General features: G+C 33.1%; 11 protein-coding genes, 1 long non-coding RNA gene and 1 other non-coding gene across 21 annotated transcripts; 7 read left to right on the forward strand and 6 right to left on the reverse strand.

Annotated features, from left to right (window-relative positions):
• Window positions 1–49,899: 49,899 nt before the first annotated feature.
• On the reverse strand, window positions 49,900–51,304 carry Mob3 (MOB kinase activator 3). The gene is made up of 3 exons (XM_070644695.1): window positions 50,961–51,304; window positions 50,416–50,891; window positions 49,900–50,352 (listed from the first exon to the last, which is right to left on the reverse strand). The coding sequence occupies exons 1-3, from the start codon at window positions 51,006–51,008 to the stop codon at window positions 50,214–50,216; spliced, it is 663 nt and encodes a 220-aa protein (XP_070500796.1). The 5' UTR covers window positions 51,009–51,304; the 3' UTR covers window positions 49,900–50,213.
• Window positions 51,305–51,515: 211 nt separating this feature from the next.
• On the forward strand, window positions 51,516–62,069 carry Gpo1 (glycerophosphate oxidase 1). Of its 6 annotated transcripts, none has more exons than XM_070644683.1 (9): window positions 51,516–51,654; window positions 57,834–58,050; window positions 58,109–58,263; window positions 58,325–58,437; window positions 58,500–58,522; window positions 58,584–60,019; window positions 60,602–60,703; window positions 60,886–61,012; window positions 61,577–62,069. In XM_070644683.1, exons 2-9 carry the CDS (start codon window positions 57,843–57,845, stop codon window positions 61,582–61,584), a joined length of 2,172 nt encoding a protein of 723 aa, XP_070500784.1. In that variant the 5' UTR covers window positions 51,516–51,654; window positions 57,834–57,842; the 3' UTR covers window positions 61,585–62,069. The 6 variants fall into 6 exon arrangements, with proteins under 6 accessions (XP_070500784.1, XP_070500785.1, XP_070500787.1 ...); XM_070644684.1 differs by lacking the exon at window positions 51,516–51,654 and adding an exon at window positions 51,825–51,969; XM_070644686.1 differs by lacking the exon at window positions 51,516–51,654 and adding an exon at window positions 53,010–53,130.
• TRNAS-GCU (transfer RNA serine (anticodon GCU)) lies at window positions 55,528–55,631 on the forward strand. Its single transcript has 2 exons — window positions 55,528–55,564; window positions 55,587–55,631. It is a non-coding gene; the product is annotated as a tRNA-Ser (tRNA).
• Window positions 62,070–63,782: 1,713 nt separating the features above from the next.
• Window positions 63,783–69,485, reverse strand: LOC139093836 (transcription factor Sp4-like). 4 transcript variants are annotated; one of them, XM_070644679.1, is made up of 10 exons: window positions 69,344–69,485; window positions 68,788–69,049; window positions 67,647–68,400; window positions 66,752–67,069; window positions 66,231–66,553; window positions 65,209–66,160; window positions 64,964–65,063; window positions 64,815–64,902; window positions 64,426–64,752; window positions 63,783–64,156 (listed from the first exon to the last, which is right to left on the reverse strand). In XM_070644679.1, the coding sequence occupies exons 2-10, from the start codon at window positions 68,863–68,865 to the stop codon at window positions 64,061–64,063; spliced, it is 3,036 nt and encodes a 1,011-aa protein (XP_070500780.1). In that variant the 5' UTR covers window positions 68,866–69,049; window positions 69,344–69,485; the 3' UTR covers window positions 63,783–64,060. The 4 variants fall into 4 exon arrangements, with proteins under 4 accessions (XP_070500780.1, XP_070500779.1, XP_070500782.1 ...); XM_070644678.1 differs by having other exon boundaries at window positions 65,209–66,163; XM_070644681.1 differs by lacking the exon at window positions 66,752–67,069 and having other exon boundaries at window positions 65,209–66,163.
• Window positions 69,486–69,742: 257 nt separating this feature from the next.
• On the reverse strand, window positions 69,743–71,281 carry LOC139093840 (uncharacterized). Its single transcript, XM_070644690.1, has 2 exons — window positions 71,133–71,281; window positions 69,743–71,026 (listed from the first exon to the last, which is right to left on the reverse strand). The coding sequence occupies exons 1-2, from the start codon at window positions 71,154–71,156 to the stop codon at window positions 69,791–69,793; spliced, it is 1,260 nt and encodes a 419-aa protein (XP_070500791.1). The 5' UTR covers window positions 71,157–71,281; the 3' UTR covers window positions 69,743–69,790.
• Window positions 71,282–71,785: 504 nt separating this feature from the next.
• LOC139093834 (uncharacterized) lies at window positions 71,786–72,749 on the forward strand. Its single transcript, XR_011544734.1, has 2 exons — window positions 71,786–72,064; window positions 72,119–72,749. It is a non-coding gene; the product is annotated as an uncharacterized lncRNA (long non-coding RNA).
• Window positions 72,710–76,869, reverse strand: IleRS (Isoleucyl-tRNA synthetase). The gene is made up of 4 exons (XM_070644676.1): window positions 76,673–76,869; window positions 76,301–76,608; window positions 75,126–76,062; window positions 72,710–75,012 (listed from the first exon to the last, which is right to left on the reverse strand). Exons 1-4 carry the CDS (start codon window positions 76,813–76,815, stop codon window positions 72,777–72,779), a joined length of 3,624 nt encoding a protein of 1,207 aa, XP_070500777.1. The 5' UTR covers window positions 76,816–76,869; the 3' UTR covers window positions 72,710–72,776.
• A 614-nt stretch (window positions 76,870–77,483) lies between these two features.
• Window positions 77,484–82,688, forward strand: drk (growth factor receptor-bound protein 2 drk). Its single transcript, XM_070644675.1, has 3 exons — window positions 77,484–77,640; window positions 78,647–79,051; window positions 79,149–82,688. The coding sequence occupies exons 2-3, from the start codon at window positions 78,850–78,852 to the stop codon at window positions 79,586–79,588; spliced, it is 642 nt and encodes a 213-aa protein (XP_070500776.1). The 5' UTR covers window positions 77,484–77,640; window positions 78,647–78,849; the 3' UTR covers window positions 79,589–82,688.
• A 28-nt stretch (window positions 82,689–82,716) lies between these two features.
• Zpr1 (zinc finger protein Zpr1) lies at window positions 82,717–86,496 on the forward strand. The gene is made up of 4 exons (XM_070644674.1): window positions 82,717–82,835; window positions 84,864–85,039; window positions 85,092–86,140; window positions 86,201–86,496. The coding sequence occupies exons 2-4, from the start codon at window positions 84,932–84,934 to the stop codon at window positions 86,421–86,423; spliced, it is 1,380 nt and encodes a 459-aa protein (XP_070500775.1). The 5' UTR covers window positions 82,717–82,835; window positions 84,864–84,931; the 3' UTR covers window positions 86,424–86,496.
• beag (IC cytokine homolog beag) lies at window positions 82,831–84,603 on the reverse strand. Its single transcript, XM_070644672.1, has 2 exons — window positions 84,444–84,603; window positions 82,831–84,376 (listed from the first exon to the last, which is right to left on the reverse strand). Exons 1-2 carry the CDS (start codon window positions 84,511–84,513, stop codon window positions 82,902–82,904), a joined length of 1,545 nt encoding a protein of 514 aa, XP_070500773.1. The 5' UTR covers window positions 84,514–84,603; the 3' UTR covers window positions 82,831–82,901.
• Window positions 86,497–86,649: 153 nt separating the features above from the next.
• Window positions 86,650–88,347, forward strand: LOC139093848 (uncharacterized). The gene is made up of 3 exons (XM_070644700.1): window positions 86,650–86,786; window positions 86,842–87,478; window positions 87,544–88,347. The coding sequence occupies exons 1-3, from the start codon at window positions 86,744–86,746 to the stop codon at window positions 88,052–88,054; spliced, it is 1,191 nt and encodes a 396-aa protein (XP_070500801.1). The 5' UTR covers window positions 86,650–86,743; the 3' UTR covers window positions 88,055–88,347.
• Window positions 88,069–91,569, reverse strand: gb (solute carrier family 7 member genderblind). The gene is made up of 4 exons (XM_070644699.1): window positions 91,385–91,569; window positions 91,044–91,262; window positions 90,866–90,965; window positions 88,069–90,550 (listed from the first exon to the last, which is right to left on the reverse strand). Exons 2-4 carry the CDS (start codon window positions 91,248–91,250, stop codon window positions 89,340–89,342), a joined length of 1,518 nt encoding a protein of 505 aa, XP_070500800.1. The 5' UTR covers window positions 91,251–91,262; window positions 91,385–91,569; the 3' UTR covers window positions 88,069–89,339.
• A 500-nt stretch (window positions 91,570–92,069) lies between these two features.
• LOC139093842 (transmembrane protein 201 homolog) lies at window positions 92,070–94,664 on the forward strand. The gene is made up of 3 exons (XM_070644694.1): window positions 92,070–92,390; window positions 92,562–92,885; window positions 92,944–94,664. Exons 1-3 carry the CDS (start codon window positions 92,299–92,301, stop codon window positions 94,424–94,426), a joined length of 1,899 nt encoding a protein of 632 aa, XP_070500795.1. The 5' UTR covers window positions 92,070–92,298; the 3' UTR covers window positions 94,427–94,664.
• The last annotated feature ends 49,515 nt before the right edge of the window (window positions 94,665–144,179 follow it).

The following is a 144,179-nucleotide window of genomic DNA, read 5'->3' on the forward strand; positions in this document are numbered from 1 at the left end:
TAAAAAGGACATTCAAGTATTGATTGTTAAATCTGAAGAAATGTGTATAGGTCAAGTTTAAGATGTAAAATTAGTTCAATAGAATGTGACATTAAGGAATTTAGAGGTTTGAATTTGAAGAAGTAGAGAAGGAGGCAGAACAACAACAAAAGAAGTTAGCAGAAGTAGCCGTTATAGCCCGGAACAGAGACTTGTTATAGTAGGATCAATAGGAACCAATCATTTTGAATTTGAAGCAATCAATTCGTAGGATACAAACTCACGTCCTACGATTTCTAGTGGCATGCTCCTACCACTGAGCTACCGGGGGGTTGCTGGGAAACGGAGCTGTAAGCACACTTAAACCTTCTTTCTCTGTTAAATGCTCATTACTGACTTACTTACTGGAATCATGCTCCGACTTGGAAACAAGGTTGCTACTAAATGCTTTCCATCTGATTCTATTGCTGGCCGAATCCAGCATCAATAAACAGCTCTCATAGTTGCATTGGACCACAACATAAATCCAACAGATTTCGAATCGATTGACCGACTTGTGATTTTTGGGTTAATTCATAGAGAACCAAATTTGCCAATTTGAAGAGCTAATGCCGCTGCACAGATTATATTCACAGTCAGAACAGTAGAAAATTGATGAAGATTGCAGACTTCTGTTTAAAGAGCCCAAAAACTATGTCAATTCATCCATAAGCGATGCTCAAAAAGCAATGCAAATAATACAATATATTCATCCTCCGCCGCACTTCCATGAAACACAAAAAAAGTGCCGGACAATTCAGAAACAGGGTCATAGCTATTTATACACAACAACATAATGCTGCCCGGAAGAACGAAAAACTTATGCCGGAAATACAATAAATTAATAATCATGAAAAAAAAAGTCCTTTTCATTTACACTGTGTGGGGACAGAAAACCTAATAATGATGATGCCATGGACAGTAAGGAACGAGAGAGCGCAAAAAAAACAAAGAGATTAATTTTCATTGCCCTTTGGTGTTGTTGTTTTACTGATTCGATGTCGTCGACCATTCAAAACAAGTGACAATGTAAGGAATGAGAGGAGAGACACAAAAAAAAAGGCATTTAAAATTCCACCACAATTACTTTTGTATGTGATTTTAACTCGACTGACTTTATGAGACGACCTCTCTTCCACTCGATTTGTGTGTTGAGCGGAGAAAGTTTTTTTTTTTTTTATTTTCTGTGGTTAGCTGGATTTTATGAGAAAGGAATTAGACTTGGTTGGCACTTTTTTGGGAGTGGGTGGCAAGTGGAAGCTGTTTGTGGATGATTAGCCGCAAAAAAAATCAGGAATGCTCAAAAAAAAAATTATTAGAGCGCAGATGGTATCTATACATTGAACTGATTGTGGGACTCGAACCCAAGCTGTAGCAATTTAGAAATGTGTTCATCACTTTATAAACTCAGCTATCACTTATTTAGAAACTTTAATACAATTTCAGCTTGGTTTAAATAGGGTTTGATCAAAACTGGAGGCTTGCAGACATTTAAATTGCAGAAGCTGCAGGTCAGCGATTATTGACCGGATTCTATGCTTATCCAACGTCTGTAAAGAAATATTGGGTTCTGTCTTTTGTTGTTTTTCTAGACCATAATGATTTTTACTGATCGAGTAGGATCATTAGAGTTCTTTACTTACACTTCTACTTCCAGAGGGCCCATTGCCGCATTTAGATTTCATCATAGCTGTATCAGTCTTCAGATAATTTCTTCTGTTTCTAAATCCAAGCATTTTTGCATCGTTGCCTACACAGCAGCCCCCTGAGCTCTTGAGAAAGCTTTTCTAAAATGCTAAATACTCGGAAGACACAAGTAAATCGCTTTCGGCACCAGACTGGCGTTAAATCAGCCTTAAGCTAGATTTGACGAGAAATTTGTTCCCAAAATTACTACAACACTGTAGCTAATGTGTTATTATCTGTTTGACATCTTATGCTCTAACTTAGACTCTAATTTGCAATTCATTTGATTTGATTGATTTAAATTCAGTTGGTTTCGAACCTAGGAATAATTGTTACAAGTGTTCATGTTACCAAACTCTTGATAACTCTTCTTAATTGTAAGTCCTTTCAATTTAGAGTATTATTTTGTTTAGTTGCGGTTCGTCCTAGTTATGCAGCCATATGGTCCATTATCTACAATACCCATGAATGGCCTACAATACCCTTCAAACCTCAACACCTCAATCTACCCTCAAAAAATGCGTACTAATCACCATTCCCAATACCCCTACACAGCATCCTCTCACATTACTTTCAACTCACTTGAATGGATGTAAAAAACGGAAGAAAAGGAAGAATTTTTTTTCTGTGGGCATCCATACATAGATATATATTTTCATTAAAATCCATTGAGAAAGTTTAGTGTGGCGCCAGTAGACACAGAGTAAAACAAAACTATGCCAGAAAACTATCAATTAACGTTGATTTTTTTTTTCTGCTGAAATCAACTAAAAATGAGACGAAAAATTTAAGGGACATTTAAGTACGGCATGGCGAATAAAAATATATTTTATGATATATATGGATGTGTGTGTGTGTGTGTTTGTTTCTGATCTAAATTTTCAAATAGACACGGTAGAATGAGACAAAATTATGGATATATATGAGGGATATAAAGGCATAAATTTTATTACGTCTTGTGTTCTATTTCGTTTCTATGCCATTTTATATGGCTATGACTATAAAAAGAAAATCTTTCGTTAGTATGGCAGTGCCTATATCAGTGGTGAGCAACCTGTGTGGTGCGGCACGTTAATGTGTGGCCTGAAATTTTTGGAAATGACATTAATGTCAAGATTCATGACGAAACTTTCAGTAATATGGCAATGTCCATATCTGTGATGGACAACCTGTGTTCCGCGGGACTTTAATATGTCGCCAAGCATTTTAGGAAATGCCATGAATGTCAAGAACCATGACGAATCTTCCACTTGTATGGCAATACCTAAATCAGTGGTGGACAACCTGTGTGTCGCGGCACATTAAATTCAGTCAAGTCTTACCATCAAGGTGTACCAAAAGGTTGTCCATCACTGACTTCACATATTCCAAGAAAACAAAAAAAATATCATCAACGTGCATTTATGTGAGACGACATAGAGACAGTATATGACATAAAGAAATGTAAATGTGGAGAGCATGACAGAATATTATGACCAAAAAGGTTTAACCCCTCATTCATATCTTGAAAAAAAAATTCATCCATAAGAAAGATGAGACTTATTGCCTTAAAGTATATCCTTCAGTGTAATCAGACGATATCTGAAACCGGAACGGATATAAGGATGAAATGTCAAGGAAGGGGTGCGGTATGTTGACAATTTGAACGCATTTTTTTGTAGCCTGTTGCTTTACATGGATGTACTGATTTGTATATTTAGATGAGGATCGAATTAGTAATTGGCTGGGATTGACGATGTTGGGAATATTTATTGATATGATGCAATTTATTGATGGATCGAATGTCTGGATTTTATTGGATGGGGAATAAAAATGTGTAATTTATATGGTTGTGATGGTGATGCAAATCAATGATAAGGATGAATATTGGGTTAGTTATAACAGGAGCAGATGGAGCAGATAATTGGCAGACGGAAGTCAGCGATTGAGGCAGATTAAGGAATTATCTGAGAGTGTTCAATTGATCTGGATGGCTAGCGAAGTAAGTAAATAAAACAGGAACAGATTGTAAATGACTGAATATATCAGAGTGTTTAATTTTGTGTTTTTATCCAAAATAACGATAAGAGCTGTGTAATGAGCATTTCATAGAGAATAAGGCAGTGATGGGCCACCTATGTGGCTCGACACATGACCGTGCTGCCAAAAATTACAAATGCCATGAATCGGATATCATTACAGTTTAAATCAAGGCTTACAATCACGGTGGACCGCGAAAAATAAAAAGGTTATACACCACTGCAATAAGGTTTAAGTGAACATTGTACAACACTCCTTACCTACCTTTAGGAGCTCAGGAGGTAGGATCACTTGACAAGTATTCTAGAGGACGTGGGTTCGGGCCTCACTCGTGCTATGTTATGTGGAACTGTACTTATTCTCGATATCCTTAGCTGTAGTTAGGCCAGCTATCATCTGGTTACACTTCTTTAGTTAACTTGAAACTTAGCAACGTCATTAAACTCAAAACTAAGCATCTCATGCTAACTAAGTTCATTTTCGAGCTACATAAGTACTCATTTATGTCAATCCCTAACAATTAAGAGCATACGTTCATGGTACAGATGTACTTGGCTGGCCCAGCGCTAAGATATTCCCACTTCAGTACCTAAAAGCAGTATCTTCTCCTGTTAGAGAATCTCTTTCATTTGTGAATCCACCCCTAAAAATCAACCCATTTCCAGCAAAAACTTTAAAAAGTTCCTCCTCATTTGCCAACAATATCCAAATTATTGGGTACATGAGGCATCAATGATCCATGATAAGAAAAAAAAAACATTGACTTTTTAGATCCCAACATAAATTCCATTCAATAATATCTTAGTAATCTATCCCAATCTCTTTAATATAAACAGACATCCTTACCCAAAAAATATTTTTGAAAAAAATCTCTTCCATCCCTTTAATAAAACAGATGTGAAATCAATACAGTTTGAAAAAAAGAAACAAGATAAGGAATAATAGGATGTACTCATTTTGTCATCTTAACCTGCTCCCCAAAAACATTCATTTCTAACTCGTACACAATAATGACTTTTTAATGGAATTGTCCTTATTCATTATTTCCTGAAATTCTTTTTATTGTACTGAACGGCAAGACCTTGACACTTTTATATTGAGTGTCAAAATTCATGAGATATCATCTTTCTGGTTCATTTCTTATGAAAAGGATGATTTTTAGAAGATTGGAGATAATACTGAGTAGTGATAGGGGGGTACTCAGTTTTAATAAATGATTTGATTGAGTTGACATTTTGAAGAGCTCTAATTTGGCATTAAAACTTCTATAACAGTTCAATTTCATGGATTATCGGCCATTAATTGTAAGAGCAAACGTATGGAATTCCACCAGCATTACCAAACATCTAAAGATGAGATTCTTTAATGAATGCGTCAAATTAGGGGTGCTGTTACAGCAGTGCTGTATGACTGTGAGACATTGCTTGTTACCAACAAAATCAAGCGTCGACTTCATGTTCACGGAATTTGCTATTTTAGAAGGATTCTTAAGATTTGGTGGAACGGGAATTTAGATGATTGGTCTTCAAATGAGAAGCATCTACAAAAAGCAGATCATCAAGACATAAATAAGGAGATACAGATGAGGAAGTACAGCTAGATAGGACACAGACTTCAATAGAAAAATACAAGCGAAAATGTCATTATTGGAACAGGAATACAAGCAAACTACACAGCTTTTGGATGGAATCGACGAACAGGGAAAAAAACGAAACAGTTATGAAAGAATGTCAGCTGGACAGAAAGTTTGCTCAAACTGTCACCTGATCCTGTGGTGACAGAGCAGATAAAAGTCAAGTGTATATTTTGTTGTAACCTAAGCTCCACGGAGGAACAAACCAATTGTAGTAATTAACAAAAGTATTTGCTTTGTGATGAGGCCAGTAACAGAGTCAGATGGAAAAGGCCTATTGTAATAACCTAGGCTCCAAGTAGGAGCATGGTTGCAGAAAGTAAGTAATTGTGAGAGAGTGAGTTCAATTCCTATTCCTAATCATTTATTGAAAATTTCTTACAAAAAAAATCAAATTATTTAAACCGAGGACCCCCAACAACTTCTCCTTTCCTTTCAATCCCCACAAAAATCTTCATCGGAAGTCCTCCCATTCCATTCTTCATCCTTCTGAACATCAAAAATCAAGGAAACAAGATAACACAGCTGAATTACACAAGAGATAACACACAGCTGGATAAAGAATCAACTAAACAGCTCATTTTGTACGAAAAGTTTAAAAAGCAAATTAAATTTTATACCCGAATCATTAAACTCTAATGATGTGGCAAGCTTTCATTAATAACTTTCTTATTATTTTTATACTTAAAATTGGCTCATCCCTTTTTTTGTGTGTGTGTGTGCCTCTCACTTCCATTTTTTAAATCTTCCGAATATATCTATCGAAATCAGAAGGCAGAAAAAAAGGAAGCAAGATATAAAACATCATCCAGTTAACATCTTCATTTTCAGGTTCTCATGAAGGATAAAAAAAAAGAGGAAAAAATTACAATCAGAACAGACTTAATGGTTTGGGGTCAAATGCGGTGTGGCAACAAACTTTTTTCATTCGATAGCTCTTTTATGGCTTAATTAAACTTGATTATTTTGTGCCTTTCCTCTTCCTTTTTTTAAGGCACACATATCGACATATGCAAATATTTTTTAGATAACAGAAGTAGCTATTGTCTGTTATCTAAAATTGTTTAACTATATATGATAGGAACAAAACTATACAAATTAGAAAGCGAGTTAAAATAAGTTCCTAAATTTGATGATATGCCGATTTGTTCATTTCCTACATATCTAGTTTTTAGAAAAAAAAGAAACTTTTTATATGCATACTTAATGACTCTAACCAAACTTACCATATAGACATGTTGAGATGAAGGGAAAATGCCTACTCAATCGACATTAAATTAATGCATGAAAAAATACCAAAAACCTTTTTTGTTTTTGATAACCTTTGTTGAGTTCTGAGGTGGATTCAGGGGGAGGGCATATCCTTCTTGTCCTCTTTCTTGTTCCTTCTCCCCTGCTGAATCTTTTTTCCCTCATTCTTATCCCTTCTCTACCCTCTTTCCACTTCTCCCTTTTCCTCATTCTTCCTCCCTTCTTCTCCCCTTCCCTTCTTCTTTCCTTCTCCTTTCCCTCCTTCTCCTTCCTTCTCCCTCCTTCTCCCCCTTCTCCTTCCTTCTTCCTCCTTCTCCCTCCTTCTCCCTCCTTCTCCCTCCTTCTCCATCCTACTCACCCTGTACCCCCTGCATCACCTACACCCCTTGTTCATCTTTTTCCGACTTGTCTTCTCCTTACTCTACCCTTCTCCCCTTTTCTTCACCATTCTTCACCCTTATCCCCATTTCTCTCCTACCATTTTGGACAGAATTCTCCAAATTTCTACTGTTTTTCGTAAAAAAATCCCAAAATCCTCCTAAATGTTGACACTTCGATCCATCTCCCTCCCCCCTCTCCTCAAAAACTAACTACATCCCTGATTCCCTTCCTCCTTTTTATGCATGTGAAGACAAAACAACATCAACATTCAAAAAACAAGTAAAAAAGATTGTAAAAGTTATTCTTCTTATTAGCTATATTAGTTCGATAATGTAGGGTTTTGATAACCGTTTTGTCGGTAATATAAATGGATAGTATATAGGTTTTGCGAGTGCTGTGCAAACAAAACATGAATGCTCAATTTTTGTGATGATGGTGATGATGGTAATGTCGAGGGGTGGAAGTTGATGGAGATTTTAGAGATATTTATGTTTTGTCAGAGTTGGGTGTACTAAGAGACATCAATCTCTATTAAAGGTTAATTAACTTTTTTTTGGGAGACGACTCCATAGTAGAGATGCCTTTCTGGACTTTTGGATTCCGGACTCTGAACTACTCCATGCGATTATCTAACCTCCTCGAGTTTTCACTCAAAGAACTGGCAATACAAGACCAGTCAATTCAATAACCGTCAATCCAGAACCAGTCAATTCAGGAACAATCAATCCAAGCCACATGGTGGAATGGAGTCGAATGAGACTCTGGTTAATATAGGGTGCGTCGTCCTAGCCATCTGCAACTCTTATATGATAGCTAAGAGATCCAATGAAAGAACTGGATTGGAATTAACGAATACTAAGTAATTTTCCAATTTTCTGCATGATTTTTCATGAAAATTTCGACGAAAAAATTAAAATTTTCCTTAAATTTTTCAAAAAAAATCTAAACTATCCAATAATTTTCTAAATTTTCCAACAATTTTTTAAATTTTTTAACAAATTTCCACAATTTTTCCAACAATTTTCCATAATTTCCACGAAAAAAATTGAAATTTTCTCCAAATTTTCTTATAATTTTCCGATAATTTTCTAAATTTTCCAAAGTTTTGTCTCAATTTTCCAAATTTTCCTAACAATTTCCCCCAATCTTATGCCCACCCCTCGACCCAAATTCACACAATAAACTTCGACTTTATGACGCAAAACTTTTGCTTTTCCGAATACTAAAATATATTGAGTGTAATCCACATATGTATGCGTCTTAGGCCAATTTTTCTTATTCCTCATTTCATTTCAAGTTCAGCTAATGATATTTTCTTCTCGGTTTATGTCTCAGACATTCGTAAAAAAAGAATCTAATTTTCCATGAAAAATAAGAAAAACTCTTAGTTGTGTTTAGGGTCTAATTAAATGCTATATTTTACTTGATACTTTTGTTTGGTCGCCTGACTGACCTCCATTTCTACTTTTTGATTGAGGCTATTCCCATCCCCACTTTTTTGCACTTTCTGTTTACGTGTTCATTTATTTAATAATGTATACATGTACGTATGTATATTATATTATGATTTTCATGGTTAAATGATTACATCTCTTACTCCTCGACTGTTCAACCTCATCATTTTTTTTATTTGGTGCTGTTGCCCACTTCAATATGATTTTTCAGCATATGTACATATGTATATCTAAACAACAGCAATATCCACATATGTGATGTGATGTGTTCATTATTAAATTAAATTTAGAGAATAAAACAATGAAGCGTACATACATCGAAAATCCTTCTACATGCTGTACATAAACGAGAAAGTAGATGAGATTGTCGAGTTTGGGAAAAACTAGAATTTTTGAGGAAGGAGAATTTTTTTTGGGAAAAATTGTTAGGATAACGGTGTTCATCAGAGCGCATTATTAAATCGTGAGATGGATTTTGAATTTATATAAGTGAGGAATTTGAACTTTTGATGCTGAATTGATGGAAATGTTTGGCATTGGGGTATGGAAAATATAAGTAATTGATTGTTATGGTCATGGTCATGAAAAAACACTTGGGAATACACTGGAAACGCACCGTCGCAACGATTTATTAGATGTTAAAATTCTTGGAAGCTTAAATTCTCTGAAGGCCCCATGTCAATTGTCTGATCAATTATGATATTTAGCTCTGATGTATGTTACCATTGTTCTGTTCGTACTCTGGCAAATAGCAGTTTTTTTTAAATTTTACAGCCATTCAAAATCCAAATTTAGTGACAATTTACTGACAATCTTTACAACATCTTCAAATTTTTATGTCTTATTTAGTTAACTGAATGTACAGATCAATTGCAATCCATGGATCCGCAGATGGCGCCTAAAATGCTGGATCCTTAAATGGCCCTTGAGGCTGGCTTTAACAGTGGGTTCTGTGCCCAATCGAATATCATGACGCAATTCTATCTCTTTTAAATGCTTGCAGTAGGATTTGACTGGACTGGACTGCACTGCATTGAAGCATTAAAATGGAATCTGTGGAATAAATGGTAGAGCGTAATTAATCAAAGATCATGTCTTTACGAAGCTTTTCGTGTGTTACGTGGAGTTCTGAAGATTTTGTCTCATAATGTGTTACTGCGTGATATACTAGTATCTGGATGATACTAGTACGACTGGGTATATTGCAGGTACATCAGGTCTTATGACGTTTTTAAGTCGTTGCAATTGCAGATATTGCAAGTGACCTTGGATCCAACTATAAAATAAAGGTCTAAAGGGTGTGATGCAATAGATTATTAATAACAGTACATCCAGCTCATAAAGCTGAACCCTACTTTTGGAAAAATTTCATATTAAAAATCCGAAGACAAACCTCTTAATAACCACAAATGTAGTCACATCCCAAAAAATTCAACCAAAATTAAACGCATATCAAGAAAGAATATGCTCGAAAAGAATGTTAAATGTTTGCTTACATACACAATATTTACAGCATATAAAGATTAAATATTTTCACCGTCTCATAATTTCTCATGTATTCCTTCAAGTGGAACATTCGCTGATAACAGCACAATGAAATCTATCTACATTATTATACATTCATAGAGGGGTATATGCATATTCTCTGTTTCTGTCTCATCTACTCATCGACTCAATTGTTGTTGCCTAATTTTCTATCTAATTAATTTCTCATTCCTTCATTTTTGCTACGCATATCTTATCGCCTTTTTTTCACGTCTGTCTTTCATTCTCATCACTCTATTCGCATTAAATTTACTTTCTTTTTTTTGTACAGAATCTTCATTCCTTGTTGCTGTTCGCATGACGAAAAGTGTAAAGAATATTTATGACATTTCATTATATTCAACGCCCGGTAAAGTAAGTGAATAAAAGGCGTACGATAAATTTTACTCAAAAAACTAAGCAAATTTTTGTTCATTTTTTACCTTTGTTGCTGCTTTTGCTTTGTGTAGCTGGGGTGGGTATTTATTTTACTTCATTAAACTTAAAGCCTGTTAAAAGGTTTATCTATGATAAATCAGAGTGTGGCTGTCTCAAATTCGAGTTTTTCGACATTAGATTGTCGAAAAATTCGAACATTTCGAACTCAACTTATTTTAAAATAAAAATTTACGTTACGAAGAAAATTAAAAGTAACGGTCAAAAAAATTTGAATTTTAACGACAAAAAATATATTTTTGAAAAAAATTAACGGTCGTTTTTTAGAAATCCACACTCTATAATAAATATTAAGGAAGTGTAAAATAAGTTATTCTTTTGATTCTATTTTCTTATATGAAAATTTATTTAAATTAAAATGAAAAGTGAGATTCGAGAAGGGATGGAATTTTTTGTAAATCATGTTTCTTAGCATGCTTAGGTAGATTTATGGATGTTTAATGTGTATTTTATGTTAAATGCTTTATATTAAGCTTCATATTCACATATGGAATACATTTTATAATTGAGAAATGAAGATGTGGAAGAATTTATTGGAATTTAGCTTTAATTATATTTTTATATAGCATGGGGGGCTGAATGCTTGTTAAATTTTAAGTTTACTACATAAATATATGCTTATTCTCATAAATTACTCACTATATTACAGAAGAATTACAGACTAATCTCGAACTAATCTCTAACTCTACAGAAGCAACTCAGCATACTTTTCAAGTGATTGATAAGGTTCATGCCTCAAATTTGGCTTTAATACTCAAAACCAGAGCTCGAAATTGACTCGAATTCGGTCTACTCAAGTGAACTTTCCCATACAAAATCCGAGTTGACTTCAAGTTCTGCTTAAAATTCAGAGTTCTCGAGACCAATACCAAAACCTCCCCAGTTTAGAGATTTAGCGAGACCAAATTTTGAAGAATTCTCTTGGAGTCTCGGTCATGGTTAGGATATTCAATCCCGAATTCATATTGTATGTAATTTTGAGAATCAGTACATTTTAATATCAGGAATGAACCATTCCAGTCTCTGTCTCGATCTCAATAATTTGTCGAATCAGAGACTTCGGGAAACTCTCCTTTAAAGGAGGTTGACCATCTGGTGAACTTTAACCAGGATTCTGTTGAACTTCATTTCCTTACAGTTGTGTATCAAAAAAGCCTTAAAATGTTCCGATTTTCTTTAAACCGTGTGATTTCCGGAGAAGGTCAATGCATTGATCACAATTGAAATTTAAGTGCAACCATAAGCTCGGATCAAACAATGTCATAAGAATTACGGTTTCTACGATTTTTAGGAGTATTGTCTGTTATCGTCCATAAGCTATTCGGGGTGGATTAGGATTTTAGTCTCAAAAGTTAGCAAATTGAATATTTTTTTCAAGAAAAGGTTGTATGTTGACCCTTTAAACTGTCTCCTGGATACATCGTTGATGCTTGACCCATCGACACTCAAATTCACTTCCCCATGACTCAACACACCTCAATAAAATCAAAATTCTCCCTTGACACACAATTTTCTTAATCATTACATTAATTCCTGCAATCCTTTTTTATTACAATCTCTTAAGAATGCTGTAAAGTCCCAAAAATCCGATCAAAATATTCCCATAAAATCCTTTTTCTTCCTTACAAACATTCAAGACATTAAATCCATGTAATAAGCGTTAATCCTTTCCATAAAAAAAATTCTTGACACAAAACTCCAATAAAGTGCGACAAAAAGTGCTGTTCCCGAAGCAATAAAGCAAAAAAACCCACCCCAGAGCTATATATCGTAAGACAAAGACAAAGAAAAGACATGATTTGCTCATCGAACACAAATCATCAGCTTAGATGTTTGCACAATGCTGGTCGTGACGTCAAAGTGTCAAAAGTTTGTAACAAAAACATTCTCAATATGATATGGTTTGTGTATCATGCCTGTGAGTAAGAATAACAGAGGATATATACGACAAAAGGGTGACAACGCATGTCCTCTCGGGTGAGAGAGAGGAACTGAGAGAGAATTTAAATGAGAGAAATTTTTTATCTCACAGATGCTGCGAGTATTAAGGACTGAAAATATCCCCTTGTAAAATGAGAGGAATTCCATTTCACCACGAGTAATTTTTGTTGGTATATTTATCTCAGCTGTAAAGGATTCTTCTCAATTTTGAGATTTTTCTCTCAAATATATATTTACATTCTTCTCTTCGCATGCTGTTTGGGATGAATTTGTGATTTTTATATGACACAGTTATTTAAATATAGGTCTCTTGATATTGTTGGATGAAGAATTGAAGAGAATTATGCGAAATTGTCAAAAATCGTTGGGTAGATATAATTCTACCCTTGTGGCATATAGGAATAGTATAACAGGCAACTGTAACGGCATTATATTGGTAACCCTATGTTTCTATATGAAATTATGCTGTTGGAATAGCGATGTTTGTAACTAGATGTACTGCATTAGTTATATTGATGCCTTTTAAGGGTTCTAGAGACTCGGAGAATCCGAGTCTAATTCCGAGTCTGATTCCGAATTTGAGACCGACGAGTCGAATCCGAAATCGAGTCTGAGTCCGAATTCAGTCCGAATTCCGAATCCGAATCCGAATCTCGAATATATATTTGTCCGAATTCTGAATCCGAATTCGAATCCGAAGTCCGAATCCGAATGAGTCCAAATCCGAATGAGTCGAATCCTTGTCCGAGTCCAAATCCGAATTCAAGTCCTAGTCCGAGTTCTAATCCGAATCCGAATCCGAATCCGTGTCTGAGTCCGAGTCCGAATCCGAATCCGAATCCGAATCCGAATCCGAATCCGAATCCGAATCCGAATCCGAATCCGAATCCGAATCCGAATCCGAATCCGAATCCGAATCCGAATCCGAATCCGAATCCGAATCCGAATCCGAATCCGAATTTGAATCTGAGTTCGAGTCCGAATCCGAATCCAAAGTCCGAGTCCGAATCCAAATCAGAATCCGAGTCTCCGAATTCAAGATCGAATTCAAGTTCGTTAAAAAGAAAGTTTAAGGAAGAAATCTGGAACTATGTTCTAAATTAGCCTTAGCAAAACTATAAAGCAGAGCTCAAAACAGACTTTTCCATACAAAATCCAATTCAACTTCAAACCCACCAATAAAAATGTATGTCAAAATTCAAATCAGTTTCTTTACAGACATTAATAATTGCATCAATATTCTGTCACCAATATTATAATTTTTCTCTTTATTAATGAACGTTCATTGTCATTAAATAAATTAATATTCATAAATCATAATTGACATCACGAGGTTGATACATTGTTATGCAATTAAGGTTCTTAATTATAATTAAATTACAGTCTTGAAATAATATTGTTTTTAAAAACATTACCGAGAGAAAGTGTGAGTAAGAGAAATTAAGTGTTGAGTAAGCTTAGCGCCTGAAGCGTTTTGCGTGTTTTTGTATCTTTAATAATATGAACGCTTCCTTCTAAGAAGATACTAATAAGCAACGTTGAATATGTTTTAATATCCCGAAAAAAAAGGTGTAAAATCAACACTTTTTATTCAATAATAAGCACGTCCAGTTAAAAAAAGGATTGTAAGAGGAATTAAAAGCAATTTTAAAATCCAAGCAGCTAAGAGGTGACTTATACCTTCTGTGAAGGTCGTTGTAATAGCAATCAAAATGATTTTCTTGGAAGTAAAGCTTAATTAATTTTAGAAATATCTTTGCTACTTCCTGGAAAGTTTTAATTGAATTAAATTTAAATAAAATTAAGCATGATATACCGATTGACATAATTTGAAGAAGGCTATGCATAGCTATGATCCGGATCATAACTGGCAAATAGTATGTATCATGATGCAAAAAGACCTTTACGGTACCTAAAAGTGGTCACTTTGTCTTTCTTTGTTAAAGATCCATTTAGAAGGCAGGAGGGTTTCACGGAGTCTCGGTTTGACGAATTTTCGAGACCAAGACCGAGAACGAGACGACAATATCCTTAACGGTACCTAGAAGTAGTCTCTTTCAAACGTTTTGCGGAGCTTGGAATCGATTTGAGTTTGCTCCAGTTTGTTAAAAAATCAATTTGCATGGAATTATTTTCTGCTTGCTCTTGTGAAGTATAACATTTCATACAAATTCCAATCACTTCTTAGCGAGCTGAGAGTCTGTGACGAACTCAATTTGGCTTTGACGTCTGAATCTTCATGCTCAGCTATTGCTCTTTTATTGCATGCCGCCTCTATTTGTCAGTCCAATGCCCTACATGGTATCCCAGATGCCACACAGAGACACATCACATATGTCACTCGGGACATGCAATCTATAACATATAAAAAGTAACCCAAATATTGATTTTTTTTCCCCCATTTAAAATAATATTTTTTTTAATTTTAACCAGAATAAATATTTTTTAATCAAAAGAGATCGAATTGCTGTTCAATCATTTAAAGAGAATATTTTAAAAAGCATTTCATAGCTTAAAAGCATGTTGAAAATTACTGAAAATTACTGAGTATTAATTCGGAATGCTGATAAGTAAAGCATTATATTTCACAGAGAATATTATTTTTAATGAATGCGGAATTAATATTCTTTTTTGTGCTTCCTTAATATTCAGTTTTTTTAATTAACCAGGTCGGTACAGACATTAATGAGGATACCTTGAAGTTTTGGATTTGATGAACTTTTGAGACCGAGGAAGCCGGGACCGTGACCTAGACCAAGAATGAAGCTGAGACCAGAACTAATACTAAAGCTGAGACCGAGATCAGAACTAAGACCGAAACAAAGATTGAAGCTGAGACTAAGACCAGAACTAAGACCAAGACTGAGACAGTAAATGAGACCGAGATCGTAACCGAAGATTAGACCTATTCCAAAACTAAGATCGAGACTGAAATCGTAACAGAGACCGTGATTACAATGAAATTCATCAAATTCTCAGAAAGTCTTGGTCTCAAAAATAATAAAATCGTGACTAATTCCACACTCTTATTGGTAACATGACATTGATACCGCAGTATACTTAAGCCCAGCGGCAAACAATTGAAGAATTCTGTCATTTTCGTCAATTGGCTGGATCTTAGATATAAGTGTATACTGACTTCTTGGTGCCCTTATGGCATTCTTTTAATCGATGTCGATCAGGTAATATTGGAAAATTTGCAGTTAATCAGATTATATCAAAATCACGCTACTTCCGCTTTTTCGAATCACTCAATGCTCATCAGAATTGACAACTTGACATACTATCTATTTATAAACTAGACAAACGGTCGGCTGCTGACAAATTCTCCTGTACGTAACATAAAATTGGTCATTAGTCGACCTTAGGTCTAGTCAATAACGATACAATTGCTTTGCAGTATGTCAATTTATTAACTCGAGACATCCCACAGCTGGAACTCTTTTTCATGATAATTATTAGGTCAATCAGATATTTTTCTGTGGTGACCACCAATGAAGTCGCCATCTGAATGATCTGTATGACCAGTATATATAAATCATAAATCATATAATTTAATCAGCATAAAGTCCTTTAAATTTCATCGTCCATCAGAAATCATCAACAACAGTTTAATTTACCTCAAAATATTCCCCAATTTCCATGTCAATTCCTCAATCATTTTTAACAACGAATTTCAACATTTTTTTTTCACGTCATGTAAACAGTTCCACAATTAATTTAGACATGTATGTGAAAATGTGAAATACATGAACATGGACCTGGTTATTAATCTATGTATCACATGCATGGACATGAACATATTCATTAAAAATGTACACCATTCGACTTGTTCATCATATTTTATAGAAAAATTAATAAAAACTCTTAAAAAATCTCACGCTGTGATATTAATGACTTTAAAATCAACTCAAATTACGGTAAATATATTTTTTTGTGTCCCTCTGAATTTATGCCTGCCTGTTCATCGTTCAATTTATGAAATTACGAATCGATATGTTCGAATACATGAATAATAATGGAAGGACATTCAGCAGAGAAGCAAGAAACAAATTTTCAAAAAGCACTCGACCTTATCGAGCGACTTCAGCGCATATTTGCTCCAGCAATCAGTCATCCTTACTCCGATTTGGAATTAGGTTGATACAAAAGGTCTTGATCTGACTCTATTACTGATTGAATCACAAATCTTGTACAAATTCTCAGTTTTGACATCTAACTGGCATTCCTTCAGTACCGTCTTACACCATGCTGCTCTTAGAGCACCAAGACTCCTTTTCTTTTGTGGATTCTAGACTAGAGTAGCTAAAACAAGCTTGTGTCTCTCCCCTAACTTCAACACTATAGCGATACGTAATTGCCGAGATCTCGTCCTTTACCCAGTCAGCCAACCAGCCACCCAACTAGACAGCAAGCCAGAAATAAAAGCTTGCCAACTATTCATCCAGCCAGCCAACCAGCCAACCCAGCCAACAGACAGCCAGCCAACCAACTAGACAGCAGCCAGCCAACCAGCCAGCTAGCATCTAGTTAGTCAGCCAGCCTGCCTGCCAGATCAATCGATATCAGAATAACTCGATGGCATGGAACTAATGTTTCAAACCAGATCTCTCTACGACGTCTTGTAGCTAGGATCTCGTCCCTTATCCAGCCATCCAACCAGCCAGCTACCCAGCCAAACAAAGTGCATTATTAAGCTGCCCTTTCCTTCAAAAATGACTTCAAAAATATTGTGAACGACGAGAGAATGACACAAAAATTATGAATGGGGTAAAGCAATTAAATATCCGCATGAAATGGCTTTTAATTTCATAAAAAATATATAAATTTTAATATTTTTTTTACCATATCAGCATTGTTCCTAGAACGATTGAGTGTTTCCATAAATACAATGCTATTAATATGTCGAAAAATATTTTTTTGCATTTTTTTCATTAATCGATAGTCTGAATATTTAAGTGGTTTTGTGCATAAAAAGGAATCATTTGTATGATAGCATTGCTATAATCCAATAAAAAAAAATAGTGGAATTTGTTTTCATTTATTTGATCGATGGCTTCATCACTGACATCAATGAACGATACTCAATTGCGGGGAAATTTTATTCAAGGCTTATCGATGATATTTTCTTGTGGTTTGTTTATTGAAACATACTTTTTTCTCCATTTCGTTGCATGTTGTGGAGGACTTGATTGTGTGAAAAAAAACGTATTCTGGCGATTCATCATTTTTATTTTTTTTATGAACCTGGAAAGGTGGAAAATGTTGAAAATTTTTATGGACATTGAATGGAAAATTTAAAGAAATGAATATGATTTTAAGGTTGTTATGGGGCTTCAAGTAGGTCAGAACAACCAGCTTTCCTTGGTGATATAGAGAATGCTTATCAACTTATACATGTCCCTACTTACATGAATATTGCGCTCAGATTGTATGTCTATAATGCTCTACAATGAGATCTTGTAGCTTAAAAGCAATGCAATTTTAATCGAAATGGTACTTAACCCTTAAAGACAATGAGTATACAGATAATAGTGATATTACGGTACCATGAAATCCAATCGGAGCAATTTATTCATGGAGTCAAAAAGCGACCACTTGACATACCAAATGAATTTTTGTTACGTTAACTGCCATTAAAGTTGCCATTTAGAACTCCAACCAATTGATGCTGTGATAATTCATTAACGAGTGAGGTACGCCTAGGGTTTAAAAACGATTCCCGAAATTTCACGAGAACGGGAATTTGGATTGCTCCAAGGTACGCCAGACCACGCGCTCGTACTTTGTGCTTATAATGAAATCCGAATCAATCCTTTTACGACATCACTGCCTATAGCCTACAATGAAGGTTGTCAGCAGATTTTCATTCTTACGGTTCGAAAAAGGACATTTTAAAAAATTTCCATTGCCGAGTCTCGAACCCATAATCGCTGGATTTGTGTGCAATGATTAAATCCCTAAGGATGAAACCACTACGCCACCGTACCACTTCGACTCATCTGTTAAAGATAGCTAAAATCTTAATATTAATCGATCATAAACCAGCACAGTGTCGAATTCACGTATTCGATAAAGGTTAAACATCATTTATAAACGATCCCATTACTATCCATCTCCAAAACCATGACATTAAACACCATTCCTCTTATCAAACCACCCAATGCAGTCCCACTGATACACTTCATTAAGAAATTCAATCAAAAATCTCAACATATGGAATATTTCACTTTAATATCATCAAGAATTTCATTTTCATCATACCTTCTGTTACACAAAATCACATTCTATGTTAGTTCCAATGATAGTAAGTCTTTAGTTCTAAACGTATCGATTTCTTCAACATTTCTCAATCTTAAGTACGCATCCATAAAAGGGAAACTAATAACATTTATGAAATGACGTAGAAAAGCGCTCTGTATGCAAATTGATGTCTCAAATTTCACTTGTTATACCCACAACAATGATATTTCCTTATACATAATAAAAATCATCATAAAACAGACGTTCATGTAGAAAAAAAAATACATTTCTTTATTCCTTATATATTTTTGCCTCAACATAGAATCTCCATCATGAATACAAAACCATAAAAATAATAATAATAAATTTATAGATAAAATGATTCGAAAAAGGGCAATAAGAGCAAGAAGATGCCCATTGAAAAATAACAAGTGAAGAAATGAGAATTTCCAAAATCACGGATCGTTGATTTTTCAGATTTTAAATGTTGTGAACGATTCATTGACCATCATCAAAAGTTATCGGAAGGAGGAACAAAAGGCAGGAAAACAGTGTATGATGTCTGCAATATATCATTTTCCCTTTTATTTCTTTTCATAGACAGTAAGGCTTGATTCATTCTTGAGGAATATTTTTGATGGTAAATATATGGGGTTAGTTCAATATTGTAGAGATGTAGACAAAAATGTAGGCTTGCAGTATTGGACGAATGTTAGGGAATAGCCGAAAAATGCAGGCGAACCCAACATATCCAAAGAAAACAACAGAATGCAAACAATATTGGACTAACAGCGACGACCCAACCAAAACTATAATCCCGTAATCTGCCTTAAAACCTAAATCCTTACGAATATCAGCAATCCCTTAAATCAGCCCCTAAACCAGACCTTAAACTCTTTGCAACCTTGGTCCAACTTTCCGACGAATGCATTTCCAAATAAATCTCAGACATCCTTTAACCCTTCGACGATAAAATAACTGCAATCCACTTTTAAGCAGCTCAATTAAAAATACTAAGCATGCAAACAATAAACTTAAATAAGCTGAAGTAAATATAGGCTTCATTTCCTTCAATCTTAAAATTTTTGGACGAGAATTGGCATTTATCTTTAACTTTTCATATTCTAGCATCATCGACCAATGTTGCTTAATTCCTGATTCATGAATTCTCAACGATATTTCATCTAGTTTCTCATAGAATGGACTTCGTCTTGTCAACATGATGTCCTCATAGTACATCACTAACTTTTGATGAAATTCATAGTAAACATCACGTCCTTTGGTTTCTGAATCAATATCCGTGTTTAAGAGTTCTGGAACAACACTGCATACAACAATCAAAACATTATTTGGATTTGGAGTCATAACATCTTGGAACTGCTTAACGTATGCTGAGTTCTGTTGCCATTCTTTAAGAGATTTTGTCTTTTCGATGATTTTTGAAAATGTCTCATGCTTATGGAAAGCTTCAACAAATAGAACATCGGAGTAGAACTCATATTCCATCGATAAGAGTTCCTGGATATCCTCAACTTTGTGATAACTCCTTGGCTCCAGTAAAATCGATGTGATAATGCCTTGGTAAACATTTCCAATAACAATCATCGAAAACATAAAGATTTGAACCATGATCCTTAGTACAAAACATCCCTTCCGAATTTTTATTGATTGCTGAATAAAGGACATTATAAAGTCAATAAAGGTGTACCTTCTTTGAAGCATGCGAACTTCCGACAATCTTTGATGTAAGTCACAAACAAATGCAATCAGAACGGAAGTAACAAAAAGCGCATACCAGACGCTATCTTGGAAAGGTTTCATGAAGAAATTAATCAGCACCTGATTATTTGGTCGTATTGGAACCAGTGCACAGTAACCATTAGTTTCATAAGTATTAATAGACTTTGGTAAACTCTTATTCCCAAAAAGACTAGAAAGTGATCCAACATTCACAATCATATCCACCTGTCCTGTCTTAATGACATGATCTAGTTCCATGAGTGTTGTTAAGTTTTGAACATGACGATGGATGTGCGCATTCTGTTGCTTAGCAATCGTTTCTAACAGTAAATCTTCACACACTACAAACTTGTTGTCCTTTTTCAGCAATTGCGTTTCCTTTGTACAAATCATAACTGTATATCCATAACTCTTCATGTCAGATAGCTTATCATTAAAGAGAATGTCTGTATCAGTTGTAAAGTCTATGACATCAGCTTTCTTAAACAGCATGTCACCTCTTATGATTTTAGTAATTTGGTCATCCTGGACATACGGTATTATGTAGTTTAGAGTTTTAACAAATGTCAATCCTTGATTAGGATATTGATATTCCATAAAAAGATTGACATCTGCTGGAAAAATCACTAGAACATTTGTTAATGGTGTCCAGAAGCCATAGTCAATACAATTAAGAAGCGACTTTTCATAAGGACCCTGTTTAAAAAAATTAGAATATGATTAAATCATATATGCATGCTGATAATTGCTTACTAAATGTCCAAAAGCCTTTGAAATAATGATGAATATTGAACTTTCTTTCAAATTTGAGTACTTTATACTATCTTTACATCCTATTTCCGGCAACAGAATTGGATTTTCCTTTGGAATCGCTCGTCTTACTATGTCAAACAATGATGTATCGTTGTCCAAATTCATGATGCTGATATCATTGGTGTCATTTGGATGTTTTCGATTCCAATCTAATGTAATCTGCTTGATAAATCTATAAACTTCTATATGATAAGGAGCATTGGATACTGTGAAATTATAGCAATTGGATAGACTTATAGTTTGAAATAGTCTTAAAATTATCGCGGAGCTTAACAAAATTATCATTTTAGTTAGACTATTAAGTTTTTAATTCGACGAATAGTTTGAGTTTATTGTTTTGTGTTGCAACTACCATGTTTCTATAGCTTTGAAAAGCAATAGAATTGCATAAATTTTGATTTTATCTACTTATTTATTTAAACAATTCCAATTTTCAAGAGTAAATCGATATAGTATAAAGCATTCATGAGTCGACAAGGCTTAATGGCTTAATGGATCAATACTTCGGTACTAAATTATTGCAAAACCGACCCTGTGATCATGTGTTCGAGTCTTAGCAGAAGAAGTTTTTCATTTTTTCGTCCCTCTGAAGGGTTCAGACAGTAATGTCATCAGAGCAGTGGTTATGATTGCACTTTAAAATGTAACTCTGCTAAGGACTGAGGTTTGACGTTTTCTCAGTCGCTAAGCATTCATTGATCACAAATATTCATAGCCGCAGCTCTGAATTTCAATGATATGTCTTAATAATCGTTCGTATTCTTGATCTTACTCTTCGACGCAGATATCTTCGAACGCATCTAAAACACTTCTTAATCCATTGGCAATAGAGCAATATCAACCAATATTTGAGCAGTTCCAGTAAAAACACCAAACTTGATATTGCGGTTCCATACAAATATGCCCTAAATACAGACTTCATCTCCTTCATCTCTAGCATCAATGAATCCTTATGAGTGGTTAATAAAGGAACCCTTTCCATCAACATAGACCAATGCTGCTTAATTCCTGACTCATGAATCCTTAGCATCATTTCATTGAGCCTCTCATGGAATGGACTTCTTTTAGACAGAAATATTCTTTCATAATATGATAAGACTTTATGCTGCAATTCATAATAAACATCACTTGCCTTTGTGTTGTCATTGATTTGCGTTTCTAGAAGCTCATTTACAGCATCACATAAGACAATCAGGACATTTTTGGAATCGAGTGTCATAACATCTTGGAATTGTTTGGTATAATTTGAGTTATGTTGCCATTCATCAATATGAGTGATCTTATCAGCTAAAGTTTTATCGCTGCTGTACTCTTTTATTGCCTTATAAAAGACAGAGTCACTATAGAAGTCATACTCTGTTGGCGATAACTCTTGCATGTTCTTTACATGAACATATGACTTGGGTTTCATCAAAATTGATGTGATCACACCTTGATAAACATTAACAACGATAATCATCATGAATATAATGACTTGAAGCATAAGCTTAAGCACTAATCGTTCCTTACGAATGTTTACTGACTGCTGGAAAAAAGCTAGTAAAATGTCACTAATTATGTACTTTACTGGAATCTTTCGATGATCAAACAAATAATTGAATGTTTGCCATGTCAGAGAAGCAGCAATTATAGCTAATATCAAGGCATACCACACACAAATATGAAAAGGTAGGATGATAAACCTCAAAAATGTCTCATCGGTATCAGGTTTAGAGACTAAAGCACAAAATCCATTGGTTTCATAAGTTACGACTGTCTTGTAGATACTTTGGTCATTCCACAGTCCAGAATATGATCCAAAATTCAACAACATGTCAATTTGATCATTTTTATGTAAACTGATCACATCTGTAGCTTTAAGATTTGATAAGTTTGTGTCAATTGAAGCATTTTGCTTCTGCGCGATTGTCTTAATCAGCATGATTTCCAGTGACACTAACTGATCATCATTAACAAATAATTTTTTAATATTTGTGTTAGTCGCGACTTTATACTCATAACCTTGCATGTCGATAAGTTTGTCATTAAAAAGTATGTTTGTATCTGTCGTGTATGTTAAGGTATCATACTGTTTGGTCAGAATGTTTCCTTTGTAAATTCCAATAGTAATTCCATCCTGAATATATGGAATTATAAAGTTTAAGGTTCTTGTGGCTGTTAAGACTTGTCCAGGATACAAAATGTCTGTATTGGGTTGTGCATTCTCAGGAATAATTACAATTATATTGGTCAATGTAGTCCAAAAGCCAAAATAAATGCATTTGAGGAGCTGCTTTCCGTAAACATGCTGTTGAATGGTTTTCATGCTTATGACTTGATTATTAATGATTTAATTATAGATTTACTTACAACGTTACCATAAACTTTCGATATGATGATTAAAATTGAACTTTGTCGCAGATTTGAGTACTTATTGTCATCTTTACATCCTATTTCCGGCAGCAGGATTGGGTTGGCATTTGGAATTGCTCGTCTTACAATGTCAAATAATGATGAGTCGTTGTCCATGTTCATAATGCTGATCTCATTGACGTCATTTGGATGTTTTTGATTCCAATCTTTGATGACTTGCTTGACAAATCTGTAAACTTCTTTTTGATAAGGATTTTTAGATCCTGTAAAGTCATAACAATTATAAACTGATAGGATGTGCAGAAGTTCTAATATTATCGAGTAGCTTGATGTAATTTTCATTTTGAGAGCTTAAGCTGCTTAACCACAAACCAGACTAATTCGAAATTATAATGTCCAACTGAAAATTGATCGTTTTGTGTGGCAATTGTTAGGTTCCTATAGCTAGCAAAAGTAGATCTATGAACAGATAGACTTAAGCAAACATACACTTATTACGCAAATGTTTTCAAACTCTCTGTATCCTTGGTGATACTCTTCGATGAAGATATCTTTGAACTGCTTTACAGCAACCCTTAATTAACCGACGATAGATCAAATTTAATCTATTTTTGAATAATTCCAAGCAAAAAACAATGTTTGCATAATAAAATCCTTCTAGAAGTGAATTAAATACAGGCATCATTTCATTCAGTCGTAGAATAGGTGAATCGCTTCCTCGAGATTCATAAGGTCGCTTAATTAATGCAGCCCAATGCTGTTTGATTCCTGATTCATGGATTCTCATAGACAATTCACTTAATCTTTCATGAAATGGACTTCTCATTGTCAGTAGAATACTTTGATAATATGATAAGATTTTATGTGGCAATTCATAGTATGCATCCCGACCCTTAATTCCCCCATAAATCTCTGATTCTAAAAGATCATTCACTGCATCACATAACACAATCATTCCACTTTTGGAGTTTACGGTCATGACTTCTTGAAACTGTTTAGTGTAATTTGAACTGTATATCCACTCTCCTAACGGTTTTAGCTTAGCTAAATAGCTAATATTGAAGTCCATTGTAGCCTGATAAAAGTAAGCATCAGTATAAAATATATATTCCTTGTTCAAAAGCTCCTTAAATGTCATGACATTTGGATGTTTTATTGGTTCCATCAACATTGATGTGACCATGCCTTGGTAAATAATAGCAATGAAGATCATCATGAAAATGAATATTTGAAGCATAATTATCAGCACAAATCGACCTTTTCTTATTTTTACTGATTGCTGAAGGAAAGTCTTTAATATGTCAATTATTAAGTATCGTCCGGAAACCATGTGTCTTTCAAACATCCGGTAAAATATCTGCCAAGTCAATGTTGCCGCCATTAGAGCGAAAAGTAATGCGTACCAAACTTTATCATCAAAAGGCATGATGATGAATTTGAGGAATGATTCATGAATTGATGGTTTAGGAACCAAGACACAAAATCCATTCGTTTCATACGTATTCACCGTTTTGAAGATGCTCTGATCTTCTAAAAGTCCAGAATATGAACCTAAATTCAAAGCCATATCCACGCCGTGTTGTTTAAATGCATTTACAACACTTTCAACACCTGACTCTAAAACACTAGCAAGAAATCTCGAATTTTGCTTCTTTGCGATTGCATTCAATAACATAATTTCAGGCACGAACAAAATGTCATTCTTCCTGATTATTCGCTTTTCATTAATCTGTGTAACAACTTTATACTGATATCCATGCATGTCCGAAAGTTTATCATTAAAAAGCACATTCGTGTCCGTCGTCGTATATATTCTATCTAAACTTTCACGCAGTATATCTCCTCTATAGATTCCAATGATCTTATCATCTTGAAAATATGGAATAATAAAGTTAAGGGTCCGTGTAACTGTTAAAACTCGACCTGCATATGCAATATCGTCATCAACTTGACTGCTCGACGGAATGAATATAACATTTGTAAATGGTGTCCAAAAACCAAAGTAGATGCATTGAAAAAGCAAGTTTGTGTATTCATACTGTAGAAAATTTAGTAAGTAATTTAAGGACAAAAAGTTTGAATATTAACTTACAATTCTGCCATAAATCTTCGAGATGATGATTAAAATTGAACTTTGTCGGAGATTTGAGTACTTATTTTGATCTTTGCATCCTACTTCCGGCAGCAGGATTGGATTTTCCTTAGGAATTGCCCGTCTGACTATGTCAAATAATGACGTGTCGTTGTCCATGTTCATAATGCTGATCTCATTGATGTTATTTGGATGTTTTCGATTCCAATCTGTGATGACTTGCTTGACAAATTTGTAAGCTTTAATTTGGTAAGGATCTCTAGATACGGTGAAGCCATAGCAGCTATAAAGCGAAAGTATCTGCAGAAGTTCAAATATTATCGAGTAGCTTAATGTTAACTTCATTTTAATAGTTTAGGCTGAAATGTTACAAACTAGACTAAATGTCCAACAGAAAATTTGTCGTTTTGTGCTGCAATTGATGTTTCTATAGCTATGAAATGCAATAAATCAGCACAAATCAATTCAAATATTTTTAATATGTATCTATGGACAGATAACAGCTATAAGCAAACATTAATTATCCAATTGTTTTCAAACTCTCTGTATCCTTGGTGATGCTCTTCGATGATGATATCTTCGAACTGCCTTATAACAACCCTTGATGCACCGACGATAGGCCAATGTTAGTTTGTTTTTGAAACATTCAACACCAAAAATTACAGCTGCAATGACCAATCCGTGTGAAAGAGTATTAAAAACAGGAACCATTTCATTCATTCGTAGAATAGATGGATCACTTCCGCCAGACTCGTCAGATTGTTCTGTCAATGCAGACCAATGCTGTTTGATTCCTGATTCATGGATTCTTAAGGACATTTCATTTAATCTTTCGAGAAATGGACTTCTTTTAGTCAGTAAAATACTTTGGTAATATGATAAGATTATATGTGGCAGTTCATAATATGCATCCCGGCCCTTTATGGTTCCATTCATATCTGAATCTAGTAGATCATTCACAGCATCACATAGCATGATCAATGCACTTTTGGAGTTTACGGACATAACATCTTGAAACTGTTTAATATATTTGGAGCCATATATCCAATATTCTAAGTATTTAAGCTTTGCTAAGCCATAGCTACTATTATAGCCCTTTGTGGCCTGATAGAAGTAAGCATCGCTATGAAATTCATATTCCTTGTCCAAAAGTTCCTGAAATGTCTTGAATTTTTGATATTTCATTGGCTCCATCAGCATTGATGTGACTATGCCTTGGTAAATCATGGCAATCAAGATCATCATGAAAATAAAGATCTGAAGCATAATAATCAGCACAAATCGACCTTTTCGAATTTTTACGGGTTGCTGAAGAAAAGTCAGTGCAATGTCAATAACCAAGAATCGTCCAGAAACCATACGTCTTTCAAACATCTTGTAGAATGTCTGCCAAGTCAGAGTTGCCGCCATTAGAGTCAAGAGTAATGCGTACCAAACTTTATTATCAAAAGGCATAGTAATGAATTTGAGGAATGATTCGTGATACGATGGTTTAGGAATCAAGACACAAAATCCATTGGTTTCGTAAGTATTTACCGTTTTGAAGATACTTCGATTGTTTAAAAGTCCAGAATATGATCCTAGATTCAAGATCATGTCAAAATCTCCTTCACCGATTGCCTTTTCAATTTTTATTTGATCTAATTGCGAAGAATTGGCACCAAATGTAGCATTCTGTATCTTTGCGACTGTTTCCATAAACATGATTTCAGGTGACATTGAAATGTTGTGGATTCGCTTATCATTTAAATGAGCTACGACTTTATAGCGATATCCATGCATGTTTGATAGTTTGTCATTAAAAAGAACATTTGTGTCTATTGTCAATTCTAGTGCATCAAATTCTTGTCGCAGTATATCTCCTCTATAGATTCCAATGACTTTATGCTCCTCAAAATATGGAATTATGAAGTTTAGGGTCCGTATAGCTGCTAAAACTCGACCTGGATATAAGTAATCGACTTCAACTTGACTGTCTTTCCGTGGAATGACTATAACATTTGTGAATGGTGTCCAAAATCCAGAAAAGATGCATTGAAAAATCATGTCTGCATAGTCATTCTGATAAATCGTTAATAAGTAATTTAAAGGCACAAATACCGAATCTTAACTTACCATTTCACCATAAATCCTCGAAATGAGGATCAGAAGTGAACTTTGCCGTAGATTTGAATATTTTACTACATTTTTGCATGATTTTTCAGGCAACAGGATTGAATTTTCCTTTGGAATTGCTCGTCTAACTATGTCAAGCAATGACGTGTCGTTGTCGGTGTTAATAATGCTGATTTCATTGATGTCATTTGGATGTTTTTGATTCCAATCAATGATGATGTGCTTGATAAATCTGTAAACTTCTGTGTGGTATGGATCTCTGGACAACTTGATATTATAGCAATTACAAAGGGATATTAAGCTTCCTAGAATTATTGCGTAGCTTAAACCATCGGTCATTATTCGTTCATAAAGTTTAACTTTTATGGATGAAAATTATATTCAAAATGAGTACTTTTTGCAATTTTGAGTTGGAAGTTAGTTGTTTCCATAGTTTTATTATATAGCCACAAATGTAATAAATTTCAATAATTTATCTAATTATGTAGTTGCAGTCAGAATAATTATTGGATTTGATGTGTACACAAAGAAAGTCAATAGATATCTTTATCATCATCAACTCATTAAAAATCAAGTCGCCAACCTCAAGCTGCACATCAGTAGGTCAAAACTGCTTCTGTGGCTTTCAGAATACCTTGCTTGCTGTTAAAAGTTAGATACAAGAAACCGAATTCAGACAATCAGAGGATTTAAAGAACAAAACACAAGAAAAAAGCTTAAATATTCAAAACTATCGTTGCTAAAAAATCGTGTGCTAGAAAAGAAAGAAGACAAAAATTAAGGATACATACGATGCTAACATGACATTTATGAAGTCTACTGTTCTTAGCATCATATATGTAAAGCACAAACGTTCTTCTCTCATCCTTGAATCATTTAAATGCTAAGCATCAAATTCTTTAGTCGTCACACGACTGTGTTGAAATTTTGATTTTATTTTTCAAAAAAACAAGCATCAATTTAGACAATACTAGTGCAAATTTATACAAGTAAGCATCATTATGAAAATTACTTTACATTCCTCTTTGTTGTTGCTATAATAGCTGTTGTGGAATATTTTATCAAAATACATTCAAATGAAAAATTTGTTTCACATATTACGATAATGAATTATCACTGTTGGTGCTTCACATAAAAATAGGCGACAAACTTTTGTTTCTTATTCCGTATACGCCCATGTCATGATATTATCGGGTGATGCTGTCGCCGACATGAGATACCAAGCTGTATGAAATGATGAAAAGAAGAAGAATAAAGGAAGGCAAAATAATAATAATGGAACTGCTTCAGATTCATTCATTTCACATTTTCTATTTTTAAATGCGGTTTTATTAATTTTTTTGTTGGTGGTGCTGAAGGGATTTGTTTAGATTGACGGATTTCAATCATATTGTGGCTATTGCGAACAGGACAATTCATTCGCTAAGGCGGTTCTACGTTATTGCAATTGATGAAGACACAGCAACTCTAAATTGTCCATTAGTTTATCCAAAATTCGGTATCATACCAGAGTCATGTCGACATTCAATTTGGTATCAAATTAGATTCATGACTCATGATGACCTGGGGCACAATTCTGTTAATTTTTCGAAAATCTGGTGAAAATCTGAATTTCGACACAAAGCCGGCGTGATTCTGATTTGGGTCCGGAATCAAATCGAATTCAGCATCTAGAAAGAGATACGCTGGCATGGGGCACAAATTGGTTAATCGACTTACAATTCGACATCAGACCGACGTGGCTCTGACATGGTTCAGTAATAAAATCAAATACGGCATCTTAATAGCCAAAATCACGATGACTTGCGACACAAGTCGGTTAATCGATCCAACATCTGGCACCAGACCGAAGTGATTTTGTCATGGTTCCGGAATCAAAACATATTCTGATTCTAGCTAGATACACGCTTTCCTAAGGCTCGAGTCGGTTAATGGATAAAAAATTCGATAACAGACTGACGTGACTCTGTCATGATACCGAAATTAAAATCGAATTGAGCATCTAGATACAGGCACGCTGGCCTGGGACAAAAATCGGTTAATTGATCCGAAATTCGACACCAAGCCGGTGTTGTTCTAGCATTGTTTCACATTTAAATCGAATTCGGCATAAAGCTAGAGTCACGTTGACCCGTGGCTGGATCTTTGATCAATTAACCGATTTGTGCTATTCAAAAACACAGTATGCAACTCAATTCCCCCTCTTAAATTCAAAACATCACTTGATAACAATCCCAACAATGAAACAAATTACAAACGACATGTAGTTTGTGATGAGATGATGATGTGAAATCATTGCAATGCGATGAGAATTTTGACACATTTCAAATTGGCGTGATAAGAAGAATGGAAAAAGAGCTGAAAAATATTATCTGACAACAACAAGAAAAGAGAGACGAGAATGATGAAAATTTGAAATGAAAAACGTACAGAATACGAAATTTACATAAGAAGACGTTCATATTCATAGAACATCCATTCCATGTAAGGTCAGAAGCTGAAAAAAATTAATTCAAGTAACGAAAAAAGGAAAAAAAGAAACTTTTTTTCCTTAAAACTTTCTTTTTTTTTCAATCCCAGGAAGAGAATCCACAAAAGGGATTTTCATCGTGCATGAAAAAAAAAGTCTCAACAGAATCCATGCCTGTCAATTCGTTTCCATTTTATTTAAATACATGGAAGGCTTTGATATGGCTTTAATAAAACCATTGAAAATTGTCCTTTTTCCAATTTTTTTGTTCCTTTCTTTTTCCTGTATACACGTGCTGTTACTCAGATACAGAAACAAGAATAAGCAGGTGAATGAGGTGATAAAAAAGAAACTTGAAAGAGATTGGAATTTGATATTGTCATCATATGCAATTCAAATTTAAATTTTTTTGGATAGGCTGAAAAATAATAGAAAGTACAGAAAAAATGGGAGAAACAATACAAATAACAATTGAGATGAAAATGATAAAAAAAAGGGGAGAAAAAAGAAGGAAAAATCGAAATAATGGAAAAATCTAAGGTTTGTATTATTTTGGATGAATCAGAGTTGGTATTTAATTCAAAATTTTGGTGCAGTTAAGTGACTCTGTGGAATAATCATATAGAAGCTTGGTTCAAATTTGGTTGTTAACTCGAAGGACGTTGGTTCGAATCTCCCAAACAGACTAGGAACATGCTGTTATGGTACTGAAATACCAATATGGTTCTGCGGAAATCTGGTTTCAGGATTTTCCCGCTTTCCCGTTGTGGTACGCCAGACATCCAAATTCAGTGGTGCTGCAGTTGAAAGTGTGGATCAGAATCCTCCTTTGATGACATTGCTGTCATGTAGCTTCCATGATCTATGAGTAAAAGCGGTTCTCTTTGCAATAATTAGTGCCTAACGAATTATTAAAAAACTATTTCAAATCGTTGAGTCGGCATGTTCGTCTTCTGTTTTTTCACTGTTTCAAAATTTCTGCTTCTAGAGAAAATTAGATACTTCAACTTAAGATTTCCCGAACTTTTGGTCTCGACAAATTCTCCATACTGCGACCGAGACTGGAACGAGAACTATCCTGGAAGTCTTGAGTCTCGATTTAGGCATCGGGAACCCTTACTTCAAATACTTAGTGAACGAAATCAAGACGAAATTAGAGCTCTGAAAATCAAGAGCAATAGTTGACAACCTGTGGGTCGCGTGAAAATTTTCAAGGGTTAGATGTGCCGTGTGACGTTGATCACTTTAGAGGTCATAAATTGGGATTTTGGATTTTTATCAAGACGAACTGAAAGTTCCAAAAGGGGGATGATTGAGGAGGGAAGGTGGTAGTTTGACCCTTAAAAACATCACTTGAATACGTCTCTGCCTATCACACAATCTAAAGTCTACCAATCTCCCAACCCTGAATCTCCCACAACCAACATCCAACTCACTGAGTACGAAAAATGTCAAGGGAGTTCACGACATCACAAGAAAAAAAAAGAAATGCTTAAATCGAAACATATCAAGTTATGTTGTTTTACTGTTATGTCTATTCTTGATGATATACATAAATTCTAATAAGATTTCCATTCTATTAAGAATAAATTTTTTGTTGTGTATTAAACATCCGTATTCATTTTTTCAAGCATCTTAAATAAGGGAAAATAAACTGTTAAATTCCCAACCATAAACCGTATGTTCATAGATTGCGGGTTCCTTATATTCCCCACTTTATTTTTTTATTTTTATTTTATTTAAAAATAATAAGGCAAAGTTTGTTGAGGGAATTTTTTTTTCTTCGTACTTCCTTTGATGTTTATGAAATGGAAAGAAAATTGGGGGTGGAAGAAATTGATGAACAGCAGTTGATAAGGAGTATTCGTGCTATTTTTCGCGCTAAACTTATTATGAATATTTACTTATTGAGGGAATTTTTTTTTATACTGATGAAGAATTTTCGATGGATGGAGGGAGTTTGTAAGGATGCAGGAGTTGATTTAAATCAATTAATAAATTGCATAACCAACTTTTAAAGTTTATTAAGTGAATTGTTCAATAAAGTTTGTATGAATGGATTGAAAAGTGCAATGTACACAATAAAATCCATTAAGGGTAGTTAAGATGTTACGGACATTGACCAAAAAATTGTAGATTTGTCACTAGATTCTTGTTAATTAACATTTAATGTCAAGAGAATTGTGCGAATTCATGTTTAATCGGAAACATTATGTAGTCGAACTAGTCTTAATATTAGATAGTCGAAGATAATCGAGATAGTCGGCTTCTGGTGGGAATTGAACCGACGATCTCACAAAAGCATCAATTTTAAAGGATCCGTTCTGTTTCTTAACCTCGACCAAAATCGCTTTACTTCCAAATTGACATATTCGCCTACATATGGTTCAATACTTCAGATTCATCTCTTCCTTAAACACAACGTTACCCCGAATAGCACAAATCGGGTTAGTCAATCAAAAATACGGTCCCTGGCTGGTGTGACTCTGGTTTTCGGATTCAATTTAAATCAAACGTGACTATGGCACCATTCCAAGCACATATAGTTGAATTCGGTTCAAATCCGGCACTAGACTGACGTGACTCTGGAATTATGCCGGATTTGTGATCGATTAACCTTCTATTGCTATTCTTAGATACCTTTCTTAGATCTATATCTTTGTAGTTTATGGATATCGCTTGAAGTTGGGTAATATGTCCTTATAAACGTGTCTAAGGTTTGAACTAGTCATCAACTGGACATTAACTAATTTTAACAGATTAGTCTAGTTAGGTCATCTTCAAAATTTTAAAATTCAGTATCCTTTAAAGCCTTTCATCTTCTAAAAGTGTTACACAACATCTTAACAAACCCAATTCGAAAAGTTATCGATGTAAAAATGAATTCAAATAAATCATATAAAAAAAAATAATGCTGACCTTATAAATCAAGTTTATAAATCAATTTCTGCAATTCAGCAATCGAATAAATGAAAAAAAAAAAAAATCAAAAAAAGATCAAAAGTAAAATTTTATGAGTTCAAATATGTAAGCAATAAGTACAGAAAAATATTGGAGTGGAAAATTGATTTCTTGGAATTTTTATTGTCGATTTTGAATCCAAGTAAAGCTTCATAAATATATTATGGAATTTTCACATTCTCTCGTTCATCTTCTTGGAATTTTATGCTTCATAACAAATGATATAACGTCTAGTTCTGAGGACATGTTTAGTTGATGTTTAGTTATGTGGACAGATATCGAGTAATGGAGGCATTAAATTTCCTTACTTACTTACTTCTTACTTCCTTGGTTGGAACGCAAGAGAGAATGTCAAAAGACAACTCTATCCTTCAAAACCTTCTGCAAGTTCGGGATATTAAGGACTCTAGCGTCCTTTTCCCATCCAGGAATTCTTCGGTGTTCCTCGTGATCTTTTGCCATCCACAAATTCTGAAGTAGTTACCTTAAGGACTGGGACATTAAATTTCCTTAGATCTATGGAAATCAGTGGTGGGCGTCCTTATTTGTGTCAAAGCACATCTTGGTGGTAAGCCACGACCTAAGCTGGATACACCAAGTGGTTCATGTCTTTTCCGAAAATTCGGCGACGCACTAGTGTCCTCATGTTTCCCACTAATGAACTTGTAATGAACTGATTGCAAAAACACAGTCAACTTTGGATGATATTAAGTTGCCAACACATTGGTTATGCATATAAGAAGTCTGGGACTGATTTCTGGATTACAACATGTCCACGCATAGTTTATTTAGGTTTAGGGCTTTCTCCTATAGCTAACGCATTCATCAAATGATACGAAGACTACTCAATGAAATTATGGAGTCTTGTCCAACTTTAGACACCATATAAGAAGAACCATGAATCACAATTGTCCTGTACGTCCAGTTAAGTCAGAAAACAGGTTAATCTGCAGCTAAATTCACACCTAATTGCAGTTAAACAATCAACTGGATCATATCCAGCTTCAAGTTTCATCCCTTAAAAATGAAAAATTAATCCCAGGAAATTAATTTTTATTCTCAAGAATTTTTCACACCAAAAAGTCAAAAGCATGACAGAAAACACAAAAAAATTTATCATCCTTGAAGTTTCCTGCCTTCTTCTCTTTTTTTTGGCACGTGCAAAAAATTCTTAATTAATGAAACAACATAATCGTTTTTCAAAACGACACTTTAGCATGTTTGCATGTTATTCTCACCCGAAAAAAGAAGAGAGAAAGGCTGTAGAGGATGAGAAGATGAAAGAATGTACAAAAGTAAATATCGTAATGATGCACGGTTCATAAAATTGGAAAAAATCCCTTTTCTGAGAATTAAAATTATGAACTTTGAATTCCAAAGCAGTTCATGCACAATGAGTGTGGCATGAAGGTTTTTTTGTTGCTATTTTAGACAAACATCCAAGAGAATAACAAAAACTCTGAGGTAGGCGGAAGGGTAGTGAGGATGATGATGAAAGTGTAGAATGTGAAGGATAAAGTTTTTAATAAAAAATTGAGATGAAGGTTAAAGGAAAGAATTTTTATTTTTGTTATTTTCACACCCAAAATTTTGCAAGGATTTTCAAAGAAAATGTTTTGAAACTTATTTTTGTTGCTGTAGATAAAGAGCTGCTTGATAAAAAAATAGAAGAAACTTTTTTTAATACAGAATTTTGGTTGAAATATGAAAATTTGAAATTAGCAATTGTGATTGTTGGACTTGGGCGTGGAAACGAGCTGAGACTTACTTCGCTGACCGTACAGATCAACTGTGAAAGCCTAAAGTTGGTTATATCACCGGCTTCCGCCTGCAAATTGCCAATACCAAACGCCATGCTGTCTCTATCGACAGTTTAATTCCAGGAGTTCTTCGGTCTACCACAGACTCTCTTTCCATCCGTATAGTCTGATTTAAAGACCTTAAGCTCCACTAAGCTTCTAGAAGCCTTCTAATAACATGTCCAGTCCATCGGAGCCTGTTTACTTTGAAATTAATTTTGAGACATAATTCGATGCTCCAAATACAAACTTGATATTTGTTCAACTTGCCTTTAAATGTCAAGCTTATAATTAAGCTTGAATTGAGAATACAGACATCTAATTACAGTCCGTTCCTTTCAAATTTGGAAATTAGCATTGAATATGGCCAAACATATTTAATAACCAAGGCTCCAAGTCGGAACATTGTTCTAATAATTAAATAAGCACAGTATGATCTAATCTTACATATCCAGTTCCTTACTCATCATCTAAAAATCTTACTTAGTAACTAAATCTTTCCACAAAGACATTAAATCTGAGTGATGAATTAGTTAGTTTTATGGATAAATCATAAACTTTCATTTCTCATGAATCTACCTCAAAGTTGAAGTTCTTAAAATCAGTTCAACTAGTTCCTTTGAATAATATATTACACTTCGTCGTCGTGATAAAATGTGAAGGAAGAAATCATAAAAAATTGTTGATATTTCGTGCGATGAGTATGAATCATCAAGTTGATGAGTTTTCAGCTGAATTTATGGGGGGTTGTTTGTGGATGATGTCAGTTGAAGATTGGATTCTACTTGATATGGAGTCGATTTGACTGTTTCATGGAAAATCCAAGTCTACTTCGGACTCTAAATTGTCAAATTTGAGCTGAATTGGCAGTTTTGAGCTATTTATGTCAATTCATCCAGATCTAAACTACTCAGGTTACTCTGATTTAGCAATAAAAAATTCTATATTAATCCAAAACATCCGGAATGATGGCCGTAATCACGCCGGTATCCTAACGACCATGTTGTGCCACTCGAGAAGTTTCTCTAAATCCAGGACTGAAATTCCTTTCAACAGACTTCAGTAAACCACAGGATATCTCCAAAAAGCAAGCCTTCAATGCCGGCTTCTTGAGTATACCCTAAGGTAAGCCCCTGCTAACTGTTTAACATCCAAAATACACACTCAATCTCCAAAATACACTCATAATCACGCTTTCACTATTCCCGATAGAATTCCACCACATCATACGATTAAAAGATGATGGAACTAAAAGTGAAAACTGAAGCATGTGTAACACTTGAAACTTTAACAAGCAGTGCATCGTTATATGAATGAAAGTAAAAAGTTAATTAACAATGTTTTATATACATTTAATGTCTTCTCTCATCCACGATTCATTCATCTTTCTAGACGTTCGTGTATGATATAGAAACATATAAAACATATTACGTGACTCCAAAAAATGCTCGTCGGTATGAGATACTTGATACTATTTCTCATACACTATGCATGTGTCTGTCTGCTGGCATCATATTTAAAGTACGAAAATTGCCCCCACATATTTTTTTCTATTTCCTGCATCATCTATACACATATTATTATGGTACTATGTAGTCACTTCATTCTCTCACTAAAGCTGATGCTTGTGCTGGCTGCTGCTGTTTCAACTGTTTCCATTGCAAAAAAAAAATTGAAATTCTCGAAACATCACAAAAGAAAAAGGAAGTTTTCTTCTTTTTTTGTACTTCCATTCTTCTTGCTGTTCCCATTTTCTAATCCATCTAGAGTAACTTTTCTTTACTATACGTGGTATACATCCGTAAAAATATACATACAGGCCTTATTTCTCTAAAATCCGATGAAGAAAGAAAAGTTTTTAATTCCTTCTTTGCATCACATTTAATATTGTTTTGCTATTTCATGTTGTACGGATGGTATGCATGCATACATGAATTGTAGGAATTAAGCTTCGATTCAAGGTTTTTTATTTCTTATTATTTATTTCATATGAATAACATTCTATCTTCTTGCAATGCATCTTGAATTGCTTTACGGATGAAATAAAATTTACTTAAGAATTTTTAAAATTGAAGATGTTTTTTATTGTGCTGCTTGGTTTTTTTGTTGCGGCACAATGCGGTGAACAGGATTGTTTGCCTTTAAAATGAGTTGAAGACAGCCGTCATGGTGCCGTCAGGGCAACTTTTAGGCAACTTTTAGGCAACTTTGTGTTTCACATTCGACGACGTAGCAGTGTCTTAAACACATTATGATGTTCGGGATAAGGCTGAGATTAAGCCATGGGTCAAGGACAAGACTGGAATTTGGACAAGGTATTGAGGGTTGAAACACATTGTGCTGTTTGAGATTTGGCAGTAATTATGACAAGTGTCAAGGAAGAAACTAGGAACAGATAACAAGGCCTAATCGCCCTAAACACGTAGAACTGATCGAAATTACCTGGAATTAGGACAAAGGTTAAGGATAAGGTTAGGATTAGGACATGTTACTTATCAGGGAAAATCGATTTCCAATAATATACCGATGAAGAGCTATTCCAGGAATCTACCTTCTTCCCTGTTCCACTTAGGGTAACCTAGAATATTTGTTTGTAAGCGACGATTCCAATACATTCATTCTAAATCAATTTTTATTAACAATCAATGAGCATGTTCACATGGTACCTTATTGACGTCATTGACTATTAGTTCTTATCCTGAAGATTCTTAAGTCAATGATCGCTGTACCAAATCCCTAACGTATTCTTTTATACTACAGGACCAATAAAGGCAGTCTCTTTACCTATTAGGATAGTGCAGGGTTAAGCAGCCAAAATAGTAAAAAATAAATCAAATTCCTCTCAAATTCCTAAAGCGCTCTAACTCAACACAACTCAAACCTCAACCAACTTTCTCAACTTCTTAAGTACAACAAAGGCAAGTAGCAACTACAAAGAAGGTTAAAAAATTTCATTTGTACTAATTTTTATAGTTGTTATGTTGATGAAGAAAAACTACAATTGCAATTTAAACGGAATTAGAAATGAAAGGAAGAAGAAGAACTTTATAAAGAGCAGACGATGTGCTGCTAAGAGTTTTGAGAAATGAAATATTTTTTCTTCACATATTTTGTGTACGTTTATATTTTCAGCGATGGAATAATTTTAAAATTCATAAAAAGTTTTCTTACAATTACTCTCGAAATGTTTAATGTTTTTTTATTTAACGTTACTTCCTTTAGATGAATTTTTAGGGAATATGAAGAGTTGATTTTGATATTAGTAATGAAGATGGATGGAATTAAGTGGAGCTTTGGATACAAATATCTTAGTTGATTTCGAGCTTTATACATGGATAGTCCATGGGGTAGCAATGGTATTAGCTAAAGGACAGTATTGCTCTGACCTCAGGATGAAATGGAATCCATCCTTAAACTAGAGTTAAGTACGACTCTAACCCAGAAATACTGTGACACCAGGACAGATGAGATGATTCTGATCTAATTGTAGAACCAAGTCCGATTCTAAGCCTGCATTTCTCTAACCACAGACCCAATGTGACAGAATTCGACCTCAATCTAGAATCAGGTCCGACTCTCAGCCAACATTGCTCTGATCCAAGGCCAGATAAGATGAAATCTATCCTTAGCTCTGAGTCAAATTGGAAATGGATTTTTGGTCATTTCTACGCCGTGAGTCATCTAGGGAATAATCATCCAGGAAGCTTTTATGTAGACGAACATCAGGATTAGTAAGCTTAGACCCAATCGAGTTAAAATCCACCGGCCTGTTTCACTAAAGTGGATTATCCTCGATTTCGGATTATCCACTTCAGTTTTTTGGAAATATCTCCAACATTTTAAGAGTTTTCAAAGATATACTATGTGATACTTGTAGAGCATACTTAAGCCTATATTTTCGTATATTTGGAATTTGGGGTCCACAATTTTTGATAAATTTATCGCAATGATTCGAAATAAGTAGAATTGTCACGGCTGGGTCACATTATTATAAACTAAAAAAAAATTAAAGTAACTCTTAAATTGCTTGAGATATTTCCAAAAAACTGAAGTGGATAATCCGAAATCGAAGATAATCCACTTTAGTGAAACAGGCCGCACATTTTTTTGTCTTGTTAAATCGACTTCTATGAGGATTGAAACCTTAGAAATTAAGAAATCCTACTCGAAGAGCACAGATCGGTTAAGCCATCCAAATTCGAACTCAAACCTGCATGACTCTGACTCGGAAACTAATTAGGTTCAAATCTTACACAATCTAACAGTCTCACTAGTCTAGTGCTGGATAATTTTTCGCTTAACCGAGATGTGCTATTCAGGTTAGAATTAACGACTTAATTTCCCAACTTTTTAATAGCTTGTGCCATAAATTCTCAAAATAATTCTTTAAAAATCATATAATATTGTACCCGATAATTGTCCCACAAAAAAGCATAAAATTTCACACAACAACGATAGTTCAACCCCAAAAATAAAAACTTTTAAAATTCCACCCATAAGTTTTTCAAGGAATTTAGTTATTTTTCTATGAATAATATTTAAAGTATACACACCGTAATGTCGGATATAGTAAAGGAACCAAAAAGAGTAGGAAAAATTGGAAAAGGAAATTTGAAACTTTTGTTTTTTTTTTTGTTCCAAAACATGCCACGAATCCTTTCATTTAAAATTTAAATATCGTGCCATAATAAAGCCACATGCTTGTGTTTTAAGTAAATAAGAATAAATGTAAAATGTACAAAGCAACCAGCAACACTATATGGTGAATAAGTAATTCTTTGTATTAAAATAAATGGAAATTGGGTCTTTATTTTTACTTAAAAATAGGCAAAAATGTGAAACAGAAGTGAAAAGTTTACACATTTTAGATGAATGATAATAAGAGCCAGAAAACACACAAAAACCACATACACATGTGTGTGTGTGTATATTTTGTACACACACACACGCACATCCACACACACACATCCCTTTTAATTTCCTCTAAAAGCTTTTCAGCTGGCATTCGCAGAAAAATAGAATGTTGAAGGAAAAATAGCTAAAATAAATGCTTGGTACATGATGGAATAATCGTAACATTCTCCTTTAATCCATTCTTTTTAGCTGATCATTATTGTATGCCAAAAGGGTCTGTTGAAGACAACATTGAATACATATATGCTGTAAAATGCTGAGAAATCAAGTGTATTTGCATGTTGATTTCATTATTTATTCATGGTGAAAAAAATAAAGAGCTTTTGTCCTTTACATGAATGGGGGTTCAAGCTTTAAAGTGCTTTTTTACTTTTAAAATGTTTACTCAAATGTGATGTAGTCTTGGATGTAATGTGGATATTGAACTTTTAACATGCTATTATAGATAGCTAAGGTTATGAAATTTTGTGATTGTTTCGATGCTCTTTTCAAGGAACAATATTAATAACCATTGTTTTTATGGGTACTTCTAGATGTCTTTAGGTCTAAAATGTCCTAAAATGCGTCATATGCTTGTTGATGGTTAGGCTTGCAAGAAAAATGGACGAAAAACAATAATGTGTGCTTTTAGAGTATTTCTACGTCATTTTGAAAACGATGACGTGGCGATGTATTAGATCCTCTTCTGTATTATTACATCCACATCGCTGTGCCGTCACAGATCAGACTGTGATCCATTTGAACGAATCCTCTTCCAAGTCAGAGCATCGGTTCCAGTTAAAGAATCCACATAGGCCAAATGTGATTCGTGCATGATTCGGTCAGCAATAGAGTCAGATTGAAAGCAGTTTGTAGCTACCTAGGCTCAAAATCAGAGCATGGTTCCAGTAAGTAGTAAGTATAATGATCACCTGGAAGTTGCACCGTCGAGAAAAAGTTAATAATCTGGCTCTACACCGGCTTGTGTCTAGTCTGGGGTTGATTAATATCAAAACTAGACTCAAGCCAAACTCACATCAGCCTGGAACCGGTCTGACACCGATATATTCACCTTTTCTTCGCCATATGCTTTTCGGAGTATTTATATAGCCTCACTGCGCTGTCTAACCTGATACCAAAAGATTACGGGCGGCTGAAGAACACTTTGAAGTTTGCTTTAAATAGAGACAGTATTGCACTTGGAATCTGGAGTTGGCAAGCGGTAGCCCTTAACAGAGCCAGTTTTAGACGCCATGTGAGAGATGCTTTGAATCATAGATGATCTGTACTGTCAGCGAAGTAAGTAAATAAGCACTGGCTAAATGATTAAGCCTAAAATATTGACCAGAGCTTGAAGTCGACTCGGATTTTGTATGGAAAAGTCAACTTAAGTCGACTCGACTCCATATCTAATTTGTGTCAACTTCTATCTCTGATATTTGCTTAATGTCAAGGGTAAATTTAAGTATTGCTTAATTTCCTTAATCTACATCTTCAAATGATACAATAAACTACCTCATATAAAGCATCTCCTTCACAAAAAGACCTTCTCCATCCATATCACATATCTATCATCAATAACAAAAAAGTTTCCATTTCCATTTCTAATTTTATATTCTCACCTCTAACCGTTCTCATATTATAAGGATCTATAAATACCGTAAACATACACACATCACACCTTTTAACCATTCAAAAAAAGGCTTCATTTCAGAAGCCAAAAAATGAGCGAGATATATATTTTGTGCAGGGAGAAAAAAGGCTTTTAATGAAATTAGAAATAATAATGATTACGTGGAGAGAAAGATAAAAATAATAATAAAATGACATGCTTGTGTTCATGAGCCGCTCAACAACCAGCAACAACAAAAAAGGAAACGAAAACTGCTATTTAGGATCGTGTTTAACAAAAATTTATTGTTTTTCATTAAAATGCTTCTCGTCGACGACAACCATCGGTTCCTTTATTGTCATTTTCAGTATTTTTTTTTCAGTTCCAACACACAACATATAACAATCAGAATTTCAGAATGCGTGCTAAGGGGCAAATAATAATTTACTCCATGTATCATTCGAAATCGTAACTTGAAATTTTTTTTTTCGGTGAATGAAAGTTTTCGCATCACATAAAATATTTAGAGATAGCGATGAATCTGTAGCTCATCGGATGGATTGAGAGGATGATAAATGAAATTTTTTTTTGGTGAGATAGATGAGCAGTTGGAAGTAGAGCATGAAGAGTCTCCTTTTGATTGTTATTGGTAGATTTCACAGAGTGATGAGTTGAAATCATTCAGTTGCTACATAACTGGTCGTTAGCTTAGTTTCATACATTGCTTTAGATTTTAAAAGGTTCGGATTGACATCCCGAGTGGATAAAAATACGTTATAAATAGTTGATGCCAAGTTAATGTCTAGTCTAACGTATTTTTGTCTACTCGGGTATTGTTTGAGTTGCAAGTTTGAGATTGTCACTTTTGAACGACTTAAAACACCTGCAATTCCACAAACAAATCAAGTCTCTCTTAAAACCGATTTAAAAAATAATAATCACGAGAGTAAATATAGTCACGTAATTTTTGAAGTGCATGATTCTTCTTTATTCATCCTCTTCGTCACAAAAGCAGTCACAATATGTGTTTATATTGTATATTATTTTTCCATTCTTTCTCGGTTTCGGGTCGATGGCATTTGTGATTTTCATACAAAAAATGTCCTTTATGATGTATGAACAAGAAGAATACTTTTTGGGATGCGGGGGCAAGCTGGGATATGTGATCAAAATTATTTTTAATAGAGCGTAAATTTGAAAAGTTTCATCAAAAATATATTTTTTGAATGACTTTAACAGGACCTTTTTTAAGGTCTTTTTTTATGTCTAATATTGAACAATATGCTTAATCGTGGGTAAGGAAAAGGTCAATGAGAAATGAAAATTTTATTGCTCATATTTTATGCTTAGTGTTAATGAATTGTTAAGAGCATGTTCTGAACCTTAATAGATGGAATCAATTGTTCTTAATTTAATAAAGTGCCATAAAGCTGGTTAATCCTAAGAGTTAATTTTAATAGATTTTTATTTTTAGATAGGAAAAAAAAGAGCTGACAATGAGTGGGAATCGGAGTTTATTTTAATTAAATTTCTCTTTTTTTTGGTCAATGGACTGTGGAAAAAGGATGTGATGCTGTCCTTAATTTGAGCCAATTAATAAAAGGTATGGAGTTGAATCAGATAGCATTTTAGATTGTAGACAGGACTGCACTTGGTAAATATTTCTAATTTGCAAGTTGTATTCAGCTATGGAGCTAGATCAAGGAACAATGCATAGGATGCTATAAACTACAGTTGAGTTGAACGACCTGTGGAGTAAGTATGGAACCCGAGCAGGACAATGTAGCCTATAGAACATCAGTTAGTCGACGAGTGGACAGCAAAAAGTGGAAGTGCTTTAAGGACACCGTGACTCCTGTTTTTTCCTATTTTTATGGTGAAAGATGAATTCCGCCGTATTGTGCTAGTTGGGGAATGAAATTCTCAGTATTTCCTGAACAGCACATCGTGATCGCTAGAACATCAGGATGTTGTAGCAAAGTTGGCCTGACAGCACCATGGCGGCACATTTTAACCCATATTTGGGGCTGATCGGGTTTAAGTCTTAAAGAATAATCCTCTAAGTTGTAAAGAACCATCCAAAAATTGCTGATAAACTTTTTTGGATGCACAAGAGAGTGATTCCATTAGAACCTTTGTCACTCTTTGTCATAATCCGTTGTAAACCCCTTAACCACATTTTTTCCAGGCTATCGACCATCATAAATGACCAACTCTAATAGAAACTAGATAATTCAGTTAAAAGTTCATAAAAATTGACCACAGAACCTCATCAATTCCACATCCTCATCCCTACATCATCAAAAAATCTCCTCTACTGCATCTCCCCTAAAAAAATAACACAAGCAAAAAAAAGAAGCATCCAATAAAATTTAATAAGCTATCCTATGTGTTTCAATTAGTTTGATGTGCACGAAATGTGTCGAGCATGAAGCATAGCTGTGCAAGAAAATTGTAAACAATTGCCAACGAGAGAACGTGCTGAGCGACGGTCATGAAATTGTACAATATAAAACTTTATATATTTTTTTTGTTTTTGTTGTCCACAAGATGCAATGAATGCTCTTTTATCTGTTCAGAAAAAAAAGGGAATAAGCAGGAACAAATAAACAAACAATAAACAGTGCCGGGTTGACTTACCGCTGTATTTAATTTTGAGTTTAAAAGTTTATTCCAGCTTAAATGCAATTACGATTGAAGTTGGAGATTGAGGTGGGATGGTGATGGAGATGCAGAAGTTGGAATTGAGGATTTAAATGGGAATAAGTGGATTAAATTAGGAATTGTTTGGATTAGGTGTGTATATATCAAGTTTTAAGTGGATTCTGTTGGAAATAGTTGATTTTGTGGATTCAACTCAGTACTAGGAAGTGTAAAAGGTGTAGCATGACAAATTTAGTAGTAGATCATCTGCGAGAAATCAAGGAATCTGTAGTTTCTGTCAGATGATCCAGATTTGAGCAATATAGAAAATCCAGATTTGAAGCTCAATGTCCAATAAGCTTCAAACTAGGGGTGTCGATTACAAATCCCAAGTATTTGGGATTTGGGGTATTTTGTAAGGATTTGGGGTACCCCAAATACTTGGGTTTTGGACCCAAGTACTTGTACAAATCTTTATATAATAGAATTTTTCCTATATTATTATATTTTTTCATATTATCATTTTTTTTGTTCTTCAAAATTTTATTATTCATTAATATTTTCATAAATATTTGGTAAAAAAAATCAAGGGTTGGACAAAAAAAAACAGATCGGCATTTTTTGCCGGCCCGTAGTTGAAAATGCATCCAAGTAAATGTTTTATTATATATGAAAATTTGTTTTGGTTAATTTTAAGTAAATCATAGTGAAAATTCCATTTACGAGACTTTTTTAACTTAGTGCGGAAAAAATCCAGTCAAAAACTTACAATTTTCCATAAATTTTCACTTCGATAAAAGATATTTGAGGTGAAAAGCCATAACTTTCCAGGATTTTTCGAATTTTTAAGAAAATTTTGGCCAAAACTGCCATTTTTTGCAATTAAAAAAATTAAGATAAAGGTTCACGTTCTCGAGTGTTTTATAACCTATTTTAGAAAATTCAAGTTAAAAATCGCAGTTTTAAGGATTTTAAACAATATTTACAGTTGTAAATAACAATATATGGTTAAAATTTGACTTGCATCTAGATGCGTTGGCCTAAAATCCCAGAAAATACGCCTATTTATAATGATATTTTGTTCTTATTGGGGATTTGGGATTTGTACAAGTACTTGGGGTCCTGGGATTTGGGTATTTGGGATTTGTACAAATCCTGAAAACCCAAATAATCGACACCCCTACTTCAAACTAATCAATTCAATCATCTACTCTGGACGTTAGTGAATGTCCGAAAAGCACCAAACTAGGCAGTTCAATCATCCAATCAATTCTGGACGTTACTCAATGTCCCAAATCCTACAGACTAAGCAATTCAGTCATCCAATCCATTTCCCCAACTTCATTGACAATTCCTCAATAGAATTCAATTCTTAATGCACAAATTCCCAAGAATCCTAATTAGACTCTAACAATGCCCATCCAAGCTACCCAAATCTTCGCTATCAACAGCACTCAATGTTCCAAAAAGCAACAAAAATCTATGACATAAAATAAAACGAAAGCTAATTGAAGTGGATTAAAAGCTTATGGTTCACCTTCTTTTGTTTGTCATTTTCTGAGTGTGTAGGTTGTTAGATAGGAAGAAGTTTAAGTGTAGGTTGGTACAAAAAATTGGAGAATTGAATTCTATGTGTATGTGACATTGTTCTACCGATAAATAAATATCCTTTTTTGGTATTTGTTCAATATTTTGAGCATAAAGGAACAAAAGTTTAGTACCAGAACAGAACAGTCGTAAATTTCATCAGTTTATTTCATTCCGACCGTGTACTTTTTACCTTTTTTTTACCTCGATTTTTCTACGACATCCAATCCACACATGCAATCACAGCATGAAGTCAATTATTTATTTGTTATATGTACGATTGTACAAATTAAATTTTCTCTCCTTTTTCTTTGCCTGCCTGTTTACTTTTTCAAGTGACATTACAGATACCATACGTAAGACAACACACTAAGAGGACATGTACATGAAACGAGTATGTAATGACATTAGATATCTTCATCTTGATTTCAAAGGCAAACATTTTCATGAAAATAAGATTATGTTGAGCCTTACGAGACATAAAAATGAAGAAATAAATCTCAACAAAATGACATAAATATTTTTATATGCCAAATATTTGTACTTATGGATGTTGAAGGAACCTTTTTTTTTGGAGCATTTAATTATGGTTAAGTTTAGGGGATGTATTAATGAATTTGGGAAAGTTTGTAGGGGATTATGATGTTTAATATGAAGTTGAGATGAAGCTACAACTCCTAATATAAGTATGGAAGGGAAGGAGGGCAAGTGATTGATTGGAAAACAGTAACTTGCTGTTTATTTGTAGTTATTCTGTCACAAAACATATTTGATGGGGATGCCTAAATAGGACATTATGGTAAAGTTGATATCGAGTCACGAAGATATTAGTCGTCCTTAAATTTAGACATACAGCTAGTCAAAATGATATATTGTTGTCAATTAGCTACAGTATCACACGAAGGTATGAGAACAACCAGTAACGGCCTTTTTATAATAAATTTTTCGGTATTTTCTAAGCGTCGGAGTCTGACTTAGACTTCCCTAATTCCCTAGCCCTCGAGTCTTTTATTCATTCCTTTTAGTTCATATCCGGCAAGCTCGGTCGCCAGCTAATGATAACAGGGATCCCATGAGAAGCTATGTTGTTGGCATTTTCACGAGTCAGACTTCAACTTCCCAATCCCTAGCCATCGAAAGCATAGCAATTCGAATGATCGGACTCCATTAATCCACGGGTTCCATCCAACAGAATTGCATCCAAATCATCAAAATCCTCCAACTTCATCACCTGCCCACCTCTATTTTAATCACTCAAACTCACGAAAATACCCAATTTCATCATCTCAAAATCCATTGACCCAAATTCCCTTTAATCACCACAAGAACCTCATTTCAAGCTATAATAATCTTGCCACACGCTTCACAAGAAGAACAAAATTTATTTTTTTCCTTCAAATAATCTCTACTCAGACATAAATTGACCATTTGCGAGCCAATGACCTGCTTCATAAAGCTCTTAGAAAATCCTATCGATCATTCCAAAACCAATCAAAAAAGGAATGAAAAACTTCAAAAAAAAATGTGGTATAAATCCATCCTTTGAGACGTGACGTGCATCAAATAGCATTTTATATCTCAAGTGCTTTAACATGGTAAGAGCTTTTTATTACGGTATCCACTAAATTTACTATTCTCATTTAATTGTTCCTCATTGTTTTTCTATCTTTCTCACATCGGTCACGTTATATGGACATAGAGGAAGTTAATAAGAAAATGAAAAACTTTTTGTTCTCTTTTGTGTGTGCTTCCTCGAGACTGAACTTTGCTACTTAAACATTTGAGGAGAATTGCATGGGTTTTTGCCTTTTTAGTGGATATTTGAGAAAAGGAAGTGCTTAATAATACACTTTGTTCGGCTGACTGGGTAACTGACGAGATCTTGGCACCCAGACCTAGTATGAAGCTCTGGTTTGAAGCATTAGATTTGTGCCATCGAGTTATTCAATTATAGATTGGTCTGGAAGCACAAAATCATCTCTATGCACGTTAATTAATGATTTTTCACTTCATAAACAAAAGAAAATAATTTTTAAAGCGTTGCTTTCCATACATTTGAATTTTCAACCACCGTTAAAAAATTTGAATTTTAAAAAACCGTTAAATGATAAAATTCTTTAGTGCTTATGAATTTATTAAAAATGATTTGAATTTTGCTGGATCTTTTTTTCTATGCTGAGGCAGTGAGTTATATCCTACTGGATCTTGTTTTTTAGGTTCCATTTAGTGTATTGTACATTAATTCCCGTTTGTTTACTTACCAATCACTGATGGCTGGACCCAAAATGCGCTATAATCGCTCGATTAGGTCGAGTACTATTGTAACTTTTTTACATAGAGGAAAGAAATGCTTAATGAATAGTTTTTGTCTGTGCGGAGGAAAGAAAAACAAATTTGTTTGTTGGTAAGACTTCATTTTCCTTTATATCCTCATTTTGTTTTATTTCTCTATTTATGCAATATTTAATTTTATTGTTTGTTTACAAAAACAAAAAATTTTTATTCATGTATTTGAACTAGTTTACTACTTACAGGATCTCAGAGCAGTGTAGGATGATGAGAAATTGTTGTTGATTGTAAAAGATGTTGGGGGTATTGAGGTTGACTATTGTGTTGTATAAGTAGCTTGGAAAGGTGTTTACGATAGTATATACGACAGAAAAACATAATCTCTATCTTAATAGGAACTTACAGGTTAAGTCTTACAGCATACTGACTATTAATGTTAAGTAAATCTATTTGAGCAATTTTAAAGGAAGTAAATTTTAATTTAAATCCATTTGACAGAAATGAAAAGATGTATTGTAGCGTACTGCTTGGTGTATGAATCGCAGTTTGACTTCAAACTCTACCTTCTGCCACTGAGTACGCTCTTGCCACTTGGATTAGCTAATTTAACGTTTATATAAACCAGTGGTGGGCAACCTTTTAATTTTTGTGGGAAATCTTGGCGGTAGCCTAGACGCGAAGCCTCATTTTGTATACGACTCATGGCATTAGTGTACCGCGGCTCAAAGGTTGTCCACCACTGATCTAAACAATCAATTCTCCTTTCTGCAACATCCGCGATCTATCCGGTCATCAAATTAAGTAAGTACATTACACAATATACCCGAAAGTACTCATAATTCACAATAATTCAACAATTTCTCACCAAATCCCACTTCTGATTAATTTTTTTTGCTATATAAAATGCATAGATTATTATTACATTGTTAAGGTAGAAATTACTGGCACCGTGAGAGACATTACGTTAATTTTATCATTATTTCCCATTATTTTCAATTTTAATTTCATAGAGAAAACAAGTTACAGAGTTGATAATCAGTAGAATGAAGCAGATTAGTGGAGTTTTGTTCTTATCGTATTTAGATTCAAATGTCATATTATGTCATTAAAGCCAGTGCTAGAAGTTGATTCGGATTTTGTATGGAAAAGTTGACTCAAGTCGACTTGACTCCATACATAATTCGAGTTAACTTCGAACTCTGTTCCATTTGGAATTCAAGCTCTGATTTGGAGTCAAGTAGACTTAAGTCGCCATTTCCATACAAAATCTAACTTGACCTCGAGTTCAGCTTCAAGCAATCATTCAATTCTTATTCAATTCCAACAAGTCATCTCTTATAAAAATCTAAACATATTCACAACTGAAGGTCGCTGATCTTAAAGCCATCAACTCATTAGTCTCCAATTCATATGACTTTTAAAAAGCCATAAAAATATGGAAACCGACATTAAATCATGAATATCGAGATAAAGCAATTAAAGATTAAAAAAATTTATGTACATAGTCATCAAATTATATCACATTTATGCTTCATCTCCGACTCATATTTCACTCTTTGAGTCAATCAAAATATTATTATTTTTTTATCGCTCAGTTGTTGGTTATTATTCACAAAATTGTTTATGGAATTCATGCTGGTTATGATGCTTTTGTCTGAATCATTTGTGTATTATTGCTGGGTATTTAGTGATTGTTTTTTGGGATTATTCAGAGGAACAGGGCTATGAGTAAGAATTCATGGCATTTTAGTTGAAACCAGGAACGTTATGGAAAGTCAGACAGTGACTATAGACCTAATCAGTGCTTGAAATCAATATTTCCTTACAAAATCAGATTTATCTTCAAGCTCTGGTCCTTATTGTCTTCAAAAAGCTTCGGAACTAGTCACAATGTCATTTCAAATTTTGATACAAAAGTTCCTCAAAAATAGTCAAAATTTCCTCAAAAATTACCAAAAACTCTTCAATTTCCCAACAAAATTCACAAATTTCCGTTCAAAACATTCCACTGATCACCAACTCTGGACCAAAACAAACAAAAAGAAGTAATAATGAAGACTCATGATTCAAAAACCTCTAATAATAATAATCTTAATTTAGATTGTCTCAAATAAAATAATAATTAAATTAAATTAAAAGCGTGAATTTCAAACTCGAGTGACGATAACTAAGTTAAAAAAAACATAGGCAACCTAGTATTCTGTCTGCTAGGGAAGTGATGACTCGATAATAATTTTGGTATTAATCCTTGCAAAGTTGTTTGACTAATTCATCTAATGGCTCCATCTCCTTGACCGGGATGAGATCAAATTCTTTTACAAAATAATAGAAATGCTTAAAGCATGAGTTGACATGCGGTTCAGCACCAATGGATACAATTCTGTAAATAATCAAGATGTAATTGTTATTGCAATGTCACACGTTTACGGAACTTCCCGCTTACCTATCAAAATGATGAATATATACATGCACAAAAACGCGAAACAGACGAGTAAGAATCTTTTTGCTAAGTGTCTGAAAGGAACGTGGAAATGGCACATCCGTTGTTACAGGAAATATTTCTTCATTATTAATTTGACCTTCAACCCAATCCATAAGATTCTCAATGTATTTTGGTGCCGGAAGTGCTGCTGGTTTCTTATAATTAACACCATCTTGCCAAAAATATTCATATCGTGAACCGCCACTCATCTTTGGACATGTTGTCTCCGTACAATACTCAGATACCGTACCATAAATTAGATTAATTCGATTAAAGAAATCAACGACATGAACAGCAAGCCAGTCATTCATTTCTTCACCTTGAGGTATTTTAACAGCTTCTCTTAAATTTATTCCTGATGAGAGACTTGCTTGGGCTTGCTTGTGAAGTGAATATCGGATTGTGCCATGTGTGAATCTCTTTTTGGGTCGGAAAGTCTGCAAAAAATTTCAATAAAAATATTAAAAATAGAAAAAATTGGAAAATTTATGCATGACTCAAAATACCTTTCCTTTTTTGTCCATTAAATGGAAGAATTCTAGAAAATTATTCATGATTTTTGTACTGTCAAGTCACACTCCTCAGCCTATATACAACCAACTAAATTAATTTGCATCAAAATGCAAAACTTAAATTGATTTAAAATGCAAAATAATTATTTTTATCGTTTAGAATCTTCTTCAACTTTTTCTGCACTTCTCATTAATGATTGTTTTGTTGATGACTTCTCGAAATTCTTTGGAGTTCGAAAATTATGAGATTTTCAAGAATCGGTTAAGCCAAAATGCAGTATGATTGTTTTTATTTGAGAATCTGCTTATCTACTGAAATGACAATTCACAACTGAATCAAGTTTGGATTATTCAGCATAGAATGTGCATTGTTTAATTCATCTTCTGCCTCAAATCTTCCATTTTGTAGTTTTTTCAGAGATTTTAAATTCAACAAGAAATTTGAACTTAGCGCATTTTTACAAAACACTTTAAATTTCTCATTTTCACAACGGATTTTCGAACATCCAATTTTAATGATTATTTTCCCAAATATAAATTTTCCAAGTAGTGAAAATTCGTCTTTTGTTGTGAAAATTTTTCAAGTTTTTTAAAATTAAAATTTTTTAGGTCAATTTTGGAACTTTTAGCAATTCTTACCAAGTTTACTCTAGTTGTTGTGTACGATAGATCTTATTATACAATAAAGGTAATGCACATTTCACAATTGAAAATGAATTTCCTTCAAATTGCAAAAAACCTTTTCAGTTGATTAATTTTTATACTTTTTCGTTTCTATTGATATGAATTTTATGGAACTAATAACTTTTTCAAGTGGCTCACATTTCATTTTAGTGACTAATTTATCATTATGTTGTTCAGTTTTGTAGCTTTCGTTTCGCAATAAAGTCATCGTCTATGAAATGTTCTGTTTTATTTGTCATTGATAAATTATCATTTGTGAGAGAAAAAGTTTTTAGTTTCTGTGATTTAATTTGAAGTTTTTGTGTCTGGCTCTAATTTAGTGAGTAATAAAAATTAGATTTCGACTTGACTCCATACAAAATTCAAGTCGAATTCGTACTCTGATTGCACTTAAGTATCATCAAAAGTGCATTTGATGGCTAAGTTGAATTATGTATCTATTTCAAAATGATTTGTAAAATTTTTAAAAAAGTGCACTGTTAATTTATGGTTAAGTAACATAAGGAAGCGACACATGTTCAATGCTGAAAAGTATAAAGTTAATGTTGAATAGTTAGTTTTATCGAAATAAATGAAAATTTCCAATTATCCTCTTGATTAATGAATATCAACAAGATTTTTGTATTAAATATTTTCTTCTTTAGAAATGACCGCACGTGTTTAGTCTCAATTTCGTTTTATCATGAAGATCAAGTAGCAACAAAATTAAATATATTTTTATTAAGACATTCTTCTTGTTTTCACATTTTTTTTTTGTTGTTTTGTAATAAACAGCTTGTGATTTTACTCAAACCAGACCTGCTCAAACTATGAAAACCTTGACTATAGGATTGTAAATAAGTGAGAAATGATCATCTCAGTTGTACATTCCATCCTTCTTATGGACTAATAAAGCTAAAAAACTCGGATTTCGTATGAAAAAGTTAACTCAAGTCGATTTGATTTCTTTTAAAATTCCAGTCGACTCGAGCTCTGGAATTAATAAATGAAAATTACCAATACAAAATGAAGTACTGTCTTTACATAACTCTAACTAAAAGTCCTTTGGTCAACAACGTAATCTTTTGAGTCATACTTTTATTCACCTGTTTCTGTCTAGTCTTAGAAAATTGAGAAAAAAAACACTGATTTAGATTGCCGTCAAGATCCAAACACATTAAACAACATTGACGGATATACATCAAATGTTTGATAATGTAATGAGCAAACTGCGAATTGTTAGTTTTTGACATGAAGAATGTTTAGAAGAGTTTGAAGAACTTTTCTTGTTGTTGCGTTTTAAACTTGCGTACATAAACCTGTTTTAAAAGATAATCAATAACAGCGCAGACAGTTTTAAAGTACTTTAGTTGCTATTAAACGTTCTAATCGTGTAATTCATCAATTAGTAATCACTAAAGCTTTATAGTAGAACCAGTGATTGTTTTATAACTACAAAGTATTTTGACTGCAGCACTAAACATCAAAACAAATATTCAAAGTAATATCTCCAAAAATCAAGCTTTAACTACTCAATTATTGTTCCCTACAATTACCATAAAACACAATATTGTCAATAAAACTGATCACATTCAGTTCCCATTGCTTTAATCGTGAAACATTTTATCTTTATTGTATGCTATTTGCCGCAAAGCACACAAATAAATTCATCAGTTCTTCACATATTCCCCATTCATTTGACCTTCATCCAATATCAACACGAATCGTGTTCATGCGTTTGGTATGAAGTCATCAATCTATTGTGTGACTTTACGATACATGAGAATGATATTGGCGCGAGAGAATCAAAATATTTTGACTATATAGTTCAATAAACTTCGAATCGATATCGTTCAGCATAGACAGAATGTCTAACATTTTCTTATATCCACACATTTTTCTTGAACAGCTGATTATCGATCATGTTTGGAACTAAAAATAAAATTTTTGCGAATAGAATCATAGAGCAGGTGGAAATGTTCAAACCGAATGCCGATAAACAAAAGAAGTCAAGTACTCAATTTATTCCAACATCGAGAGTGAGAGCGTCAAGTCAGACGAGTGAAAAAAAAAATAGAAAAAATAGTGTAAAAGTCGCGAGCGGAACTTCAATTGTGCAAATCACTCGCTAATTTTTCATTTCTTTAGTTTTTCGATCTTCAACGAGTGACGATCACGAGCTTAAAATAATTCTTGCGGACTTTATAAGGTGTGAAATAAATTATTAATAAAATTAAAGTATATCCAGAGAAGCTAGTCTTTAAAGTGTCTTAAAAGTCAACGGAACTGAAATTCAATCGATAATTGTAAAACAGGAACTAAAGGGAAATGGAAAATTTTCATACAAAATTAGAACAGAAATTACGTAATTTGTGAAAATTGCAATTTTTTCGGTTGCATAGAAAAAAGTTTTAAGGAACAAAAAAATTGTGCATTAAAAAATTTTTACTGCGCAACACAAAATTTGCAGTCAAGAAACTCTTTTTTTTCTATTTTTCATCACCGCTGGAGACAAAAATTTGCGATGATTCAGAAAATATAATAAAAAGTATAGTCGAGATTACATATCCACAGACAGATATGCAACAGACCAACCTGTGAAAAAAGAAAGATAAAATTACTCAATCAAGCAATTCAATTCGTTATTCAATTCCTCAAAAAAAAAAAAGATGTCGATACGAAAAATAATTGAGTAATTTTTATCGGCACACGTAATGCATTGTCAGTCAGTTGTTTAATATTTTTGAGTACTTCTCTCAAATTACGATAAATTCTCAAAACCGAACCTACATCAATTTGAGCTTTGCTCAGTTGATGCTCGGGTTTTCTCATTCTCGCAGCCTTGACTTTGGAAACTCAGGTTGTTTTCTGTTTACTTTCTATTTATACAGGCATTGTAAGTAGAGTTAACATGTGCTTAATAATGAGAGTATTTTGTATTGGTGACTATCACGTGGTTTAGAGTAATTAATTGTCAATAGCATGTGCTGAATAAGTGACTTAAAAAATTGAATGAGTTTGAAAAATGAAGGAATTATTGGATGTGAATAATTTAGTGGATATTTTGTTGAAATTATAGTCAGTAATTATTTAAAGAAAAATATGGAGTGGATTTGACTTTTCGACTTTTCTATATAATCCTGAATATAAGTAAATCAGTTAATCTATCAAAAGTCCTAAATAAGCCAGACATGACTCTAGATTATTATTGGATCCAAGTCGAATTCACTGACATGATGCTGAATTTGGGTTGAATCCTAAACTAAGCAGAGTGACTCAAAGTGTCGAATACAGCACCAGACCAGCTGACTCCAGGCTTTTTCCAAATATAATTCGACTTCTGACGATCTGATTTTAACATTATGCCGGATTCGATTTAAATCAGAGAAATCGGTTTAAATCCGACAATAAGCTAGATTCATGCCTAGTTGGAGCAGAATTTTGGACCATGTAACCGACTCATGTTAATCTATAGAATCTAGATCGACTTAAAACTATAAAAGAAATGTAATTATCATTGAAATCATAAAGATCAGTTAATTGAATGTAGCCATGTAACATACATCCAGATTAATCGCGATACTTAACTCAGAAAAGATTTTACAATACTTGAATACAAATAACAATAATTATAACAGAGCAGTGCCATTTATTACAAGAATATAAACATTTACTTTACTTTTATAATGCATATTTAAATGATCTCCAAGTTTAATCTTACAAATAACAAAAGTGAGATATTCTATTTACATTCTCAGAAGTGCTTAATAAACATTTCTGTTTGCAGTCTTGTGTAAATTAAATATTTTTTTGATAAGTTTCATTTTAATAATAATGAGTTCAAACATATTAAGATATAAGTAAAACATTTGTCAAGTGCTTAACCACAAGTCGTGACGACGAGGTGCTAGAGTGGTTAATAGGTTGGACTGCTAACTTGCTCAGTTATCGACAGCAATCCAATGGGCTCTGCCCGCGTGAGTTCGAATCTCATCCTCGTCGGACTTGAAGTTGTTTTTTTTTATTTTTTTTTTATTTATCGTCCTTTTATTTGAACAATTGCTTCGGAAATGATCAGTTGTTGAGCCTTTCAAAAAAAAAATCATTTGAATAAATGAACTGGGTTTCAAGTTATATCCATGATATTTGATACAATTGTTTTGAAAATTGAAATAAAAGCTATGCAATTTGATTCCATCAGCAAAGGATAAAATAAACGATTTTGAAATTACAGTACATAAGCAAACTAATTAATAGCGCTGATAATTACATGATTAGTGTTACTTTAGCATTTCAAGTTTAATGAAATTAAAGCAATTATATTCGGTAGTTTATGTGATTTACTAGTTTTTAAATTCTTAAAATTGTTAATAAATTCATAAGCTAATTAAGTAAAAGCAAAGCATCAAACTCAAAACAAACTTGAAATCAGAACTCGAAGGAGATATGGAATGGAAAAGTCAACTCGACTTAGTACAAAATGCATGTCGACTTCAAAATTTGACTCAAAATTCAGAAGCAAAGATCGAATTTTACTTGAAGTTGAGTCGTACAAAATCCGATTCGACTTCGAGCTCCACAAACAAAGCCTTCCTATTATTCATGATCAGTGTCATGCAAAATTGAAACCTTGACAATGAGTCAAAGCTCCGTTCAGCTACTTATGACTATATAATAATATTTGTATATTAATCATTACAGTCATAAGTCAATTATTTTTTTATTGATTGATAAGGTAACATGTGCTTTATTATTGCACGATGATTACTTACCTTTGTGGAATTTTACGTCACTTCAGCGACATGCTTTTTTAAGAAATTATAACGTGGCAAATTGTGCAGACAAGAGATAAAGATAAAAGCAGTTTATGATTGACAGGAAATAATAATAAGTTTATAAAGATACTGAATTGTCGAATTGTTGATGGATGTGATAACTGATAAGGAAATTTGTCATTTTATGAGCTTTCAATTGTTCACATATCGATAGAAATTCAACTCAGTAATTTTAAGCTAAAGGCATTTTTCTCCTTAGTTGAAAATTATTAGGATCTCTTTTGAAAGTTATAAATTGTAGAAATTCATAAAATAACATTTTGGTATATAATTTTCTATGATAGTGCTTTAATTAATGTAAAAATTCAAAAAATATCTCAATTACTGAGTGTGAATTTTTGTTCCATTTTTAAAAAATTTTTCAGAAAAATTAATAAAAATCGCTATTTTATGTTTTATTATGATTTAAATTGTGGGATTAAAGATTTTATGTTCCTTTTTAAGATTAGATTGAACTCTACGGAAGCAAATGTGCTTTAAATTAGTTTAATTAACATAATTAGTATTCTGTTTTTAGAAAATTATTTTTTTCCGTTGATCAATTTTGAAAAAAAAATGGAACGTTTTTTGCGGCTAAGCCCAATCGAAGAGATAATAATTCAGTTCGCACTTTAAAATCTGTTAATAAGGTTCTCTTTAAGTAACAATTATGAAGAAATACCTGAATAAGTTTGAATGAGATGCGTTATGATCAAAATGGAACTAGACACTATTCATATTAATCTAAACGGAACTAAAGCCTCGTTTGATCTTTATTTACTGTATCTTCTCATCTAAAAACATTAAAATGATGTCCGTAAGACAGCCAAGTAGACTGTTCAATCTTAATTTAGAAGCTACCAAGCTTGATCTTTTACTTTTTAACTATATGGTTGAAAGACGCGTGGATAACATTAAATATAATCCAATTGGGTTTAAGTGTGCTCCATCACTTCAGTACATCTCTTTAAAGATCCAAAAGCACAATGTTTACCAAAAAAATCAGTAAATCCTTCAAATATATATCCCCAAATGTCATTACTTTCACAGAAGCTTTAGGAACAAACACTTTTCCTATCAATAAATCTGTTTTATATCAACATGAGCCATTTTATTACTGCCATTATCTTCTGTACACAACTAGGAGTGCATACAAATTTAATTAATACTTTATTTTCACATTTGTTGAGCTTCTCAATCGATAAAGTTGATAAAAACATTATTTTCCGTCTAAATGAGTAGATTTAAGAGATAGAAAATAAATGATTTTGTCAGTTCCTCTTATTGTGTCTCTATAATAGGTTTGGCACATTTTATTATGTCTCAAAAACTTTCCTACCATAAATCTTTTAAATATTTCACAATTAAAAAATAATTTGTACATTTTCAGATCTAAAATATGGCATTTCGAAAATTTGGCGTGACGGCTCTCGGCACATTAGTTGGCGGTACATTTGCAACATATGCACTACGTCAAAATGATGACATGGTCGCGAGAGTACAACTTGAAGAAAAAGTAATTAAACGAGCACGAAAATTACCGCCACGATCAGAGCAAATTGCAGCTTTGCAGTCGGGAGAGGAATATGATGTTTTGATCATTGGAGGTGAGGAACTTGACCTTGATGCTGGCTTATGATTGATTGATTGTCAATTTGAATTTAGGTGGTGCTACTGGAGCTGGTGTCGCATTAGATTCATGCACTCGTGGATTGAAAACTGCATTAGTTGAAGCTAATGACTTTGCTAGTGGAACATCCTCAAGATCAACAAAATTGATCCATGGCGGTGTCCGATATTTACAGAAAGCTATTTTAGGGGTGAGTTATGTCTGCATTTAAAAGAACTTCTGGTTCTTATTGATTTATATCTCTTCCAAAGCTTGATATTGAGCAATATAATATGGTAAAAGAAGCTCTTGCTGAGCGCGCAAATATGCTTCAATCAGCCCCTCATCTTACTCATCCCCTGCCTATTATGCTTCCAGTTTACACGTGAGTATTGTTAGAATCAGCCTTAACATTGATCTTATTTTATTTTGTTATTTCCCATCCAGATGGTGGCAAGTCCCATACTTCTGTAAGTATATCAACATCCATATCCTTCTAACTGATTCTAACTCCAATTTAATTCCTCTCAGGGGTCGGTATCAAAGCATACGACTTTGTCGCCGGTGACAGAAACGTCAAATCCAGCTACTATTTATCCAAGCAAGATGCCCTCGAGAAATTCCCTATGCTTAAGAGTGATAAGCTCTGTGGTGCTATTGTCTACTATGATGGTCAACAAGATGATGCAAGAATGTGTATCTCTGTTGCTTTAACTGCTGCTCGTTATGGTGCATCAGTTGCAAATCACGTTGAAGTTCAGGAATTGTTGAAGAAGAAGGATGCAAATGGAAATGAAGTCTTGTGCGGTGCAAAAGTTAGAGATAATTTGAGCAAGAAGGAATGGACAATTAAGGCTAAATGTGTCATTAATGCCTGTGGTCCATTCACTGACAGTATCAGAAAGATGGATGATCCAAAGGTCAAGTCAATTTGCTGTCCAAGTTCCGGTGTACATATTGTCTTGCCAGGATATTACAGTCCACAACAAATGGGTCTTCTTGATCCAGCAACCAGTGATGGTCGTGTCATTTTCTTCCTTCCATGGTTGAAAGGAACAATTGCTGGTACAACTGATTCACCATGTGAAGTTACTCGCAATCCAGCACCAACTGAGGAAGATATTTCATTCATCTTGAGTGAAATTAAGCATTACTTGAACAAGGATGTTGATGTACGTCGTGGTGATGTATTGAGTGCATGGTGTGGTATCCGTCCACTTGTATCAGATCCAAATAAGGATGATACTCAATCACTCGCACGTAATCACATTGTTCATGTCAGCAAGTCAAAGTTGGTTACAATTGCTGGTGGAAAATGGACAACATATCGTGCTATGGCTGAACATACAATGGATGCTGCAATTAAGGCTTGTGATTTGAAGCCACATCGTCCATGTGTTACTGATAAGATTCAAATTGAAGGTAGCCACGGTTGGACTCCAACTATGTATATCAGATTGGTACAAGATTTTGGATTAGAAACTGAAGTTGCACAACATTTGGCACAAGCATACGGTGACCGTGCATATCCAGTCGCCAAATTGGCTGCTTTGACTGGCAAGAGATGGCCAATTATCGGTAAAAGAATCCATCCAGAATTCCCATACATTGATGCTGAAATCAGATACGGTGTACGTGAATATGCATGCTCAGCTATTGACATGGTCGCACGTCGTCTTCGTTTAGCCTTCCTTAACGTCCAAGCTGCTCAAGAAGCTCTCCCAATGATTGTTGATATTATGGGTGAGGAATTGAAATGGTCAAAGGAAGAAAAGGAACGTCAAATGAAACAGGCAACAGACTTTTTGAACCTCGAAATGGGAGCTCTCGTCAACAAGAGAACACAAGAGACTGTTCCAGTCAATTTGTCACCAGATGAAGTTACTAAATACAGAAAACGTTTCGATACTATTGATGTTGAGAAGAAGGGATATGTTTCAATTAATGATATTCGTAGAGCTTTGAAGGTGAGTTTAGGGGATTTTTTATGGGAAAATTGGAATATTTGTCAGGCATACCTAAATTATACCTAATTATGATCGGCGTATTATGCAAATCTCAATAATTACCTTCAAAATGGACAAGAAACAGCTGTCACAGTGTCGTAAGAGCTACTCCAAGTCATTTTGACTTTGCGACGATGTTGTGGCGCTCAGAATAGAGGGTCTAAAGTCAGACTAGCATTTAATTGTCCATGCCTTGATGTATATTCTTTGGATTATTAGGGACATTGCTTCAGCTAGGAACTTTCAAACTCGAAAGATATAAAAACTTGTTAGCACATATTCGCTGATTTATTCCATTTTTGGGGAAAAATGCGTTCGTCGTATTGTGCTGCTCAAGAAAGCTTAAACCAGTGGTGGGCAACCTTTTAATTTTCGTGGCGATAAGAATTGATCAAAACCGCACAAAGCATACGGTTCATGACATTTCCAAAAGTTTTTGAACAAACAAATGTGCCGCAGTAGACGTGTTGCCCTCCACTGACTTAACCTAACAACAGAATTAACGAAATCCTAATAATTTCAAAAATATTTACCTAATTACAGAGCTTCGGAGATGCAGATATCACTGGCGAGGAACTTCATGACATTCTTAAGGAAATTGATACCAACATGAACGGTCAAGTTGAACTTGATGAATATCTTCAGGTAAGTTGACTCGGCTGAGATTTGAGATGTTTCCAAACACTTCCGAGTGGACGTTATAAATAGTTGATGTCCAGTTGATGTCTAGTTCCAACGTATTTATGTCCACTCGGGACTGATATCTAAGAATATCAAAGTCAAATCCATATCACTAACCATTCCTTCTTCTATCCTCTAATCCACAGATGATGTCAGCCATCAAATCTGGAGCTGTTGCCTACTCAAGATTCGCCCGTGTCGCTGAATTAGAAGAAGCCAAACAAAATGAACTGAAAATTAAGCATAAAATCTCAGTAGATAGGTCTGGCGGCGGTTTGTAATCCTTTTCATTTCATAAATTAAACTTTTTATCTCTACTTACTATTCATTGTCCTGCTATCTCTCTCTATATATATCTCACATGAATTGAGACACACTACCTGATATTGACAATTGATATTGACTGATTTTTAAATTCGCGAGAATTTTCACGAAAAAGTGGAAATTTTAATTTTGCAAAAGACATGAAAATTTTACATACAGGGTAAATTTAAGTATGATGAGCGATTGGAACTAAGTGTATTAAAATTTTATATATTTATATACCTAAATTGGCAACTTTACAAATAAATTATACAAAAAAAATTGGACTTAAAAAAAAGTTGAAAAAGGAATTGAAATTATTTGCACGGAACTAACCTCACCTGTAAGCCATTCATGTCGCATGATTTTGCATCTCCTGTCGCTTTTTCCAAAACATTTTTCATTTTAATCATTTTTATTAATTGTTGACTGCACGCAAATTTGTTTATATCCATTAATATCACTAACGCATCTCATTCACTTCTGTTTTTATTTCTGTACTTTTTATTCTTTATTCTCTATCTCTCTATGCAGGAACATAAGGTGAATAAGCTAGCGATGGATTTGTGGATAATTTATTAACTTTTAGGCTTAATTCAGACACAAACACACAAAAAAGGCACCAAATTTAAGCGAACAATTTTTAATTTATTTTTTCTGTTGTGATGAATTCTTGTTCCTAATTCCGAACATTGTTCTTACTTTTTAATTTTTATTTATTTTTTGTTCATAATGAAATTGTTATTTAATACGAAATTTGGAGATTGACGTTGAGTTGGAAGGTTATTGATGGAGAAAATATTCAGAATAAACAATATCAACGACGCAATGGCTGTTGCTTTATATTGGAAAACTTGTGTCAAGGACAACGTTACACCAGCAGCTCAATTCAACGAGTTTCACTTTTCATCTTTTAAATGGTTTGAAATATGCCGTCACAATACCCTCGGGGCTACTTTGTATCTTATCGATGACGTAATGGCGACCAAGTGAACACGGTGTGCTATTCGGGAACTGAAGTTGTCAGATAACATCAACTCATTACATGATCAAGGAGAATTCGATTGTAGGAATCTACAGGCTTGATCTTTGCAATACCAAAAAGTTGATCTAAGAATGCATTGTGCGTCCGTTTTGAACACATCCGTTCCAAAAAAATTTTGATAAGATTTGAACAAGAACGACTTCGTGATACAATTTGAGATTCTTCTAGTTCTAAGGACAACATAATCATCGTTATCGATTGATCCTTAGATTGACGTTCTTGGGACCAGAGCTGGAAGTCAACTAGAACTATATGAAGTCAAGTCGACTCTTCCATACAAAATTCGTCTTATCACTCGAGAAGCACAAAACGACCTCTGGCATGATCAGTGTGACAACGAATAGTAAATATGCACATCTAACGGCATTCTGGAACTAACATTGCTGTCTATTACTACATAAATGATCTCGTATTCTAAATGCTACATATTCTCCTCATCAGCAATCTCCAACTCAACTCAGATTCCTTAATAAAACCGAAAAAAGACTATTGCTACTTAACATATGTTGTTGTAACTTCTTCCCAAAAAAATATCGCCGACGAGTAATTGACGTGATTTTTTTGACTTTTGTCAATAACAAATTAATAAAATAAAACAATTATCTTTAAATGTTAAAGTTTCATCATCTTAAAAAGACTTCTTTTTTATCTTTTTATTCTTTTTTTTTAATTATCGTCCATTTTTTTTTTGTGAAATAAAAAATTACACATTGATACATGTAAAAAACTTCCTTAACTGTCTACAGAAACCTATTTACAAGACAAAACTTTTGTTATTTATGTCAATGTTATGAGATTATTTCTTTATGCACACTTACATCATTAACTATAGAAATTGGACCTTAACAAACTACAGAAACATTGATCGATCAACTTTAAAGTTTTTTTTGTTACCGAAACGAATTTTTTATGTCTTAATTTTAACAATTTTCAATTTGTTTTTATGGCTAAAAATTTCAGCTAAAACGACAAAGAACGAAACGAAATTTCCTAATTTTTTCTTTAAAGCGCATCCATTTTTTTGGACGCACACCTTTAAGTTCAGTTGACAATTCAACGGTCAAATCGTGTATCAAATTTAATGACGAGAACATTTACGAACTTAATGACTAAACAAATAAAGAATCTCCAAAGATTTTTTAACGCGAATTACAGTTATTACTACTTATTATTTTTTGACGGATGTGTGGACATAAAAGTGTAATAGATACTGACTTTTGGGTAAGTTTTTTTTTTTTTTTTTTCAGGAAATCTACGCAATTATTGAATAGGATTTTTAGACTTGAATGTTTAAAATTTCAATTATTTTACAATTTTGTGATTCGTTGGATCTTATGGAAGTTGATTATGCTATAATTTATGTTACTTCGCTCAAATATCACTAGTTTTCCATTCTGTAACATCCAGTTGCTACGTAATACTGTCTTAAACGAGTCAAAAGGAGGGAAATACCTCATTCTAAGTCAGTCACTCATCCCAGGCCTCATCCTAAAGAATATGTTCCCTATTAGTATCAATTGACACGTAATCACCCCTGCTATCCTAATTCAGCCAATTTTCAGACAGCGCCTTATCAACTCTTGTGTTCTCATAATTTGTTCTATTATCTTCAGCAAATATCATCGAATTCCAATCCAGTTTGCTATCCTCCTTCATTTTCAAATCACATTCCATAACATCCAAGTATCTCATCCCTTTACAACTTTTATCCACACATTATTTTATTATCTCACAATTTTTTTCGTCTATATACAATATGTATATCCTTTATGACATTTCCATCCTTCCCAATAATCATTCATTGAATGATTTTTCTTCTGTTTTTAAATACTTTATTTTTTGATATGTGATGAACCTTGTGTCTCTGAATCACGGTTGGTTCCAATGCAATTATTGTGTTCCTTCGTATTTGCTTTTGTAAATATTTCAGCTTACCATCAGAATGGACCAAAACTGAAATATTTTTCTTGATGCTAGTTGCCCACATCATTCTCTTCTATTGTCATCTTTTCTTCGCTTGAGTCATTACTAGCATCCGATGATGCACTTTGTGTTGAATTTGTTATGTCCTAAACAAATAAAAAAAAAGATTTAGAATTTATAATCAAGACCAGTTTTTCGAGTGTCATGCGTAAATATGTAGAAAGAATTTTCAAGGACGTCTGTGTTTACGTTTTATTAAGGTCAACAGATTCGAATAGGAGATAATAAAATGTAAACACAAACGGCCTTGAGGAAATTCTCTGTGGGAATGACTTGATTGGAATTTGTATTGAATTAAAATTTAAATCCTTGGATTAAAAATAAATCGTCGGATTAAAAATAAAAGTGTCTGTACCTGTGAATAGTTCAGTTCCTTTATAGTATACAATGTATTTGCAGCTTGAACTTGAGTAGTTCCATCATTAGCTTGATCATTTGCAATCCATACAAATTGTTCCTGATTTACGCAACTGGAATCTAATTGGATTACGCTTGGCTGCTCCACAGCATTTTCATCCTTTAAGACGTAAACGATTTCATCTTGTGCATCGGCAGCATCATCTGAATCAAGTTTGGATTTACCAGCCAATGTCTGTGATTGAATGATGACAAACTGTTGTTGCTCGTTGGACTCTTGTTGCTGCGATGAGTCGAGAATTATTTTCATGTCCTCAATTTTAAGCTAGAATGAAAATTGAGCATGAAAAATAAGGTCATGGACACAAATTTGATAAAGGAACTCACATCTTTACGATTCTTTGTGTGCGTCCTTAAGTGCTTCGATAGGTGATCAGATCTCATAAATTTCTTTGAGCATTCTGTGCACTGGAATCTGAAATTTCATAAACTTCGTAGTGGAATTAAAATGTTAATTAAATTAAATTAAAATCTACCTTTTTTCTCCAGTATGTGTCCTCCTGTGTCTTTGTAACTCGTCTGATCTTGTAAATCTCTTGCCACAGAATACCCAATTACAGACAAAAGGGCGCTCACCTAATAAATATAAATTAATTTAACGGTTATTTGAAATTCAAATTTTAACAGCTTTTTGAGATTTAAGATTTTGGTAAGTTCAAAATTTGAACTCTTTAAATATTCAAAAAATTAACGTCTTTTTTGCTATAAAATCGATCCTTACCTGTATGCCATCTTAAATGTGCCCTCAAATGCGACGTCTTTCCATAAACTTTGTTACATCCTGGTACATGACAAATGTGCTGCTTCTTTCTATCTGTATTTCGATCAGGTTGTGTACAATTTGGACATGTGCAAGCTACACGACGAACTCTTGGCTTTACTTCAGGCGATGCTGATCCATCAGCACTGCTCACATTAATATTTACATTCACAGATGTTTGACTTACAGTTTGTTGAGTAGGCGCTGGCGTTACACTAATTGTCGTTGACATTTTTGTAGATGTAGTTTTCGTCTCACTTGCCGATGATGAAATTGTAACAGGTGCTGGCTGAATAGTTATTTGATTTGATGATGATGATGCAGCTACAATTGATTTTGTGACTGGCTGAATTGTACTCGATGATGGAATTGATGAAATATGCGTGATTGTTGGCATAATTGATGTCGTTTGACTTTGTGTCGTCACTGTTGGTGTCTGACTTGTCGAAACAGAGGCAGAAGATGCTTGAATTAATACAGGAGTTGATTCAGCTGATTTTACAATCCATTTTGTAGGTGTTGTCTCATTATCTTGCTTCATTGTTTGTGGTGTTATTGTGATTGTTTGTGTCGTCGATGGCTGAGACGTTGGAGTGGATACAGTCGAATTTGTAGGCTGAATTGTTTGTTGAGGCTGATTTTGAATCTGAACTGGTGATTGGGGGATTTGCTGAAGTGCTTGTAATGGCTGTGACATAAAATTTGCACCACTTAAAGCATTTGCAGAAATTACTTGAACATTTCCGATTCCTGGAATATGCTGAATTTGTTGTGATGTGGGAAAATTAGGTATTTGAATGATATTTGCATTTTGATTGGTTCTTAGTGCAGATGCTGGAATAACTGAAATTGGTTGGCCTTGTGCATTTGTTATTGTTATTGGCTGCTGTTCCTGTCCTTCAACTTTTACTTGCTGCTGTTTGAAAGAGAAAATTGATATTTAGGTACGGGAAATTAATTAGGTTATGTTTCTAGATTCTAACCTGCTGTCCCTGTAACGCGCTAAAATTTGGCTGTCCTCCGACGTTTGGCTGTTGAAATAAAGGAAGATTGGCCAACTGCACTTGTTGGATTTGACCATTGGGTGTTATGATATTAGCAACTTGTTGTGTAAATTGTGGAATAATCTGCATTTGTGGCTGAATAATTTGTGGCATTTGATTTCCAAAATTCTGAATTGGCACGTGTACTGTCTGATAAATTGTTTGTCCATTTGCATTAATTGGAACTTGAACGGGAATTGTTTGTGCTTGCATGGGAAATTGAACGACTTGTGGCATCGTTGGACGTACTTGAACACTTTGTCCTTAAAAAATGGAAGGAAAATAGAAAATTAATTATTTCTGGATCTAAATTAAGCAATTTTTCTAAAAAGTCATTCATTCAGGCATCAGGAAATAATAAGGATGGAAATGAGATAGCATTTATGTACAAAAAAATTGTCCATGCACCAAATAAATTAAAATTAATTAATTATTATGCATAAAAAAAATCCTTAACTTACCCGCAAAGTTAGCAGGTATTTGAATTGTGTTAGTTGAACCAGAGGGAATAGTAAATATAGTACCTTGTTGCTGCTGATTACTATTATTTTGATTTTGCTGCGTATTCGATTGATTTTGCGTTGAATTTGACGTATTTTGTTGTGAACTTACGTTCGATTGCGTCGAATTTTGTGCATTTGAATTAGAATTTTGAACATTTTGCTGTGTCGTCGTCTGATTTTGATTCTGTGTCTGATTTTGTGCAGCCGATGGACCCAATGGAATCTGTATATTTGTTCCCGATATTGTTAATGTCGCTTGCTGTCCACCATTATTAACTGATTATATAGTTTTTTATGGATTATGATGTGTGTGCGAGTTATTGTGCATAGTTTTATTATGATTATGATGTGATTAATATTATATATATTTTTGAAATGATTCATTTGGTTAGTATAAGAAGAGAAAAAATGAGGAAAGAACAATGAAAAAACATTAATTAGCAAGGAAAAAACACCACCAATTCAGGATGTTGTAGATTTGTGCTTTAATTTTGTTTTTTTAACGGTTTTTAAATTTTCAAAAATTAACGGATTGTCAAAATTCAAATTTAGTTTCGAAACAATACAACTGTTTGTAATATCAAAATTTGTATTGTTTCAATGTTTGAAGATGAATGTTTTTCAACATCAGAACCGTGTAAATGTTCAAGATTCAAATTCTAAATGACCGTTATTTTCGAATCCTTTCAATATATGATTCAAATGAATTTTAAATAGCAAAATCTACACATCCTGCAACATTATTTGATTATTATTCATGTCCTTCGTTTTTGTGAATGGAATTAGTGTTTGTGATAAGAAAAATGGGAGGCAAAAAGTCATTCAAAATAAAATAATTTGATACTTTACTCACCATTTGGTAATTGGACAGTTTGTGCCATATTATGAAGGAAATTCCCAGGTGCAGCCATTACTGGACCGCGTACAATTTGTCCTGACGGCGTTATAAAGGCTTGTTGGAATTGTTGAGCATTTCCCATTTGATTTGGAATAAATAAAGCTTCCTGTCCATCGACAGTCACTGGCTGAACTACTTGAAACATTCCATTTTGTCCGGAAATCAATGGGCCACCTTGAAGGACTTGCTGAATAGCTTGCTGCTGTTGATGTTGTTGATTATCATTAGGCTTTAATTGAATAATTTGTTGAGTCACAGATCCATCAGGTTGCTTTAACTGGATTATTTGTTGAGGCATTTGTTCGTTTTTGACTTGAATGAATTGTTGTGGGAGGTTTATGACTTGCTGTTGGCCATTTGGTGACGTAAAAATTGTCTTAATTTGCTGCGCTTGTTGATTATTTTGTTGCGACGAATTAGCAACTGCTTGAGCTTGGGCCTGTGCCTGGGCTTGCGCTTGAGCTTGCTGAAAAGCTTGAACTTGTTGCTGTAATTGTGCAGCATCGCTTGCATTTAATTGATGAATTTGCTGAGTCGTAGTTGCTTGTTGTGGGAGGAAATTTTGCAATTGTTGTAGTGTTATGACTTGTGGCTGTTGAACTGCATTTTGTTGATTCTGTTGAGCTTGTGCTTGTGCCTGATTTTGTTGTTGCTGGACGACTGATTGAGGCTGAGAATTTGCCATAATTGCTGCATTTAATTCACTTCCCTAAAAATGGATTGGATAGATTAGAAACGTTTTCAGGCACTAGAATCATTGAATCATAAGTCACAATCATGAACATAATCAAAAACCATAAGAAAACCACTTTTTTGTTTGTTAGTTTCGTGAATTATAATAAAAAAAAATCATAAAAATTTTGTGGGTGATTTAGATGAATTAAAACAAAAAATTTATCCCATAATCCGTAATTTTGGATGGTGCAATAAATATATATAACAAATATACATGGATGACAAGTAATAATTATGTACAAAAAAATATAAGAAATAAAATAAATGAGGAAAATGTGGTGTTAATACAACAAAAATTAATTAAAAAAAATTGGAAAAGAAGCTTTAGAGAACTTTATGAATGAGATATTTTTTTAGGAACCTGATATCCAGCATTTTGTAATTGAGCCAGTACTTGAGCACTGACTATTCTGACTTCACTTTGTTGTTGATGATCCATAATTAAGTTTTCTAGGGATTCTGATTAATTTTTATAGGTATTTTGTGGACTTTTTGACGTAAGTTACTTATGGTTGTTAAAGGCTATTAACCGTATATATTTCGTTGCTGATCAAATTTTATTTAATTAAACTTTTATTCTTTTCTTATGGTTTTAGATTCATCTAATTTCGCTTTGTCACTCACTAAAAGAATTGTAAAAAAGGTATTTTAATGTTATTTATGCTGTACATAACAATAATATTTATATATTTTTTATGCTCATATCTGGATGTTGAAAATAAAACAAATTTTTAATTAAATTCACTCAACATCTTTGATGTTATTCAATTCAGTCTCATTCAATACACACAAATATTCATTAATATGATGATTCTATTAGCTAATTAATAAGAATAACAACATATTCTATGTTTATGCTCCGACATTTGTTGACAATTTACTTATAGTTGATTTTTAGACTCATTTCAATGAATTACCTCCTTCTTTGTATTTACAGCTGTCTCTTTTTTCTTTCTACCCATTTCACAAATCTAATATTTACTTAATAACAGCATAAATTGCATTAAAAACAATTTTTTAAGTAAATGAAAAAATTGCAAACTTTATGCTTTCTAAAATCGTATAACTTTTGTTTGTATTGGTGAGATGCACGTCTTATTTTGAAGTTTTGAATTTTTAAAAACCGTTATTTTTATGCAAATTCCAATGTTTACTGAGATCAACTGAGAATTTTGTTTTTGTATTTAGAAATAGAATTGTATGGTTTTAAGAAAATATTTGTATAGTTTTCAGGAGTACCTGCATGATTTTTAAATAAGGAATGCCAAGATCAATATTATTTATTTAAATTTTTATTAATAAAAACTCATTACAACTATGATTTACAATGTTAATAAAATATATATAATGTGATGGTCATTTATCTATTCAGTATGTTCTTCAAAATGTTCCGAATTATCTTCTTCTGATTTAAATACTAATATTTGCTTGTAATGAACAATCCTTAAATGTCTTTCAAAGTTAGATCGCTTAAAGTTGACATATTTTCCTTCATGAGTCAGCTGTAATCGGAGCTTTTTAGTACACATTGGACATTTTACTTCCCAAATGTTGGTTTGAATTTTGACAATATCAATATGTTCCAAATCAAATCGATTAAGTAAGTCTGTTGGAACTATGACTTCACAGCTTTGACGAACTAAATCTTTCCATTTTTCCATTAATCCTTCTTCAGTTTCTGGATAATTTTTCTGTATCTTTGGTCTTCGACGGCCTGGAGTTCCAACACGGCCATGTCCTATTTGCATTTGTAGAAACTCTTCTGTGTACATATGTTTAGGTTTCTTTGAGTTTTTCATTTCCATTGAACGATTCATGCTTCCTTGTGAGTGATGTTCATAGTCAGAAATCTCAAAACATTGCTCATACGTTCCAGCTTCCGTTTTAACGAGCTGTTCTGCTGAATAAATACTATTACTGGGATCAATATCCTCGGCTGATATCTCTTGATATTCAACAATTTCTCCTTCATCATCGACATATTCTTGGTCAATAAATTGACTTCCATCATCTTCTTCAGTCTCATAAATGTACTGTATCTGTTCATTTGTCTCTGGTGATGCTATTTCCTGCATGTCACATCTACTTCCAATACTATCATATTTTATACGTTTTGGTTGTGGCGATTCAAGCAAATGTTCCTCATCATTATCTTCCCGTGAATATCCGTGTTCTTCGCCTGGTTGCTTCTGTCTAACAATCAGTTCTGTCTGTTCTCGTTTAAGGTCTGGAATCTTTACAGTCGCATATGTTGCATTATTAAAGTCATCAATTTGAGTCTTTTGAAGTTCATTGCATAAATTGATGATTAAATTCTTATGTCCAAGCTTCAATCTGAACTTTTCCATTGACTGATTATTTGCTCTTAGTTCTTCCTGAAATTTTATTTTTAAATGATCACTATCATCTAATTCCGCAATACCAATGATTGATTCCTCAAGTGCTTGAAAGAAATATTGCTTATCATCCCATTGTATGCCTTTTAATGCCAGATATGTATCAAATCCATTAAATTCAAGGATCATTCGAATCAGCTTTGGAATCTCGCCGTAAATCCTCTCGATTTTGTACCAGAAAACTGATGACGGATCCATTTGTACCTGTAAACATTTTTAACTTATTAGACACTGTTTTTCTTTGGATGAATAGGATAGATGGATTAAGAGATGCTCAAAATGAGACGCAAATTTTAAATATGATGCAAACCTTGGAGCGTATAACTAAACTCATTTTTTTAATGTAACTTCGATAGAACAGTAAATTTTACTCAGTTCTATCACTTATTTAGATTAATTAAATGCTTCGTGTTTATGTAAATATCTTTAAAAATTCTTTAAAATTGAATTTGGTGAAAAATAAACAAAACATAGCAGACTGAATTTAAATTTTTCGTAACCGTTACGCTATTTAAATTGTGAACGGTCGGTATGCATCTCTGAATGATGGAAATTAGGTACCTAATAATTTCATAAACTTATTTAATTTAGATGCGAGGCAAATAGGTAGATGAAAAAAGGAATTGTATTGTTCTATTAGGAATTTGTACTGTTTTGACGAGGATTTGTAGGATTTTTGAGCATAATTTGTATTGTTTTCGAGCATAGTTTGAATTTTCATAGCCTTTTTAGGTTATGTTCAACTTTTTGTATACCCTTACATAAAATTCCCGATACTTGGTCATCATCCGCAACTTTCTTTGTCCAGACCTTATGTTTTATTGTATTACACTATTTTTTATGCTCCTAGGATTAAAAACTACTTATTTTTGTCAAATTCAGAATTGTGAATTCCCGTCCGATTTTGAGGTTAGACAATAACTAACATATTGTTATTTATGTTTAAAGCGTAGGCTTCATACCTAAATATATTTCAGGAACTAGACCAAAACATTTATTACCTGTACAGGCAGACAAATATGTTCATATAAAAGGCAGTTCTTCCAAAAATAAGTGCTAAAAACAAAATTCTGAAATCATGGGAAAGAAAAAAGTTAAATTAAATGAAAATGACTTAAAGAACACTCTCAGCTCACAGAAAAGGCCAAAGCCACCAAAAACAGTGCTGATTAACAACGTCACCGACTATTGGCCGGCATTAAATGAGCAACAAGTGACTAAATTACAGGAAAATTTAGAAAGGTACGAAAAACATCCAGCAATGTCAACAAATCCCTAACTTGCTTATTATTTCAGCTACACAAGCGACAAATCAAATGAGAAAAACATCTCAATAGGATTAGAATCAACTCTGAGGAATGTCAAGAATAGATTAGTCAAGATTCTCTTTATTTCGGACGAAATATCTCCTCAATGGTTTGGAAAGCATCTAATAGCCATGAGTCTAACAAAAAATCCAAGAACAAAAATTTTGATTGTACCAAAATTAAAGGAAGTGACTAAAAAGCTGTTAAATGTTTCATCAATTGTTTGGTGTATCAAAAAGGAAGTCAGTTCCTTTAATGAATTTTATAGCAGTCTTAACATACACAAGGAACTTTTAAGGTACTATTACACAGTTAGACCTAATAAGGATGGGTCAATCCCTAGAAAAAAGAAAGTCAAGGAAGAGAAGGATGTTCCAATCGTTTACCTCAAAAAGTCATCAAATCCAGTTCCAGCATTTAACCCGACAACAGATAAAATGGAATTTGAGGATTCGCTGGACTTTATTTCCTTAGCGAAGTACGATGATCATGCATTAGTGAATAAAAAGTCACCATTCCCATCATACCGGCCACTGAAAGTCAAGAAAATTATTGGAAATAAAGAAAGAAAGCCAAAAACTTCATGATAATAAAAGAATTTTATTCTGAATAAGTTCAAACATGATAATTAATAAATTTTAAGGAAATTAATGTGCTGGATTTTCAGTATAGACAGTCACACTCTTGCCATTGACCTCTTTGTTCGTAAATTTGCTAAATGGATAGGTTTTATTGAGAAGTTCAGGCTGAATTTTGCTATTTTCACTTTTAGTGATGAACAATGTCTTGCCGGATAAATCTTTAGTCACCCTGTCCACTTGCTTATTATTCGTTGTCACGCTGTAGTTAGTTCCATAAATTCCAAAAACTCCTTCAACTTCCTTCTTGAGCTGTTCTAATGTCATCAAATTACCATTGAAATCAACAAGATTGAAGGTCGCTGAACGTCTCGTACTGTCCTCAACATATCGTACCTCAATGTCATCAGATAATGCAATATTAATCCAAGGCAATGTAGGCATTGATCGTTCAGTAGTTGAAGTGATTTTCAGCCTCAATTGAACATCCTTAATTTCTTGTGTTTCTTCAATCAAAACTTCACGTTTATCAGCAGCTGCATCATGCTGAACAATTTTCGATTTGATGACATTTTCAATGAAACTTTGATGACTTTTGGCAATTCTGTGAATGTCACTATTGGCTGCCACTTCATATGTAATGATGACTTGATCTGTTGGAATCAATTTTGCCTTCTTTTTCAGCTTCTGAACTCGATTGATGATTTCTCTGGCAATTCCTTCATCAAGAAGCTCCTGATTTGGCTTCATATTGAGCAAGACAAGTACATCATTGTCACTATGTGCTTCATAGTCATTTCCACTTTCAGCCATTTCACCACCAAATTGATAAATAATGCGAACTTCATTTAGTTCCAATTTATGTCCAGCAACTTCGAAATATCCACGTTTAAGTTGTTCCTGAATTTCATTATCTTGGAGTTCCTTCAACTTTTGAGCAACAACCTTTGCATCTCCTTTAAGACGAATTCCAAGCAATTTATGATCAGGTTCAGCACGAATAGTTACACCGTACTTTTTCTTATCTTGACTCAATACAATTGAACGGACATTCAATTCACTTGTTATGAATTCCTGTAATGAATTGATGTCGTCAAGATATTCTTGTGTCTGATGAATGATAACAACTTCCGTTAATGGATATTTAATTGGAACGGTACGACGATCACGCATAACACGTCCTAATTCAACTACAGCTTGCATTCTTGTTACTGCTCGTTCAATATTGACATTAATTGCTGACATGTTTGGCTGTGGCATCATGTCGTAGTGTACACTTCCATTTCCTGCATTATCATTTAAGATGCGCAATCTTTGGAACATGTATTCAGTCAGGAATGGCGTAAATGGTGCCATCATTTTGACCATAGCAACAAGGACATCATAAAGTGTATCCAATGCAAAATGACAATCCTTAAGTCCACTTTCACCCTTCAAACGGCGACGATTCATTCTTACGTACCAATTTGTCAACTGATCAATGAATTTTGTTAAACGTGGAACGACTGTGTACAGTCTGTAAGCCTTCATTTCACGTGAAACGAAATCAAGCAATGATTCCTTGAAACTTGTAATCCAAACATCCATAACATTGTCATTCTTATCGCCTTGATGACGTTTTAGGTCAAATTTATAAACAATTCCTTCTTCCTTCTCTAAACGATCAATATTTTGGAATAAGAAGCGATAAGCATTAAACCATGGAAGGAAAACATCCTTAATAATGTCACGAACACCTTCTTCCTTAAATTTCAAATTCTCAGCACGTACGACCGGTGAATTAATTAAATATAGACGAATGGCATCAGCTCCATACTTATCAATTAACAACATTGGATCTGGATAATTTTGCTTTCTTTTTGACATCTTTTGTCCATCAGCAGCAAGTACAAGACCGTTAGCAATTAAATTCTTAAATGGTGGCTTGTCAAAAAGAGCAGTGGAAATGACAAGAAGTGTGTAGAACCAACCACGAGTCTGGTCAATACCTTCAGCAATAAAATCAGCTGGGAAATTGTTGATGAAATCTTGTGAATTCTCGAATGGATAATGTTGTTGAGCGTAGGGCATAGAACCCGATTCAAACCAACAATCAAAGACTTCAGGTACACGTCTTAATGGAGGATTTCCAGGTATTTTTGATGGAATTTCAATTGGATCGACAGTTTCACGATGTAAATCTGTGACTTTAACACCAGATAATCTCTCGAGTTCTTCAATAGATCCAATGCAAACAACTTCGTCACCTGATGGTGACATCCAGAGAGGAATTGGTGTTCCCCAGTAGCGATTACGACTTATAGCCCTAAAAAGAGTAAAAAGAAATTTAACGGTTTTGTAAATATTGAATATTCAACGGTTTTGTAAGATTTGAAATTCAAATTTAAAATGTCAGTTAAATAATAATCAAAAACTCACCAATCTCTAGCTTCCTTCAACCAGTTTCCAAATCTCTTCTCCTTAACATAATCAGGAACCCAGTACGTTTGTGCACAGCTTGCAAGTAAATTTTTAGTCATGTGTTCAACACGAACGAACCATGAAGGAACAGCTTTATAAATTAAAGGAGTATCTGATCTCCAACAGAATGGATAACTGTGAACATGAGTTCCAGATCTGACTAAACGTCCTTTTTCTTTCAAGACTTTCATGATGTTCTTATCAGCATCCTTCACATATTGTCCCTCAAAGTCAGGAACTTCTTTTGTGAAACGACCATTTGCATCTAAAGGACATATAATTTCCTGATCACGTTTGATGACATTGTGATTTAAACAGACACGGTAATCGTCTTCTCCAAAGTACGGTGCTTGATGTACAATACCACTACCAGATCCTTCAGTAACGTAATTGTCACAAAGAACTCTAAATGCTACATTTTCATATTTCTTGAAATAATCAAATGGTGGATCATAACGAAGTCCTTTCAATTTAGATCCTGGAAATTTGTCAAGCACTTCAACAGCATCAGCACTTTTAAATACAAAGTCAAGTCGACATTCCATAATAATGTATATATGTCCAGTTGCCTTTTCCTTCAATTTTATATAAATAAAATCAGGATTAACACAGCAAGCCATATTCGATGGCAATGTCCATGGTGTTGTTGTCCATACAATCAATGCAGCTTTATCTTTGTCATCAATAAGAGGCATAGACACAAAAACCATTGGATCTTGTACATCCTTATAATTCTGACCAGATTCAAAGTTTGAAAGTGGTGTTGTACATGCTGTCGAGTAAGGCATGACTTTGACTCCTTGATATACCATTCCTTTAACATAAAGTTGCTTAAAAACCCACCAAACAGATTCCATAAACCAGGGATAAAGTGTTTTGTAGTCATTGCGGAAATCTGAAAAATTACAAATGATGTCATTAGATTAATATGTCAATATTTAGGTAAATAAAGTGATCGCGTCAGCAAAATACTAAATTACTTGGTCAGAAAGTTGATTTTAAGTCCTAAAACAAAAATAAATCCTGTGGATTAATATTAAATCAGATAGATTCATTGATGATCCAAGGATTTACCATCCTATTTCAAGATCCAGTAACAGCACTAATTGTATTATTTAACGAATGATTCATACCTATCCATCGACCTAATCTGCCAACAATTTTCTCCCAATCATTTGCATATCTCATCACAATTTTTCTACATTCATTGTTGTAAGCAGCAATTCCCATTTTTTGGACATCTTCTGGTCCTTTAATTCCTAATGTCTTGTCGATTTCAAATTCAACTGGCAGTCCATGACAATCCCAGCCGAATCGTCGCTCTACATGATAGCCTTGTTGATGAGCATATCTTGTAACAATATCTTTAATGGTTCCAGCCAATATGTGGCCATAATGAGGAAGTCCAGTTGCGAAAGGAGGTCCATCGTAGAAAGTATATCTAGTTATGAAAAATAAGCACAATATTGCATCATAAAAGGTTATGAATTTACGGCAATTCTTACCTTGGCTTTCCTTTTGACTGTTTTAAGCAGTTCTCAAAGACTTTCTCTTCATTCCAATATTTCAGGATGTTCTCTTCCTCTTTTGAGAAATTTATATGCTCAGGAATACGTTCTAAGTCAGCTTTTGTTAAATTTAGTGACATGTCTAAATCTTACAGAACTTTTCAGTTCAGTTCCTTGATGCAAAATAAGGCAAGCCGACACGAGAATCTGAAAGAAAATGGAACAAATAGTCATGTATATATGTTGTGTATTATGAAGGGGTTTGGTATCTCATGGATTTTGTGAATTATTTAGTTAATTTCAAATGTAAACAAAATTTAACGGACTTTTGAGATTTAAATTTTGGAGTATTGTCTAGTAAATTCAGAAAAATTCAATTTTGTCAATTTAAGACATTTAAACAGCTTTTGGCTAATGAATTCTTATGTTGTCACATGAACAAGATACTAATTTGAACTTTAACTTACTTTAACTGTTGTTTTAAGCAATATTTCACTCGATTTTTATTAATTTTTATATTTTTGTACACGTTTTTGTGTTTACATTTGGTTTGAAACTCTACAATTTTCTTTCAAAACCACACAACAGTTTCTATAATTCAAAGTCAAAAGGTTCGTTGAAATTTTCAAAACAATTCAAGTAACCTGAGAAAATTTGTAGTGTTCTATAGCACAAAATTGTACTGGATCTTTTGAAATTCGTTCCTTGCAGCAAACTAAGGCACAGAACTAAAAGGAAAGTGAACCAGAAATACATGAAAGATGGACCGACAGTTTCATATTCATCGAATGTAAAAGAGATGGAGCGATGTTTCATATTCAGAGAGAAAAAAATTCATAAAAAAAACTTAAGCGATAAAAATTAAAAAAATTAGTTTTAACAAGGAATAAGTGACAATTTAACTACATTTTATGTTTTATTTAATTGACAACGTATTGTGGAATAGTGTATGATAGAAATAATAGGTAAGCATTATCAATTTAGGTGTTAAAAGTGTGTTTAAATATTTAGTTTTTCGGCCTGCCTTCCATATTTGGCGTTATTCATATATTAGGTGTTGTCTAAGAACATTCGTGAAATTTTTCATTATTTATGCTTTAATTATCACCATTAAATGTTCATTTCAATAGAAAATATTGTGATATCATACGATAAATTGACGTATATAACGATTCAATTGAGTAACTTCCGAGAAATTCCAATATGAGTCATTCGGGCATTATCAGAGCATAAAACAAAGTTCACAAGTAGTTTTTCCAATACCTAAATGATAAATCATTCCTTATAATATGCACATATATGATTCATTTCAGTATTTTGTGGAATTTTTAAACATTTATTTTTTATATTCTATACGTGAACACTTTAAAAAGTTTTATCTACAAAATATACAAATATATTTCTTGCTTAAAATATATTTATGTGCCAGTAATAATAGTCTAAAATAGATGAATTTAGTGCTGTACGCTCAATCTTCTTCATATTCATACATTTCGATTTTTTGTTTTACACGGATTTTCATTATGGGATGAGTTAATGACTTCAATTTGTCTGAGAAAGTGTCTAGACTCAGCCTATAAGGTGTGGATTAAATTGCACATGCTATTGTTTGTCTTGTGTTGTTTGTTTATCTCCTATTTATTGGTGAATTAAACTATTTCTTAATTATTGCCACCCAGAACCCTACAATTCCGTTCTTAGTCATTGAAACATTTCAAATGTTTTTGGAATTTTCAAAATCTGAAAACCCGTTAACCTGTCAAAAATGCTAATTAATCATAAAATGCGTCCCTAATTCAACACATTATCAAAAGACAAGCACAACAACTTGTTCCTCACATCTTCTTTTGTCTCTCTCTCGATATTCTTCTTTTTATTTAGTGGCTGAATACATGTATTAATGTAAAAAAAAAAGTGAAGAAAAAATCTAAATTTTTCATTCTTCTTGTTATTATATTTTATTTTTTTCAGGATCCCTATAGTGCAAGCCGCCACATACATTTTTCATTCTCGCAGTGCCACATTTTTTGACGACAAAACAACAAGAAATTTTATTACAACAACAACAAATAAACGTTTAATAATATTATAGCTCTTCTCTCTTTGACAACCTATACTCTAATTAATTAATATTTGTGTATAAGCATATAAATCAAATTTTTTTCTTAAGAAAAATGGAAGCAATTGCAAAGCATGATTTTAATGCAACCGCTGAGGATGAATTAAGTTTCCGTAAACAGCAAGTATTGAAGATCCTTAATATGGAGGACGATATGAATTGGTATCGAGCCGAACTAGATGGAAAAGAAGGTTTAATTCCAAGTAATTATATAGAAATGAAAAATCATGATTGGTATTATGGTCGAATCACGAGAGGTATGTATCACTTCCGTCAACAACTTATTTCACATTCTATAAAAAATTTTCTTATTCCTTTTTTTTTATTTTCATCTCTCAAATTTATTATTTGTAGCTGATGCCGAGAAACTTCTGTCCAATAAACATGATGGTGCATTTTTGATTCGTATCAGTGAATCAAGTCCTGGAGATTTCTCTCTATCAGTTAAATGCTCGGATGGCGTACAACATTTCAAAGTGTTGCGCGATAATCAAGGAAAATTCTTTTTATGGGTCGTTAAGTTTAATTCTCTTAATGAATTAGTTGAATATCATCGTACAGCATCAGTGTCACGTTCACAGGATGTTAAATTGCGCGATATGGTCCCCGAGGAGATATTAGTGCAAGCATTATACGACTTTACAGCACAAGAAAGTGGTGAACTTGATTTTAGACGAGGCGATGTAATAACAGTAACAAATCGATCTGAAGAGCACTGGTGGACAGGTGAAATTGGTTCACGTAAAGGACTCTTTCCAGCGATTTATGTCACACCATACCGTTCTAACACATAAGATCCATGATGCATTTATTTCCATTCGACCCTTTATTTTGCCCTTGATATTAATACTGTATTTCTATGACATAATTGATAACACCAATAATCAACCAGCATCATCTAAAAAAGAAACTAAATTAACGACAACAACAACAAAAAATGTTATTGAAAAAAATATAAAAAAAAAAACAGTTTTTTGCATTAAAACAAAAAAAAAGTGAAGTGAAATAGAAGCGCGCGTGAGAGAGAGAGAAACAATAATTTTTTTATATTATACTGAAAAAAAACAACAATGAATAATACCAAACAATGCAATTTCCTCTGTATAAAAAAAGAGATATCGGGTATTTCATCATTTTAAATCATGGAATTAAATTATCGACATGAGACTCAATTCCAATAATTTTTATTATATTATTTTAGTGGTAATGAGTCGAATAACAGCCGTGACCTTGAAATGGAATAAGATAAAACAAACATTGGGTCGTGTATTGCTCCCCACATTTCAAATCTCTGTATTTTAAATACATTTATAAAACATATGCGCGTGATGGAAAATGATGGATTATCTGTGTGTATTTTATTATTTCTTTTTCGGAAAAAAAATGACGTGAAAACGCAGAAAATAACAGAAACGTTTATGAGATAAAGAAAAAAGAGTGTTGGCAAGTTGACGGAGGTTGAAAATGAGCGCATTTTCGTTGAGGATTCATTCGTACAAACCAAAAGTGTTGAAAGAGTTTTTACCGGTTTTGTAAAATTCAAAAATTCTAATGGATTATGTAGAATTCAAAATTCAACGGTTTTGTAAAATTCAAAATTCAACGATTTTATAAAATTCAAAATTTAACGGCATTTTGTAGAATTTAAAATTCTAACTGATTTTATGAAATTCAAAAATTTAAAAATTAAAAAATTTAACAGATTTTGAAAAGTCAACTCAAAAGTGGCCATAATGCTCAACTTACTCATGCGAAAGTGCGCTTAGATAACCTAGCAAATCCTTAATAATCTGGTATTAATTCAGTGCAATTCTTCCATACATATACGAGACTATATGAAGCATCATAAAAAGAAATAAATGAGAAACAGGAAATTTTTTTTTTGGGGCATTAATCTTTTATAACTTATTGGGGTCAATGATCATCATTAATGAATATATTTCTTCCCTCCTTAACGACTCGATTGATATAAGATAATTTTTGATTTTTTTCTAAAGAAAAATTAAATGGAGCCATATATATTATTATATGATATAAAAAAAAACACTTTTTTGTGTAATTTTTTTAAAAATTTTATTTATTTTTAAAGAAGGTGTGTGAACACAGAGACACATTGTGGACTTATTTCTCATTTCTTGAAGGAATTTTATTATGTTATTTTTATGTCAGCCAGATGCTCGACTAATTTTCCTTCAAATCTACAAGATAATCGCAACAACTTCTTTTTTAAAAACTTTTTTTTTTTTTTGAATTGATGGAAAATTTTCAGCCTTTTGAGATCCAATTTCTGTGTGTGGGAAATTTATATTGACTGATTATATTCAATGCCAAGGGCTAATTCAATAATTATTTATCATTAGAATTCATGAATTTAGAGATGTTTTTTTTGAAAATGTCAAGGATATTTAAGAGAACATTTTGCCCTAACACACTTGAGTCTTATGAAAACTCAAATTCAAATTTGAATTGATTTACATGATTTATATTGAAGCAAACAATTTATGTGCTTGTGGGAATACTGACAGAACTCATGTGCTTGTCTGTTATTGCATTGATATTCAATGATTTTGGAAATGAATTTTAAATTTTTAACGGATTTTAAAAATTTGAATTATCGACTGTTGTTTGGCTTTGAATAACATTTGTTAGGTTCTAAGTAGCATTTGTAAGGATTTGATAATATAAATTGAACTAAAATCATACAAATGTTTAGAAAATTTGTAGGGTTTTGAAGTTCAAATTTTTAAAATCCGTTAAAAATTTAATGTTTAATAAAGAAATTCCAAAAGCATGAACAACTTAATAAAATTTATCACACTCAACACAGATTCACATGAGAAAAATTCCATTCGAAAAGAATAATTGATCAAAAGGAATTTTTAAGTTACTGAAAATTTTCCAACAATTTTCTTTCTATTTTTACACACAATATTAATTATACATGATATTTTTTTTGTGAAGCTTTCCTATGCAGTAAAAAATGGCACATAACAATTCCTAGTATGTTTTTTTATATAAACTTTTTCTATAATAATTTTCCATTAAGAAAAAAAAAAAAAAAATCAGCATCTCTGTGGCCAATTCTCCACTCTAATAAATTTATCATCGCATTCATACTTATCTACACAAACACAAACAAATATTATTATTGCTAAAATGATCAAATCTTAATCGTAAATGAAAAAAAAAGTATATTGGTAACTAAAAAAAAATTAAAAATAACCTTTAGATCATTCTCAAGTGGGTGGAATATGATGTGGTTTGATATTGGAATGGTCAATGTTATTATTTTGGAAAAACATCTGGAATGAGTTAAGATTTGTGAGAATTTTGTATTAAACTGACACGAGTAAGCAATTAAAAAAAAAATCAAAAAAATATTTCAAAATTCCACAGTTCCTACATACAGACAAGTCAATAGACAAATCAAAACATATCCATCCACTAAATCTGTTCTTTTCCACTTTCTTTCTCAAAAAAATGAAACATTTAAAAAAAAAAAATTAGAAGTTTGAGAGAAAATTTATAATTTGTAGAACTTTGATCAATAGATTGATAACCCATCAAATATATGAATAAATACCTAATTAATAATTTTAAATGAAGAGAGGAAAGTAAAAAAAAATAATAATAATAATGTTTGATACATTAAGAATATATAAAATGATGACGATGAAATGGAACATTATTGCAGTTCATTTTGTTTTTTGAATGAGCTTTTTCAATGGAACTTCTTAGAGGAATAAAAATGTGAAGTCCATTTAAAGTAGTTTGTTCCGTTCATATTTTTATTGAAAAAAAAACATTTTTAGGCATTATAAGAATAAAACGTGAAAAATGATAAACATGAAGTAAACTCATGAAAAATAAAGAAACATTTTATGGAAATATTAAGACTCTTATGGGTTTTCAATCCATTTTTCGGGGATGTATCTAAAGTAGCTTATCATAGGGACTATGAAAAAATTGGCGAGTGACGTTAGGCAAATAAGACAATTTTACTTCATAGATTTATAAAAAGTTATCCTCGGTAGTATAGTGGTGAGTATCTAGTTTACTAAAACACAATGATCTTTATTTAAAAGCCTTAAACATACAAGCATAATTTTAATGTTTTGATTTCTTAAAATCAATTTCTCCAGAATCTCCTTCGCCCTTTCTTTTTGTGATGATTTTCTGAATTTTCTGCCATTCTTGGTCAAGCTTCTGATTTTCATTCTTATTCTTTCTCGTCTTTCGACCTTCTGACATTTTCAAACCATACTGGAAAGCTGCTTTTGGCAGTGCTTCTTTAGTACTCATATATTCTGAATATTCTTCTTGTGTCTCGAAATCCCATCGTCCAATTGGACCCTTCTTATTTCCTTTGTCCATTTTAGTATAGTCTACATCATCATCTGAGTCAATTACAGCATCATCCATCTCTTCTAATCCAGGATAACATTCAGCATATCCATCAATTTCAGGAGCATTAAGTTTAGAAATAAATTGTGATGGCAATTTAGGCGGAGCTGGTGGAATCATTGTCGGTTCTTCTTCATTTGGTTTATCGAAATATGACCTTTTACTCTTACTCTTTGAACTTGAGCTTGATGATTTATGATAATCGTCCTTATCTTCATGCCTTCTTCTTTCTTTATAACTTGGTGCTTTATAGTCACCAATATTGTCATAAATTGAATCTTCTTCTTTATTTGATGTATGCTTTGATTTTGACGAAGACGATGATGATGATGGAACGGCTTTTGAAGTGCTTGGCTTGACCACCGGTTCCTCCTCAGGAAGCTTGAAAATTTCCTTATCACGCTTCTTGTTCTTCTTTTTGCCTCCTCTAAGGTATGTAAATATTTCAACTAATTTATTCACGACGATGTCATTTGTTGGACTAGCTGCATTCATTTCTGTTGCTGCTGAATATTCACTTTTAGATCGTATGATTGTCGTTGGAATATCTGTGTCCTGAATTTCATCTTCCAAGTCAATCATATAAGCCATTCTTCCAGCCATGAACATTTCATTGCGTTCAATTGTCTTTGATTTCTGCATTGCAATTAATCTTTGAATATTTTTACCCATGACCGTATTTACTTGGTTCATTTCGTCTGACTCATTCTTCTCAGCTTCCGCAATTTGCTTTTCAACTTCTTGTTCCTCGACAATTTTCTCCATTTCCGCTTCTTGGATCTTCTCTTGATGAGTTATTTCCATTCGTACTTTGTTCAACAAGGCATAATCGAGACCTTTTACTAAATGAGTATGTAACAAGTCACCACCCAAAAATTTAGATTCCTGGATCATCTTCCTTCTTCTCTCATTTGCGTCCATTAAATTATCTGGTGCCACTGCACGGTATCCACTTGTGGAACTTCTTGGATCAAAGCTCTGATCATTATTTCCTCCTTCACGACGTTCCTTTGCACGATCTCTGTACTTTTCACTTAATTGATTGAGGATATTAGCACTTTCGTCACTTTTCTTCAATTGTGCATAAAAACTCTTTTTCTTCTTTCGGGCTTCATGTTTCTCAGCGCTTTTTGGTGTTTTAGATGGTGCACTTGGAGTTGCTGATGCTGTTGATGAGGCTAAATAGAGGGAAATTAGTTAAATTAATATTTTGTTGATAATTTATTGATTTTTAATAATATTTACATTTAACACCGGATGAAATCAGTTTTCGGAAATCCTCATTAGTCAATCGTTGTGTGCCTGGTTCCTCCATTGTCAATGAATTAATTCAATTAACTTGTAAAGACGAGAAAATATGAAATTTGATGATTTTTTAGGAAATTTTCTTGTGTTTACGTTTTAGCTACTAATTTTTATTTTGCGTATTTTGGTTAGTTTCTGTCCGTTTGTCATTTTTCGAAATTAGGACGCGTTTAGTTTGAAACTCGTATAATATCAAAAATTTCCTCTTGAACCAGCTTATTTAACTAATAACTAATTTAATTATAGTGTATAGTACTCATATATACTTATAAACTCAAAAGAACCCAAAATAAACCAATTAACCAAAAACAACAAAACTCTATTTAACGGTCAAAAAATATTTAAAATTTTACTCCACAGTAAACATAACCTCAAATCAACAATATCAACACAATATATTGTAATTAAAGAAATTAAGTGAATTAGCCATGGAAGGTATAAAAGCTGCTGATCCAATATATCTAAACTTGTCGGCCGATGATCCAGAGTTGGGGACAACACAAATAGAGTCAATATGCATGAATTGCTATAAAACTGTAAGTAAAATATGATTTTTCAAAGAAAAGTTAATTTATTTAACTTATATAGGGTGTGACGAGATTGCTGTTGACTAAAATCCCATTCTACAAGGAAGTAGTGATAATGTCATTCACTTGCGATGATTGTGGATATCAAAACAATGAAATACAATCTGGATCTGAAATTAAGGAAAAGGCAATAAGAATTAAGCTCACGGTTGATGATGTTAAGGATTTAAATCGTCGTGTATGCAAAACTGATTATAGTGGAGTGAGAATAGAGGAACTGGATTTCGAGATTCCACCAAAATCACAAAAAGGTGAAATTACAACAATTGAAGGAATTATTGACCGTGTCGTAACTGGACTTTCGCAAGATCAAGAAAAAAGGAACCTAGAACATCCAGAGGCTGCTGAGCAGATCAATCAATTCATTCAAAAATTGGAGGAATTAAAGGAAGTCAAAAAGCCATTCACGATAGTTCTTGATGACATTTCTGGCGATGCTTACATTGAAAATCTTTGTGCACCACATTCCGATCCAAAACTGCACGTCTCTAACTACACTCGAAATAAGGAACAAAATCATTTGCTTGGAATTTTCGACCGTGATGAAATTGAGGATCAAAAAGAAAAAGCTGATCAGGATGAGAATAATGAGATGTTAAAACCAATTGCTGAAGGTGCATGGCCATTAGAGGAACTACATGGTGAAGTTCTTCAATTTCCAACAAATTGTCCTGAATGTGCAGCACCATGTGACACAAATATGAAACTTACAAACATCCCACATTTTAAGGAAGTTGTCATTATGGCTACAGTTTGTGAACGTTGTGGACATAAAACTAATGAAGTCAAATCTGGTGGCGGTATTGAGGAAAAAGGATTAAGAATTGAAGTCAAAATTACGTCACGTGAAGATTTCTCAAGAGATGTCCTTAAATCTGAGAATTGTCATTTAGCCATTCGAGAACTAGAAGTTGATGTTGGACCGTCTGCTTTGGGAGGCAGATTCACAACTGTTGAAGGAATTTTGACTGCTATGCGTGATCAATTGTCTGAAAATAGCGCAATGTTTAGAGATTCTGCTAGTAAAGACAGCGAAGATAGATTGGACAAGTAAGTAGCACATAGAAGACATTGTTGGCACTTAATTTAATTAATTTTTATTTCGTTTAGGTTCCTTGAAGAATTTGAAAAGGTATTGAATGGAGGAAGGGAAGTTACAATGATTTTAGACGATCCAACCGGAAATAGCTATGTGCAGGCATTATCAGATGATGGAAAGCCTGATCCCAATTTAAGAATCATCCGTTATCATCGTTCATTTGAGCAAAATGAGGAATTAGGACTTAATGACATGAAAGTTGAAGGATATGAGGAAGATAGTAACGCGGAGTAAAATTAATTTATGTAATAATTAATTTGATACAATAAAAAATAAGAACTTTATAATGTTTTCTAAAAGACATAAAGCTTTGGTGTATTTTAATTAATTTAAGTTTCTTGAAATTTATAACGATTTATTAAAATTCAAATTTTAACGTACATTTTATTTTCAAAAATTTTGATCTACATTTCACTGAAAATTTGAACAAGTAGACTTCGAGCCCAAATTTTTAGTAGATCAAATAGTTGATGGCTAAAAACTTCAAAATCGTGTTTTAAATTAGTTAATTAAGCTTTTTAAGTATAGATACATCTCTGTTTTAATAGTCAATCATGCCTGATAGCTTGGAACTTCAAGAATTTGCAGCTGAAGAAGGTAAAACTGAAATTTTACTCAAACTTTGATAAATTTTTAAATTTTCATACCCTAGAAGTGGCTTTTAAGAGCTGTGAGAACTTGCTGTTACAAGATTCTGTGCTGAATGACGATATAGTTGGTGATTTAGCAGATGAAAATGACTCTGGAGAGAATTGTCAAGAAATATCAACATGTCATGACTTGAACTGCACAGATCATAGCTTACATGAGCTTGTTGATTCTCTGTATAATTCAACTTCTCCAAATCAGAAGGCTGATTTCCTGGAAATGTCACTGGATGACATTCAATTAACTGAAGGAGATTCAAATAATATTCTTCAAATTATACCTGAAAATGTTCCTGATGACAAACTCATGCTGCTTAAAATACCTGACTATCTACAAGATTCAAACCTTTTGAATGACATTATGGGCATTGAACTTGATCAATCAATTTTGGACGAAATCGAGAAGGCTGTAAGAGAAAGTGAAGGAGCTTTTGTCTATCAATCGGATGAAATTTTAAGTACAAATAATGAAGAAGTAATTGAAATCATACGTAGACCTCCTTTACAGCTGATTCAACAAGTTATTAATTTTCCGGCAGTGAAAAATGCTCGAAATGATAAAGCAGCTGAAGATTTAAAGGCTGCTAACAAGCGCAAGCAATACTTCCAATTTCCACGCGAAGATCTTGTCGAGTTCTATAGGTAATAATTTTATTTGATGACTTATTAGTATCTATGTTCTCATTTTAATCTCTAAAACATTCCAGTGACGAAGAAAATAACATTAATTCACAAAACCAACCCATAACTGTAAACGACGACGACGGGCCATCTTCACCAAAGAAAGTGAGATTGGAAGAACCAATTATCGAGTTACCAATAATTGATGATAAGCCAACAGAAACACCAGATGAATCAACAAAAAGAGAAAACAAAAAGCCACGATTTGTCATCGAAAATTGTCCCAGATGTGATAAGAGCTTCAAGAAGCTTTCAATGCATAAATGTAGAGATCCAATAGTTAACAATGGACCGATTAAGAAGTTAAAGCCATCAGATGTTTCACTTCCATTAAAATGCGAACCATGCAAGGCATTTTTCCCTAATAAGGAAGCACTGGATAAGCATCAAGAAGACAAACATTCTCGTCTTACTTGCAAGGTCTGCAAGAAAGTAATGAAGAATATTCAAGGTCTTAAACTTCATTCAGCAAAATGTGGCATCGATATTCAGCCAGTTAAGAAGTTTGTACCAAGATACGCCAGGAACAATAAGTAGAACAACTCTTTTATGTCTTCAAAAAAATTCATTTTTTTATTAAAAATACATAAAGCATAAATTTTTTAATTAAACGAAAAAATGTGGGTCAATTGAAACCGTCTGGTCGAGCACATTTGTGCTCATTGATACAAAATATATTAATTAATTTCAATCGAAAATCAAATACAGAAAATCAAGCTATTGAATTCGTACAAAAATGATAGCAAACTTAAATTAATTAAATATTATTTTCTAAAAAAAACCTTGTTAATTATCGTATATCGTACATAAGAAAACTGCGGAGGGATAAATTTATGAGATTTATGTTAAATTTGTAACAGAAAATTTATGTAAAACTAAAAACTACGAATATATAAAAAACTCATTCATACTGTACAATAAATTGTTTCTTGCATTATCGGTCTAGTCAATTTAAAAAAGAAGATTCTTAAAAAATGAGAAGTTAAGTAATAATATTCGACGTGCTGATAAAAATGTGTAAACTGACGTAAATATGTCATTTAAGATTTTTTTCTTGAGATTCTAAACATGTTCAGGGCTGAGAATAATTATATTGATCGTCTACTACTGATTTCATTACCTTATATATAAATTATTGTGTGTTAACCCTGATCTTATACGATTAAGTATTGGGGATTAAAGTTGATTGAACTCATGGAATTTGGAAGATTATTTAGAGATTAATCTGCTTTAAAAAATATGATAATTGGTCATTTTGAGTTGAATTTGTGTTTGAAAGCCATACAAATGTTTTGTTCATTGAGAAATAATTTCCTAGAACCATACAATTGCAAATGTGATGTCATTTAAAATGATCTTAATAATTAAATCCCTACAAAAGTTCATATTGTGTGAAAACCATACAAATGCATATGAGTTGTATAAAACCTTACAACACATTTGTCAATCGAAAACCATACAACAGCAATCTGAACTGAAAATCAAAACAGATTCAAATTCATAATAACCGTTAAATTCATCACATCCAACCAATTTTAATCCCATGAATAATTATAGGCAATATTAGAGGTCTTAAAAGGCCAAATTTCATTGACTTGTCAGACAAAATTTCATAAATTTTGCGAACCTCAATAAAGCAGTGTTGTCCAAACCCGTTCATTGACTTACGTATTGAGCAATTTTATGCACACTTAATTTACTTTGTTAAATTTCCCTAAAATTTGTTTCATCCAATTCTATCACGGTTAATGAACTAATTTTTTATGTCTTGACAACACTGCATTATGGTCAAAAAAAAAAAATTCACACACATTATTCACATTTACTCCATGTCCACTTCCTCTTTGGCACTCATAAATAGCTTTTGCATTTTTATCGTGAAATTATCGATTTTATCTTGAAAACTCTTTGGCTTATTTTTCCATGCAACACCAGCTATATAAAATGGAATACCCATAAGGGTTATTAAACATCCCATACCAGCTTCACCTGGTACTTGATATATTGGTACGAGAATTAAAAATATACAAATAATCACAAATGTGATTGGAACAATAATATTGACTTTAATAGGACGTGGCATATCGGGTTGCTTATAACGGAACCATAAAACACCAGTTACACTAAGCATAATGAAGAATGTCTCAACAACACTCGAATATGTGATAAGGACATAAACATCACCAATAAATAAGTACAAAAGACTCAATAAGCACAGAAAAACTAATGATGGTGTCGGTGTAAATCGCTTAACATTAATAAAACTAAGTAATTCAGGCATATGCTTATTTCTAGCAGCAACAAAACACATTCTGGAACTTGTCATGATATGTACGGAAAGTCCACCAAAAGCCGATATTGCAACCATAATTGGAATTATCCATGATCCATATTGAAGGACTTTATCACCAAATGTTACAGCAATTGCATTACTTGCAATCATTTCTTGTGGTGTAAGTACAGCGAGATATGCGACATTAGCCAGCACGTAAATGACTGTGACTAATGGTAAACTAATGTAAATTGCGCGAGGTAGATTCTTGTAAGGATCACGTAGTTCCTCTGTCATAAAATTGAGGTAGTTCCATCCAGCATATGAAAATATACCAGAATAAAAAGCAACGGCCAATTTTCCTGGATCCGTCTCTGAATTCTCAAATGCATTATCAAAATTCTCTGTGTGACCTAATGCCATGTAAGTAATACCGACAATGATGATTGTCACGAGTGCAGCAATTTTCGTGAACATAATTATATTTTGCATTTTTGTTGTTGCCTTAACATTGTAGGAATTGAGGAATGTCAATCCGATTATTGTGGCTGCTGCCAATAATTGAGACGCTAGTTCGGGCACCTTACATTCACCGTAGTAGAATGGCTGCAGTACATAATTTGCAAATGTAAGGGACATAATTGCATTCGTTGCCGGTACAAAAATCACTGTCGCATCCCATATGTAAAGAAAACTTGGCAAGTCGCCAAAAGCCTCATTTATGTACATGTAATCGCCACCACTTTTAGGAATACAGCAACCTTGATTTGTGGAATCAATTAAAATAAATTAATATTAACTTTTATTAATTGAAATGTATTGAGAACATTCACATATGATGCAGGACTGGTTTTTAGTTCAGAAGCCGGTAAAAATTTGAATTTTTGAAATTTGAGTACAATTTAAAATTTTGAAAGCCGTTAAATTTTGAAACATTAATTTTGAATTTTAGAAAACCGTTAAACTTTGAGTTTTAGGAAACCGGTAAATTTTAAAATTTTGAAAAACGTTAAATTTTGAACTTTAAAAAACCACTAAATTGCCATCATTTGTGAATGCATCCTTGCTCTACTCACCTAATTCAGCATAACATAATGCTCCAATCATCGATAACAATCCACATAATGTCCAAATCACTAACGATGTACCCGGCGCATTGACCTCCTGAATCACTCCCTGTAAAAGAAATGAAAATGCATTTTTTATTTTTAAAAATATTGTCATACGAGGAACAAAGAGTCACAATATAATTACTTTTGGTGATATAAAAATACCGGATCCGAAAATAATTCCCAAAATGATTGCACATCCTTCCAGTAGACCAAGTTCCTTCTTCATCTTAACACGCTCCTTCGGCTCATCATCATTTGGTATTGCTGGAATTCCTTTAACACTATCGTTTGGCGACATGAGCTCCATAACTGTCTCGGTTGGACTGTTTAATTCTAAAATGCCAGGCATCACTTATAACTACTGTGGGAAGTTGAACAATTAATTAATTTGTTGTAAATTAAATAAGTAAATTTGTCAATTAAAAGTTTTTTTTTTAAAAAAGCGTGAAATTCTACTTATGACAAAATATTGATATTGCCTACTTTCAAATTATTGTTCTTGACACGAATTTATTTTATTTGACAATTCTATTATGATATCAACGGTTATGTCTGATTTGTTAAATTATTTCCATTTAAGATCTAAAAGATATTTCCTAAACAGTTTCACACTTATGAATGATGAAATTTTCACATGGACTTAAATCAACACACTTTTTTCTTGAGAATGAGAAAAGAAGGGGGATAGTTACGCAAAGTACAATGTTTTGATATAAATGTATAAAGTTTATGCTGCATTTGAGATATATCTATACATTTCTAAAGCGTTTTCTAACGGTTTTTGAATGTTGCAGTCACGTGGACGATGTTTTATGTTTAACGGATTTTTTCGATTTGAATTTTCTACTCAAAAATTAGTAAATTTGAATACTTTTTAGACGTTAAAAATTAAAATCCAAAAAAATTAAAAATTCGTTTCTAAAATTCTACTTTAAAATTTTTAGACCATCCTTGACCACTTTAATCACAATATAAACTCAGTTCTACTATCTAAATCAATGAGAAACCACCGAAATTCCTGAAAATCCAAATTGCATCTTTTTCACTCAGTCAGACAAAAAACAACAATACCATTTTTATAGAAAAAAATGCTAACTGAAATAACGGAAAATTGAAATTCAAAAATCTCACGAGGGCCAGTGAACTCACAAATTTGAAAAATATTGAAACAGAAACTTTAACTCTAAAAAACATTAATTTTAGTAAAATTTAGTGCATTTCTAGTGATTTTATCGATATAATTTACAAAATAATACATTAAGTGATAATAACACATAGTTTTTGAATAAAATCTATTAGTAAAAACACAAAAATTAAGAGAAATAAGAAAAGCGGTAAAAAAGAAAAATTGGAAAAGGCACAAAATCGCTAATTAAACAACAATCTTGGATAATAGAATGCTTAATTATAATCTAAACTTGGTAATAGCATCAACAGTCTTCGCTAGTCTAACGTTATTTGGATTGTTCAATGTATTACTAGTTTTGAGGTTAGTTAAGTTAATTATGAATTACGCAAAGTTACTGGATCTGAAAATTCTTGATATTAAAGTTAATTGCAGTTGATTAATCAAGATTTTTGCAATTTTGATATTAGTTTTGGCTTATAATTCGATATTAAGTTGACTGGATCTTTTAAATACATTTTTTTATTCTTCCAGAAAAAAATTTCCAATTAAGGTAAACTGCTGGTTCTGTAACACAAATTTGCGAGTGCCTTACGATAACTGGAACAGCTTTACATGCCCAAAATGTCAACAATATAATGGATTTACGGAAGATGGAAATTATAATAAGGAAATAACCGAGCAGCACTACTCAAAACTTAATACAAATGCTTACTGCCAAAGATCTAATGCAGAAAAACCAGCCAGCAATGGATTCTGCGAATTTTGTTCCAGAAATCAGGAACTTAAAATTCATCAACTAGCCAACTTTAGACCTCGATGTGAAGATAATTATGACGAGGAAATTGAAGAATTTCGGTAAGAACTAATCTTATGTCCACCAGCATTAGTTATATCCTATAAATCTCTATTACAGACAAAAACTGGAGGATTCTTATCAATTATGCAACCACTGTCAAGGACACTTGAACAAGACATTAAATAAGATCAAGACAAAGTTCATCGGTTCCAAATTGTCTCAATTAGGCTCTAAATTTAACAAAAATTTAAATCAAACTGCCAAAATTATAGTCGACGATGGAAAAGTCATTTCCTATTTCATCACAACAATAATTTTACTTTTAAGCATTGCCAATTTCATAAGAGATATGAAAGTCAAATTGCCAGCATTTACTAATGACGAAAAGATTTTAGACATTTCTAATCATTTTCAAGTTTTCGTTTATACAATTATGGATATGATAACAAATTGGATGAAGGATATGAAAATTAATGAATTTTTTGAAGATATTGATAGAATCGCTATATGTGCTCTGATTTTAAACTCAATTTTAATTTTTAATAATCTTAAGTCTATTAAGATTCCTGTGATTATATCAATGACTTTATGGGCAACAAAAATGATGATTAATGAGGTTCCATTTGATGTTAAATATGAATCATCTTTAAGAGGAACAATGTCGATAATTTTGATAGTTTCATCGATCTTATTGTTTAAGGAGAAAAAGAAGGAGGAACTGGATGTGACAAATAATACAAGTTTTCACAAAATTCCAACAGAAATGCTAGAAGAATCAGACACAGAAGTTGATATGTCTGACACAAGTTCATTTTTCGATCATAGAAGTAACAAGACTGTATTTTCAAAGTCATCAAGACTTTCATCGAGTTTTCGTACAAGCTATGCCGATCCAGTCAAAACACTCAACAGTACAATTAAACATGACATTTCAAAGCCAATTGACATATTGAGTAATAAGAGTTTTAGCATCACAAAGGAAGTTTTGACTGCTGATCGTCATCAAGTACAAAATGACATAACTCGATTAAAATTATCAGATAAGAATGATGATGTCTTCTCATCAACATCAACAATTAAAGACTTTAATAATAGTCAATACTCAAATCCTTTTTCCCTCGAACGTAGTCGCTGTGATAGTCCAGCACCATCTGTAGCTAGTCTCTTTAGTACATCAACTAGAGCTCAATTAATTTCACCACCACGTCTTCATTCACCTTTAGTCTATACAAGTAATGCAACACCTTCATGGGTCGCTGGTGGATATTGGCAATCACCACAAAAGAAATATTTAAATGGACCAAAACCGATGATGTCAAGAAGCTCATCACAGTCATCAGGTTTGGGTACGATTGATGGATCTGATAAAAATTCACGAGAAGACTCAATGACGCATGAAGATGCAACATCGCTGTTTTCGGATCAAACAGCAAGTCATCGACGAAATATCTTTGAAATGCCACCAAGTCGATCGCTTTTTAGCAATACGGAATTTTTCAATCAGCCAAAACATCCCAATTTCTTTAATAGCACTTATAGTAACAACCCTAATACCAGTTTTAGAAAATATCGTGAAGCTAACAACACATTTTTTAAATAAATTAAATATTTTTGGGAACTAATGAATTGAAATTAAAACTACGAAACAATTATATAAGGTTGGTTTTTGGATTTGAATAAGATATTTCCGGTTATAAACGATTATTCAAAGCAACTTACCTCCTGAATTATGAATATAATTATTGTATGATATAATATTTTGTGATTATAATAATGTTTTGTTGAAAATAGGATTGTAAATAAAAAAGTTTTATTATTTTTTCTCTTGTAATACTAAATTTGGGTGTTTTGTAATTGAAAACTTTTTATTTCAGAAATTTTAAGGCTTCCTTGTTATGAAAATTCGGTCTTGTTATGTATTTTTGGAAACTTTGTTTTATTTTGAAACTTAACGGATTTTTTAAATTCAAATTTTAACGGTTGCTAGAATTTTAAATTTTTGCATCACATATTTTGCTTCATTTTGATCTTTTTGAATCTTAATTTTCCGTTAAAAAGCAAATTTTTGAAGAAATCACGTTTCTGCTTATTTTTAACTTTTTGAATCTTGAATTTTCCGTTAAAAATAATCTTTTTTTTAAGAAATCACATTTCTGCTTCATTTTGAACTTTTTTGAATTTTGATTTTCCGTTAAAAAGTAAATTTCTAAATTCAGACAAGATTTAATGAGATTTTCAAGTGCCTACCTATACAAAACCATTGACAGTTGAATCTTGGACATATTGAATGACAAACAATCAAAGTAAATCTTCAATTTTGGTATCCTCATCAAAATAAAGTCACAAAACATTTCCTTTTTCACATCCAGTACACAACTTCAATACTCAGCAAGCACTTAAAATTAATCGAAACAGAACAAAATTTTAAAATATTAATGACGATAAAAAATGAGAAAAAATATAAATAATTTCTCCATTCAATGCCATCCCCATCCTGCATCCATCATAAAATAAAATTCAAAACCATAAATGACTAAAGATGAGATATTGAAAATGTCTATCTATGAATAGATTTTTCGTCATCATTAAAAAGGCACATGAGAGCAACAACAACAGCAGCAAGGGAACTTACTTCTTTTCATAAGGAAAGAGGAAAAAATTGTCCTCGATGGCTTTTTATGTTATGGAAAATAGAAATATAAAAGTCAATGTGAAGGAATGAATATGAATGAATGAATGGTTGTATCATTTCGAAATAATATTTAAGTACTTCTTGGTTGATTGCATGATTGAGTATTTTTGACGTTGACTTCAATTGGTATCAAGGGAAAAATTTTTGTTGTGGATTATTCATCTGTTGGGTGAGTTAGAGAAGCATTTTGAGGAGATGTAAGAGATTGATGAAGAGTAGGAAAAGAATCTTGTAGCTGAAAACATCCTTGAGTAGCGAACGATCTCCGAATAACATAATGTGTTTGCTATGTCATCGCCACGTCGCTGTTTCTACGGTAAGATGCTGTAGTCTACGGTAAGATGAATGTGACTCATCTTAAGCCAGTATTGAGGGCAAAAGTTGATTTAACTCTTGGCGAGTAATTTTAACTCTATTATCCTATGAAGATTGAAAGAATTGAATGATAAGATACATTTCAAGCCAGTATTACCCAAAGTTCAAATTCGACTCAGATTTTGTATGGAAAAGTCGATTCAAGTTGTCTCGACTCCTTATGAAGCTTGAATCGACTTCGAGCTCTGTTCCAAATTATGTAAAGCAATATACTGTGCCAAGTTTAAGAAAACCAATGCCGTAAGCTCTTCAAAAAATAGAAAACATATGCGTGAATCGTCGACGTTGTATGAATTTGACGCGAATACGAGTACCAACAAGTCTGTTCCATACCTTCCTGTTACTATTATTCTCGTCATACAAGTCTACCCTAATAGGTATGAAACATGCCTTCATGAAACAGAAATATCACCCCGATAGGCTCAAAGTATTCATGGCAGTCAACTGGCTGTCATCTGGCGTACAAATGGTTGCCATTCATGTTAGCTGCCATAACAATTGTCACTTGGATGTCATATGGCCACCATATGACTGTTATGAAAAACTTCTGCCGATAGAGCAGTCACAAAACAGAACAAAACCAATCCTACTTAACCCCAAAATACAGCCCAGAAAGAATCCAAGATTATCCACTAGAATCCAAAATAAAAAAGAGCCATGCGGTTAAAGAAGTGAATATTTTTTTGCCTCAACAGAGTTATTTTTCATTTACATATTACAAATATTATATTGTGGTTATCATAAATCCCAAACAATATCAGTACACATTGTGTCTATATCCATCATAAGTCATTGTTCATTTCAAACATTTATTTATTTTTTTTATGCTCACAAAAATTTTCTTGAGATTCTTTCTTTATCCATATCAGATGATATAGACATTCATAGACAATAAATGAACGCATCAGTGAAATTGTAAGCACAAAATAAAAAATCTTCTCGTTCTTCTATTCAGTTCCTTTTTTTTTGCTATCCAATAATCTCCCTCTTGTGATTTTAAAAACCACTTTTTTGTCATTGACAAAAAAAAAGGAATCAACGATGAAGTAGAAAATAACAATACAATACATTTTGATCAATTTACAGCGGCAATAACATACAATACTATAAAGAGCCATTGAATTATCATTGTTGTTTGGCGTAGGATAGAACACAGAGAAGCGAACTGCTGTGATATTGCGGCATCCTTCTTATTTTCCTAAGGGGATCAATTTTTTTTGCGTATATTTTTTAGCATGTTTTGCAGGAGTTTGATTTGGTTGGGTGCTGTTCTGCTCTGTTTGTCTGTACTTCCTTCTTTATTTGTTTATTAGAAGGGGGATTGACTTGTTTCAAACAAGACAACCATGAGTAGGTTGAACTGTTCGAAACCTTACTACAATTAAGGTTCTAGAGATAAAGGTATAATTCTCCCCACAACATAGGGGATTTAAGCCAACCATCTTCTCAATTTCATGACAAGTGCTTTAACCTCCTAAGTAACCTAAGGTTGCACCGATTTGTACTCGAACCCACACCTTCTTAATTATTCGTCAATTGGTTTTATCTGCTAGCAACCAGAAGAGATTGGCGTTTGCGACTCGAATCCACTTCCTCTTAGCCCTTGGCCAACCAAGTGTTCCTATCTACTGAGCAACAGTAGATGCAATGCAGATTATAAGAGTGGAAATCGAACCCACGTCTTCTGATTTACATCATATCAAGTGCTCTTATCTACTGATCAGCAATCAAAGGATGGACTCGAACCCACACCTGTCAAGTGCTCTAATTTACTGAGCAACTGGAGATTGCAACTCAGAAAGTTCGAATGGCCACAAACTCTAACCCACTCTATCTGAATTACAGGTCAAGTGCTATTACCTATTGAGCAACCGGAGATGGCCTGAGTGGGATTCGAACCTTAGTCCTCTTAGTTACAACAAGTCAAGTTTCCTTACCAACTGAGCTACCAAGGACTACCAGAGAGAGTGGCAATGCTCGCTTAAATGTTCATTCTCAAGGATTCGCACATATTTCAAGACATTTCAGGAATTTAAGGAAAATGCGTCACCTGACACATATAATCAATACATTCCCACTTATTTAAGTTTTTTTTTGCTATGTTCTTCGTTTATTGTCATAACATAAAAAAAATATGCAAATGATGTTGTTTCGACTGATGATGGAACGGAAAGGAATCAAAATGTTTGCGAAATAAAAAAATATTCACGAATTTTCATGGAGAAACGCGCGTAACGGCAGTATCAATAATTTAATGCAATTGAATTGAATATTGTGTGAACTTTTACTTGATTAGTTTGTTGTGTGCTACATTTCATGTTAGCATGAAGTATATTGGCATTTAAAAAAAAGGGGATGGGAGGGTTGAATAGACCGAATATATCACATGCTGATTGCCAAAATAAATCATAGAAAATTAACTTTTTGTAAGTGCAATTTTAAATTTGAATAGGAAAAGTTTTTTTAAGTATTGCGATTTTTTAATATTTGAAGTTCTTTTATGTCTTTTTTGGCTCATTTGCATATCCAATTTCCATTAAATTATAAAATATTCATAATCGAATGAGATGTGCAGAATGTTCTTAGGGAGGTTTTAAGAATTGTTTGAAGTATGTTTTGGGACTGGATTGGGAATTTTGCATGTAATTGTAAAGATTAGTCAAATGTACTTTTTAGGATGAGTCAAGTAGATGAACTGGTAGTAGCTTAACATGACTAGATGATGTTTTTCTAACTTGAGTCATGCATCTAAACTTGATCATGCACTCAAACCTTAACCTACTACTATCAGGCAAAAGCATCACATAATGCCATCACGGTTCCATGAAAGCATCCTTTTCCTTGGGATACAGTTCTAAAGTTGGATATAAAGCAATTCTTTGACGGCACTAATGTCCATAATCTATAAAGATAGAATGTGAGTTGATCAAGGAACTATTATTCAAGATTTGAAAAAGAACATGCGATGAATTTCCGAGGCTGAAACTCGAATCCATGATAGTTGTGTCGGTGTGAAGTAATTAAATCCAGAAGAACATAATCATGAAGCAATTGAGAATTCTTAACTCACTTTACCTGAGTAAAAATTGCTGAAACTTATTTGAACCTAACGATGCAAGAACATATAGGTAACTCAAGGAACAACCGAAGGTCTGATCTCTTCTCAGTTTTGCTGTAGCTGGATTTGGTGCTCAAAGTCTAAAATTGTAGATTCAAACATAAAAACCAACTTAAAAGTGTCTAGAATGATCATGGACGGAAGCTATTGAATTTTTTCCATTGGGTCTTGAATTTGACAAACGAAAGCCAACAATTAGACCAGTTTCATGCGACATCTGTGAGAATCCATGGTTCAAAATTGATCTGTACAACCAGCAAAGTAACTTATTAAGTTGAATGATCAATTTACAATTGCAAGCGTTACATACTTTCCAAAAATACCCTCTAAATGACCATACAAAGCATATAGTAATAATGAAATCACAAACTTCAAAATTCAAATAAATTCGTCAACAAAGAACTAAGTACATACAAAAAATGCCAAAAACACTTCTGATCAACAAAGAAAAACCCCTTAAACAGCAAAAAATTGTTCATGACCAGTACATACACACAGGAAAAAAAAAACTTTCAAAGAAGCGATGAGTTTAATGGACTTTCTACTTGATTTACTGTTTCCAAAGGAAAATTCTTCTAATCTAACATTGTTGTCCCTTTTTTTTATTGAGCTTACATGATTCATGTGTGGGAAAAATTGAGTATTTTTTTTGCCATTATTCTCACATATACTCGAGTGTATTGAGGGTGTGGAAAGTAGTAAAGATGGAAAAGTGTTGGCATTTTCAAGTTTTTTTTCTTTCTCAATCCTTTACTGAGTATCAAGATGTAGAAGTTAACTCATTTACTGACTTTGGGGGGTTGTTTATGGGTGATGGTTGGTATAAAAAGAACTCATGGGATTACACTTGGGATTGGTAATTGGCAAGCGGGAGCCAGCAGCGACAGAGCCAGCTTCATGCGCTGACTGAGGGTGGCTATGGACCACACATGGTATAAAGTGGGATTTGGTTTGGATTCTGATAACCCTGTCTATGTTAATTGTGGACAACACAAACTTAAGTGGGACAGACAGCGATTAATTGACCTTTATGCCTAGTTGTACAGAATTCCTGGATTGGATGTGTAGAAAAGGACGCTAAAGTAGAACTGGATCAGGGTTTTCAATACCGATATTAAACCCTAAGCCTGATAGAGCAGGAACAGGCCGACTATAGACGTTCTTTCCGTGCGACAATAGGCTTACGTGAGCTTCCAGCCAAGGAAGTAAGTAAGTATGTCTAGCATCATCTTGTTATAACTTTAACATACGTTCGACTAGTTCTGTCATTTTAAATATAACCTCGACACTCGGTCGACTAATTACAGCCTGTTCCACTAGGCAAAGTCATAGATCAATCTATTTAAGAAGCTGGACGTCAGTTGTGAACGCATCCTATTTCTGAGTTAAGATGCACAACTTGTCTATACTTGAGTTGACAGAGTTGGCATAAAGGTAGGAATAGTCGACAAAAGCTGCTAAATAATCCTTTCTGCTGCTGTACCTTACCACAGGTTGCCATCATTCACCATCATTGGAAGTATGAGCATACATCACCCCACTCCTGTTGTCATCTCTGCCCCCCAAAAAAATCAAAAAAATTCAAAGAATTTCCATATCAAAAAATCAGGAAAGGAAATTTTCCATCAAATTTAATTACATCAGTAACGACAGTCAGTTGAAAATAAAAAGGCATAGAAAATAAATTTAATTGAAAATTTTCCAGTTAATACACATGAATTGCGGCAACAAGTTGTGGAGTCAAAAAAATAAAAAAAAATTTATTTTTACTCAATGCGTGATGGCAACAGTAGCTGAAGTAAGGGAATAATATAAAGTACACATACACAAAAAAAAAAGTTGCATACCTCGCGGCATCAGAACAATGCGCTCTTTCGCGTATGCGAGCGTGCGGATGATGGGAAAATATAGCAAAAATAGAGCAATGTGGAAGGGAAGCAACAGCGAAAAATTTTAGTTCACTCGCGAGATATTTATCTCTAATTTTTTGAAAATTATTTTTTTGTGAGCAATAAAATGATGATCTGAGTTTGGGGAAAAGGTTTAGTAACAGGCAGCGAATTCAATAGTAAGTCTGCATATCCATAGAGAATATAAGTTTACTTCGTGCTTTTGGGGAAGTTTAAAGACAAAAGAAAATCCGAAGTAGCACAAATTGGTTAATCAATCAAAAATGTAGTCAGGCGTGATTCCGTTTTGATGCTGGATTCGGTTTAAATCTGGTACATTGTCAGAGCCACGTCAGCCTGGTGCGGGATTTTGAATCGATTAACCGGCTTATGCTGTTTGAGAGCAGATGAAGTCTCCATTGAATCAGGTAAAGTTGATATTTTACAGGAACAAGACAATCTCGGCAAACCCGGTTCGAGATACTCAAAAATTTAAATAATCTCTGGAAGTTTATGGTATCCTGGAAGATACACAATGTACAAATAGCTGAACATACAGTCACTGGTTACCAAGACCCTAACTTTAGTGTAGATTCAATAAAATCCACCTCTTTGCCAGATTCACGTCAGGTCTGAGCCGTCAGTCTTCAGTCTTTTCTACGCCGTATGTTTTTCGGATATATCTTCTAATTTAGCATCTGCATACGTCCAACTTGCCATCATTTACATCTATTAGAGTAAGAATTCAAGTCAATTTTACAAGAAAATTGTCTATTTGTCTCAGACTTGAATTTGTGTTTGTGGATTTACATTTAAATCTGCAAATCAAGTTCAAATAATTCTGAATTTCAACCCATAACTCAGTTCACAAAGAAATTTATTTTACGCTTGCAGCAAAACAATTGCGAACAACATTTGCGTATACGCGGGGATAAAAACGGGGAACTAAGAGGAAGTTTGTATTATTCAATGATAATTAATTATACTTATAATTAGATTTTAATGACATTTTTCACACATATTTTTGATGTGTAGCCATTATTGACTTTCAATAGAGCATCATTGTACAGTTAATTATGTACATCACGGTCGATGCTAATGATATAATGATGTCTTTGTTTGTTATGCTACCCGCCAAACAATTTCATCGTCGACGTGCCACAAGTTGCATGATAAATATTTTTATATAATAAAAAAATGAAATTCGATACAAAAAAAGAATTCGCGTCGTGCTGAATATTGTGGAAAGTTCGAAAGGGTCACAATGCTGTATGTTTTCGACAACCTCATCAATTGGGTTAAATCAATTAGGGGTTATAGCAAAATATTTTGTTACTCATTCCTGTATCCTCCCCCCAACAACAACATACATAACATTGGTGAATGTTCAAACTCCCACAATTTTGTGTTTAAACACATGTTTTTGGCAATTGAAATTGACTTATGGGCTTATGTATTGAAAGTGAGAGTTGAGCATGCTACAATATTTTTTTACCGTGCGGTTTTGTGAAACAGGTGATAATTTCATTTAAGTTTGTCTATAAGAAATTTTAATTTGGAGAGGAGGTTAAGGAACATTTATTCATCAACCGACATTCTTTTTTTGTTCGTGTTAACCTCAAAAACCGATCAGGATGTGATTGGGGAAATGGGAAGTTTTTTTTGGGAACTTTTTAGGGATATAGTTTGGATTAGTTTGCAATAATTTAAGAAGTTTGTGCTGGTAAAATTCTATGATTAATGACAAATGGCATTATAAGTAAAACTGTTCAGCAAAATATGTTTTGAATCCTTCCTAACTGCACCAATGAGTCTTAAGAGGAATTGTCTTGCTATTTAATAATTTATTGGAGTAATCATGAAGAGAAATGTCTCTCAAAACTGGATCAAGTTCAATATTTTCCGGGATTGTCTCGATCTATAGAATCTGTCAAAGCTTACACAACAGGAGTCCTTTGGAATGAGCTACATAAGAACGATCTAAAAGACAAAGAGCATGCTTTTATGATAAAGAAAAAGTTGAGATTTGGACATTATTAGCGCTAGAATTGAAGAATAACTCGTTTAAACAAAGGTTTAATAATGTCCAGCATGAAATTAAAAATTTATAGTTGCGCAAAGACCATTTACAGCTGACATTAGTTCAACACGAAAAAATTGGCTAAGCGATGTTACTGAAACCAAGATGTACAGTTCAAAGTGAGTTACGAACTACTTCTTTGATGACAATGTGGTTTATAACCTAAAATTAATGCTGCGAGATGCGTTTCCAGTTAACTGTAAATTTTATTCGATGATTTTGATCAGGCTTAATTGAAATGTTCGCTCAAAGAGAGTAAGCTCTTAACAGTATGCTCTTTGCTTGTTTGCTGCTTGGGAGACATTATTTCAATTTGATTTAATCGGAAATGACAAGCAGAGCTCCAAGTCGACTTAAGACTATTTTTCTGTACTAAATCCTAGTCGACTTCTAGCTCAGATGGCAAGGTTTAGCTCTTGAAATTGGTTAGTGCTCAAATTATGAAGTAATACCATTTATGAATGACCCGCAATGATAACAAAGAGTGCCATCTATCAATAACCTCTAATGATTCTTACATCCAACATAAATTCATCCCACCTTCACATTTATCATTATGATGTTGATGACTTTTGAAAGCGCATTGAAAAATTCTTTTATTTTTTTTTCTTCCCTCATATTTTAATGTCGAAGTAATTTTTGACACATGGTGACTGTATGCTTTAAATAGGTGTTTAATTTCGACTTTTTTAAGAAGACAGAAAAAGTTTTCACCCCAAAAAATAAAGAATTTCCACGTCGATGCTGCAAAAAACTTTTTCCTTTCATCCTTAATTTGTTGTTAAATTAGTCGCAGCACCTTTGTCGAAGCATACATGTCTCACACCATCTGTGATGTATAGAAGCGAACATTAATTCCAGATAAACACGAACACATGTTAAGGAAGAATGGATGAAACATTGAAAATAATTAATTTTATTGATAATGACGCGTTATTTGATTTTTTGTCATGTTTAATTTAATTAATTAGCGACTGAAATTGATGGAAATATTTTTATATCCCACATTATACATCACATTTTGTGGAGCGCATGGAAAGAAAATTCCTTTTTTTTGCTCTGTGCTCCCTCCTTCTTTTCTATCAGTACTTTTTTGTGTCGTGTCGATTAGATTCTCGAGTGGGTTTGTGCGGGGGTGGATTGACAATGTCTCGGATTCGATTATCGCTTCTTCTACTTGTTGTCGTTTTTTATGGGTGTGATTTTTAGCGGAATTATTGAAATTGTTAACGATTGATGATGAGGTTATGTTGTGGTTTTTTGTGGGTATTTTGATGTTTTGTGCCAGTTTTGTGTTCCTCACACAAATCGGAAGAATTTTTAGTATCTCGAATCAATAAACATCTCATTAAGATGGGCTGAAATCAACATTTACAGTAACATCGGGACAACATTGCGTCTTTTCATTAATACGGCAACGTTACGGCAAACGCGATGTGCCGTTCGGGTAATGCCTGCCTAGTGCTATTTGAACTTTAAAATTCAACAAGTTGTACAGACCACAATTACAATGAAGATCTCAATATCTCAACCGCATACGCCATATGGTTAATAACATTTCCAAACAATTTTGACGGCACACTAGTAAACCGCGGCGCACAGGTTGTCCTCCACTGATGTTGATAATCTTTATATTCGATGTTTCAGATGATATCCCAAAAATGCGCTTCTTTAATTACACTTGAAAGTCTTCCTAACTTCCATCCATCCACATCTTCTAACTGTCACTATAAATTAAGCATTAAACAATTTGATTAGCTAATTGACAATAATAGATTCATCCATTACGAATAATTTTTCATGTCCTCGTCGAAGCTTATGGAGTCAGACACATCAGTTCACTTGAAAACCGGTCCCTCAATCTAATAAGTAGTAGCAGTAAAAAAAGTTAAAAAATTCGTCACATAGAAAAACTTTTCCATTAAAACGTTTTAGCAACAATGCTTGCGGTGAATGAGGAAACTTAAATTGTACGAAATAATTTTTAATTGTTTTCAATTTTTCGTCACAGCAGAAAGAAGCAGAAGTAGAAAAAAATATATATAAAACGTTTCACTTTCTCATTTCTGGCATTTTTCAATTGTCAAACTTTTAACCGGGCTAATTTTTCCCTATTTAGTTATTTGTGGATATTACTTAAACTTTCATCGTTTCTCTTTTTGCTGCTTTTTTTAATGATGAGAAATGGGTGAGTTTGACGTTTTTATTACTGATTAGTTTTCAGGGAGGTTGGGGAGGATGTTTGTGGTAATGTGGATGCCTGCATAGTAAAGAACTTGGTTAGACATTGATGGAATTCTCCTGAATTCTCAATTTAATGATTAATGAGAAGATTTCCGTTTTTGACGTATGAAATTACGTACGTTTTTTGACGTACGTAAATACTTACGTATTGTGACATTTTATAGCAAACGTACGTAAATACTTACGTAATTTCACATACGTAAGGGGCCGTTCACTTATTACGTTACGCAAAAAAACGGATTTCTAGACCCCCCCTCCCCCCCTCGTTACAAAATGTCGTTACAAAAAAAATTTTTTGGTTGAGGCTGTTACAAAATCCTAGACCCCCCTCCCCCCTAAAAAGCGAACGTAATAAGTGAACGGCCCCTAAGCAAATGCACTCAAAATTCGATCTAATTTCACAACAAAAATCATCAAAAACTTCAAAAAAGTAATTATTATTTTCATCTCAATTCCTTTAATGACGCAAAATATAATCAAAAATAGGAAATCACTCACATAAACAATATTGCGTAAGCATGCAGACAGCAACTATAAGAATCCTTGAACACAAAAATCTCATCAATCTTTATTTTCACTTTAAAAATAAGTATTAGATTCCCGAGCGACACATATGAAGAAAACCGAGGTAGAGTATTCAGTTAGGAAAGCGAGCAATAAGTAACTTGATCCTCGGTTCTCCTGCCTCTAAAGTCTATGGAAATTTAAGAAATGTCACAGCAAAAGTATAGTATTCATTATAAGCACTAGAATTTAAGGCTCTGCCAAACCTCTTTTACTAATACCAAATGGAAGCCGCTTCCCTTTGGCAGCCATATAGACACCATTTGGACTCCAAATGGAAGCCGCTTGTGATTCCATCCCAATTACTACACTTTCTATTAAGGTTTTCCTGACCAACTCTTTGTACCAGTACTTGGTTTAAGGCCAATCAACTGGATAACTGGATAACCAGTCAACCTTATTAACCATCGTAAGACTGCCCAAAAATTGTCATCTATGCTGCTCGGGATTTACTATTTAAATCAGTTCCACATTCCAAACTCATTCGCATAAATCGAGGAAATTTAAAACTTGACATGACGCACATCCGTACATAATCTAAATATAAGCCATAATAATCTACGTCAAAACATCTCTTAAAGTTCACAGGAAATCAAAGAGAAAGTGAAAATTTTCATGCGAGATCCTTAAAGCACAAAAACTTTTCGGTATGTAACATAATCGTTACAATAATCAACATCGTCTCTAAAGCTTTTTAAAGCTATTTAAAGATACCCAAAAAATTCCGTAATTAAAGTCATCCACCATCATTTCCATTCATGTTGTCTTGGAGATGATAAAAGGCAGTAAAAAGCCCAAAAAGCATCTCAAAATTATCGATTTTCATTGGCCTTTCTATCAAAAGCGACTAAGAAGATGTGGAATTTATAGAAAAGAAATGCTGAATGAATGAATGAACGAGAAGACATCTCGAAGAGGATTTTAAGGCATGATGGGGAAGAGTAAATTTAATTACAACTAATTAAACTCTTTTTTCGCTGTGTGGATCTCGTATTTTTTGGTTTTTATAGTGCTGAATTGTGCTTATTTTGACTAACTGGGTTGATTTATTGACTACGTGTTTAAGATGCTGAGTAAATTGTTGGACTAAGTTGAATTTTGAAGCAGAATTTAGTGATTAGTCTGAGCATCCTGACCGTAGAATGATGAATATAGTCACCAAGGTGCCACTCGATCGTCAAATTAACGGAAAGACGTGAAGGTGCCTTGGTGGTTGCATAAAAGCGGAAATTATCCAATCAAGGACACAATAACCCGAATTGCTGCCAAACAAGCTGCGACTAGACTGAAATTGACATTTTATGGCAAATTAATTAGAAATCAAGCTTAAAACTAGGCGTACAGTCAACTAAATGCAGGGTGTTGTACTAAAATAAGGAAAGCTTGAAGATTCTGAACCCTGTTTTTCGTCTAATTCTAGACAGAGTTAGCAAGAGGATTAGTGGTCAAATAACTGTTGAGGATATACGCTAACAGCGCTATTTGGGCATCATTGGATTCTTCAAGGACTTAGGCATTCTTAAGAGACTTTGGGATGTTACAACAGATCATCAGTTATATAGTGCCGATTTTGCTTTAAGCAGCTTTAACCCAATATATCATTCTATTCTAACGGAAGACAATAATTTAGGCAAGTAGCCATCAACGAAAACCGTGAATCGATGGCCATTTCCTGTTTGTGTCTAAGTTCCTAAATTCCAACTCTAATTTTAGGTCCTTCAAATTACTCCAAAACTAGGTAACTTGGTGAGACATTGACACAATGTGCCACTGGATCCTGAATATTATCATTTAATCTTCTAAGTCCTGCTAAATTAAGCATCAAACCACCCGAATTCGCCTTAACCATCCTTTCACTAACTTTCTCTCCACATTTTTTTAGTTATCTTTTCTTCGTTTTTCTTGTTTATCGTCTTTTGTGCTGTGCTTAAAATAAAATAAAATAGTAGGACAGTATGGAAGTAAAAGAAAAGGAGAGAAGACACAACAAAAAAATAGCACAAGCAATGTCGTCTGGCGCTTAAAGCCCTTTTTTTGTGTGTGTATATATATTTGAAAATGCTATGCGAATTAAGAAGCTTCGGTACGTACCGAAAAGTGTTCCGAGAAAGCGTGTACATAGCTATCATAGTTAGTTAGTTCAAGGACATTTGTGATGTTGTTATTAAATGTTATGATTATACTACAATGTTGTTTGGTCCCTTACGCTATATACATAATATTTTTGGAAGCAGATGTCTTGTATGTCTAGCAAAATGTGTGAATGTTGGTGGTTTGGAAGAAAACAACAAGCCCTGTCAAGTCGGAAACAAAAATGAGAACAGCAGCAGCAGCAAAAAAATCGATATTTTTAAAGGCTTCCACTTTAATTCCTTTCAACTTCCATTTTTATGCATCAAAATTGTACACAAAAGACGGAAATAATTTCGGTTTTTTGCGTCAAGTCACTTTAAAAAGTTGTCTCATGTCACACATTTAGTTTGTTCCTTTATGTGCTGTTCCATCCCCTTAATTTTCATCATTATCATCATCATCTACTGAGATCCTTTCTTGTTCTGCGATCCGAAACAAATGAAAAATGCAATTTTCAGTTTATGGAATATATTCTGTGACTGTCTCAGGTTCGGTTCCGGAGAGTGAAAATTGATGAATTTTCCGAGAGAGTGAAAATATCCAAAATCGTCTAAAAGTGCATCAGGGTTGATTGTGAGGGTGTTAAGGATGTTTGTAGTTGTAACATTAACATGTGTGAGTGCACTAATACAACTACAAAAGGAAATCCCTTTGACTGTATGTGTGAGTCAATTTTCTCAATTTTTTCTGGTTCTTTTATTCCAATTTTTCTTTTAACGGCAATAAGCAAGGAAAAGAAAAAAAAAATATAATTCTACTTCAGTTGACAATGACACGAAGCACATCGGAGATGATGCATAAGCATAGCGACTCTCAATATCTGTGTGCGCCCCCGAATATATATAGCAGCAGCAAAAAAAATTTTATATTGGAGATTTCGATTTTTTATATCCCCCTCATGCCGTTTTGCACATGATATATACTTGAAGCTTACTATTAGCTCCAAAAAAAAAAGGAAGAATAATAAGAATATAAAGGGAATGAATCGTAGAATTTGTATATGTATAATATCGAGTACGGTGATATTTTTTTTATTTCTCTTCCTTCTTCTTCAAATCCACACAAATCCTGAGAAGAAAAATTGGCAGAGAAGCAGCAGCAGCAAAAAAAAAAGGCGCTTTGGAAATAAAAAAAAAAAGAAATTGAGAAATTCGGAAAAAAATTGCCATTTGCCACGCCTTTCAATCATTACAACAACAAATATGTGTATATGGATGGATTTTTTCCTATATGCTCGATGGTTCTCCTATGCTTTTTTTTTCTGTTATTCACGACTGAATATATCTATAGACTCTATATAGCTTTCTGCATGGATGTAGAGTATGAGGCAAGCTTCCTTTACTTCGTACGATAAGGTTGAAGCTCTCACCATACGGTTCAATATTTTATATGATGATGACGATGCTGATGAATAGGGTATGAGGGATGGAAGTAGCATTCTATAGCATAGAGCTTTGAAAAAAGGAAATAAATTGGTTTGAAGCTTTTTTCCAGTATGTGTATATAGAATCTATATTCATGTACATAAATAGAATCAAGATGGTATGAGGTGAGGATATACATTCACATCTCCAATGTGTATCTCTGAACTGAACTGAATATAGAAACAAAATGAATGGCTTTTTTTTTATTTTAATCTATGCAAAGATATATAGAGCGATCGAAATGTACATGACATTAGGAGCAAAGCTCCATTTGTTACCACCACTGAACGGAAAGAATGAAAGGAATATAAAAAAAATGAGAGACTGAATATACGAGTGGAGATGAGGGGAGTGAGTGAGATAGAGCAAAAAAAAAAGTTTTTATTTTTTTTATTCTCCACTGATGTCGAGAGAATTGAAAGGAAAGAAGGAAAATGCGATTTATAATTAAATATTCGAGCTTCGACGACTGTTGAGGAAAAAATGGATTGGTGATGTTTTGTGAGGATAAATGATAAGGCGCAGTTTATGATTATCATATGATGAGGTTGATTGTTTTTGATGATTTATTTGATGTGCTTCGAAAAATGTTACCATGAACCGTATGTTGTGTGCATTTTCAATTGAGGCTTACTTTTAAAGTGTGCCTCGAAAAATAAAAGGTCCACCACTGATTTATGATATCCTAGGAAATAGCAAGGCAAACTGGCAGTTACTGTTGAAGACCAAAAGCAGAAATTGAAACTTGATTGATTATCCATTACTTAAGTGCTGAGTTTTGAGTAAAATATCAATTACTGGTCATAAATGAATGACTTTCATGTGACCAGATCTGTAAATATGGAAATTAAACCATTACGGTGTCGATCCGGCACTACATTGTGAAGTGACTGCAAATCAGTGAACTGAAGTTTTGTCATTTTCAAACCGTTCCGATCTAAGAATTTGCAGAAAAAGTTATTTAAATAAAAAAAAGTAATATCAGACAATGGACACAAAAACATTTCAGTTTTGATCAAGTTTTGATAATCAGAGATTCAAACTTCTATACGTTTAATAATTTTCCTAAATTCTGTTAGTTTATTCATTTTACTGATTCTGTGACTATTTATATTCAAATTGAAAATTTTTAAATATGTCTAAAAAATTAATTAATTAAATTTTAAAAAGTTCAAAGACATAAATACCTAGTAGCTATACCTAGACAGTGCAAAAAAAAAAAAATTAGTACTAAACTGGGTCCAATTGCGATTTTTCCGTATTTGAGATTTGAACTCTCTATTTTAATATTAAATTGTTTGTAATTACAAAATTCATATTTAGAGCACATTAATAATCTAAATTTCTGCAATTGATTTCCTTAACGTGATAAGTGAACGGCCCTTTAAAGTCCGCTTAAATCAACTTGAGACAATAACTCTGAATGGAATAAATTTTGATAAGTCTATCCTACATACCCTAACAGGCGATGAGGCCGCTTTTAGGTACCGTGGTGGTATTTCTGTTTTATGGAAGTACAATCTTTGCCTGTTAGGAATATGTCTAGAAAATAACTTGATATATCATGCCCAATTCCCCAAAAAATCAAGGTTTGAACTAGATAGAAGGTCGATTATTTGCAGCCTGTTCCACTTGGTATCTTGAGAAATTTATTCCTGATATACCTCAATACCGTCTCTAGAAAGAACCCCCTATGCTCCAATAAAAGACATCAATCAGCCATCCAATAAATTAAACAAAAAAACCCATTCATCACATCTCCAAATCCAAAGACAAAGTGCTCCAAAATTATCAAACGAAAATTTCCATCTCACAAAATCCACTAAAAGAAATGAAAGAAAAGCGAATGAACATACATACATACATATAGATCTATAGCGAATAGAAAGAAATACAGATGAAAAAAAAAGAAACGAGTGAGAAAAGGAAGAAAAAAAAAATTTTGCACAAAAAAAAATGAGAGCTTTTTGGGATGAATGTTGGCAGCAGCATAAAAAAAAAATATTTTCTTTCTTTTTCTTCTAGTTTTTCTGTATGCATAAAACGTACGCTATTTAATTTAAAAATTGAATTCGAAATGTGTTCGCCTGCTGATGACTATGGATGTTGGATTTTTTATACATTTTTTTTTCTAAAAGCAGCAGTTGAAAGTAAGAGAAGAATGAGTAGGTTGATGTTGAGCTATGGATGATGTCTTTTATATGAGCATTTGACAATGCCAGACGAAAAACTTTTTTTTTTATTATTATATATCGGAATTAAGGAAACGAAAAGAATAAGCAAGTATACAGCATAGATGAACCAAAATTCGAAATCAACACAAAAGGGTCTCGAGGATGTGGCTGATTTATGAATTCAAATTTTTCAGGATTTGAATGATGGAAGGACTGTATATCTATACATAGTGGACCGTAAAAGGGATTGGATATAAAAACTTATTCAATTTCCTCTTGTTATTTTTTTTCTCACTTCTGCTTGCCCCATTTTCAATATTTGACCCTCATTTCTGGGTGGTGGATAGTGGGAGGCTTAGTAATGAATTAAGATAGCCAAAAAAAAACTTTTTGGGAATTTTAACGAAGTACGAAGAAAGGAAGAAGCATGGACCATGAAAATTGATGCATGTTCGAGCACACACATAAATAAAAAAAGGAAAAAAAGTCTTTTTTTCTCCTTTCGATTGAGGGGAAATTCTCACCAACACATCCACAACTTTCTCACTCACACAGCCATACTCAAGGAATTTGCAGGAGAAAATCTTCCTTTCACGATACTTTTTTCCGCAATTGACAAAAAAAGGAGAAGATTGAAGGAAGTAGAATGAAAAAAAACTTTCACATAAATGCTGTTCTATGTGGAGAGCAACATGCTACATGCAGCAGAACAAAAGGAAAATATGGAAATAAACTGTTATTGCATTTGGCCATGCAAATTTGTTTGCAATTTCCCTCACAATAAATTTCCTATTTCATTTTACATAATCACATTTATCTATTGTAAAGTAAATTATCAGGTTTTTTTTTGTGTGCATTATTTGTATGGTATGCTTGTTGTACCTTTATTATGTGCTCAGTGGAGGGACAAATGAAAAAAAAAAGAAATTATTGCAATGTGAAAAACATTATTATCATTATTTTGCAATATGCTTATTTTTAAGGGATGGGGTGCAATCATGTTGATATTGAGGAATTGTTGGTGAAATTTTGATGGACGGCCTTAACTTAGCAGACTCTAAAGAGCCTTAGCAGACTCTAAAGAGCCTTAGCAGACTCTAAAGAGCCTTAGCAGACTCTAAAGAGCCTTAGCAGACTCTAAAGAGCCTTAGCAGACTCTAAAGAGCCTTAGCAGACTCTAAAGAGCCTTAGCAGACTCTAAAGAGCCTTCACAGACTCTAAAGAGCCTTCACAGACTCTAAAGAGCCTTCACAAACTCCTTAGAGCCTTCACAGACTCCTTAGAGCCTTCACAGACTCCTTAGAGCCTTCACAGACTCCTTAGAGCCTTCACAGACTCCTTAGAGCCTTCACAGACTCCTTAGAGCCTTCACAGACTCCTTAGAGCCTTCACAGACTCCTTAGAGCCTTCACAGACTCCTTAGAGCCTTCACAGACTCCTTGGAGCCTTGACAGACTCCTTAGAGCCTAAGCAGAATTTTTAGAACCTTGACAGACTCTTTAGAGCCTTCACAGACTCCGTAGAGTCTTCACAGACTCCTTAGAGCCTTCACAGGCTCCTTAGAGCCTTGACAGACTCTTAGAGCCTTAGCATACTCAATAGAGTCTTATAAAACTTAAAAGAGCCTCAGGAAACTAGATAGTACCTTAGAAGACTTGACAGGGCCTTAAGAGACTTGATTCAGTTCCGGAAGACTTAACAGAGCCTTAGGAGACTCCTCGAAAGTCCCAGCATCATGATCAATCATTAGTAGCTTCATTAAACCTATCATAATCACAAATGGACACAAAATATTTCCACAATAAATTTCTCAATTAATGTTGAGCATAAAATTCACCGTAAAAAGCAATAAAATTAATAAATGACATCGTCCACAATTCCCAATAACAATTAATGTTTTAAAAATATATCCGAAAATAAATAAATACATTTTATATCCCGCGTGTATGTGTAGCGAATGGTGATGTCATGTGAATATTTGCAAATAATTGGAATGAGTGGATATGATAAAAAAAAAAGTTTAATGAACATTTTGAGGCCATCCAAATAATTCGATGTCAACAAGTTTGTTTTATGGTGTATTATATCAGACATATACACATTCGAACTTTATTTTTGGATATAACTTTTTTTTATAGCCGAAAATCATAAAAATTAATTGCAATGACTTTTAATCGAATTTTTCCTGTTGGAATTTTAATGGTTTTTCTGGTTGTTCATGGTTATTTTTTGAGAGGCTGGAATGGGAGATGATCGTCAATTTTTGGACAGAATAAAGGCTGATGCGGATGGAAATGACAGGAATTTTATTGCATGGGAATGATTGGATGGAACAAAAAATGTTGGATATTTATTTTTAATTTTGATAGTGTGGATTGGATGTTGAGTATTATTGGAACTCATCCTTCGTCCTCAAACTAAACCAACGACAGTATTGGACCAGATTTCAAGGTCGTGTGACTTTCAATGATCTTCCATAACGGCACACACGTAAATGATGCCTATATGACAGCCAAGTGGACGTTGTATAGTTTTTATTAGACGGACCTATATAATTAGAAGCTAACTGTTACTGGACTGCAACTGGAAAGTATCACACGAATTTGGATGAACTACTACGCGGATATGGATGAACTATCACGCGGGCATGATATGGACAGCTTAGTTCTAACTTCATATTCGGCATTGTTGACGTGCAATCATCATAAACTTTTAACTCAGACCTCACGACATCTATTCCAACTCTCCCCAATTCCATCCAATCAAGAACTGCCCATAAATCACCAAATTCCTCCAAAAATACCTCAAAATTCTCCTCCAAACCAACCATAAACTTCCCTTAAAAACCACACAGAATAAAATAAAAATTTCGATGAATATTCATCGCGACTGAAAAGTTTAAACAAAAAAAAAGTGATCATCTCAGGAAATGAATGGCCATGCTATCCAACACAAAAATAAAATTTCAATAAACGACTATGTGAGCGTCTCGCCTCTTGAAACTCAATGATTCACTTCCTTCCTGTGTGCTTTACAGCCCCTGCTTGCTTACAGAAACAATAACAAAAAAAAAAAATGTCTCTTGAGTATGCTGAGCATTTAAACAATAAAAGCGTTAATTAAAACGCGCATAAATTATCGAGAGTTCTTTTTAGAGGACATGGAAAAAGTATCATTTCCCTATAATTTATAGCATTTGGCATCATGGATGGATTTCCTTTATTCTTGACTGCTTTAAGATTCTTATCTGACAATATAATCGAGAATATCGAAAAAATCCTCATTTGGGGAGATCCGAAATTGAAAATTAAGAAGATGAGACAATAAATGTGTCGCAAACTATTAATTTACGTCAAGTCATAGTTTTTAGAAAATTATCAGATGAATAAAGATGTCCCCTCAAGTCATCGGCATTTCCCTCTTTACGCTCTATCGCTTAAATACATCCATCTCTAGTCATTTTGACAACACAAAAATATAAAAGAAGCAAAAGAAAATTTCAATAAAATTCAAGACAATTTTCATTCCATTGAGTCTATAAAAGATGTTAGTAGGAGAAAATTATGGCTTAGAGAGAAAATTAAGAACAGAAATTTGATGTTGAAATTTTTATGTGTTTTTTTGGAAAAAGTTTTTTTTTTATTTTTGATAACTTAGACAATTGGTTGTTGATGTGGAAGAAATCAATAATTTAGGATGGAAGATGAAATAGATACTGCATAAGTTAGCTTGTTGGAATGGGATTCTTGTAATGGTTTATCAACAGTATATCGTTGGGAGTGCTGTAGTAAGGGGAATACAGAAAATTTATGAATTATGTATAGCACTTTTCTGGATAGCACAAATCTGTTAATCCAGCCAAAATTCGGCAAAAGATCGCCTTGACTCTGACTAGAGTTACACCATGCTAGAGTTAGAGTCAGAATTGGATCCAAAGCTATGTCCAATGATTTCTCGTCGCCAGCTTCTACCATTGAGCAATCGAATATATGACAAAATCTAATAACACCAAAAACGCTTAATCGATCCAGAGTGCGGCTACCTGAAAATCGAAAATTCGACATTTGATTGTCGAATTTTTTCTCAAAATTCGATATTTCATTAGAAAAATTAAAAATAATTTGACAGTTAAAAATTTTGTAATCAAATAAAAATTTACGAAGTTTTCAACAGAATCTCTCATTCTATTACAAATTTTGGAGCTTCTAATACCCTAATTCAATTCACTTGATGTGATTTATCGTGGTTTAGTTCATAAATTAGCAAAAACAATTTATGTAAACATTAAAAATTTTGCGAATGTGTTTTGGAATAATGGGTTATTACTTCATAACGGCAATTTGTTATTTGAAAAAAGTAACGAAAACAGTAATTTAAATAAAAAAATAACAGAAATTTTTCAGGATGCCGCACTCTGAATCGATCCTAAATTCGTCAATAGAACGACTTGATTATGGCATGGTATCGGGTTTAAATCAAATACGGCTGTCTTGGTGTCGAATTCGTGTTAAACCCAACATCATATCAGATTTACTCTGTCCTGGCTCCGTATTTTGGATTGATTATTCGATTTGTTCTATTCTAGTTTACCATGTAGTCAAATAATCCTTGATAGCTCAGTGGTTGGAGTATGCGACTCAAAATTGAAGAACGTGGGTTCGAGTCCCATTCGAGATCCATTATTCAAAAATATGATTTTACGGTTAGATCAACAGTATTAGCAGGAGAGACAAACAAAACATTTTTTATTCGATTCATCCTGTTTGGTTCAAATTGAACACAACTACCATTTTTTGGAACTGTATTCTCAAAATCTTTCCAAAAATTCAATCTCCTACAGCAAACTCTGCATTAAGCATCACCAATTTTTAAAAATGCTAACGTATGTGGATAATGTTCCTGATATCCTCATATCAACCCATTCAACTTCCATTATCAAAGTTCATATTAAAGCAAACAAGTTCATCATTCTACAGCATCATCATATCCATCAACTCATTCACTTAGAAAATTATTCAATTTTTTTTTTTGATATAATAAGAAGAAAAATGTAATTTGAAACTATTAACATACATACATACTTCTTTTTTTTATCAGAATCAAAGCAGCAAGTCATAACATCATTTTAAATATTCCATTAGCTTTATAATAATTTGAATCATTTTTCCATATATTAAGCACATGTATTTGAATGGATGTTGTATGTATCCTCCTCAATAATAGCAATAATAACAATAATAATAAACCATTAGCTTTAATATGCTTCAGCAACATAAGATCGTTAAAAATCTAATTGAAAATTTTTCTGTGCTGCCATAACTCTTTTCATTCCTGTGTATGCTTTTTTTGTGTCGACTGCGTATGCAAATAAAAATCGATATGAGAGGGAGGCTGTCGAAAGACATAAACACACTTAAGGGATTTTAACCATTTTACTCATATATATATCGTCATAGTTAGTAAGGAAGTAAGGGAACAAAAATACATTTTGTTTGATTTAACCATATCATTTAATTACATTTCATTTCACATCATTTTTTCGAGTCAAAAAGACAGAAGAAAGTAGTTGAAAATGTTTGCATAGATGAGGAACAGAAACGCATTTCATATTAATGACAGTTAAATTCGTGATTAGCAAAAGGACCTTTTATAATCCATGATAATTTTGGTTTAAGATTTATAAACTTAATTGTAGTTGTATGCCCCTCTAGTGTTATAAGCCCCTTTAGCGTTGGTTCCATATTCAGAAGCAAACATTGAAACTACATGCTAAAATTCACGTTATTTGGTTGAAATTTATCAAAGTTTAAGCTAAAATAAATTTCTCGTAGTTGTATGCCCCTCAAAATACATCATGGCATCGGTTCCATATTCAACAACAGTTAACAAACCTCTGTTCCAAATTTCAATTTATATTGTCAAAATATATTAAAGTTAGAGCTAAAACAAGTAAGTTGTAGTTTCATGCCCCTCGAAAGTCGGTTCCATATTTAAGAACAATCTTTAATGCTATTTGGTTAAAATACATCGGTTCTATATTTAGGGATAATCGTTGATGTTATTTGATAGAAATACATCAAGATTGACTTAAAATAAGTTTGACGTAGTTGGATGCCCCTCAAACCACAAAATGACGTCGGTTCTATATTTAAGAATAGTTTCTGAATCTGCTTACCAAAATTCAGCATGTTTGACTAAGGTTTGGTTGAAAAATGTCAAGTTTTTACGAAATGTGTATGAAAAGTATGATCATCAGTCACTTTAAACAGCTATAAACTCGGAAATTAAGTGATCAATTCAAGGTCTTAGATGATAAAGAAGCTATCAGCATTTAGGGTTCTCGATGCCAAGGCCGAGACTTTCCGGGTAGTTCCGAGAATATGTCGACACCAAGACTTCTGGAAACCTTAATCAGCTTGCCAAATTTCAAGTCTCTAGGACCTTACTATCTAGGAGTAGATAGTGGAACAGATGATATCAAAATATTACGGACAAAGTGGATACAATAGCTGCAAACTGAGCCTGTAAAATGCGCTAAATAACTTGTTTTAATTCCCTTTTCGCAATAAATTCCATCAACTAATGTCAAACTCAACTATGCTCCGCTTGATTTCTCATTTTCATCTCCATTGCCGTCTCAAATATTTTTTAATGAGTAAAGTATAAAGTAAGTAAGTATTATTACTCATGCTTCAGTCGAGTGAAAAATTTTTCGGAATTTTTTTTATTCCAAATGATCCTTGAATGAATGAAATGAATAATAAAATAAAAATGAATATTATGGAAGGAAGTGTAGATTCGATTCATTAAAGAATGAAAATCGTTATGTGATGTCTTCTTTTTTTGTTGCTCCTTCTTTCTTGATATGGAAAATTGGAGGAAAGATGGAGAAGACAATTTAGACGATGAGATGAAAGAAAATTTATATATTTGGGAAAAAAATGTGTCTTCGAATTTTGATGAAGAAGTTGTTGAGATTCTGAGTATCAAATTGGATGACTTGAGCGCAATTTCCCACAACATGCAACTTTAGGTACCATAATGATCTTTCTGTACCATATGAGCGTGTTGTTTACCTGTTAGAGTTCATGATATGTAGATACAAGTATATACAATGTAATTTCATAAGGAATTCTAGAGTCATAAAAGTACTCTTAAACTAGATCGGGACATGTTTAAATTCTGACTTCATGGCAGCCAAGTAGACAGTATAATTCCCGATTGGACAAAAAGACATAATAACTAGTCAAAGATAAATTAATGTCTAGTTAGGCAAATAGTTCTAACGGTTTTACAATATATCCACTCGACATTAGAATCAATTGGCTTTTGAATGACTGTGACAGCCAGTCTTTAGGTCCTTGTCGTATCAACAATACTTTATATAATGCTTGAGAGATCGGATTCTGGTGGGATTCGAACTCACTTACTCGTAAATGAATAATGCAGATATCTGGTATGTTGTCTAACCACTTGGCAACAGAGATCTTAGACTTGCACTGGCAGACTTGCCTATTTATGGCTTCTTCAGATACCAATTTAAACGGACATTATATGAAAGTATTACTTAAATTGTATTCGACATTCACCTTGTTCCGAAGTTTCTAGGCTTAGTTGTCTGCAGAACTTAATTGTTAAGCCTTAATTGTTTATTATTTTAAGTCAAATTGAACCTGTGAAATTTAAATCACTGATTATTTTAAAGTTAAATTCTTGTAATATCCAGATCTAAACCTAGGTTTTTGATGAACCAGAGAAATCTAATTGGGTGAGTATATCACTCTAGGGACACCAAATAGACAAATGCAGCCCTATGTAGCATATTCAGACTGTTTCCAAAATTCAATTTTCATATAAATGAATGCAGTATTACTGTCTATCAATTTAATAATTCTCCATCACTGCCTTAATCAATCCACCCAAAACTCAGTCACATCAAATCTCAAACTGAAAATTCAACCACATCCCACAGCACTCAAAAATGAAAAAAAAAAAAACCTCCTCCACTCCAGTCATGTATTTCATACATATTTTTCCAACCCTCATTATGACAAATAATAATAATGACAATAATTATTGTATGGAGAAAAAAAAAGTATCTTCTTCTAATAGCTATGATTTCTGTTTTGAAGCAATCATTGTTGATAAGAAACATTAAACACAATTTTCTTTAGACTAGAAAATTTTCATTAAAAGTCAATTATTTTTCACAATCTTCTACGCCTCAAATGATGCGTTACGGAAAAATTTTTGTTCGTCTCATTCTCGCTTCTATTTTTTGAATATATTTTTATTTGATGTGGAATGAATGAGAGGAAGTAAGGAAAAACGACATTTTCTTGAAGTAGATTTAGAGACACAATATACAATTCTGGAAAAAATGAAAATTGATGTTTGATAAAGAAAATAGTTTTTTTTGAGACTTTCCATTTGTGAGTTAAGTTTCTGAGACATTAAGTCAATGGAGAAACGTGTCTAATGACTTGAATATTTGGAATGGAATTAAGTTGAATTTGATGAAATGAGAGTATTTTGGTTTTTAGAAATTTTGAAAGGATTTTTGATTTTTTTGAGGATTTTTAAGAGAATTCTCTGTATAATCAGGCTTACTATCTTGTTTCATTGACCGGACAGATCAATTGTGATCAATGACCTCCCTTAGATGTCTCCTAAAGCTGGCTCTATCGCTGGCTTCCGTCAATAATCGGCATATTATAAAGTTGATATTCCTCAATAACTGACACCAAATGACATGTTATCTTTATCAACAAATTCTTACTATTTCGTTCTTGGGCCTTTTTCGCATGGAGTTTCAGCATAATCAGACTAAGGATTTTCATCTTTGGAATTTTAGCTTTTTTGCAAATGATTTCCACCTAAAGTTGAACTTAGAATCATGATTGGCTCACGTTGGCCTGTTGTTCACGTTATTCAAAAACACACTGCACGATTAGAGTCCAACAAGATCGAAACGAGCAATCACATAATGTCCCAATGTTTCGACTTCTTCAATTTCTCCAAATTGAGACAAACTCTGTTGATCCAGTCTTAAGAATCAAAATTAGTAGTGAAAATTACTTTGCATTCATTTAATCAATCGTCTAGAATCGACTGCCAAGCAGACACTGCTTGATACTAATGATAATGTCCGACTGTATGTCATTAGAACAAAATTTCAATTAGTATCGATTGTGACATTCGATTTGTGATTTAGAATGCAAAATTGAGGTCTAAATCTAAAATCTGATAAAGTCTTCTATGAATAACTCCTTCCTTGATTTAAAAATTCATTCAACTATATCCACAACATGTCCATAGATCAGTACAAGCCCGCAAAAAATTGATTTGTTCAGTTATTTCGCCTAAAATCATCCAAAACAATTCAAATTCCAGAAACAACATTATCCACAAATCCTTCAAAATTTCCATTAAAAAACTACACATACCAAGCGACTTCACTATGCCCAGCACTTTACATTCTCTCGTCAAGTGTCGACATTTTTTTTCTACTCTCAACAACAACATTTTTTTTGTTGCAATTGCAATAATGACAGAGGCATTAATGATCATATTTTGTCAACAATTGTCAACAACGTTCATCTCTTGACTTCAACTCATCATAATCCCTTCCAAACATACTCCACCATACACCTCCATAATATGACAATGATGATGACGATGAGAGGAGTGTGATTGTTGTATAATTGTCATGTTTTTAAAAGTAAACAAATAATCATCATGCAGAGGCAACGATGAGTGCAGAATGGACGACTATGGTGTGAGGTACACAAAATATGCAGTTGTTTTTGGAGCGTGCGGTATGGAAAAGTGGGCGGTTGATAAAGCACAAAATTCTTCTTTTTTTTTGGTGAATATTTTGAGTGCTTTCAGAATTTTTTTTATATTCTATGTCGTAATTAAAAATTCATATCTAATTTGGATGGAATAGTTTTTGGACATTTTGTGTCATTACATGATTGTTTTGGGTTGTGAGGGAATTGTAATGAATTTCTTGAGGAATCAAGTACAGTTTGGAAATTGCAAGTAGAGAAATTTGGATAATGGGTTGGATTGAAGCATCTGTGAAGTCAGATTCAGTGTGGAACTGACACCAAGCTTGTATTAACACTGATTAAAAGTATAATTCATGGCAAATTTCAGGATTTATTGATGCCAGGTATTAGAAATTGGCAAGTGGAAGCCAGCGATAGAGCCAGCTTCAGGCGACTCATGTGGAAGGTCATGGATCACAGTTGATCTGTTCGACCAGCGAAGTTAGATGCCAGGAATCATTTGGGTAGGATATTTGGACATAATAGATCAAATAAATGAGATTTAGAGACGATAATCTGACTTGGAATCTCGGGGACCAATTTCTTCGGAACTGTTATTGTACACCACAATTGTGTATCAAGTGCGCATCCTTATCATACATCAAATTTGGAATAAAGATTATATAATACTAATTTTAGAGCGGAAGGCCAAAGAACTCATGGAAAGAAGCTGTCGACTTGGAATTGGTAATTGACAAGCGGTAGCCAGCGAAAGAGTCAATTTCTGGAGCCGACTGAGGGAGGCCATCGTTCACACTTGAGCGAAGTAAGTAAGTAATATTAATTTTAGCTATTTAGTCCATAAGAAAAATCAATTATAATTCAAAATGCAAAATTTGCATTAAACTTATTCGAGTTCAAATCTCATCAATCACAATATTGAAGAACACGGTATAATCGCGCATAACGAAAACTTGACTTTTTTTTTGGACCAATCAATCATTTGAACAAATTACCTTTTTTTGGCCTATTTTAACCTCAAACCCAAGGGGTGAGAGCTCTACTCTACTCATTGCAATTTATTGCACTTGACCGTGATTTCACTGCACTTTATTGCAAATTCAGCACTTTTCTCTACTTTAGCGAAATTTATTGCACTTTATTGCACTTTGTTGCACTTTATTGCACTTTGTTGCACTTTATTGCACTTTGTTGCACTTTATTGCACTTTGTTGCACTTTATTGCACTTCATTGCACTTTGTTGCACTTCATTGCACTTTGTTGCACTTTATTGCACTTTGTTGCACTTTATTGCACTTTGTTGCACTTTGTTGCACTTTATTGCACTTTGTTGCACTTTTCTCTACTTTGTTGCACTTTATTGCACATTTCTCTACTTTTCTCTACTTTGTTGCACTTTTCTCAATTTTGTTGTACTTTGCTTTACTTTGTTGCACTTTATTCTACTTTGTTGCATTTTATTGCACTTCGTCCCTGGCAGAGAAACCAAGCGGTATCGGCGGTATTTGGCGGTATTGTATTTTCTAAGATTTTTTCTTTCTAATATTGGGAAACCAAGGTGGGAAATAGCGTTTTCCGGTAGTTTTTCTTTCTGGAGAACGAAAAGCTATACGAAAATAGTAGGGTTCGCCCAAATCACATGCGCATGTATGCACATGCAAAAAAATGCGCATACATGCTCATGCATGCGCATGTGACATGCGCATGTATTTTTGTGAAAAAAAATATTAAAATTTTCTAATGTTGGCCAAAATGTTCCTTTGGCCCTTTAATTGATTTTAAGTAACATATAATGGAAAAAAGATCAAATTTTAGTGATTTTTGCCTAAAAATATGTCCTTCCTCTTTGCATATGAGCAAATTTTATTACCTTTATCTCCATTTTTCTCTACTAAGATGGTTTTTAAATAAAAAACAACGGATTTAGGTATGTTAAGTATTCAAAAATGGTATAGACTAAAAAAATCAAATATTTCATGATTTTCATAAAGTTTTCGTTTAATTTTCCCTAATTTAAATCTGTTAACGACAAAAAAATGTGATTAAAATATATTAAATTAAACTTCTCAACTTCCAAACAATCATAAACTTCTTCTGGATTCGTAAAAACTTCTTTTGCAATAAATAATAACCAAAAACATTAGATTCACTCCTTTAAAATTTATTATTTTGAGCTAAATTGCATCTCATGCTCATAAAAATGCTTCTGGAAATGATTAAAGTGAAAAAAATAATAAAAATCAAAAAATTATGCAAAAGTTAAAAATTTTTAAATTTTTTTCTCGAAAAATTAACATGCGCACGCATGCGCATGTGATATGCACATGTATGAAGGTGATTTTGCATGCATGCGCATACATGCGCATGTGGGCGAACCCTACTAAAATTTGATCTTTTTTCCATTATATGTTACTTAAAATCAATTAAAGGGCCAAAGGAACATTTTGGCCAACATTAGAAAATTTTAATATTTTTTTTCACAAAAATACATGCGCATGTCACATGCGCATGCATGAGCATGTATGCGCATTTTTTTGCATGTGCATACATGCGCATGTGATTTGGGCGAACCCTAAATTTTAGTGATTTTTGCCTAAAAATATGTCCTTCCTCTTTGCATATGAGAAAATTTTATTACCTTTATCTCCATTTTTCTCTACTAAGATGGTTTTTAAATAAAAAACAACGGATTTAGGTATGTTAAGTATTCAAAAATGGTATAGACTAAAAAAATCAAATATTTCATGATTTTCATAAAGTTTTCGTTTAATTTTCCCTAATTTAAATCTGTTAACGACAAAAAAATGTGATTAAAATATATTAAATTAAACTTCTCAACTTCCAAACAATCATAAACTTCTTCTGGATTCGTAAAAACTTCTTTTGCAATAAATAATAACCAAAAACATTAGATTCACTCCTTTAAAATTTATTATTTTGAGCTAAATTGCATCTCATGCTCATAAAAATGCTTCTGGAAATGATTAAAGTGAAAAAAATAATAAAAATCAAAAAATTATGCAAAAGTTAAAAATTTTTAAATTTTTTTCTCGAAAAATTAACATGCGCACGCATGCGCATGTGATATGCACATGTATGAAGGTGATTTTGCATGCATGCGCATACATGCGCATGTGGGCGAACCCTAGAAAATAGTCATTTCCGAGGGTTCTCACCCCATTATAGAAAAATTGAGTAATAATTTGACTTTTCCAAATGTTTGTCACCCTAATATAGAAAAATTGAGACGGAATTAAAAATTTCTTAAGGTTTTTCACCATAACATAGGAAAATAATTTCGAAATTTGGCTTTTTCGAGGATTTTTCAACATGATATAGGAGAAATTTGTTTTTTTACTCTAATATTGCAAAATTTAGGACAAATACAGGTTTTCTGAGATTTTTTTTACCCAAAAATAAGAAATATGAGGAAAAATTTTGCTTTTTGGAAGGTTATTCAAATATAAAGAATGTACAGTGCAGTAAATTATCGTAAAGTGTAGTAAAATACAACAAAATGCAGTTAAATGCAATAAAGTAAAGTAAAGTGCAGTGAAGTGCAATAAAGTACAGCAAAGTGCAGTAAAGTCCAATAAAGTGCAGTAAAGTGCAACAAAGTACAGTAAAGTGCAATAAAGTGCAACAAAGTGCAGTAAAGTGTAACAAAGTACAGCAAAGTGCAGTAAAGTGCGGCAAAGTGCAGTAAAGTGCAGTAAAGTGCAATAAAGTACAGGAAATGCAATCAAGTGCAGTTTAAGTTCTGTAAAGTGCTCTAAGTGCAGATGTTTCAAAATAATGTAAAATTTTTCTGAAGTATAATTTTTAAATTTGTACAAAATTTTTATTTTTGTGACATATACTATGAATATTTGAGTGTAAAAAAATGTTTTATAGCATTTCAAAATTTTAAAAATAAGTTTAAAATTGGTTGCACTTTAGTCTGAAACATCTGCACTTGCTGCACTTCAATGCACTTTAGTTGCACTTGATGCACTTTTTTGCATTTTACTGCACTTTATTGCACTTAGTGCACTTTAATGCACTTTACTGCACTTTATTGCACTTTGCTGCACTTTGTTGCACTTTACTGCAAATTTTTGCACTTTTTGAGGAGCTCTCACCCCTTGCTCAAACCTATCTATACAACCACCAAAAAATTTCATTTTACCATCCACAGGTCATCATTTACTTCCATCATATTCCTTATTTAAAGCAATAACTTTTTTTTTTCATATTCTCCATCCAATGATGAGTACCATCAACATGAAAATGGTGAGAAAAAGAACTTCTTGAAAGAACAAAACAAAAACTCTCAAGTTATCCAGTTGGAAATTGTTGCTGCTGCTGCTCCAACATGCTGAAAATTCGAAAAGTCTTCAACAGCCTCTCATTTGCCTCTAAACAAATAAAAAATAAAATTAAAAATTGCTGGAAAAAAAAGCAAAAACAAAAGAAGCTGAAGAACTGGAAAGAGTCGAGACTCTGTTGGAACTGAAAAAAAGTGTGAAAAATAATTCAACAATGATAATGGCAACAATAACAATTTTTTAATGAGTGTTGAGTTGCTAGTTTTTGACACACTCATTGGACTACGGCAGTAATTTTAATTCATAGTGTCTCGTAATAATTCAGCATAAGTATACAAGTGCTTTCTGCCATTTTTTTTTTTATTATTTCACTCACTTCTGTACATATTGTGATGAGGTATGTTAAGGTATTTCGTACATTGTTGATGTTTCATTGACATAAGTGGATGGTAGGTGAGTTTAGGAGAAGTGGAAGGTGAAAAGTAAGTGATGGATGGGTGCTAGAGATTTTTTTGGCAATGATGCGCTTTTTGGGGATGGATTGATTTACATTGAGGCCGATTTCTCCGGTGGTGGTACGAATACGACACAGTAAGATTTAGTAATGGTCATCATTGATGCATTGATGCAGTGACAAGGTGGCATTCTTGCACCGCGTTGTAGCGTAGCGCAAATCGGCTTTATGAAGATTTAGGAAATTTGGGGAATTTTTAATGGATTTTAGGGATGGTAATCTGATGATTTGTCTTATATTGTCTCGGTCAAATCTTGATTTCAGTCGATTGCCTTTGAATTACTTTTCAAGCATCCGGTATTCAATCCTACCGTGTTGGATCTAGATTCCAGAAATGATCATTCTACAGTTTATCATTATTGGAATAATTCCTGATAGCTCAGTGGTAGGAGCTTGCGACCGAAAATCATAGAACCTGGATTCAAGTCCCACCACTCGTATAAGGTTATTTGAAATTATACGATTTCTGTCAGATCAAACAGTCCGTTTCTGATTGTAGAGAATGAAAATCTGACTTCTTTTGATTCACGCTCTAATATAACTTAGATGTTCTGATACCTGCTCTACAATGGCTAAAATATTTTAGAGTCCGATTGCAGAGGTGTTTGTACCAACAATTTCAATTCAGTTCAACTAGCTCACATACTCTATTATTACTATAACTTAAGATTGACCCTATAATTATAGGCAATCTTCAATGATGAGTCCTAAAGTATCCATGATACCCTAATATTCAAAGAGACCGATCTTTTTTGCAGGCCTAATAGGCAAAGAAGGTTTTCATGTTCTGTTAAAAGTGCTCTTTGCCTGATAGTGAAAACTAAGTCCTCAACATCCATTGACATTCATCAGACAAAATGACACAAAAAATTTCCCTCAAAACGCACAAATTTGCCTGCAAAAAAATTTCTCATGATGTTAAATATCTTGAAAAATGAGGAAAAAATTCTCCTCTTATTCCAGCATTTACCTAGAGGCTGTTTAATGAATTTTCCTAAAATTAAAAAGAAATGAACGTAAAAAATAAAAAGGAAAAAAATGTCAAAAATCAAAAACATAAAAAATTTGTTATGTGTAGCATAAAATTGACCTTCTTTCATTCAAAATATAGCATAAAGTATATCCAACACTCAGATGTATTAAGTATACATATATTTGATCAAAGAGTAAAGATAAAAGAATTAATTCGATAATTTATGTTTGACGAGGGTCACCCCCTTCATATAGTAAAACTATAGCGGCACTAAGTGAAGCAGTATGACAGCAGACGACAGAATCAACAAAAAAAAATTCCACCCCTTATAGAATATCGAAGGGATATACAAAAAATAGTGAAGGGATGTCACATGCGATATACATAAAAAAATACGTATTGAATAATCGAGTTTCGAGTTTATTGAGCCCAGCCTATTTTTTATGCTTATAGCTGTTCGATGATGTGTGTTCATTTTCCAATAACATCGATTGGAGTTTGCGTGTATACAGCAATAAAAAAAAGTGAACACAATTGATACATTCGACATCTAAACCAATCGAAGCGCATGCCAGACCTTCCTCTATTCATGCACAGCACATAAAAAATGTAGTTCGATACTTTTTTTTTATTTTATGATAATTTTTATATTGATTTTTCTGACTCAACTATGCCAAAATGGTGGCGATGACTTGAAGAAAATTTTTTTTTCCTTATTTTTATGTTTCTTTGGCTGTTCCATTTTGCAAATTGCATGAATTCAAAAAAAAAAAAACGTAATTTGATTATGGTTTCATTCGCGTAAGTGCCCTTCTTCGAAGGAAAATATATAAAATAGCGGCGATGGGGATGAGTGTGAGTGAAGGAAAAATATAAAGCATTGAAGATAATGATGAACGTTAAATTGAGTGCTAATGGCGCATTTTTTGGGAGGAAATGGGGGATTTTTAGGAGGTGCTTGGATGAAGGTTTGAATGCTATTGCTATCTATAGACTTGGATTTGAGATCAAATTTGGAGAATTTTTGGGATTTTGGAGCAGAAAACACCTTAAAATGATTCAAATGTCATTTTTGGGATTCGAACCTAATACTTGCAATTGAGATGAATTTGTTTGGTATTCTTGTCATTTTGCAACAAAGGTACTTTTGGAAACTGGGCGTCTAATCGTACATATTGAGTCAAATTATCCATTGAATCCTATATTTAAGTCAATAAGGATGTATTATAACTGCCTTGACGTATCCATACCCGATTAGCACATATTGAAATGTTATCACCACGGTGACGAGGCGGCAACATACTTAAATCCAAGTATCAGGCAATTTTGGTTGTTTTTGCCTAGTTGGTCATTCTGTTCGCTCGGTAATAGACCCACGTTCGCCCGGGTCAAAGAAGGAAGTAAGTAAATCAATTAAAGTCAGTTTAATACAGGATGCGCTGGCTTAGTAAGCCGCCATACTAACATACAAGCTGCAAGAACTAAGGAGAGAGTGGGACTGGAATAAGATTCATCCATAGAACCATCATTGATCAAAACTCAAAGACAAAATGCCATATCCACATCCACAAACAATTTCTAATCCAACCAAAAAAAAAAAAAAAATCACCAAAAAAAAAGCGTTTAAAAATTGAAATTTGTATTTTGTCGGCATTGAGCCACTGACTATCAAAAAAGGAAGGAAGGAAGAGAAGCGAGAAGGAGGAAAAAAAAAGAACGAGAGTCATGGAAAGAGATCTTGACAGAAGAGAAGTCGTAAAGCGGCTCGCAAAAAAGAAGCAAAAAAAAAATTCATAACAATAAATTATCGAGCCGGAAAATCTTTATGGAAGATCCATTAAAAAAAAAAAAACGGCGAAAGTAAAGAATCATTTTAGCTCTCAAATGTCGTAATGCATTGTGAACATAGAGTAAGTGACTAAGAAGAAAAAATCTTAATAAAAAATTCAAACAGATATCAATCATGTCTTACCTCGGGACACAATTTAAAAATTACAATTTATATTAAAGTACTCGGGCAATAGATGGGCGATGGGTGAATAAATGAGAGGAACAGAAAAAAAATAATATTTTATAGCCATTTCCATGCAATTACATAGCTCGACTTTTTTTTTATCTATTTGTAATATATTTTTTCCCATTCTGTGGCTTCTCTCGCTTCCTTCTTTTGTTTAATTTGTTGATTGAGATTCTTTTTCAGCTGTACGTATTCCGAGGAGAAAAATGTTGTTATTTTTTCTGTGATAAGAAATGCAATAGAACATACCAAAAAAATTATATTCTTTTCTATTCTTTCAAATAGCATCTCCTCCTGTGAATTTATGATGATGCAGTTTTTTTATGGAATAATTTACCATAAATTACCTTTAGTTCATTTGCATTTGTTATCATCAGCCATAGTCTTGCGGTTTGAGCATCAGATAAGTCATAATTTTATACCAGAAAACTGTAAATTGGACTTGTTCGACAGGCAGCATGAAGGGGTTGTTTGTCAGTGGTGTGAGTACATTATAATTTGTATACTAACACTTGATTCCTGCATGTTGTTCATTATGAGCTAAATTGGCTTATAATAGTGGATTATCGTTTTAGAGTAAATGCCTTAAAGATTGCAAATCCTTATGTTTATAACCTGAGTTCGAATCTCATCAGCAACCTTCCATTATCTACATATACACAAATTGTGGCTCGGTACGGTTCATTAATATACCCTGGCAGTATTGTAGGAAATAAAGCAATCTATTGTTGGCAAATACGTATAAAAAGGAAGAAGGCGACCCAATATGTATAAACCGATGTTGAATGCTTAGTACAGCATATCCAAGGTTTCGATAACTAGCCTCTTTGAAAAATCTACCTGCATCTTTTAACTGAATAGGCAGATGACCAATACATAACTCTATGGTACCAAAAAACAGGAACCAAAATGATATAGACAAAAGGAAATAGAGCTGTATTAGTCACAGGCTAAGACCAAATCTTGGTAAATCTAGTGCTACTTGGTACTCGTATATTCTTCAAGATGCGACTCAGCAGAGCATACAGCTTGCTGCTTAGACTTGTCATCGCTTTAGATTCAGATGTTCTGTAAATTAGCAACACTTTATAGTGTAGCACATCATAATCATCATCAGGCAGCATCAGATTTGCCTAATCATAGACATCATAGACATCATAACTGATCAACCCCAAGAAAAAGTAGTAAAAATTCCATCAATTGTGAATAAAATGTAAAAGTTTTTGACTCATTCTCTACACAATTTGATAAAATTTTATCTTTAAAATATTTCACAAAAATAACAATTTAAGGAACTTGAACACAAAAAACTTTCTCGTAAAATCTCAAGTCAAAAAGTTTTTGATCCATTCCTTTCATCTTTAATTTCCCAGGCGATTTAGATTTACTTGCTTCACTTGACTTTGTCTTCTTCTTTTTTTGGGTGATTATTGAACGAGTTAAATGCTTAAAATTTAGAATAATATTCGAAGATTCTTGATTGTATTGGAGGAGGAATGTTAGGAATGGGAAGAAATAAAGAAAAGGGTTGATGATTAATTTTGAATTTTACACGCCAAGTACATAAATTATCCGTGTTTAAATTTTTGATGATTTTTTATGGATAAAGATTTGTAACCAATGCAGTGTAAATGTCACATATTTTAAGACAATGAGTTTTTTTAAGGATGAATATTAAAGGGGGTGTAAATTGAGAATTTATTCATGTTAAACTCGAAGTCAACTTTAACTTTATGTGAGGAGGATAGTGCATCTTGCAATTAATACCTCTACCAAGACCCAGTATCCCCTGGAAGTTTTAGGCTTCTGGTTCCAGCAGCACCTGGAAGTTTTATACTTTGTGGTCCTTGTACCACCTCGAAGTTTAGAAGAATGGTGCATCTACCAACTAAGTTCACTATAAAGGCCCTTCAACACCTGGAAGTTTTAACAATTCTAGTTCCTGGATCACCTGGAAGTTTAGAATAATAGTGCTTTTTTCAACAAAGTCCACTATCAAGAACCAGTATCACCTGGAAGTTTTAGACTTTCTAGTTCCTGAACCAGCCGGAAATTTTAGGCTTACTAACTCTAACATTAAAGTTTAGGAATATAGTGTAACTAAGTCCAATATCAAGACCCTGTACTACCTGGAAGTTTTAATCTTACTAGACCCTCGAACACCTGGAAGTTTTAGGGTTTTTTGACCCTGTACCACCTGGAAGTTTAAGCCTTAATTCAAAAACTATCCGAAAATTCGCAAAATTTCAGTCAAACCAGCCTTAAGCACATCATTATCACCTGGGCTTCCCAAAACTTTCTCGCCAGCCTAAACAAAAAAAATATTCAAATTCTTCTTCTTCATCCTTTCAAATTTCTTCCAAAAAACTTTCCTTCCTTTAGCGGTTAAATATGCGAAAGTTCACATAAAACAGCACAGAACATTTTCTCACACGAATAAAAAGAACTTCAATAGTATTCAATAAAAATTTATTGCTCAAGTTATGCAACTTTCTTTTTTTTTTATTCATTTTCGCTCCTTTCAGACCTATCCTCCGGGCGTGTTAGTGTAGATGGCTCAGAGGTAGTAAAATTTTTAAAATAAAAAAAATAAAGTATATGAAAAGGTGCAAAACTTCAAAAAGTTTGAAGGGATGAATTGAGCATCAATGTTCTTCTTATTCCATAAATGACTGAGCATTACTATGGGATAGATAGAGTAAAAAGTTCTGGTATTTTTCAATGTAGATAGAGGAGGATGCCGTTCATTTGGTGGATTAAAGGTATTTTTTTCGGATGGGAAACATGAAGGAATGAAAAGTATTTATTATCGCCAGAGTCTTAACCTTTCTTTAGCCTTCAACATGAAGGCAGCAGTAAGTATACAGCAACAATTTCAAATTATCTGTAGGGCGATATTTTGTGAATTTGTATTTGTGGGGATGTACAACTACCTTCATCATCACTGGAATCAAAAACATATCCTTTAATTCCAATAATATTTTAAGCATTTATTAGCGTATTTTATTATTTGGAATTTTAACAGCTTTTATTCACAGTTTGTGTGTCTGTCTGTCCATTTAGACTATTAATTTTGGATATTTTAATCATTATTTAATGTCAAATAAATAGCGCGTCTTGCAACTAAGATCACTATCATGACCCTGAACCACCTGGAAGTTTAGAAGAGTTATGCGTCTTGCATAGTCTAAGTCACTATCAATACCCTGTGCCACCTGGAAGTTTTGAACAATATTGCATCTTTCAACTAAGTCTACTATCAAGATCCTGAGCCACCTGGAAGTTTAAAGTAATATTGAATCTTTCAACTAAGTCCAATATCATGACCCTGAACCACCTGGAAGTTTAGAGAATAGTGAATCTTTCAATTAAGTCCACTATTAAGACCCTTAACCACCTGGAAGTTTAGAAGAATAGCGATTCTTTCAATTAAGTCCACTATCAAGACCCTGTGCCACCTGGAAATTTTGAACTTTCTGGTCCCTGAATCACCTGGAAGTTTAGAAGAATAGTGCATCTTTCAATTAAGTCCACTATTAAGACCCTGAACCACCTGGAAGTTTAGAAGAATAGTGTATCGTGCCACTAAGGCCACTATTAAGACCCTGTGCCACCTGGAAGTTTTAAAGTATTCTAAGACTTCCAGTTCGACTTCCATTAAATACCTCTAAATGCGCCTTTATCGACATCTAATGACCACTTCCAAACTAGTCCTGTAATGGTGGAGGTTGTTGCCTCGACTCGAATTCTGACTGAAAATTTATTGTAAATAGAAAATTTTCTTTTACATTTTTTTTTTTGTTCCTTCTCAATCCCAAACACACATACACAGCACAGAGAAAATATTTTTGCTGAATTAATAAAAGATCAAAGGCGAAAATGATTTTCTTTCCTTCTTTTTTGTTCCTTCTCACTCGTTTTCCATTTACTTTTTTTTTTGTTTTGAAAGCAGTCAGAATGGCTGAAAAAAGAATTTCAACTCTCTGTGTTTCTGTTGATGATGATACTGTATGTATGGTATTAGTCATTTTATTATCTATCCACGATGATTATTCATCCTTGTAGGATTATAACGAAATTTTTTGAATTTGTAGAGAAATTTTTTCTTGTCGAGAGCTAGTTTTGGGAATGACTTGATGTTATTTTAGCATTAAATTGGGGAAAATGAGGGGGTTGGAATTACTTTGAGTGATTTGATTGGGTCAGTTTGTCAATATTAAGAATTTTTGAGACTAGTTCGATTCTCTTCTTGATCTTGATGATTATCCGAGCAGAGCAATATATTTATAGAAGGATTCGATCACGGATTTTTCTAGGTTCCGTCAAAGTTCTTTTGATCACAACAGAAATTAAAGTCACCCTCCGATTTACAATGGATCTAATAAGCAACTAATTTCATACTTTTGGATAGTCTCATCATATAGCTGAATGAAAACCAAAATCTAATCTACTTCTTAGTGAGCTTAGCGTAGGATAATGGACATTTCAAACTGTTAGAGAGCAACCATGGACAACCATTCTTCATGTATGTCGCTCGGTTTGTTAACGTCTCCATCCCGAACGATGCAATCATAGAGAGGGATGACTATGTGGACTCCAATTAGTATTTGAACTCTATTTGGCTTCCGAAACGTTGTTAAATTGAGAAGTGTGTCGCATTGGACTACTTAGACGGAAGCCCATGAGGGCTGTCATAATAGATTCAAACTCAATTTGACTTCCAAAACGTTGTCAAACTTTAGAGCCTTGGCGTCGGATTTAATCTCGAATAAATAAAACTCGTTAAAACACAATTTTTTTAAGATTTGAACGCAAACTAGCTTAGACCAATATGAGAATTGACCCATGTACTTTACCGTTGTACTACCAATTTATGTAAGCTCATAATTTGAAATTTGACCATTAAATCTACTTAAAACAGTGGTGGGTAACCTTTTGTTTCCGCTTTCTTTGGTTTATAAGCGTTGACCAAATCCGCACATGTTATACGATTAATGACACTTTTAAAATTTGTTGATAGCACACTAGTGTGACGCGACACTAAGGATTACTTAAACTGACTAATGGACAAACACTGACTCAAACTAATAATTAGAAATCAAGTTAGAATCAAACATAGTTAGATCAAATTAGAACCAAGATTATGCAAGACCCACAAATGCGCCATAACCTCAAAAACTTCAACACACTAAATTTACTAAAATTTTATTTCATTTCTTTTATCGATTTTCGCTGTGGGATTGAGACAAAAAAAAATAATATTTTTATGAAATATGTATTACGTATGGATGAATATAATAAAAAAACCGAATCTCTTTCTCTATTTCATTCCTAATATTGTAGTAAATACAAAAAAAATTTCTATAAATTTATAAAAATAAAAAAAAAAAGTTTATTTATGCAAATGAAGGGATGGGATGGAATAAAGCATCAAATACGACTCATTCTCGGTTCTCTATCGCAGTTTTTTTGTTGATAATTATATTTCACTAGGGACTCGTCTTCCTATCATATTTTTATATTTTGACGCTGCTGCTTACTTTCACAGGAGGAGGAAAAATGTCAATAAATCTAATTTGATGTTGTTTTCTTTCTTTTCTTTTATTTCTGCTGTATGTAGATTAATCAATTTATAATTTAAATCTGAAAAACTTTTTTTTTTGGCAGTTGATATAAAAAATAATAATTTAGAGACAGAGATGCTGATTTTCCCAATAGAAATGAAAGAAAATTATGAAAAATTTAGAATAATTTTTACTTATTAATCTATAATTTATGCGTAAATGCTGTCATGTATTTGTATCTATGTCCATTCATTAAATATTCAATGTGTTCTAATGATAAAAAATAGATTTTTTTTTCTGTTTTAAGTTTTAAGTTGGGATGTGGAATATTTTTGGGATGTGACTTGAAAGTAGACGCATTTTCTTTCAAGAAAATTTATTTAGATTAATAACTAAGATGTCTGTTCTAGGCCTAGCATGCAAAAGGATGCTCTCAAGAGCAGTGTTAGCTGAAAGTAACGCTTACGTACATGCTCAACTAACATCAACTAGCATTTTTGAATAGAGCATGCTCTCCAGTGCACGATCTTTATTTATTAGGATCCTATAGGTCTTCTTCGGCATATTACGATGAATATCTTGGCGAAGGTCTCTTAACTTTTACTTACTTCTACGTCTTAAGCCGGCTCTATCCTTCGAGAACTTCTGCTAGTTAATAATTTTGCCCAATATACACTTACACTCCAACCGCTTATAGGACTAGGGACACTTATTCTTATCTTTTACACTTCGCGTGCCATGTAGATTTTATACTAAATTTAACTGTATTTTCCAGAAGCTTGTCAAAGTGGCTCGGTGGGGGAATGTTTCAGGACTTGGTTATTTAAATAGTCCAACATTATCGACTCAGCGATCATGGGTTCGAGACTCGATAGGTAAAAATGTTTGTCTTTTCTTTTTTCGAATCAAGTGTAGTAGAAAAACGACTAACAGGCGCCTTCCTTTGAATGCTCCAGGCAGTAATATTATCAAAGGAGTGGGTTGGATCCCACTATAAACTATAGATCTGGGTTTGAGATGCGGTGGCTTGACAAATCCTTACCCGTTTAAAAACCCTTCCTTACTCAAGATCAATGACAGGTCTTGAGATGCATATAGGGCGCAGATAATGAATCTCAGAGGCCTGAATAGCTAAATAGGATTTGATCTCCATCCTCCTCCTTGATACTCCTCATGGCCACATTAACATGATGTCAGACAAATCTGACAAAAAATCAAACTTTTCATTCAACTTTCTGCTAAAAAAAATCATATAAAATATCCTCTTTCATGATAAACCGGTTCACAACATTAGCCTAGATACATGAAAATATTTATCTCAATATAGCACAAAAAACAACAAAAAAAATCTTGTGACCCCTATTCAAATACTACATTAATAAATTTCAAATACATTCCATTTGCTTTCTCTGTGTTTGTTGCTTATTACTTATGAAATAAACAAGCTCAACATTTATCACAAAAAAAAAAATTATTTCAAATAAAATATAAAAAATCTTTTTTTTTTAAATATTAAAATTTCTCTTTTGGTATGTACAAAAAAAAAAAAAATATCGGTATTGGTGGACTGGGTATAGGAAAGCATATTGGGGTGCAGATGCTTAGGAGTACAGGAAGCCACAAAAAAATACTCTCAACTTGAAACTCATCTTGAAATATTAATAAGACATGAAATTTATGTTTTATTTATGTCATACTATAGCCGTAATATTTATATTTTTTTAATGCTTCTTTCAGGAGTGAGAGACCAAACGTATGTAAACAAAGCGAATTTCTAAGTGGCGAGTAGACAGAGGTGATTGAGGGGGATTTGGGGTTCTAGAAGGGAAATAGAAGCATGCTCATGAGTTTAATGCTTAGGTTAATTTACGAGTATGCACATTCAGTTAAGCATGTCCTTAATCCAGTGGTGGACAATCTTTTATTTTTCGCGACACACGCTGGTCCTTAGTCTTGACCGAATTCGTACATCTTATATTGTTCATAGAATTTCCAAAAAAAAATTGGCTACACACTGGTGTGTCACGGCACACAGGTTCTCCAGCACTGTCTTAGTTTGTTACCAAAAGAAGTTGTAGATAAGCCAGTAGCCGGTTTCTTAAGCAAACTCTAGAATATGGAATGTCTTTGGCGCAAGTTTGATGTGAAAGTCCGAAGATTTGCAGGTTCGAATCCTTAATTACTTCGCTGACCGTCTAGATGCATGGTCTCTTTCATTTGGCGTCTAAAATTGGTTCGATGGCTGGTTCGAATCCAATCCATTTTAAAATTTGTGCATTTTCAGAGGTTAACGATATCCCGAGAAACACAAAGAAAGAGGTGGACTCTTCCATAAAGATTTCAAATGGACTTTCGAACTCTGTGTGCCTTCCAAATGGATCCAAAATACGGACAACTATCTCTATTTGTAGGCTAACAGTCGATTGTTGTCTTATCGTCTTATTAGTCTTGAAGTCTTGTAGTCTTGTAGTCCTCTAGTAGATTTTGATTACAATATTGATAAATGCATAAAAGTCCAAGATCCACAGTCCAACCATCCTCAAGCAATCTTCCAATTGCATCTCTGGAAGCTCACCATCCTTAATACAATATTATCACAAAATACTTTGCTCATCATCGCCATTTTTTCCCTACTATTTGTTAATTCATCATGTATTTATTGTCAGATAAAAATCGCGTCCGCGTATTTTATGCTCAAGACTCATTTCCGCAATTTAAGTCAACAAGTAGCGAATGATAATTTATATAGAAAAAAATATTTTTGGGAATTAAAAAATTTATTTTAGTCAGTCGGGGAGGGTGACGATAATTTTTAATTACATAACAGTAGCGATGATGATGAACATGAAGGAAGAGAAGAGCAAAAAAAAAAAAATAATTAACACAATGGACTGTAAAATGATAATTTTGTTTTCGTTCTTATCTCAATTTCAACTTTTTTTTTAATTTTTTTTTTTTGTGAAATTGATCTTAGTCAAGTGGGAATAAGGACTGGAGAGTGAATGAAGTGTTTTAAGTAGCAGATTGGAGTGGGTGAGGAGGATTTAAATGAAGTACCTGGAGAGTTTGAAAATTAAAATTGAAATTGCTCGTGGAGGTTATGACGATATTTTTAATGAGTTGAATGGAATGATGGATTTTTTGGAGGAAATTGTGGCTAGTTTTACTTAATTTTCCATCGAATCATGTCTATGCAATATTAAATAAGTGGTTCGGATCCCACTATAAACTGTAGGTCTAAAGGGTGTGGTACAACAGATTTAAAATCGCAGTGCCTCCAGCTCATAAGGCTGGGCCCTTCAGTCATTATATATAATATTAAATACCAAAAAAAAGGCAAAACCATTCAACAAAAAATTTAAATTAAAAAAAAATCAATTCACGTATCTGGGTAGCAATTATATAAACAATTCTTTCATCAGGACTCGAACCTGTAAACTTCATTAATTAATTAAGTATTTCACACTGAACCGACCACTAGGTCAATTAGCAAATATTAAATCTTGATCTTTTTTGGATATAATCAGTATATATTCCTACACGGAATACACATACTCGCTGGTCGTACAGATCAATAAGTGTCTTATTACACAGTAGACCGAAGAATTCATGGATTGGATGTGTTTAAAAGGACGCTAGAGTCCTTAATATCCCGAACTGGCAGAAGGTTTCGAAGGATAGAGCTGTCTTCAGACATTCCCTACGTGCGGCAATGGGCCCTCATGCGCCCCAGCCAGAAAGTAAGTAAGTAAGTGATCAAGTCGTAATCTCGACAACACTCTCTGTACTTAAAGCGTTCGCACATTAAAACTGTTGGGCATCAAATCGTTTAGCGTTGGTCATCGTTGATTACTCAATTCAGGTTCTTCCATTTTGTTTCTTAACTTGCAGTTAAGGATTGAGGCTTATTATGCTAACGCAACCTGTATGAAAGCCTCATTCAAATTCGTTCCTCTATATGACGATCTAAACTGAGAAAAGATGAGGTTCGTTCAATGTGGAGTTAAGCTACATAGGTGCGACTAAAGCCACATATATTACGCGTTTATAGCCTTTAAGAAAATGAGGCTTTGAATAATTCAAACCTTAGTCGGTCAAATACCGAATTTCACAGAATTCGTGAACAAACCAAAGTTACCCTGTCCTTCTTCTAGAATTTCTGGCCATTTCTACGTACTGTTGTCTCAAGAAAGCCTGAAAAATCTTCCTGATTTACAAAATAATGCTGATTATTCCCAGTACTCGAGTCCCGAGTCATAAATAGGGGAACCGAGCCATACAATAGGCGGATTGAGTCATGTAAGGCGGTGGATCATATTAGAGAGATCAAGCCATACAGAAATGGATTGTCATGTAAAGGAGGATTGGATCGAGTCATATATTGTGGAGGATCGAATCATACATAGGACGATCGAGTCATAAATGGGAATCAAGTAAAATTGATAAATATCTTCTGAATTCCTTTAATTTTTCCACCTTGTCCATCCTCATCATCCCACTAATTCTTAAAGGTACTAACCGTAACTAAAAAAATCCTAAAAAAATCAGTTTCTTTTGTTCTTAAATCAATCTTATAGTCATGTAAAGCCAAAGCATTTGTTAAAAAGGGACTTAAAAGAGTACGCAAGAAAAAAAAAGGAAGAAAAAATTCTTTTGAGGGTTAATTTTTTTCCACTTCCACACAAAAAAAACACACACTTTTGCCTTTTACCAGATTACAAACATTTTTCACATATTTTTCCATGCCCCAAATATAAACTCCTTTAAGATTTCTTTCCTTCTTCCTCTCTTGTGTTTTTTTTTTTTGCGTTGGCAGTGAGAAGAAGCCTTTTGTCAAAGGCACACGAAGAAATTTTTCTTTCTTTTCTTTTTTGTTGCTTCTTCTTTATGCATCTCACTTCCTGTTTCGACTTCTTTCTCATAGTCATTCCATATATAAGACGCAGAAAAAAAAGAAAGAAAATTTATGGACCTTTTTTGTATTATTAGTTATTTTTGTTGTTTCAAGGGATATACGATTCTCTTTTTTAGCATGATTTTTTAGGAAAATTTTAGTTAATATTGTCGGTTGATTGTTGATTTTTTAAGGCGATTTTTGGGAAGCATAGGTGTGATTTAGTCTTTTTAGTGATGGACTAGAGGTAAATATGAGGGGATCGAGTTTTATATATGGCTATTGAGTCATATATAAGAGAATAGAGTCATACAAAGATGGATCGAGTCATATATAGGAGAATCGAGTAATATATAGCGTAATTGAGTCATATATTGGGTGATCGAGTCATATATGAGAGAATAGATTCATAAAAAGGTAGATCGAGTCATTTATAGGAGTCGTATATAGAAGAATCGAGTCATCCTAAAGTAAATCGAGTCAGATATAATGGAATCGAGTCATTTAAAGATGGATCGAGTCATGAAAATGTGGATCAATTCATATTTCGGCGGATCGAGTCATGTATAGGGGAATTGAGTCATATATATGCGGATCGAGTCAAAAAAAGGTAGATTAGATTAGGTTTATTAGAGAACTAGGCCATATAAAGAACGATCGACCCATTCAAAGGTGGATGGAGTCATACAGATGTGGATAAAGTCATACAGAGGTGGATCAAGTCATATTTAAGATGATTGAGTCATATATTGGGGAATCAAGTCTTCCTAAGGTGGATCGAGTCATATACAGAAGGATCTAGTGGTAAATCGAGTCATACAGATGTGGATCGAGTTGTACAGAAGTGGATCGAGTCATAAATGAGGGGATCGAGTCACATATAAGGGAATTGAGTTCTACAAAGGTGGATCGAGTCATATGATATTCGAAAATATCTCAATTTCTAGTTTAATTTCCAGCAACAATTACATCTCAATCGCTCTTTAACAGCATCTTCAGTGCTAACCACGGAACCAAAATTCTCAAAAAATGCGCTTCCATTCCTTCCCTAAATTAACTCAATTCCTTCAATATTTTTTTTTTTTTCATCCTTCTTAAACCAAAACCATGAAGTGTAAGCCGCCAGACAAAAGAAAAGAATCAAGAAAAAAATAAGATTCCAACGAGTAAGGAAACTGCTGCGAAAAAAGGAGTGAGCTGTATGTGGATGAATTTATTGGTTTTTCACTCGCAACAATCTCTACTACTGCTGCCTGCTAGTTGCATGAAAAATACTTTATAATGATACTATTAGGCGATTTTTTGTGCTGCTGTTGCTTAACATGAAAAGAGGAAGTTTGTCTGTATTGTTTTGCCATAAATTTTCCATCCTCTCGCTTTTCGAAAACCACTTAAGAAACTTTTCTTCTTTCCATGCCTTCCTTCTTGTGCTCTTCTTCCCTTTCATAGTCCATTCATGTGCGGTTCAACCCTAAAAATCTGAAAGAATTTTTGGAATTTTTTTCTATCAAATTTACTTAAGGATAAAAATAAGGATAGAAAAATGGAATGCTCGAGTAGGAGGAAGAGGATTGTCTATATCAATGTTTATTTTACTGTTAATAACCATCACTTGATTTATAGGAATTTGCTTAATTTTTTTTTGATCCTATTTCAATATTTATTGAGAAAACATTTCAACAAGAAAAATTTCTTAGCTCTTTTTAGGGGTTTTGGAATGGGAAAGATGGGATAAAATTCCTTTGAGGCAGTTGATTGAGGATGACTTGAGTGGTTGAATGGGGAGCAAAAAAAAAAAATAGAACAAGAAGGTTTATTGAATAATAAAAGGAATGTTTAACATGAATGGTCATTTATCGGATGGAATTTATTTATTTTCAATAATTTGATATGTATCCTTTATGTTGTTGGGGAGATTTTGGCACGTGGACATGGGATTGAGGAATTTTTGGGAGATTCTTTTGGGATACTTTCATGTTTTGGGAGGTTGTGAAGATTTTTTGAAGATTCTTTGTGATTTTTCCATGTAATTTCCAAGATAAAGAGCCAGATTGAAGCACAATCTAAAGGTAGACTTAGATCAGAACAGATCTGTTCGTCAACTATATTAAATAAGGGAGTATTTTCATATTTTGCACATTTTTTGAACGGTTTCCGTTACCAAAAAGTTTGAATTTTTCACCCAAATTAATCAATTCAAATATTTTTGACCGTTAAAAACCAAATCAAACTTAGTTTCAAAAAACCGTTACAATAAATTTTGAATTTTTTTGCCATATCAAATCTGAAAATTTAAATATATTTTGACCGTTAAAAGCCAAGTTTGAATAAAAACGTTGCAAAAAAGTTTGAATTTTTTACCAATTCAAATCTGAAAATTCAATTATTTTTTGACCAAGCCTGAAAATTCAAATTTATTTTGACCGTTAAAATACAAATTAAACCAAGTTTGAATTAGAAAATTTTCATCAAATCAAACCTAAAAATTCAAACATTTTTTGACCGTTAAAATTCAAATTGACTTTTTACATCAAAAATCATCAAAACTACCCGCACTAATTCAAAATTCATAGTCATCACACTATCCCACCATAAAAGTTGACCATAAAATCATCAAAAAAAACAAACTTCATTTCCATTTCGTGAATAATAAAATTTAATATAACAAAATATTTTTTGACATATAGATAGTGATAAACTCATGACAAGATTGATTTACTATAATGACTTCATATTTAATTAACGCAATTTCCATATTAAGTCAAAAACCCACCCCTCGACTTGAATTGTCCACCACCACGTGACATTAATATTAAAATCATTAAAAGTAATTAAAACGTAAGTTAATAAAGAAAATTTTAATAATAAAGGAAAGAAAAAAAAAATTGTCAAACGCATGCTAAAAGATAGTCAAATTAATATTTGTTGTTGGATATACGGTTGAGTAGATAACAGTTTTGTGTGGAGGCGAACAAACCTTAAAGCTCATAAATTATTTTTATAACTGTTAAATGTAATCAGTGGACATGTGATTTATATAGCTTGAAATAATATATAGCTCATCTATAATAGTTAAACTATGTATGTATATTATGGACATTGTGTGCAATATAAAATCCACCTCTGAAATTGTTTTGATATGATCACATGTGAATGAGACCTAACTGGATAAAAAATTAAATAGAAATGAAAATATGGAAAATTTGAGGTTAGTTCCTTGTTGTGATTTCGAATTGAATTAAAAATTTTAAAAATTTTGAAAATTTTAATAAATTAAAAAAAAATTGAGAAATTTGGAAAGTTTAAGAAATCTTAAAAAAATAAAACAATTAAAAATTTTAAAAAATTAAAAAAAAAAAATTTCAAAAAAATTTAAAAAAATTTTAACGAAAATTTAATTTTTAAAAAATTTGAATTTTTTTAATCAATTTGAAAAATTTAAAAAACTGAAAAATTTTTAAAGAAATTTGACAAAAATAAAAAAATTTAAAACAATTTTAAAAGTTCAAAAGAAAATGAAAATTCAAAAAAAAAATTGAAAATTAAATCAATTTGAAAAATTTAGATAAATTTGAAAAATTTCAAAATATTCGAAAAATTGAAAACTATTTAAAGTTTAAAAAATTGAAAAATTTAGGAAATTAAAAATTTAAACAATTTGAAAAACTTAAAATTTTTAAAAAAAAATTTGAAAAAAGTTAAAAATGTTGAAAAATTGATTAAAAAAAAAAATATTAATAAAAGTATTTAAAAATTTAAAATTAAAATAAAAATTCAAAAATTAACAAAAAATTTGTTTAAGTTTTTTTTTTTTAATTTTTATTTCAATTTCCAAATTAAAATCTTAACCATCTATTCAAAACTACTCATCCCTGCAAGGGACATCAACCAAAAAAAACAAAAAAATGAACACATAAAACTATTTCATATTATTATACATATTATTGTGTAGATATATCCGCCAAAAACGAAGAGGCAGTATATTAAATTAAATTTATTATTTAATTATTTTGAATCACACATGCTTTAATGGTTTTTATGTTTTTGTGGGTTTTTCGCGCGCTTATATTTTTTTTATATTTTATTTTATTATTTTTTATTCTTCAAACTTGTCGAGGCGGCAGTCAAATAAAACAATAATAATTAGTTAGAATTATCATGAAAAATATTCTTTTTTATAAAATATGTGCGTATGGAAGGAACAACAATGGTATTGAAAGGAAAGAAGGGAAGTTAGGTTGTTGGCTTGTGAGTTGTCAGGGTAGTGACGCATAATTCCGATTCGGATTTTCTTGGAAAGCATAACTTGAACTAGGCTCAAAGTCAAAACACACTAAAATTTTTTTCGAAAAAAAAATGAAAAAAATTTGTAGGAAATTATATACTTCACAAGAAACAGCAGAAATTTCATTCAAATATTTGAATTTTTTTTTTTTTTGGTTGTAAACTTGGATCAAAACTTTACACGGAATACGGTTCATGGCATTTCCAAAAAATTCTTGGCGACACACTAGAGTGCCACAGCACACAGGTTGCATACCACTTATCCAAATCCTTCTCATGTCTCTCACCCAAACAGACAAAATGCAACCCCTA

The sequence above is a fragment of the Chironomus tepperi genome, unplaced genomic scaffold, assembly GCF_022539635.2.
Source record: "Chironomus tepperi strain 1889 unplaced genomic scaffold, CSIRO-AGI_Ctep_v1 contig_343, whole genome shotgun sequence".
Taxonomy (NCBI): domain Eukaryota; kingdom Metazoa; phylum Arthropoda; class Insecta; order Diptera; family Chironomidae; genus Chironomus; species Chironomus tepperi.

Bases quoted from the DNA above. Each gene is read 5' to 3' on its own strand.
- Mob3 (XM_070644695.1), bottom strand. From the start codon at position 51,008: ATGAATAATTTTCTAGAATTCTTCCATTTAATGGACAAAAAAGGAAAG. The intron at 50,892-50,960 runs GTATTTTGAGTC...AATTTTTTGCAG, and splicing joins TAATGGACAAAAAAGGAAAG to ACTTTCCGACCCAAAAAGAG. The intron at 50,353-50,415 runs GTAAGCGGGAAG...GATTATTTACAG, and splicing joins TATATTCATCATTTTGATAG to AATTGTATCCATTGGTGCTG.
- Gpo1 (XM_070644683.1), top strand. From the start codon at position 57,843: ATGGCATTTCGAAAATTTGGCGTGACGGCTCTCGGCACATTAGTTGGC. The intron at 58,438-58,499 runs GTGAGTATTGTT...TTTCCCATCCAG, and splicing joins ATTATGCTTCCAGTTTACAC to ATGGTGGCAAGTCCCATACT. The intron at 60,020-60,601 runs GTGAGTTTAGGG...ACCTAATTACAG, and splicing joins ATATTCGTAGAGCTTTGAAG to AGCTTCGGAGATGCAGATAT.
- LOC139093836 (XM_070644678.1), bottom strand. From the start codon at position 68,865: ATGGATCATCAACAACAAAGTGAAGTCAGAATAGTCAGTGCTCAAGTA. The intron at 66,164-66,230 runs GTTAGAATCTAG...TCTTTCAAACAG, and splicing joins GCGCGTTACAGGGACAGCAG to CAGCAAGTAAAAGTTGAAGG. The intron at 64,753-64,814 runs GTGAGTTCCTTT...TTTTCATTCTAG, and splicing joins ACACAAAGAATCGTAAAGAT to CTTAAAATTGAGGACATGAA.
- LOC139093840 (XM_070644690.1), bottom strand. From the start codon at position 71,156: ATGAGTTTAGTTATACGCTCCAAG. The intron at 71,027-71,132 runs GTTTGCATCATA...AAATGTTTACAG, and splicing joins GTTTAGTTATACGCTCCAAG to GTACAAATGGATCCGTCATC.
- IleRS (XM_070644676.1), bottom strand. From the start codon at position 76,815: ATGTCACTAAATTTAACAAAAGCTGACTTAGAACGTATTCCTGAGCAT. The intron at 76,609-76,672 runs GTAAGAATTGCC...TTTCATAACTAG, and splicing joins CAGTCAAAAGGAAAGCCAAG to ATATACTTTCTACGATGGAC. The intron at 75,013-75,125 runs GTGAGTTTTTGA...TACTCTTTTTAG, and splicing joins TTGAAGGAAGCTAGAGATTG to GGCTATAAGTCGTAATCGCT.
- drk (XM_070644675.1), top strand. From the start codon at position 78,850: ATGGAAGCAATTGCAAAGCATGATTTTAATGCAACCGCTGAGGATGAA. The intron at 79,052-79,148 runs GTATGTATCACT...TATTATTTGTAG, and splicing joins TTATGGTCGAATCACGAGAG to CTGATGCCGAGAAACTTCTG.
- beag (XM_070644672.1), bottom strand. From the start codon at position 84,513: ATGGAGGAACCAGGCACACAACGATTGACTAATGAGGATTTCCGAAAA. The intron at 84,377-84,443 runs GTAAATATTATT...CCCTCTATTTAG, and splicing joins GATTTCATCCGGTGTTAAAT to CCTCATCAACAGCATCAGCA.
- Zpr1 (XM_070644674.1), top strand. From the start codon at position 84,932: ATGGAAGGTATAAAAGCTGCTGATCCAATATATCTAAACTTGTCGGCC. The intron at 85,040-85,091 runs GTAAGTAAAATA...TAACTTATATAG, and splicing joins GCATGAATTGCTATAAAACT to GGTGTGACGAGATTGCTGTT. The intron at 86,141-86,200 runs GTAAGTAGCACA...TATTTCGTTTAG, and splicing joins AGCGAAGATAGATTGGACAA to GTTCCTTGAAGAATTTGAAA.
- LOC139093848 (XM_070644700.1), top strand. From the start codon at position 86,744: ATGCCTGATAGCTTGGAACTTCAAGAATTTGCAGCTGAAGAAG. The intron at 86,787-86,841 runs GTAAAACTGAAA...TTCATACCCTAG, and splicing joins AGAATTTGCAGCTGAAGAAG to AAGTGGCTTTTAAGAGCTGT. The intron at 87,479-87,543 runs GTAATAATTTTA...AAAACATTCCAG, and splicing joins GATCTTGTCGAGTTCTATAG to TGACGAAGAAAATAACATTA.
- gb (XM_070644699.1), bottom strand. From the start codon at position 91,250: ATGCCTGGCATTTTAGAATTAAACAGTCCAACCGAGACAGTTATGGAG. The intron at 90,966-91,043 runs GTAATTATATTG...TTTCTTTTACAG, and splicing joins GTATTTTTATATCACCAAAA to GGAGTGATTCAGGAGGTCAA. The intron at 90,551-90,865 runs GTGAGTAGAGCA...CCACAAATCAAG, and splicing joins ATTATGTTATGCTGAATTAG to GTTGCTGTATTCCTAAAAGT.
- LOC139093842 (XM_070644694.1), top strand. From the start codon at position 92,299: ATGCTTAATTATAATCTAAACTTGGTAATAGCATCAACAGTCTTCGCT. The intron at 92,391-92,561 runs GTTAGTTAAGTT...TTATTCTTCCAG, and splicing joins AATGTATTACTAGTTTTGAG to AAAAAAATTTCCAATTAAGG. The intron at 92,886-92,943 runs GTAAGAACTAAT...TCTCTATTACAG, and splicing joins GAGGAAATTGAAGAATTTCG to ACAAAAACTGGAGGATTCTT.